Below are 144,179 nucleotides of genomic sequence, written 5' to 3'. Positions count from 1 at the left end.
CTGCATCAGCTCCTGCTTTCTGACCTGTTTGAGTTCCAGTCCTGCATCCTTTGGTGATCAACAGCAGTATGGAAATGTAAGCCAAATAAACCCTTTCCTCCCCAACTTGCTTCTTGGTCATGATGTTTGTGCAGGAATAGAAACCCTGACTAAGACAATGACCAACTCCTCTTACCTCCTTGCATTGCTTCCTTCTTCAGGGGTCTTCCCATCTCTTGGTTAGACAGTAAGAGGTTGGATCAATTGCTCAGTTTGTTTCCACTGTATCATCTTCATCTGCAAAGCAGAAGTTGAACCTTCCTTACTCCTTCCTTAGAGTCCTGATGCGGAAGGAGTGGTCACCTGCATGTAGTTGCAGTTAGAGCGCTGTTGAAGGCAGACTTCAGCTAATGGATGACTGTGTTTCTCAGGATAGGAAAACTCGAACACATGCATAAGTAGATAGAAACAGATGAAGGAGAAGTGGTAACTGCAATGTTGAGGAAACTGATAGAGTGAGGGTGGGATGGAGGAGACAGGGGAGAGGATAGCCCTGTTTCTTTACACTCAAATGGAAAGTGAGAGGAACTAAAGCTCTCCAGTCAATTCTAATCATTTGCAGAAGTTAACATTCTATAAAGGCAATATGAATACTGAAATTAGTGACTTCAGGATACACTGCTCCTGAGGAAAATGCAAGCCAATTTCTGTTGTGAGCTTCTTTTCTCACAACACATTTCTGTCAGCCAATTAAGATATAATTTTATTAGCTGGAATGTGGTGGCACAAACCTTTGATCTCAGCACTTAGGAGGCAGAGGCAGGTGGATCTCTGTGAGGTCAAGGCCAGCCTGGTCTACAAAGTGAGCTCCAGGATAGCCAAAGCTACACAGAGAAACCCTGTTTTACAAAACAAAACAAAATCCAAAAAGACATATAATTTTATTCATTGCTTGGTTTGGGTTAACGACACCATATTTAGTATATATATTGTTGATTCTCTAGCATTGAATTCAGACTTCTATTCCTGCTGCACAGTACTGGCCCACTACATGTCATTTTCTCTGTAAAACACAACGTAGGCAACATCTCTACATTGCTTTTGTGAACAATCAAAGAGGAGAAATCACCAATATGAAAATATGAAAAAGTAAAACTCAACATTCTACACAATGTACAGTCGTTGGGTGACTGCTGAAGCAAAAACGCCAGAATATGGGGGTCATTCTACCCTGGGTGTTATGGCTCGGGTTTTTTTCTACATTGTGCATGTTTAGGAATGATCACAAAAGTGTATGAGTATAGGGTTAGGAATTACAAACCTATTTCGTGAGTAGCTGAACTTCCAAGCAGAGAAGCTGTGAATGGCGAGGGTTGATGGTACTTAGGTCTGTAGCAAGGAGCATGAAAGTCCAGACATTGATTGTGGGAACTGGGGGGACTAATATTTCTTTACAACAAAAGCCAGAATCTTCTGAGAGGGGCAGGAGGCCAGAACAGACTTTTGAGGAACTAGTGGCCGTTGGAGAACTTGCTGAGAAGAATGGCGGGGACTTGGGCAGAGCAGGGGAGGAGACTGGCAGGCACAGCTGAAGGACCAGCTGAGGCAGGAGGAGACTGCTGGTAAACTCTTCCCACAGGATGCCTCACTGTACCAGGCCTTGAAAGCAATTCCCCACCCCACCCCCAAGCTGTTTACCTAGAGACCAGGGACAGAATTTCCACTGGAGGCATAGAAGGCTCTTTTCCTTCCCAGGAGGGAGAATGAAAAGCAGAAACTAAATAACTAAAATGTTATTTCCATGCATGGAAGAAAACAAAATGGGGAGGAAGTGCTAGTTCATTTGGCTGCATGCTTACATACCTAGAAAGAGACCCAGGACTAGGTCAAGAGGACTGTGCTTCCCATGCCTGTTAATCTCAGCAACATGGTCAGAACTACAAATTCATTCTTGGCTACAGAGTGAAGTGGGAGCCTGGGCTATATGAGATTCTGTCAACACACACACACACACACACACACACACACACACACACACACACACACTAATCTGGGCATTTTGGCCAAATACCTTGGCATCCCCACAAAGTAAAGGCTTGTCCTCTTCACCTATCTGCTCAGATCTTAAGTATGGAGCACATTTTTCTACAAGCATCCGTTAGAGTCTTAGCCTTAGCCAGTAGTTGTCTGATTAGAGCCACATGGCAGAGGGATGAGCCTAGTAGAAATGCCTGGGATGATGATAAGAAGTAGAAATGCCCAGTAGAATACACTTCCCACACTGGGGTAGTTGCTTCACTCAGGAGCAGTGTATCCAGGAGCTGAGCCAATGTTTTAAGCACAAAAGTTATCAGAGTTGGGGTTGGGGGATGTAGCTCAACAGCAGAGTGCCTGCCCATCATGAACAAGATTCTGGGTTTGGCAATCCCTTCCTCAGCACTGCAAAACAAAACCAAAGATACCAGCAAACAGGCTCCTGGGTAAAAGACCAAAGAGGCCTAGGAGCAGATGATGATGTCGGGAATCTGAAATCAAATTGTGTGTTCGATTTAGCTCACTTCTGGTTCTCTCTCACATCTGTTTACTTAATATCTGGCTATATGTAAAGATAAAGAACAGGGAGATGAAACCCAATACACACGTGCATTCAGATGTTGTGAAGAAGAGGAAGAGGGATCTTAGGAAAGGCAAAGAAAACATCAGTTAAGGAAATAAATGACAAGTCTAGATAAAGACTTGGGTGGTTTTTAGAAACATCACCAACAATATCTATTTATGTGTTTATTATTTGTTTGGTTTTGAACTAAAGACTCGGGTAACCCAGGATGGCTTCAAACTTTGCTGATAGCCAAGGATGTCCTTGAACTCCTGATCCTTTGCTTCCAGTGCTGTGATCATAGGCATGCATCTCCATTCTCTTGACATTTTATGAATTTTTATGTTTAAAAAGTCTCCCCCAAAACAAGTCTTCCGAGATTGGATTAAAGTTAACCCAAGGAGATTAAAAAGAAAACTGCAGAGTTTAGGAAAGAAATAGAAAGTAAAGCCAACCTAGAGATAAAAATACAGCAGATAACTGAAAAACAAAAGGGAATAAGAGGACTAGAAGGCAGAACAATCTTTCCCACGCAGACACAGTGATATACGGCTTGCTGTGGGAGTCCACCAGCCGAGTCCAAAATTCCCACTCTCCATCAACATCAGGAGCTGATACCCATGGGAGTAGTTCCAAGAGTGAGATCGTTGGAGGCTGTGGAGTACTCCACCAACAGACAAAGTCAAGGTCTGCTGGCATGTTCTCTGTAGCAGATGTCTCTTCAAAACACAGCGTAGGTGTACTCAGTACATTAATGACATAAAAAAATTCACAACAGCAGAATGAAGTTGTAATGTAGAAAGAAAGAAAGAAAGAAAGAAAGAAAGAAAGAAAGAAAGAGAGAGAGAGAGAGAGAGAGAGAGGGAGGGAGGGAGGGAGGGAGGGAGGGAGGGAGGGAGGGAGGGAGGGAGGGAGGGAGAGAGAGAGAGAGAGAGAGCGCAATTATGTTTCGACACCCAGAAGTTAGCACTTAAAGATCCATGGCACACTGCAGGTTTTAAAAAAACACATTCTCTGGTTTTTTCAAACGTCCGTGTGTCCTAATTTTCATCTTCTTCTAGTTAATATAAAGTGGCTTTTTTATGACAGTTATTAAGTATTGTTTTATTATTGTAGTATCTCCAGAATATTCCATTCTATTGAAATGCCTTATTTAAGAGGGCTACTGGGTCCATGGCTCAGTTTACTAAGTGCTTAGTAAATATTTGTTGAATGACTTACATGAATGAATGCTGAATAGTTAGGTTTTGTTTCTAAATATTTGCGGTTACAAACATCTCGGCAGCAAACATCCGCTTAGCTAAATCATTAACACGTCCCAATTATTTCCTTAAGAGCAATCCTCTAGAGTAGAATTAAGTGGTTAGGGAGTATGGCCGTCTTTAAAACATTTGGATAGCGTCCAGCTCCTGATATCAATCTGTACTTCTATCTACAGTGTAGGTCTGTGCATATTTTCTTTCATCTTAGCAATACTTGGTATTTTAAAAATATTGTTTTGATTTGAAAGGTTAAATATGAAATCATATTTTTGAATAGTTTAAAGTCCTTGGGTACTTAATGAGAGTGCACATTTTTTACATTCTTTTGGAACATTTATACATCTTCTGTAAAGCTTTGTATGTCTGATGCTCACTTAAATATTCTGCTGTTGATCATTTTGTATGTGTGTACATGCTCATGTGTATGTATGAGTGCACATGTGTGTACATGTGTGTATACACACGGGGTGCCCAGGAGCCCAGAGAGTAACACTGAATGCTTTTCTCAATCACTGTCTATCTTCTCTTTTAAAATAATACCTTTGTGTGTATATGTGTGTGTATGTGTGTGTGTGTGTGCATGCTCACGTGCATGTGAGTGTGCATACATGTGTGGACATGTGCATGTGTATCAGAGGAGTTCTCAAGATTCACTTCTCCCCTTTCACCATGTGGTTCTCAGGACTGAACGCAGTCTTGGCAGCAAGTCTCTTTATCTGCGGTACCGTTTCCCTAGCCTTACATTTTGATATAGGATTTCTCAATGAGTTTGCAGCTCAATGATTTGCTAGACCAGTTGGACAGTGAGCTCTCACGATCCACTCTCAGTGCTGGGATTACAGGCATGTGAAGCCATGTTTGGATTTTTTTATGAATGCGCTGGGGATTTGAACTCAGGTTGGTGTGCTGCTAGGGCAAGTGCTCTTTCTTACTAAGCTCTCTCCCCAGCCCCATGCATAGCTCTTTTACAGTGGGTTCTGACGGGAGGAGGGCATTGAATCACAAACTGGTGTACTTAACACACTAAGCTATCTTCCTTCTCTGTTCTAATGCTCTTTATATATTTTAAAAGATAAATCCATTGTATACTAACAAAGTTGTATCATTTTCCTGTTCAGTAGTTGCTATGTAAATGTGAAAGACAAGGTCATTCTGCTATAGTGAATTCTAAGACACAGACTAAAAACTCTTCCTAAGATGACCTCTCCTCTCTGTTATTTTCCTCTCCATCCCACACCTACAGCCTGTGACTCCTGAGTGCTCAGAACCCAGTACACTTTACCACACAGGGGTCCCCATTGGGAGGGAGAAGTTTCACTTGTTTGAGGCAAGGACAAGTGTTGCCAATATCAAAGCACCCTCGCCACTTCCATGCTGCCCTGCACACTGAGTCTTGCCTTTGCCAGAGCCACTGCGTCGTCTCCTTTGGAGGGACATTTGTGAAGAACACTCTGCGCCATAGAGAAGTGGGCCATGGCAGTGGCAGTGGGATCTTTTAGAGCCTTCATTAATTTCTCTCTCTCTCAGACATAGCAACAAATAGTCTGACCCCAAGAAATATACTGGCTGAATAATCTGGAGGAGAGTAAGCTTTTCTCTCCTCTTATAACTTCCTTTCTTAAAGAAAAATATTCGGGAGAGGCTGTATGCTTTCATTGAGCCCTGTATGAACACTAATGGTGTTCATTTTGTTGTGATTTACTGTTATCATATTGCTTAAAAGTCAACAAGAGGAATCCAAACAGTCCCACGGCTGATTCCACATTGCCTAAAATACTGGCTATCGAGCTGGCCATGGAAGCACATGCCTTTCATTTCAGGCTGGAGTGGCAGAGGCAGGAGGATCTCAATGGCTGGAGACCAGCCTGGTTTATATGCTGAGCTTTATTAAAGAGTTGCACACTGAGACTCTGTTCTAACATCCATCCAACCAACCAACCAACCAACCAACCAACCAACCACAAAAAACATACCACCAACAAAAAACAAATGTGAATTGAATTTTTAGTTGTTTTTTTTTTCTTAAAGCATAATGATATTTCTAAAAAGGTGTAAAGAATAAAGTCAGGGTTTTTTTTGTTGTTGTTGTTTTATAAAAGTGAAAATAAAATATTTTACCCAATTTTATAACCGGGGGGACATCATATAATTTCATCAAATCACCATATAATTTCAGATTTTTCTTTGGGGACATTAACTTGGGACTCTCCCTTAGTGTGTGTCTACAGGGTGTTGATCTGGACATGTGAGGAGGGGAATCACTCAGCTAAGATGGGGCAGCTGGTAGAACTGAGGATTTGGCAGTAATATAAAACATCTTCAATGTCCTGTGTCACTTAGCCCATACTGATCAAAGGACTCAGGGGATTCAAGACAGCAACTTTATTACCCAGAAGTACTGAAGCATCACTGCATTAGCAAACTGTGCTGCTAGATTATGGCTGTACCTGACCTTGTCCTCCACCATGCCTGGTACACAGAAGTGCTCAGTGAAGATGCCACCGGCCTTTAGGGCGACCATGCTGGGCGAGGGCTCATGCTCACAGCCCTGATTAATAGATGAAGCAGTGCTTTTCTGATTTCAATTAGAGGTTTGCAACCATCCTAATGCTGTGACCCTTTAATACAATTCCTTATGTTGTGGTGACCCCCCCCCCACTGTAAAATTATTTTTGTTCCTACTTCATAACTTTGTTAAGTTACCACTATTTGTTTGTTTATTGCTTCTGTTATGAATCATAAATATTGGTGTATTCTGATGGTCTTAGGCAACTCCTGTGAAAGGGCCATTTGACACCCCTGAAGGGGTCATGGTCCACAGGTTGACGATCCCCTCCTGTCTTGCCACCATTTTTAAAATACTAACTGCATCAGTAATTGATCTGTACTATGCACTCCGAGGGGAGAAATTGGAGGAAAGTAGATAATAATAACACGTGGGTTATCGGCTTCTCCCTCACCTTCTTGCACTAAGCCTGGGGTAGAAGTAAGATTTCGAGGTCATAGTGGTCCCTGGAGGAGTCTTTCCAATTCTTTGGAAGAACATCCAGTTCCACTGACTTCGGGGGACAGTGTCCAAGACTTGAAGAATCTAAAGCACGAATACACTTCTAGTATCTTCCACCATTGGTTTCTATTTCAGGCTACCTACAATCTAAGAAATGTAAGGAGATCTTAATATCTAAAAAAGAGAAATTACTACATTGTGTGTGTGTGTGTGTGTGTGTGTGTGTGTGTGTGTGTACATGAACGTGTGTTGAGTGCTTTGGGAGTTAGTTTCGCTTCTTCCACCGTGTGGGTCCCAGGCAATGAATTCAGGGTTTCAGGCTCAGCAGCAAAACACCTTTCCCAGTTGAGCCGTCTCATAGGCCAGCCCATGATATTTTAAAACACAGTTAAAATAAATGTCAAGACAGTGAAAATGAGACCCCTTTCTCTAGCTGCTGCACCTAGCTTCGGGAAGTAGGAAATGCTTTGGAAAGGGAAAAATACAGCTTTTTTTTTGTATGTTTCTGAGTCTCTGACACTGTGTGTTTCAGTCTCATTCAGTCATTAAGCATGTGTGCTGCTCCTTGTGCTTTTGAAGCTAGGTAGCATTTGTGGAAAGCGGCAGAGGAGCCAAGCAAGCCTGGTGGAAAAGGATGTTCAGACCCAAAGTGAAGGTCCACCCTGAACAAAGAGAAAGAAACTGAGATGTAGGATCCGCAAAACAGGGTTGGGGCCAGGGCTGCTCCAGGTTGACCCCTTTCTCAAGCCTCAGCCTTACATATCATATTTTTGGACATCTAAGATACCTCCACTAGTAATTTTACTGACATTTCTAGGTTTTTTTTTTTTTTTTAAATCTTCTTAACTAGAACACTTCTAACTCTGGAGTTAACCAGTATCTGGGCAACCCTGGCATGCATGCCCCGGAAACCGGCACTTTTGCCAACTATATGTTTGGTTCGGATCTTGCATATGGCGTGCACAGCATGCTCACCACGGAGCTGGAGGACAGAGGCTGGGCACTCCCTCCTGCTTTGAGAGAATCTGGTTAGCTGCAGAACTGTTTTTCCTCCAAGACGTCTCAATCAGCAAGGCCTCCAACAACTTTTATTCTTTTCTTTTTCTTTAGCACTGTCCTCTCATTGCTTGTGTTGGAGGGATCAGAACTGTGAGGGAGTCTTTCATCCTGCCCAGGGAGTTGGTGGGGAGCTGAACCAGGACGACAGGATTTGGAACCTGAGAGGGCGTCTTTTTGTCTGCAGTGGCCTATCGCCACTCAAATCCAGTGTGTAGGTTAATAAGGCTTAAACTTTAAAGGAAGGTTGAACATCTGATTGACAAGCTGGAGAATACAAGTCCAGGGGGGAAGTTCTGGGCTTGGAAACTTCCCTGTTTCCTGAGATGTGGTTGAATTTTAAAGAGCCCTTGTTTTAAGCAGGGGCAAACACCTCGAGAGGTTGGCCTGCATGGAAATGCCCGCGTATCTCTGCTCAGTCAGTTTCTAGAGGCCCCAAGACTGACAGCTGTTTAATCAATAGCTATTGTCTATTGTCCTTAAATCAAAGAGTGGCTAGAAAGCCCCATCTAAGCCAGAATTATCAGCTGTAAATACGGTCTTCTGATTCAAGGTGGTTGAAGTGACTTGTAATGACACTACACTTGGAGGGTTAAAGAACACTTTTTTCTTTGTGGTGAGCAGTGCATGAATGCATGCTGCCTTTAGAACTGACAGTGCCTCAAATAAGGCTGTGTTGTTCCTTTTTTATCTCCTACTAGGTCTAAAATTATATCTATACTATATACCTGGAGATGTTTCAAGTTTCAGGATTTGCTTCTGAGTTTCCCAAACAGCACAAAGACAAATGTGAGACTTCCATCCAGGCATTCTGTGAACATGGGCACAGAACCATGACACCTGGTAGCCTAAGACTGACTCTCACTGCAGGCCTCAGAGTTCCCTTTTGATCGAAGAGAGGTCCATAGTCATACTGAATAGGTCAGGTGAACGTGGTTAAACACTGAACTTCCTAAACAAGGTTTTAATATAATTGGTTCTTATGTATCTATGAAAGTGTAGTTAGGATCTCTCTGTCTCTTTCTGTGTTTTTCTTTTCACTCCTACCATCCTAAAAGTAGTTATCTGTGACTCAAGTTTCCTTTTTAAATTTTATGCTAGAAATATTTAATATTATTTAAACATTATTATGTCTGATAGGAACTATTATTTACATATGTGATTATGTGTGGTTGGCCATTTTCCAATTGGGAATATTTAAAATATTTGCCGTGTTCCCAATTATGGCTGAAATTCACTAAGTTGTATCATTCATATAATTTTCAGCAATAGAAAACTGGGGAAGAACATAAGGACCCTCGCCACCTGCTATGCTCTAAGTTCCCACAGTTCAGTTCATCAGAATTCTATTTTGCTTTACTATCACGGAGTGATGTTGTGTGTTTGGACACACATGTGCCTGGTACTTGTGGAAGGCCACCTTCACAGAGTTGGTTCTCGCCTTCCATCTTTGTGTGAGTTCCAGGATTTAACTCAGATCATCAGGCTTGAGCCATCTCATGCGTACAAGTCATCAGGATGTTAGTGTAGGAGCTACCCCTGACTCGGCCAGCCATAGAGGCCATCAGATTTTTGGAACTTCAGTGCCTTTGTGTATGCAGCAAAATGATGCCACACAGTAAGTTGAATTCATACTTCTTTTACCTTTCTTTCTTTCTTTCTTTCTTTCTTTCTTTCTTTCTTTCTTTCTTTCTTTCTTTCTTTCTTTCTTTCTTTCTTTCTTTCCTTCCTTCCTTCCTTCCTTCCTTCCTTCCTTCCTTCCTTCCTTCCTTCCTTCCTTCCTTCCTTCCTTTTTGCTTGCTTGCTTGCTTGCTTGCTTCCTTTCATTCCCCTTTATTTTATTTATTCTTCTCTCATACATTACATCCAAACCAAAGTTACCCCTCCCTTCACCCCTCACAATTCTCTCTTCATGTCCCTTCTTCCCAGATCCACTCCTCCTCCATTCCCCTTCAGCAAAGAGCTTGCCTCTGAAGGGACATCAACTGAACACAGTATAGTCAATTACCATAAGACTAGGCACAAACCCTCATATCAAGTCTGGACAATGCATCCCAGTAGTAGAGAAAGGGCCCCAGGAGCAGATAAAAGAGACAGAGACACCTCCCCACTTCCTGTTAGGAGTTCTACAAGAACACCAAGTCACACAAAAGTAACACGTATGCAGAAGACCTATCTCAGACCCTGATTGTAGCTTCAGTTTCTGTGAGCCCTTATGAGCCCTGCTTAGCCCTTATGAGCCCTGCTTAGTTGATTCTGGGGGAGTGGTCTCTTGATGCCCTCAATTCCTCTGGCTCCTACAATTCTTCCTCTTCTCTTCTATGAGATCCCCCAAGCTCTGCCTAATGTTTGGCTGTGGCTCTCTGAATCTTCTCCCATCAGTTGCTGGATGAAGCCTCTCTGATGACAATTGGGGTAGGCACCTTGTTAGGAGTTATTTTACTGACTTTTGTCTTTGGCCAGGAACCTGATCTTGTCTTCTTTGAGTTTTCATGAGATAAGTGACCCTTGCCTTTTGCATTATGTTTTTAACTATCTGTATTTCCTGTTGGGGAAATCTCCATCTCCCAGTCTACTGTATATATTGGGTATGTATCTACTTTCCACCTTCACCATGGCAGAACTGATTTTGATTCTGTTCACCTAAAACCCTATAAGCCAACTTCAGGATGCACTCTCTAGATAAGCTCAGGACTCTTTCTTCCCCAGGCATAGAAAAGTGAGAATTATTGGTGAGCACTTAAAGGCACAGACAGCCTGGGTCCCCAGAAGGTGTTCTCAATAGACTGGGCTTTTCCTTTTGCTCTGTTTTGCAGGGTTGTGCTCTCTCTGTGCTTTGCATAGTAGCTTTCTAGAACTCAGGAGAACCTAGAGGAAGAGCTGCTGGAGACAGCACAAAGCTGGCCAAATGCTCAAACTCTGCATGTGCAGATGGCCTTGCACTTGGATATTTGGAATCTTCTGGATGCCTGATCATTTTTGCTCTCACTTAGACACTTGAAAGGAAAGGCAGAGGGTTGTGAAAAGTGGGACATACGTAAAGGTAATAGTTACTAATAAGTAAATAACAGATTGCTCAGTTAATTCTAGTCAAATAGATATCATCTGTTATAGATAATAGTGTCAACAAGGATGACTACTGCTCTGTGGTACTTGTTATTCATGAGGCGTCATGTGTGTGACTGTATGATACAGTATCTGGGAGGCATATATTACCATGTCTAGTTCACACAAGTAGACACAAACCCAGGGACGGTTCCCAATGAGGACAGAGATAACTTTTTGAATCAAATGGAATTCATCTGTGAAACTTTATAACCATTGACTTTGGACCATGTTCCAGACACTATGCTAAACCCAAGAGAAAAAAAAGTGTGTGTGTGTGTGTGTGTGTGTGTGTGTCTGTGTCTGTGTGTCTGTGTGTCTGTGTGTGTATGTGTGTGTGCTGTCATCTAAGAGTTTAACAAGGAAGACACATGGAAATTTGGAAAAAGCATGGTAAGAGGTGAGCCACAAAACCAGGATGCTGGGTGAGTCAGGAGGCAGACTCCTAGGCAGACACTGGTCATCTGAAGTACTTCTTGGAAGAGATGGTCTTTCAATGATGCATTTAAGGAGGACTAGATAAGATTAGTCAGGCAGAAGAATGGTGTAAATATTGAATAGTTAGAACAAATTGAAACGGATAGGTTAATCTCTAGGATTTAAAACTACAAGTGAAATCTCCTAACCTATTTCTTTGTAAGTGAACTGAATCTTTCATACAATTTAAGAAAAAACAAAAACAACCCCCCCAAAACTGAAGCAAGACAAAAAACCTAAACCCCCAGAAAATGAAACAAAACAAAACAAACAAAACAAAACAATTCCCACCAACTTTGATAATCTCTTGTTTTAAAGAGTTGAGCCAAAGACAGTGTGTGAGGTAAAAGCTTAAGAGATACTGTCAGACCCACCAGTGAGCTAAAACCAGGCATCAGAAGAACAGATGTTTTGGGAGTTATCCAGGAAAGGAGGACTATCACAGAGCGAATGGCTATTGAATGAGATGGATGGAGCTAGTTGGAGATAGGAGGGAATGGCTGTTGCTCTGGGTAAGCTGGGCAGAGTCAGAGGCTCAGCCTTTCGGAGCAGCAAACACAAATGTTTGGTTTGTGGAGAGGAATGATCAACCCAGCACTCTAGGACAATATGTAGATTGGTGTGCTACACATCTATCATGATTATGGTCCCAGATATCTTACAGAAATGGATTTTTGGAGATCAAAAATAAGAATATTATCTGGGCCTTGACAGTTATGACAGAAAACATCCTTCAAATCTGTAAGACATGTCACATCTTCTCCAAGTGTTGTCTTTTCTTGGGCCTGTTACTGTCATTTCACTCTTCAGAACTGCTTTGTTAATTGATTGACTGTTAGTGAGGAGTAATCCCTACCCACTTCTTAGTAACCAACAAGGTTTTCTGTTGTACACTTGGGTGAAAGAATAGGAGACTCTCAGACTTTTCCAGTCTTTGTAAAGCTCTCTAGCCTTCCTGCTGATCCTTCAGGTTTTTGATTTTGTTTTTGCACTCAGGAAGCAGACCAAGTAGGATCTCTGTGAGGCCAGCCTGGTGTACATAGTGACATCCAGGACAGCCAGATGTATAGAGAGGGACCCTGTCTCAAAAAACAAAAAGACCAAACCAAACCATAATTATATGTCATTGTGATTTACTACAGACCTGAACACTGATGCAAAACAAAAGAAAATGCCCATCACACTTCAGCTAATGTGCATAGATCAATATCTATCTATCTATCTATCTATCTATCTATCTATCTATCTATCTATCTATCTATCTATCTATTATGTATTCAGTGGAGCTCTTGAGTTCCTATGCCAGGAAGAAAGCACTGTGTGAGTTAAGGGGGCGATATGCTCTGTGGGACTGTAAGGAATTGATGACAACTTGATTAGAATTAAAGAGGAATGTCTGAGAGGACTGGGGCATTTTTGAGACTGGTGATCATGAGACAACTATTGAAGTTCTTGAATCTTTATAGCTTCTGCCTATTAACTGGCTTAGTTAACTATCATTTGTCCGGTGGGGACTGATTATTTTATAATTTCAAATGTTATGAACTATTTAAATAGTAACTATTGTTTGAAGTGTAGTTATTGAAATGCCTGCCATATTTGAACCCTTTGCTAGAAGTCTTGCCTCTGTGCACTCAATAGGTGCAGCCGCCCAGTGAGGTAAGCATTTGGTTCATGTTGTAGTCAAGGAAACCATCTCTTAGGGCAATTATTAGAGGTGGAATGCAAGCAAACTTCTAGTAATGACTACGCTGGTAGTCTTTCATTTGATAGGTATCTTTCAATAGTCTCTGTAAGAAGGATTCCAAGGTTTCTCGTCCTTTTCCCACTTCTCTCTCCCTCCCCCATCTTCCCTCTCTCCCACTCTTTCTCCCATCATTTCCTTTTTCCTTCCCTTTTTCCTTCCTCTTCTTCCTTCCCTCCTTTCCTTCTCCCTCCCTTCCCTCCTTCCCTTCCTTCTTGCCTGCCTGCCACTGGAAACACAGGACAAAAGAGATGGCTGATTCTGTAGTCTTTCTATACCAGTGAATGGATTGGAAAGGTATAAGCAAAACTTTAATAAAGGACCAATTCTCAGAAGGGATCATTGAGGACTAACCAACAAGAAGTCTTTGTCATACCTCAATGTGTCTCAGCCTATAGACTTAGAGGAAAATGCCAACAGCCCAGGAGATATCAGAGGCAGGAGTCTGAAACCATTTTGCCCATGGTTGTCAGGATTGTGTAGGTTCATTCTGAATGGTGGCTGTGCTTTAGCATGGATGGGTTGCCAGAAATTTAAATGTTCTATCATCAGTGCCAACATTTGATCTGTAGCTTTATTTTCAAAAGCAGAAGGCTGCATGTGCACAAGAGAAATAATAGGATCCAGACTGTGCTGGTGCAGCTGGAAACCAACCTGGGGTGTCGAGCCAGGTGAGCCTGGATAGATGTGTGTTTCCATATACCTGATGCCAGAGAGGACAAGAAGATTCCCCAGGCCAGAGGCTCCAGACTCAAGCTTTTGGTTCCCTTTGTAACTTAGGCTTACTTACCATGTTTTCCTAATGTGATTGATTCTTAAGTGTCTCCCAAAGGCTCACGTGTTAAAACAGAGGTTTCTGGGATCCATCCCCAAAGCTCATGCTTCAGCAGGTCTGGGTGGGGTATTTCTAACTAGTTCCCAGGGAATGATGATGCTGTTAGCCCAGACCCCATGCAAGTTGTTTCAGACATCAAAGGCAACAGGGATCTTGCTCTTTGCAGTGAATTGAGGGGTTCAAAGAAGGGATGCAGTTGATGCCCTATTTTTCAACTACTATCGGGCAAGAAACAGGTTCTGGGCAGAACAGGAAGAAAACAAAATGCCCATGAAGCAAGACAGACGCCGTCTGGCCTGCCACAGTCAAGGGAAACATTGAACTAAGGGACGGACACAAACTGAAGGGAGGAGTAAGAAAGCACTGGAAGTGGAGCCACATACAACTAACAGTCACAAGTCACCAAGTCACCTATGGATTTGGTCAACAAAAGTGGGGTAGGGGTGGGGTGTCAAAAACTGCCAGGTGATAAAGAGACCATCATAGAAATAAAGAGGGAAGTTGGAAATGTTTGCTTTGTTGTTAAAAAGAAGAAGAAACAGCTCAGTTTTGTGTGTAAGTTCCTAGCAGCAAAAAGTAATTCCAGGAGTTGCATCTAATGGTTAAGAAACATCCAAGCCTCTGGAAACAGCACAGGGGAGACAGAGATTATGGGACTGGAATTTGTCTCTTGAAGAGAACTGAACTACATCAATAAATGTGTTCCTTCAACGATAAAAAAAAAAAAAAAGGAAGGCAGTGCAGACACTGGGATGGGAATCTAGTTAGAAGAGGTAGGTTATGCTTTGGAAGGATATCATTTGTTTCGGAGCCTTCCTTCTCAATGATTTCCACTCCTTGCCACCATGACAGGAGCAGCTTTGCTCCACCCACTGTATGCTCAGCTTTGTCTCAAGCCTCAAATGATGGTACCCAGTGACAATAGCTTGAAACCCTGAAACTATGAGCCAAACCAACTTTCCTTCCTACGCATTGACTTGGTGCAGACGTTTTGTCATAGGCTGGAGATCCCACTAACTTACTTTCCCTAGCGCTTCCATCCTTTCCCGAAAACATTTCCTGACCATCTTCTTTGCCCTAGAGTATGCACTTTGCATATAACATGAGTTCTTTGCTCTTGAAGGTCTTACATGCTACTCAAGCCATAATAAAAGCATCACAAGGTGATGTGGAGATACCAAGGTGTGGCCTTCGATCCACCTCTGAGCGGTAGTGACCTCAATTTCTAGGAATCTGTTGCTTGCTTGACTGCATGGAAGGAGGAAAGAAATTGTCTAGAAAAGGGAGAACACATGGGCCAGAGTATGGAGGCAAAGTAGACCTTTCAGAAAGAACAACAGCTTGTGATAGGTGGCCCAGAAGAATTGGGTATCATATTAGTGGTCAAGGGTGGGGCCAGAAAAAGAGAAAGCTGAAATTTCTCCCATAGACAATAGGTCATGAATAAAATAAAGTTTTGACAGTATATGGTGTTTTAGACCAATAGCTAGAGTGGCTTATTTGATGGTTACATGGAAGTTGGAGCCCAAGGGAAAGAGAAGAATGAGGAGGAGAACATTGCAGTGTCTCATCAGTTAGGGTATCTGTTGATAGACTGCGATTATACTGTTTTAATAATGAAGCCAAATATACCCTAAAGCATCAGTGAACATCAGAACCTATGTTCTGAGGTCATGAACTGTTGCAGAAGTTTACTGCATTCTTCAAAAGATGGTTTCTATTCAGACATGGTGGTGTAACTCCAGAGCTCTAGAGGTGGGGCTCAATGCCTATTTCAACTATACTGTGAGATCTGGGACACATGAGGTCCTATCTTAAAAACAAAAGCAAAACCTAAAAACTAATCCAAAACAAACCCCAAGCCCCCAAACCAAACCAACCAACGAAAAAATAAAAAACAACCCAAAAAAATCCAACAACAAAAAACTACCATCACCAGCATGACCAACAGAAACCAGTATGACTCTTTTGACATCTCCCATAAGCTTCTGAATCTCTACAGAGAACCCAGCAAATGGGAAGAGTAGTAGTTCACAAGTAACCAATCATGTGAAGCTAGGCAGACATGTATGAAGCTCAGTTTCCTAGCACTTCCACCTCTATAATGCTTTTTTTTCAAAAGTAATTATCCACTTAGCTGCTCCAATGAGAACTTAGACCACTGTCAGCTCCTGGGGTGCAGAAGCAATTTATTTCCCTCTGCAAACTGTGGGCACACTGCTCTTTGTTTAGACTGTCCTGCTCATTACTCCTCTCCTGAGTGTCTAACAGCTTTGTATGCCTCATCTCATTGAATTCTCACACACAGCTATCAGGCTCCCCATGGTAGCATCATCCTCATTTTAAGCAGGAGGAAGCAAATCATCGCAGCTACGTCTGTGGTAGACAGAGACTGTGAGCTATCGAAGCAGGCCCCTAACATAGCATACTGTGTGGGTGTGGGTGTGGGTAGGCCATGAGGCCTCATAAGCAGAGAAAAAGGAATTCTAAAGACAAGAGTCTGGTCTTTGAAATCAAGCCTTCTTGCATGAATCCTGTCTTTTATTTATTTGTTCATATATTTTAATTACTTCTCTCTCTCTCTGTCTCTCTCTCTCTCTCTTTCTGTCACAGTGTGTACATGAAAGTCAGAGGTCAACCTTGGATGTTGGTCCTCACCTTCCACCTTGTTTGAGACAGGTCTTCTGTGGTTAATCACTGTGTATGACAAACTGGCTGGCTTGTGAATTCTGGGAACTCTCTCATCTCTGCCTCCTGTGTTGACATAGGAGTGCTGAGAATGCAGACATGTCAGGCTGCATATGGATCCTGGAGTGTAAATCTCAGGTCCTCACCTGCATGTCAATGGCTTTCCTACCAAGCCACCTCCCCAGTCTTGAATTATGTTTTTACCACATGCTAGCTGTGCTGGTAGTCTTATATCAAGTTGACATAAGCTTCAGTTATCTGAAAGGAGTGAGCCTCAATTGAGAGAATGCCTCCATAAGACCCAGCTGTAAAGCTTCTGTCCCGTTTCCTGCCTTGCTTGGGTTCCTGTCCTGACTTCCGTTGGTGATGAAGAGTGATATGGAAGGCTAAGCCCAAGAAATCCTTTTCTCAACTTTGCTTTTTGGTCACGGTGCTTCATCTCAACAACAGAAACCCTAAGGCAAGCTGGTACTCCAACTTGGATAATGGGGTACTGAGGTGATCGACCTGATTGTGATAGTTTTGGGGAGGGTTGTAGAAAGACTTTGGAACTTATGACTAGAAACATTGCTGAGTGTTGAGAACAGTACAGATGATGAGGGCATGTGAAATTTTAGAGGGAAACAGAGACACTGCCGGACTTATGGTGTGAAGAGTCTGTGCTGATCAGCTGAGGCTGAAGAATTACCTGTGACTAACAGGACACCAGAACAACTACTAAAGTGAAGACTGTGCATTACTGGGATGCTCAGTTCTGGTTGGATGGAGCTGAGAAATTTGCAGCGATTAAGAAGAGATCATCGCTGGGCAATGGTGGTGCATGCCTTTAATCCCAGCACTTGGGAGACAGAGGCAGGCAGATTTCTGAGTTTGAGGCCAATCTGATCTACAGAGTGAGTTCTAGGGCAGCCAGGGCTACACAGAGAAACCCTGTCTCGAAAAAAAACAAACCAAACCGAAGGAGAAGGAGAAGGAGAAGGAGAAGGAGAAGGAGAAGGAGAAGGAGAAGGAGAAGGAGAAGGAGAAGGAGAAGGAGAAGGAGAAGGAGAAGGAGAAGGAGAAGAAGAAGAAGAAGAAGAAGAAGAAGAAGAAGAAGAAGAAAAGAAGAAGAAGAAGAAGAAGAAGAAGAAGAAGAAGAAGAAGAAGAAGAAGAAGAAGAAGAAGAAGAAGAAGAAGAAGAAGAAGAAGAAGAAGAAACCATCACTGAGGTGAAATATTCTGGGAAGTGTTTCCTGAAAGTCAGCACACAGAAGCTGTGTTCCAGAGGCATCCAAGGTTATCATACTTTGTGCTTGCAGCTGAACTTGGTAGTGTGAGTCACCCTGATGGTACTGGGTTTGAAGGCATGAAGGACTATAGAAAGCAGCTGAAGCTTGGCACTGTGAGAAGCCAGGAGAGGCCATTGGTGAAGGTACAGCCTTAGTGGCTGATGAAGTGATGCTGCAGAGAAATTCAGGCTTGTAGGAGAGGCCACTGGTGAAGGTGCAGCCCAGCAACAGCAGAAGACCCTAGGATCTTGGAGATGCAAATACCATGGATGACTACCAAGAACAGCAGCAGCAGTCGAGTGGAAGCAGCCAGAGCCTAGAAGACAAGCTGAGTGTGCTACAGAGGGCAGATCTGGAGAAGTGACTCAAGCCCTTTGGAGGAACCCAGAAAATCATGAGTGGATCCCAGACACTGGGCATTGAGGTTGGTTTTGCTTTGTTCTGATTGTGACTGTGCCCTGGTTCTTCCCTCTTGGCGTAAGAAAGGACTTAATTTATTTTAATTTTACTGAAGCTCGAAGTTGAAAGACTTTGGGTTTTAAAAGACTTTGGATTTTTAAATTAGATTGACAATTTTAAAGGAATTTTTACTGAAATTTTGAGGTATTTAAATTTCTAAAGACTCTGGCACTTTCAAAAAGTTATTTATGATTTTAATGTGAGATCTTGTGATTGAATAAGAAAGGAGGGTTGTGGCTTAATAGTTATGTGTTTGTATGTCAAGCTGACAAGGGGTCAGTTGTGCTAGCTAGTCTTATGTCAACTTGATACAAGCTAGAGTTATCTGAAAGGAGGGAACCTCCATTAAGAAAATGCTTTCAAAAGATCCAGCTTAAGGCATTTCTCAATTAGTGATTAATGTGGGAGAGCCCAGCCCATTGTAGTGGTACCATCCCTGGGATGGTAGTCCTGGGTTCTTTAAGAAATCAGGCTGAGTAAGCCAGGAGAATCAAGCTAGTAGTCCTCCATGGGCTCTGTATCACCTGCTGCCTCCAGGTTCCTGCCCTGTTGTAGTTCCTGTCCTGACTTCCTTCAGTGATGGAAATACAAAGTGGAAGTGGAAATCCAATAAACCCTCTCTTCTAGAACTTGCTTTTTGGTCATAGTGTTTCACCATAGCAATAGAAACCCTAAGACACTAGCTATGGTCTCTTCTCAGGGCACATATGCAGGAGCTTATGTGAAATGCAACAGTGCAGATAAAATACTCAAAGGGACCAGTTCAAGTGATGGTCAATACAGTTAGGTCTCAAACTCAGGACAAATGGCTAAGGGAGGTGCCTATTTAAAGTATCAAAGTGGATGCTGACTGCCAGTCTTTCTCAGCATTGCCAATACCTGTTTCAGTGTCATCCTGGCTGGCAGATATCACCCCTGCCCTGAACCTCTCCAGCTCCTGAACCTCCTTTCCTCCCCCCCCCCCCAGCTTCTCTGATTCCTTATAGCTAGTTTGGTTACCAGGTACCTTGGTTCTATTGGTTTCTGGGTTCCCAGGAACCCACTTGTTTTCTCTCTCTCTCTCTTTTCATTCAAATACATTCTATCATTATCACAAGAGTTGTTAATAAAAGCTCAATCTCAATCCTCCCAGCCTCACGTGATCCCAGTATTTCCAGGCAAATGTAGCACGGTCCTTGATGGAAGAAGGTCTGTGTGATACATCCATCTTGGGAGAAAACCCTGACCAGATACACTCCAGTATATATTGATTAATTTACTCCCCAACTAGAAAGTGCACAAGTCAAGATTCCAACTCGGCAGTGGCTTCAGGGCCAGCAGCCTTCATTGTCTTTGTCCTTGCCTTTGCTTTTGTGGCCATGTTTGAAGCAAGAATAACCAGAGTGATTAGAAACCTAAAAGGGGCAGAGAGAATTTGTGCTCCACTAGTGCCTTGGCAGGGATTGCTTTTCATGTAAGATTTTAAATGACACACATTTGTTCTGAACGATTAACTTTGTGGAGCTGGGATAACACAGATTTTTTTTGGAGTAATATAAACAAAAATGAGATGTTAATTAAATAGTTACTTTTAAGAGCTCAGTCATTTACTAGCTTGAAAAAAAACCCCTACTCATTGCATTATTGTGTTGCCATTAATTCAAATATTTCTAAAGAGAAACATGGAGATGAAATGCTTTTATTGAGTGTTTAGATTTACATAAACATATCACTGGGCTGGCTGGGTAATATCACTTATGGCATATAGTCTTTATCATAAGCTCATGAGTTATCTCCGTGGCCGAGAACAACAATGCTCAGAGATGTTCTGTAGCCTTCTCAAGTTCACAATACCAACAATGCAGACCTGAGGCCAGGGTCTTCCTATTTACCATATGCTCATCTGAGCAGACAAATGGACTTTCAGATTTAAACTGGTGAACATTTATAGTCATGACCTTCATCCTCCACACTGACACTGAGCCCATGCCCAGACATTGGCTAAGAGACACCTGGGGTTTGCATAGAGGGCAGAGCAATTCTCAAAGACTGGAAGCCTCCATTACTCCATGTATGAGCATGCAAGATACTAACAGTTGTGGTGAAGAGGAGACAGAGATGGGGTAGGGACAGAGGAGATGATAATATTCAAGTGCATTCATAGGGTTATGATGCTGATCTTTAGAGGGGTGACATTTGAGCATAGCATAGCATGGAGTCATGAGTTAAACAGGTATCTTATAGGTTCTGTTGGGGTTGGAACAGTCTGGAGAGCCTCCCGCGTCTGAGTGTACAGGTATTAGTGGAAAAGGATCACTGTTAACTGGAGAGCTGGAGATGTTGACAGGGAAGTTGGGTTTTGACATGGGGATATGGAGATGAAAAGACAGTAGTCATGACACGAACTTTAAAATACAGTGGGAGATTTTTTAAAGCAAGACAATAATATGAATTCTGAAAAGAAGTTAAACTTCTAAAGCAGGGTTAGTTAGATCTTTCTGTGATAACGGAGGATTTTCTTTTTTCTTAATATCCATTTTCTTTAATGTCATAGCCAATAGCTCCACGTGATGATGGAGTATTTAATTTGTGGATAGTGTAACTACGGGACTGCACTCATTGCTTTATTTAATTAATGTAAATTTAAACTTGAATTGCAGTGTGTATCTAGTGATGACCATGTTGGATGAAATTGCTCTATTTAAAGAAATATGGGCTAAAAGATGCAGCTTAGTTAATAGAGTATTCAGAGTCCTGAGTTCTATCCCAAGAATTCGTGAACCAAAAGTGGAAATGTATGCCTATACTCCCAACACTTGGGAAATGGATATATGCATGGGATCAGAAGTTCAAGGTCTTTCTGGGCTACACAAAGAGCCTGAGGCCAGACACAACAAATCGATCAAATTATTTTAAAAAGCAGAAAATGTTCTAAATCCATTTTTATCAGGGGCTTGCCAACAGACTGTGAAGGTTAAGCTATAAATGGAAGAAATGCTCACAGATTCCCAGGAACCATCTGAGTTATGAGTTTATGATGGATAAGACAGCATAAGAGAATACCCCAAATTAATTTTAGTAAGTATCTGCAATTAATATTGTAAAGAGGGGTTTATTCAAAGCACTACTGGGTGGTGGTATCTATCAGGTCATTTGGCCATTGTTGTCATTTGGGGATGGATAGGACGGAAGAGGTTCCAAAGGTAGACAAAAATTAATGTTTTACCTAGTATTTTGAAAGTCCATTCCAGAAGAACAAGTTGTTATATGAATACATGTTATGTATTCATGTAATACACACATACACACACACACACACACATATATATATATAATTCATATAACACATAATACATACAATTCACACGAATACACTATGGGAAGATACTATATTACAAGATAGCTTAGTTTGGGTTTCTATTGCTGCGAAGAAAACGCCATGACCCAAAAGCAAGTTGGGAAGGAAAGGATGCTTTCAGCTTACACTTCCACATTGCTGTCCATCACCAAAAGAAGGTAGGACAGGAATTCAAACAGGACAGGATCCTGGAGGCAGAAGCTGATGCAGAAGCTAGGCAGTGGTGCTGCTCATTGGCTTGCTTTCCTGGTTTGCTTTCTTATAGAACCGAACACGGGATGTATGCCTATACTTCCAACACTTGGGAAATGGATTCATGGGAATCAGAAGTTCAAGGCCTTCCTGGGCTACACATAGAGCCTGAGGCCAGACATGACCAATCAACCAAATTATTTTAAAAAGTACCAGCCCAGGGATGGCATTGGCAACAATGGGCTGGGCCCTACCTCATTGATCACTAATTGAGAATCTGGATCTCATGGAGAATTCTCAACTGAGTTTTCTTTCTCTCTGATGACTCTAGTTTGTGTCAAGTTGATATATAACACCAGCCAGTACACAAGATCAACTGAAATTTCAAGCTGTTTTTTATTATGAGGCCAGAAAAAAAAAAAACCAACAAAATAACACACACACACCAACAAAACAAAACAAAACAAAACAAAACAAAACAAAACAAAACAAAACAAAACAAAACAAAACACCTTGAGGCAAATGCATAACTTTGCTAAAGGTCAAAGCTAGCCCTGCTTGGGTCTCCAGCCACGGCCAGCAGTACCATTTGATCTCAGAGACCCAGCAGCAGGTATGGCCCTCACAATCACAGACTGTCTTCCAGACAATCCCCCTTCATGTAGGAGCTGATGGTAACTTGGTGGGGGCTTTGGGTTGAGGCTTTCTTTGTACTTCCAGGGATCTGGGAAGGCCTTGTTTCCTTTTGCAGGAGCCCTGAATTTCAAAAGAAGGAGAAGCAAAGGCCACGGGGTAAAGATTCTCATGATCTCACAGCTCTTGAGGTTCCCTTGACCTCCTGGGCTCTGAGAGTCTTCCCTGGAACAGAAGTAGCTTTTGCCAGGCCTGGAAATGGAACAGTTCTTCTCTAGCACTGAAGAGCATAATAAGCATTTCATGTCTTAATTTTTTTATAATTTTATATCCTGGAGTAACAGTGGGGATGGCATGACTTTATTATTATTAATTATTATTATACTATTATAGTTTCCAGTCTGGCTCTTTGATATTTACAAGTTCAGACAACGTGTGGTTTCCAAGCCAGATTTCATAACCTTAAACTACCTTCCCACTTGGCTCTCATCCATTCTATTCTGTTTTAGATCTTGTTTATGTTTGGCTTGAATAACCAATTGGCAGTGGTGTTTATTTTGCCACATAGATGGAAAGTATCAGAGGAAGACAGAGTCTTGGATGGCATCTACAATGAAGCGCAGCTACAAAGCTTGGGGGTCAATGCTTGCCAGTCCCTGGCTGGGTGGCTGAGTACTGAAATGCCCACTGAAGTCTGTCTGATCCCTATCAAGTGCCTCATGAGGCTGTAAGCATCATGTCTACAGTCTGGAGTCTCTGTTCAAAACAGAAAGTCTCTTTGCTACCAGACCTGGCATTGAGAGCCACATATCGTAAGTACGTCTGTGTGTGGCCTGACGTGAAGTAACATGAAAAGCCATTCTGGGAGGACACTGTTGACGACCCTAGGCACCAGACTGAGTTCATACAGAGCAGAGGGTAGTGTGGTTCTTGGGACAGCATTGAGGCCATCTGGAAAAATTGCTACAAATGCAAGTTCCCTGTCCTAGACCAACTAAGAGTCTGTCTGAGATATCTGATCAGACCTTCCAGGAGCCTCTGAGCTACTCTTAGTCTACAAACCACTGGTATAAGAAACAGGAGCCAAAAGTAAAGTGTGATGCTTTGAACAAAAGAGTCATGCATGCGCATTTAGACATTTCTCATCCTAAACAGGAAGAGACATGAGAGCCAGTACTGAGTCGTCAACCAACATAGTTGCAAAATGTCTGTGCAAGGATACAATGAGTGTCCGAGCCAGGATGTAGCACTGGCGCTAAAACTCATCAAACCCAGCTAAAAGATGGCAAAGGGACTTAATTTACAGTGCTTGGTCACTAGGAATTGTTGAGTAAGAGGACGAGATTCCTAGCTTCTGACTTAGGTAGATAGCAATGTTATTTAGCAAAATAGAAGACACAAAGAACACTCCCTTTTTTTTCTTCAAACCAAAAAAAAAAAAAAAAAAAAAAGCCAAAGAATAGTAATTCAATATACAGTTGTATTTGTGTGGTTTGGTCTGCTTGGCCAGAACTCTGGAGGAAGGATTCTGTTGAAAGGTTGATAATAAAGTATTGACCACAATGTCATGAACACAGCGAGGCTTATTGAAACCACATGCCTCCTGAATGGGGATACATGCTATGACGGTTCTGTCTTCACTTCACTTGGGCACCTGCATTTTCAGTTAAAGAATTGACTGTGGAGATTTTCCTGAGCTTGAGTACAGAGAGAGTCCTGTTAGCACACCAGTGCCAAGGGCTGCTTTGCGTGAAAATTATGTTCCCTTCACCATGCCGTGTCAGATCTTTGACACTGGCAACTTTGCCAACGCCAAGGATGTGGTTTTGACCAGGGTCTGTATAAATGTAGGTATTAAGGAGCTATGCAAAAGATTGGTTATTCTGTGTGGTCATAGACTTCAAAAGGTCAGAGCACAACAGGGCCACAGCATTTGATGGCAGAAAGGGAGCTCAATGATAAGTCATCGAACCTGCTTATTTCATAGATGGAAAAATTAAGGCTCAGGGTTGTACAAGATGAGGGACCCTTTCAGGGTAAACACAGGATGCTTTTCTCTAGGAACGCTTGCATACAACCCCTAATTTTGTTGCATATCTCATTCAATGGCAGTGTTAAGGTCGAGCAAGCTAGGAGGAAGTAGACACAGCAACATGCATTTTCCATGTTTCATATCAGTGTTCCCAGTAACACTGGGGAATACTAGGAATTCTTATTTTTGCAATTGGGCATACAGAAGTTAAGAACGTCTGGGATCTTGTTAAATCATATGAATGATAAGATGCTCTATTGGTCACTGTGTAAGGCTCCCCACAGGCCCACTTGGTCTCCAACTGATAGTATTGATTTTGTTTTCTCTATCTTCGCCTATCCCCCTCAGTTATTGATGCCTTTTGTGGATACTGTATCAGCTTGATGCTGTCCTGCACCCCAATCACTGTTGTCATGCCCTGCTTAGAGTCCATTGCCCATTTGGTTACAAGCTCGAGGATGGAGAGAATGTACCCAGTCATTTTATTCATAGCTATGTATGTACCTGACACCTTTTCAGGAGGTAGGACCTAATTGGAAGAAGAGGGTATCCAAGGGACAAGACTTAAGGGTTACATCTCAGATTGGCTATTGGTTTTATTCTTTCTCCACTTCCTGGTTCCAGACTGTCTTACCACTTTACTATTGCTGTGAAGAAAAATAATACCAGAGTAATTTAGGGAGAAAAGAGTTTATTTCACTCACAGTTCCATATAATAGTTCATCATCAAAACCAGTGAGGGCAGGAACTAAAGCAGGGTAGGAACCTGGAGGCAGGAGATGGTATAGGGACCTTGAAAGGGTGCTACTCACTGGCTTGGTCCTTCTGGCTTGCTCATACTGTTTTCTTATACAGCCCAGGACCACCAGTCTAGGGATGGTACCACCCACAATGGGCTGGACATCAATCACTGATTAAGAAAATGCTCTACATGTTTGCCTACAGTCAAATCTTATGGAGGCATTTTCTCACTTGAGGTTTTCTCCTCTCAAATGACTTAAGCTTATGTCAAGTTGACATAAAACTATCTAATACCCAGTCATTTGAGCAAGCAGCTTTATGTTTCTGCTGACACACCAATGGCTTCTAGACCTTCTCATATTCCCCTCATCCCTTGCCTCCCTTGTGGATACTGTATCAGTTGATGCTCTCCTGTGCTGCCATCATTGCTCTGCTCCTGCTAGAGCCTGTTGCCCCATTTGATTACAAGACTGGAAGGGCATAACCAGTCCATCTTTTTCACAGCCATGCATGTATCTGACACCTAGTAAATGCCAAACAGATGCTTTTTTTGAGAGAAGGGGTTGGTGGTGGTGGGGAGTCTTGCGCGCGCCCCGACTTGCCAGCAAGAACTACACTGCAACAGGATCCTTCTGCACACGTTTATTGGGAGAGCTTGATTGCAGAGGTGAAGAGACCCCAAGCCCAGAACTGGTGCTGCTTATATAGGCCTAGGAGAGGCGTGTCTCACACCCGGATTGGTTGTGCTTGGGTTATGCTTACCACCTCATATGCATGCCTACATCTGATTGGTTAACTTGTCTCTCATCTGATTGGTTAACTTGTCTCTCATCTGATTGGTTAATTTTGGTTAATTCTCAAAACCTTGGCAAAAAAAACTTTACTGCCTATGTATGCATGGTGGCCAGCGGAAGCCAGTGCCACCCTGCAACGGCACATGTGGCTTCCCACAGGGAGGTGGAATGTGGGCTTTTCAAGGGCAGCAGCCATGAGCTAGCCATCCCATTCTTCCCCAGGCCTCAGACTCTGGTGGTACCATCAGTTCCCTGCAGAACTGCAGAGGAAGAATACTGCTTACACTTCTCAGGTTCAGGAAGATGCTGCCCCTTCAGGGAAAGAGGGTGGTTGGTACAGAGAGAAGAGAGTGAAGAATCCAAATACAGTATTAGGATGAGCTTGCAGATGGTCTTTCATGCATAACACTGTGAAGGTGAGGAGCCAGCTTCAAGGGAATGAGTAACAGGGAAAGGAATGAAGACCACCCTTGTGTAGTACATGTACTGCTCAGCCTGCTTTCTTTCTGGTTCACACAACCGCCAGGCCTCAGGCTGAGGTATCTCACAACACTAGTGCACAGTGGGCACACTGTAAATGATAAGTCGGTGCTTGTGAGAAATGCCAATAGTACAAATGTTTGTTCAGCCTTTCCTCAAAGCTAGTTTCCTCTAAGAGTTTTTGGCCATAAAGTAGAATACCTAAAAGCTGGAGGAAACTGGTGTCCTGGGGGGATGGAGATGACTGTAGTACCCATACAAATGGTAGGTAGCAAGAGGGTTCTGGACCCAATCACATACCCTCCAACACTTGCAAACCCCCAGCTAGCTGGCTGTGGGTAAAGTCCGATGGAACTGCTCAAGGGTCCCAGGGCATCCTGTCCTCAGGGAGCTTAGGTCTCTGCACTCAAGGAGCTAGAATGGTACTTCCTGAGAGCAATTATTAATCAGCAGTAACAGCGGGGAACCTAATGAAGGGTCATAGCACCGAGGCTCAGAAGCCTACAGGGCGCTGAGTGTGGTTAGGGAAAAGCCAGTTTCCTCTCACCCTTAAGGTGACCTCTTGGTAGCCCCAAAAGATAGCCTAGAAAGTCCTGCCTACATAAAGCATGCCCTAGGACATATCACGAACACTTGTAGGTGGACAAGGAGTTAGCCAGACTAATGGAACAGACAGAGGGACATGGAGATGGGAGCTGTTGCCCCAGGGTCTCTGTTACTATCCTCTCATACCCTCTTACCTGAGGCTCAGCATCCTTTCAAAAACAAAAAACAAAAAAGACGAGAACGAGGAAGAAAAGGCAGGCAGGGATGAGTGAGACTGTTCTCAACACAATTCATCTACCAATGGGCTGCCGAGCTGTGTGGTCCCAGGGAAACCCTTTCAAGGCTTGGTCTTTTGTGTGTGGAGAGGATGGTGATAAAGCTTTCCTGCTCCTGTGGACCCTGAATGAAAGTCAGTGGTTGAAAAGAGCACGTGAACTGGCTGAGTGGGGAGGCAGCCACTGAAGGCTCCCTGTGGCATACCAGCCTCTGGGAAAGCTGGGCTGTCTGACCTGGTGTTTTGGCAGTCACGTCACTTGCTTCGGGTCTCAGTGTATGTATATGTGTGCACTTGAGTGTGCAGGTGTCTGTGGGTGTTTGCTGCTGTAGCGAAGGGGTTGGTGGAGGGAGTGACAATTTTGTCATTCTTTTTTTCTAACTCTGTAGGATAAAGCCTGTCCCCTAAGTTTAGTCCTTTGCCTGGTACCTGTCACGCATGGGCATGTGTGCACATGTTTGTGTACTGTGTGTTTGTGTGTGGGTGTATACTGTGTGTGTATGTGAGTGTGTGTGTGTGTGTGTGTGTGTATAGAAGCTAGAGACCACTTGGCTGTGGTTTCTCAGGTACTAACTATCCACCTTGTTTTTAAGTCATGGCCTCTCAGTACCCAACACTGGCCATACAGGCCGGGCTGACTGGTGAGCACCAGACATCCATTTCCCCCGAGTTTGGATCAGGTATGTCTCTCAAGTCAGATGTCCTTTTTACTTGGGTACTGAGTAAACTCCGGTCCTTGCTGCAAACACTTTACTGAATGAAGCATCTCCAAAAGCCCAACCTGTAGCTTTTAACTCTGCCTTCCCATGACAGAGTCCTTGTCACTTAAGTTTCTTGTCCTGAGAGCAGGGACTTGTATCCACTGTGCTCTGCTCACTCCCAGTCCACATGTGTGAGACTCCCTGGGAAAATGCACCTCAGTGTAGCCAGGGAGGAAAAAAGAGTTGGTCCTGCCTGATGTCTCACTGCCTTCCTACACTGTACTAGACACGCTAGTCTAACCAGTCTCAGATAGGATTCTAGGAGGGAGATATTTCCCTCCCATTCTGCAATGCAGTCATTAAGGCTCAGAGATGAGCTGTGAACAGCCAGTAGCACAGTGGTCACCAGGAGGGGAACCCAGGGCTTTTACTTTATTTTTCTGTCATGAATTCTGAGGCATGACTATCATGTTTCCAAGACCGCTGACAATGGTCCCTTCTTCAGGCAGGATCCCCACGTGGGAAGCTTGTTCCTTCTCTTTGGATCCTCAGTGTTTGAGGCTGACCTTCTCTGTGACAAGGCCGTTCTCATTCTCACTCTCTTATTTCAATTTTACCCAGAGCTGGTGTAGGACATGAGGAGTTGAAAGAATGAGTTCTACACCATGGTCTGTGCAAATGTAGAAAGCATTCTTCTTTCTCGGGGCTTGTGTTTCCCTGTTAGTGATATAGGCTTAGTCTAGAATGCTACTGTAGGGCCTCTCCAGCTCTGCATTGCATTCTGAAACATTCTTTTCTGAAATCCAAGCCTGTCTTGCAGCAGCTTCATCCCTCTGGCTAGCCTGTCTTAAAGCACAGCGCCACCTTCTGGAGATGAGCTTACTATGGAGTCACAACTTGTCTCCTCACCACCACTCCCAACCCTCCTCATACACACACACACACACACACACACACACACACACACACACACACACACACACCACACACCCTTTTGGTCTAGCGTCTGGCTCTGGATCCTCCCTTCCCTGAATGCCAGGCTGGAAACCTAATCAGTAGCCCCTGTCTGTCGGTTGTGGGTACCGCTCTTCAAACTTGCTAGGCAGTTCCAGTGGGGAGCCATGGCTTTCTTTCATCCAGAGGTTCTGGTGCCTTTCCAAGAGCTAAGAGCTGGGGCCACTGTAAGCACACTTGAGTCCTGAGGCAGCTAAAATATGTAAGGGATGTGTTCCTTTGGAAAGCAAAGGCAGAAACAGCTAGGGTCCCCTGCCCCCACATACTTCCCTTTTTGTTTTTGTTTGAGGGGTAGAAAGCATCATCAGAAAAGTAACCAAGGAGGTCCCCAGATATTCTCAGAGTTAGTGACATATTTATTTATTTTATGTACTCAGTTGGAAAAAAAAACAGTCAAGAAAAAAGACATAGAAGAGGTGTGTTTGGAGTTGTCTCTGGGCACCTGGCCTTTGTTCATTTGGTGTCTGTCTTAAGCACATACAAGGGGCTACTCTCATGCTGTCATACCTAGATGGACTGAGGACTCAGCTGCCACAGGCTTTTGTCCCAGGGGCTGTCTGCTAATTACCTGTGGGATGAAGTTTGGACTTGTCTTTTTGTTGGAGAACCTCAATTGCCTCCAACGAGATAGGCTATGTGTGGCTTTAAGAACCCGAAAGTACAGCCAGCATCTGTCTGGGGACATTAGCTGAATAAAGTCTAGACATGACAGGTAAGAAGGAGCTCTGGTCTCAGAATTACATGCACTCCCTGCTTTCTGTGCTTGTAAGCATCTTCCCTCTGTGTCTGGGGCACCTTGCTCTACAAGGGGAGAACAGATACAAAGGTTTCTAAACTCTCCAGTTCAGGGTTCTATGAGTCAGTTGCCTGTTGAGTTTTCATCCTGACTCTGCCTCTTAACAGGGGCAGGGAAGTGCATGGGTCTATTGCTCTGCCTAAGCTTCTGGGGTCTACCTGCTTGCAGGGTTCTTGAGGGGTAGGGGCAGAAAGACCTATTTGGGTTGTGCATGATTCCATGCTTAGAGTCACCAATGACCGTCACTGAGGTTCCCGCCCTAGCTAAACTACAGGAGTTGTGAACAGTTTCAGAGGAAAATGTAAATAGTTCCAAATTACGCACTTGCTTGCTTCTGTTCAGTCTGGTGGTCCTGCGCAGAAACACCCGTGTGCCTAGGTGCTAAATGAAAAGGCCCACAGGGAGGAAGTCCAGAAGGGCGCTACTCTGCTGCCGGCACCCAGCCCTGTGGCAGTTGGCAGGAGCTCTTGGTAAATCGCTTGGAATCCTGTGGGTACCTTGCCATGTTCATTGAAGATATTAACACCTTTTGTCTAGAGCCAGAAGCCGGCAGTTCAGGCACCTGGTGCTAGACTTAGCTTGTCCAGTGGAGAAATTAACATCATAAAACTCAGTTAACAGAGATGCCGTGGGTTTAATTAGTTCCTTAACAATTAAAGAAGAATGATGAGATCTCGGGTTTGAGCTCTTCAGCTTCGAGAGCAATTTGGATGGAGTGGATGTCGCTGGTTGATGTCTCCCTTGAAATTCTTGCCTGGCAAAGTGATTTGGGGAATTATTTATGTTGCCCTGCTTCCAGGCGAATGTATACACTTTCCTATAACCCCAAAGGGAGTACTTCCTGGTTACCTCCCTAGCAACTCTTTCAGAGAGAGCCTGAGGCTGGAGGGAAACGGGCCGGCGAGTTCTATCTTTAGAGTTCTGTTAACTCTGCATTCCTGCCTCCCTCTATCCTCAGCAACCCCACACTGATTCTGCCCCTTTCTAAGCTCTATGGGCATTGTTGGAGCTATGTGGCATTATTGGTTTTCCAGCTACCTCTTTATTGTATTCATTATGCACTTCTTTATAAGACATCAAAAGTAGGAATATGGCTGTTGTGCCGTTTATCTGTGGCAGGGGGACTTAGTCATGGTAAAACTGAGAGTGGGGATAGCCACCATGACCAGTGCTCATTCTGGAAGCCTATCATCTTCAGCCCATTAGCCTTCTGCTTTCTTCAGGATGGGAACAACAATTATAAAGTGTTCTCTGAACATGAGTCTCTTGAGCCACTAGATATGGAACCAGCCATTCTTTATAATCTTGCTACTATCATGGAAGGTGTATGGGCTTATCAGGAGTGCCCTAACCCACATCTTCTGTGTCAGATTATGTGCTCATGCAAGCTCTCCTGGCATTTTTAAGAGCATGAGGAGGTGTAAGAAGCACTGGCTATCTCCCAGGTGTGCTTGTTCATTCTAGGGAAGGCTGGGTAGCCCAGGTTTTCTCTTCCTTGGCCCAGAAGATACTCTTTTTCTCCCATCCATCCACTTCTCCCATCCCTCTCTGGCAGCAGCATTGTCTCTGAACCTTCCTTGGTGGTCTAGCTTCAGCATCTTGCCAGGCTAGGCAAAGACACCATGCCATACTGACAGATGGTCCTAAGTGGAACAGACAGCAGAAATGAACGTTTATCAAATTTGGGTGGTGAAGACCCTGTTCCCTCAGCAGAGGCTGTCAAACAGCTGTCATGTGGGAACATATGGTCCAGCGGTGAGGGCGCAGGCCTGGCTAATCCCACTCTTGTAGAGATTAGCTCTGATGAGTGAAAAAAGTTGCACTATCACCGGGAGCTACCTATGAAGGGATGGTTGGGGGCTGCATTGTGGCTAAGTTCCCAAATTACTTCCCCTATAATTCAGGATGGAAAAGACAAGGTAAATGGCACTAATAGAAATAGAAACAACCATAATACAAGAATAATAGCATAGCATACCATAACAACACACCTACTGCTTATCAGTTGCCTGCTGTGTGTCAAGTGACACAGCAGGTTACTTACATCTACTATTTTATTAACTTTCCCCAGGAGCGCTTTTAGGGATGTATTACCACGTCCATTATACAGATGAGGAAAGTACGTATCTGAGATGCAATTTTGGGCCTCTTGGTGGTTGTGGCAATGCTATCTTGGCAGATCAGGCCACACTCCTGCAGGCATATGCACACTCATGGTACTATATACAGGGCTTTACTTAGGAACCTGGGGATTGTGTTTTAAATCTAGACTGTCCCACACCTACACCCAAGGCTCATGTCTTAATCACTTGGCTCTAAGCTGGTAGAGCTGTTTGGGAGGATTATGGAAACTTTAGGATGTAGAGTCGAGCTTAGGGCCACAACAGATAGGGCTTTGAAGGTTATTCTTGCCTGTCCAATGGTAAGCTTCCTGCACTGGTTGCTCTGTGAAGAATCCTACCACACTCTCCTGCTACCTCCCAGGTACTGATGCTTCCACGCCTTTACTGCTGTGGTAAATTGGATGCTTCCCAAACCACAAAATAAACTCTGCTTCCTCATGCTGTTTCTGTCAAGCATTTTTTCTCAGTAATGAGGAAAGTCACCCCAGCTTTACACTTTGCTGCACTCGGAACAATGGAAACCAGGACTGTCAAGTCTGCCCCCTCCAGTATTGTCTGGTCTGGCATCTTACATCCTCAAAAGAAACACTCCTGCTCCTGTAACCATACATCAAGGTGCCCTCAGGCAGAAGCAGGCCATTCCAGGGTTCTAAAAGCAGAAACACATTCTCATCCTGCAGCTTCCGAAAAGCAAGCTTTCTTGTAGACAGAGGTCACACAGCCTGGCCACGAGGGGTTCCTGAAAGTGGAGGGAATTGAAGTAGGGGCCCAGGAGAGAGATGCTCCAGTATGCCCGAGGGACTGGGGAGGGAGCCTTTTCAAGCCAGAGATGGCTCCAGGTGGCTGGCATTTCAGAAGTCATTGTGTTTCCTCAGCTGAGGCTGCTCTTTTTTGGATTGCCAGGTGCATTTCTCTCTTGGTCCAGGAGTGGAAGCTGAAGGGCTGGGAACCAGTTCCTAGTTAGCAACTTGCACTGAGATTCTGATCTGATTAGGATGGGTGGGGCGAGAGTGCTGAATACAACAGTAGATATTAAAACACAGCTATGTGTGCTTTGTGCTTGGAAATAAGGATTACTCAGGCCACTGTGGAAACTCAGAAGGCCTCCTCAAACGCCCCTACAGGGTTCAATAAATGGTCCCAGAGCATGCATGCCCATAGGAGTTCGTAACTGAGAGACCAATAGGCAAGAAAACACTCAGTTCAAAGTCTTGTTTGTTTGTTTACAATTTATTTTTATGTGTGTGTGTGTGTGTATGTGTGTGTGTATGTGTGTGTGTATGTGTGTGTGTATGTATGTATGTGTGTGTGTGTGTGTGTATGTGTGTGTGTATGTGTGTGTGTGTGTATGTGTGTGTGTGTGTGTGTGTGTGTATGTGTGTGTGTATGTGTGTGTGTGTGTGTGTGTGTGTGTGTAGAGGCAAGAAGATGATACTGAACCCCCTGGAACAGAGTTGCAGGTAAGCTGTCTGACACCAGGGCTAGAAGCTCAATGCAGGTGTTCTACAAGAGCAATAGATGCTCTTAACCACTGAGCCATCTCTCCAGCCACCAAAGACTTTGTTTTGTTATGAATAGTTTAAAGTATTACAAGAAAAAAAAGCCAAGGGCATGATATATACATCATTTAAGTTATAACCAGAAAAAAATCAAGTCCATGACATATACCTTTGTTGTAACTTAGTGGGATATGTGATAGGCTGTGTCCAAACTGTCTTTACATAGTGCCAGGATTCTGTAAACATTTTGCCTTTTATGATGAAAAGGATGTTGTAGAGGTGACTGAGTTAAGGACCTTGAGATGAGAGATTATCTTGGCTTATTTGAACCTGTTCAATGTAATCCAAAGGGCCCTTATAAGTGAAACAGATGTGACTGTAGAAACTGTGTCTTTGTTAGAGTTTTCTACTGTTGTGATATAACACAATGACCAAAGCAACTTGGGCAGGATTGGGTTTAATTCGGCTCACAATTTCATAAAACCTTCTGTCAGGGAGGGAGATCAAGGCAAGAACCTTGAGGCAGGAGCTGACACCAAGGCCAAAAGAATGTTGCTTGCTGGCTTGCTCCTAGTGGCTTACTTAGCCTGCTTTCTTATAGCATCCAGCACCACCTATCTACAGTGTCACCATTCCCTGTGGGATAGGTCAATTCATATCAATCATCAGTCAAGATGTCTCACCACATACGAGGCCATAGATCACTCTGGTGGGGGCATTTGAGATGCAATTTTCCAAAGTGGCTTTAGCCTGTGTCATGTTGACATAAAAACTAGCCAGCACAGACTGTATAACTACAGTTCAGAGAGCTTGCTGAGTTTGGTTCCTAACACCCACATAGTGACTCATAACTGTCTATATCTCCAGCTACAGGGATTCTAACGCCATCTTCTGGCATCCTCCAGCACTGCATTCAGATGACATACATATACATATATGGAAGCAAAACATTCATTCACATAAAATAAATCTTGGAGCAGGAAGAGAATGAGGAAGAGGAGGAGCAGAAGGAGGAGGAGCAGGAGGAAAGGGATACCACAGTGTGAGGCAAAGCCAGAAAAGATGGGATGATAGAGTAGCAATCAGAAGGATACAGTGTAGAAGCTGGAAAAACAATAGCAAGGCTGGAGCCTACAGAAGATGCACAGCATCCCTAAACATTTTAATTCAGCTTAATGGGACCTATTTCTGAACTCTTGGACTTTATGCTCATAAATGTATATTATCTGAAGCCACTAGGTTTTAAAGGTTTGGTACAACAGCAAGAGAAACCTAGCACAGGGCTCATTTTGAATCATGCTTGTGAGAATGGCAAGACCTTGTGTCACCATGCTGGAGAGCTCAGTCAGTTGCCAGACATCGACCGACCCATAAATGTTACAATGCCTGTTTGCCATCTTGAAGACAGTAACAACTCCAGAGTCTTTATAATGTACACCAGGAAGAACGTAGTTTTGGGGGGAGTGGGCTTACTAGGACCAAACTGAGGGCCTTGTACCATACTAGGCTAGCACACTGTGCCTGCAGCCATGGTGGGGGTGGGAGTGTGGTATCTACAGGATAGGGAGACGGAACAGGACTCACAGAGAAACGGTTAGAGCTTCTACTCTGACGAGTGTAGAAACTGCTAGAGGTCACGCTGGGAGAGTCAGAAAATATATTGAGTTTAGTTTGGAGGACTGATTAAAATGCAGGCAGGTGACTGAGAACAGGGACTAGGGCTATATCCTAAACAAGGCCACATATGATGTACAGTTCTCAGAATGTAGCTATAAGGTTGGGGATGACAGTTCCTGACATGGACAAAATCTAGACATTGCCTACGGAGAAGATAATGAATAACAATGATAACGATAAAGATAATAAATAAGCAACCATCAGCTCAGCACGATTTAAATAAGGTTGAAAAGATCAGTATATGCTCCTGAAAGGATCATATTGGCCATGAAAAGAATTCTAGATGAAAAGGCAAAGGGCTCTTTGGGAAAAAAAAGTTAGCTGTTCTATTTTATGTAAGAAGAGAATGGTTCTTAGAGAGGACTCTGGAAAGTCCTTTCTGTCTACTTTGGTTGCATGAGTAGGCTTTGTGCTCCAGTGTATTGCCTCTGGAGAGTGAGGCCATACATATTACTAGGTTTGGTCCTTGGGACAGGCCCTGCCGTAAGTACTCACACTTACTCTGAATGATCAAAAAAACCTGGGCATGCTGCTTTCTGCTCTGGAGACAGAAAATCGTATGGGTTTTATCCCAAATCACAGGCTGCAAGAATTCTACCCTATCTGTAGAAACAGTCAATACATTTCTGTTGTCTATAATATACAGCACAGAAGACTCTGGATGCTGGAGGTAGAGCAAAAAGTGGTTTGCACGGGAATGAAGGTATTATGAGGAACATTCACTGACTGCTGAAATTAAAACCAAAGCATCACAAAACACCTGCCCTTCCATTCTCAAAATCCCAGAGACAGCGAGGGAAGCAGATCCCACGTCACAGTGACTTGCGATGCCAGAAACCAACAAATGAACACTCATCCTGGATCTATTGTGGAACTAAAGAATAGCTGCTAATTCTGAGAGGGACAGAGTACCTTTCTGATATCCCACCAGCAGGATGGTGAGGGGCAAGTCCTTGATTTAGCTCTCTTGGGTTCTTGAAATATACGGGAAACCTTAGCTTTAGAATGAGTCAGAGGTACTGGAGAGCTACTGAGGGAGTACAAATAGGACTGAAAAATTAATGTTATTAGGAGAAGTATTACATTATCATAGAACATTTGAGCTGGAGCTCTTGGTGGCCCACCCACTTGTGTATTTAATGATGTATTTCTGGGTGACTATTTGTTCATAAACTCTGTGAGAAGCAGAGCGGGTGCAGGGCAGGCTTCTCTAACAGGTGTTTCCCTGGCAACAGGTCTCAAAGTGGAACAAGAAATAATGATAAACAGTAATTTTGTACCTGGGCCCTTTTCATACCTGTTAGATAGATGCTTCTTGTAGGCTCGGTGTTGTAACTTGCAAAGGGATTTCTCGACAGCTCTTTGATGGTATTTAGTATGGAAAAGCACTCTTTCCATTGTTATTTCATTAAGATGTTGTTTTCAAATAGCTCAAGATTGGTTTCCTTTTCGACAAGGGAAAAAATCATCAAAAACTATTGTCAAAAATTGATGTGCTGAGATTCAATCTTGGCATCTTATTCTCAGAATGAACGCAGACACACACAGACACACAGACACACACAGACACACACACACACACACACACATGGACACACACTCATACACGTGCACCCAGATGATTTCTGTCTCTGAAGTGACAGATTCATAGTTTCCAGACATTGCTGAACTTGTAGAAGCTGCTTGAGCTAACAGAAGTGACCTTTTCTTTTATATTATCCATTGAAGTATCTTTTAATCAGATCATGTCTTTTAAAACTTTAATGTGCATTTGTTCCTCATACAGTCAGGTTGCTGTGGACAAGAATGACCACAGTCTTCAAGATTCCTTTAAAGCCTCCATCAAGGTCAGGAGGCAAACAATCAAGGTTCAACTGTGGATAAACAAGGGCCCAGTTGACCTCAGAGCTGTAACCCTTTCCTATGTGACTGTGTCCTACCTGTGCCATTTAGGGTAAGACTTCTGTTTGTTTGAAACCTTTATTTGTAGCGTACAACCCAATTATCACCATCATGAAATCCTTGGTGACTTGTAAGCATTTTTTATGTAAATTTTTTTATTTGGTGTGTTTTACCTGCATGTATGTCTGTGTACTATGTGCACACCTAGTGCCCATAGAGGCCAGAAGAGGACATGAGACAGTTGTGATCCACCATGTGGACACTGGGAGTCAAACCTAGGTCCTGTGGAAGATCAGCCAGTACTTTTAACTGCTGAACCATTTCTCCAGCTGCACTGTAGCATGGCTCTCAGTGACAGACACATACACAGTCCTTTGCCCACATGACTGTGCTTCACATATACCTTCTGATCAATGCTGACTATTGTTCTTTCTAATTGCGACTGCTACAGATGCTTACCCATCAGTATTAGGTCTTGCAGAAAGTAAGCTGATCCCCCTCCTCTCGAGAACCACAGTATTTATTTGTCATTAACGTTGTGGGTGGCTTACAAGCTCCTTGGCAACAGTGTAGTGTACCTGTGTTTGAGCTATGAAAATTTCACCTCAAATAATGCTTCTTAGGTTCCCTTTCTCTTCTACAATTGGTGATACAATCTGTTAATTTTTCATAGAGAAATATTTTATCTAGCTTGTTCTGAAATGCTCTATTGGCTTAGCAAAAATGTCAATAGACTTTGTTCAAATGCTCCTTCATGTCATGCTATGACAAGGTCCCATTCATTGTGCAAAGAATTAAGGATGAATAGGTCCTTCATCCAAAAAAAAAAAAATCTGTTATTCTTATAAGTCATTATCCTTACTAGCTGGATCTTTTTCTTCTTTCTTTTTTTGTCCCTTCGAATAAAACATTGTAAATGGAAGTGTCACCGCTCCAGAGTGTGTGGAAACATATTCTGAGTCATGTTTATTTGTTTAGTCTTTGTTTTCCTTTCTTGAGACAAGGTGTCTCCATGTAGCTCAGGCTAGCCTCACCCTCACAAGTAACTGGGACTACATGTACCACATGCCCTGGCTCATTTTATTTAAAAAGATAGCAATGTAGGAAAAGCACCAACTCCCTATATCTCCAGGCACACAGACAGAATATGTCTGTGAGAAAATGTGTGGGGTTTTCTTCCAGCATTCTGAGTAAGGATTCCTGATCTGTCACAACCGAATAGGGACCAGTTAAAGTGTCCTGACAGTCATTCAAAATTCTGACATCATCTACTTGGGTTTAGCCTTAGAGTTCCCCGAGTTTAGAACATAGGCCTACAGCGAGATACCAGTTTGCAAGACCTATGAACTTCTGATCAACAAATCTAGGCTCTTGTGATCCCTTTCCTGGGGTCAACTGAATTATTAGAATAGTTCACAGAACTCAGAGACACATTGACTAATTTATGAAAAGAAGACATAAGAAGATAGCTAACTGAGTAGCCAATAGAAGAGGTGGTAAGGAGTGAGTTTTATCTAATTCATAAGCCAACTCATAAGCTCCCTGGGCTGTCTCTTTGGTGGAAGTTTCACTATGTAGGCATAAGTCAGTAACATCAATAGTCAATGAGAATAACCTTGACTGACCTCCAGGACTTTCCTCTTCTCAGATTGGGGTTAAAAGTGAATGCCAATCTTGTCTTCCTAACTTGTTCTTTCTTGGTCTCAGCCGCCATCTTGAGCTACTACCTAGAAATGCTACCCACTAGTCACCGCATTAGTACACAAAAGACATTTAAAAAAGATACATCGGAGATCCCAAACATTTTAGGAACTATGTGTAAAAAGATGGTGGTGAAGATCAGCTGTGTGTCTGACATTAACACACTCACTTTCCTGTGACCTACAAGATTTTCAACTCTCGTGGCAGCTTCTATCTTTCCTATTTCTTCCATACTCTGCCTTTGAGCCAATAGTTGACCATTTTAGGATTTGGAAGATTTCACAACAAAACAGTGAGAATATATTTCCCTAGATCTATAATAGGTTGTAATGGGATGAAGGAAACACTGCCAAGATATCCTAGTAACAGAATATCTTAAGCAAACCACACAATTGCTAAGCATTTAGTGATTATGAAGAAAATTTCTTTGGCAAAGCAGAAATAGACTTCCACTTCAAATCTGTGAAATGTGTTTGAACATCAGTGGTTCATCTCATTTTCATTTGGAACCATTCCACCACCTGTAGGCAACTGTGAGACCGCTGGGAACCTCCAGGGACATGTGGACCACACTTGAGGTAGTGCTGGGTTTCTTGGAGCTGCATCCTTCCCATATGGCATTCTAATGCTCCAGTATGGAGTACTTGGGCATCCTCTGAGTCCCACTTCTCCTGACAGCTGCCAGTATTTGTCATGGGCATCATTTTTGACCTTTCACAGTGGCTTCCACCTGCTCATGGAATGAAGTCCAGCTTGCTCAGGGTAGTAGCCAAAAACTATGTGTGTGGCCTGTGGTCTCTCGATGTTGCTTGTTTCCAAATTCTCTGAGTCTACTTAGGTGTCCTGTGCATGACTTTTCATTCAGGTGATGTATCCTTACCTCTCCCACATTCTCTGGCCCACCTGTGAATACATGATGACAACCTTGTCTGCCTGAGAAGTACCCATGGTAATGCCACAGATTGGCATCACCTCCTGCTTTCACACAGACACACTGACATGATGGTAGGAAGACGACTGACCAGCCCTCATCACAGCAGCCCTAAAGACTGAGTATTGTCCAGGAATTTAGGCCAATATTTTGTGTTAAACGTAATGGCCTCTTTTTAAATTCTGAATTTAAATTTTTTTTTTGTTAATTTCATGAGAGCTGTGTGCCTGTTCCTTCTGCCCATAGATAGGCATCCTAGATAAAAGTGACCAAAGGGTATGACTCTCTAGAACAGTGGTTCTTACCTTTTCTAATACTGAGACCCTTTAATACAGTTTCTCATGTTGTGGTGAACCCCAATCATAAAATTATTTTTGTTACTACTCCATACCTGCAATTTTGCTACTGTTATGAATTGTAACTTAAATATCTGATATGCAGGATATCTAAAATGCCACCCCAATTGCAAACTATAAGTTGGGAACCACTGCTCTGGAAGGTCATGATTTAGGGACCAGCTAGCAAGACTTGGAAGGAAGTTGTCGAGGTCAAAGCAACTGCGTTTTCCCTGCCTATTCCTTTGTCCACATTCCTTTACTGTGTTGATTTTCTGTCTTGGTCTCTATTTAATTTTCTTCATGATCAGGAACATTAGTCTTCTGTGCTGTGTGAATTTCTGATGATCATAACTGGAATCTTTGTTATCATTTATGTACAATTTGCATGTACATCATTTATGCATTCACTCTGGAGCAGTACAGAACAGGTCTTGCTATTTCAGGTAAGGGCACAGAATATCAAGAAGAGCATTTTTATTTTTTAAATTTAAGGCTTGGGAATATGGTGCTGTACAGAGAACAGGGAAGAACTCGAACAACTTTCTACCCCAGAAGAGTAAAACAAAAAAGGGAAGGGACAGGAATGTCCAAGGAAAGCTTATGAGGGGATCCTAAAGCTCATAGTCCAAACATTTCTACACCTATCAGATGCAAACTATCAGTGGTTCTTTAGGCAAAGAAAGGGCCATGGTATCAAGTGAAATCATATCTTTTACAAGTTGATCCCAGATACTAGAGGGTTAAAGGCAAAACCATGCATATAGACACACACACAACTGTTTCCCCTTGCAAGATTAGAGTTGCCTGATTTCGCCTCAGCCATATTCCTATGTGATGATCCTTCACCACACACAAGACTGTCATTGTATATTCATTCATTAGAGATAATGATTTTGAGTCTCTGTCCCCACTGACCTGTGGACAGATGGCTAGCATGAATGCCATGTTTATCTGGACACCAGATCAGCCCCGGCAGCCCTGTGATGGGTCTGATCACGGTGTGGCAGCTGCATCTCAGACCTCCTCTTTTCTCCTCTCCTCCCAGGGTGGGGGCTGTGGGGGACTGCCAACTGGGTGCACTGCATGTGAACTTCTGCAGAAATGGGCCTGCTGGTCATGACCAGTTTTGCTTTCTTTTCATGACTGTCCGATAAATGTCAGGGCTGCTTCGAGCTAATCAGTTCTGATTGGAGGGCAAACAATCTGAAGTTCTAGATTGTTGGAAGCATTACTCAGTCCTGAATAACAATCGCTTGCCCCTCTCCCTTCCTCTGCCTTAATGTGGATGTGTTGGAACAAAGCCTGGGTGGAATGGGAGGGTTATGTCTGTGGATCTTACCTGCTGAAGCTGGGCTGGGTTTGAATCTCTGCCTGCAGGGATAGAAGGAGAGATCCATTTCTGGCTGGACACATTAAAGTGTACATGCTCACTTGATCATTGTAGACACATACATTTCTGCAGTGATTATTGTTAATATTATTTTAACAAACATTGTTTATTTTACCAAAAATGTATACAGTAGGGCAGTTTAAACCAATTATTTCCTCTTAAAAAGATACTCTGTGAAACTCACAGTAACACTTTCCAGATTTATATGAAAGGATCAAATATATCAATTTTTACTTAAATTCTTTGTTGTAAAACATCTTATGAAGATAGATGAACTCAGGGCTTTTTGGATATTGCTATTAATTTGTTAGATAAATAATTTCGGTTAACCTCTGTATGCCAAGATGGTTTTTCCCTCTGTCAGGGAAGATAGACTGCTTCTCAAACTTCACCGGGAAAGGAAGAAGGGAAAACCTGTTTAGAAGATACCATGAGTTTTCAGAGCTCATTCCCGTCCACTAAGGTATACCCAGCAATTTTCTCCCCTACAGTGTATTTTGCACTAAGGTTCTGTATGTGTAAAGGTCTTTAGTAGATGGTTCCTTCTTCTCCCATTCTGTATCTTTTCTCTGTCAAAAGTGGCTCCCCTCATGCTAAAGTCAATACTGAAAAAAAAAGCCACTTGAGGCAATGCACAGCTATGGATTTTTTTTTTTTTAGTCAAATGTAGCATATTTCTTTCTAGACCTTTCCATCATTTCCTATATTATTTTTTTAAAAACTATTTATTTATTTTTATTTTATGTGTCCAAGTATTTGTTTGCACACATGTATCTGTACCCCATTCCTGCCAGTGCCCACAATGGCCAGAAGAGCTGTCTTCTGTAAACTGGAGTTACAGGTGGTGGTGAGCCACCATGTGGTTGCTGAGAACCAGACTCGGGTCTTCTGCAAAAGCAGTGAGTGCTCTAAGTTGCTGAACTCTCTCTCTCTCTCCATGCCACTGCATCCCAATTTCTGAATTCTTAAGAGTCTGAATCCATCTTTAGCCATGCTTGCCTGGAGCACTGAAATCTGCTCTGGGGTCACTTTTTCCATCTAGATACTTCCATCTTTTCTTGCCACATACTTCTGCTAATTTTGCGAACTCTTTCTCTCATGAAGTCTGCTTACGTCTCTCATTGCCTGCATATATGATCAAGTCCGTGTATTGACTTGGCTTTGGATTCCAGATTAATTTTTAAAATTAACATATTTCATTCTTCTCTCTGTACCCATATGTTGTATATGTGGATTTACCCGCATGTGTTTGTGCATACATACAGAGGTAACAACTGATGGAGAGTATCTTCCTTAGTCATTCCCTACCTTTTCCCCCAAGCCACACTGTACCCAGCCTTATTCATTATATTTTTCATAAACACTCATGCTAGTTCAGGCAGGACATGGACAGAAAATAACTAACATAAGAATTTTCAAACTTTTTTTTCCAAGACAGGGTCTTATTGTATAGCCCTGGCTGTCTTGGAATTCGCTTTGTAGGCCAGGCTGGTCTCCAGGTGAGAGACTCACATGCCTCTTTCCCCCAAGTGCTGGGATTAAAAATGTGTGCCACCACCTCCCAGCCTCAAACCCTTTCCTTACATGAACTACATAAATCAGAAAGACACTGTGAAGTCCAACCAAGTCTTCACTTGATTCTTTGAATGAGGAACACTTAGAGTGAGGGCTGACATTTTGCATTTAGCACTTTGTTTAGCAACTTCTCACAGCGGATATTGACTTTCAGGAAATGAAATGAAGATGGAAGGGTTATGGATCTGAAGATCCATAACCGCTGCTCTCTTCAGGATTACTGTTCTGTAATGCCATGACAGAGTCCAGGTCACTCCACAGACTGGAAAATCCCAGCTTAAAGCCGTCAGATCCTGTAAGTCGTTGTCTTTGAGGGAGTTAAGTCTGTGCTGAAGGTGAAGGGGATGGATATAAAAATGAATTTTGGACTTTCTCACAAGACAAGGCATTTTGTACCAGGGTGGCCAACATGTGACATCAGAAAATCCTTCCTGGGTCAAGAGGAATATTTATTTTTCAAAAAGATATTTTTCTTCTACTTATCTTCTTCCTCCTTCTCCTTAATGTTCTTATTGTGTGCATTCGAGTAGGTACCAACATACACGTGTGGAGGTCAGAGAAGAGCTTACTGGAATCAGTTCTCTCTTTCTACTATGTGGATTCAGGGAATGGAACTCTGGCTTCCCGGCTTGGGGGCAGTCGCCTTTACCTGCCGAACCATCTCTTCAGCCTGAGGAGTCTTTCAAAGCCAACAATCAGCCTCCCAATATCAGCTTGGGAGACATTCTGTGAGTGACACATGCACCTTCCTCCCAAATAATGAAGTGTTCTGTGTGCTAACAACATAGCTCCTTTAAAAAATAAATAAATAAATAAAAGGAAAACAAAATTCTGCATTTTTCTAAAGCTTGATATAAATAGTATTCCATACTGTGCAGTCCCCAGAAGCACACAGTTATCAAAAATGCATGCCTCACATTCGGCTTCTGCATCGTCAGCTCTCTGTGCCCGTCTGCATTTGCATTTTCTACAGGGTTGTTCCCAAGCTTGCCAGCATCACTTGCCCTTTGGATGTGTTTTCTCCCCTCTTTGCAGGGGATTTTCCAGGCTAGGGCTACAGCTATGGGGGAAAAGATATAACAGATAACTGTGGGGATCTTCTCTGTGGCCCTTCCTTCACCTTGGCTCTATTCCCTTCGACATCCCCTTTCTTTGGGACACAGGAAGGAGGAAGAAGGACTTTGAAGGATGCAGTAACGCTGGGCTTTTGTAGTCCTCAGAGCTGTTCTGACTGCTTCACATTGCTTTTCTCCACTTGAATTTCTGAGAGTCTCTCACTGAACCTGGAGCTTATCAGGTCCTCTGAAATGGCTGGCTGCAGAGTTCCAGGGATCTGCCTGTTGGACTATCTTGGTGCTGGGGTTACAGAAAGGGCCTGCACACAGGTACTGGGGATTTGAAGTCACATCTTTCTGCTTATATGCCAGGCATGCACACCTCTAACATACTTTACTATTTAAGAACAGATTTAGATTCCTAGAGAGGCCAATATGATAACACAGGACCTACTCTCATAGCCTCTCACATCACAGTATATATGCTATGATTGAGAAATGAGCATTGGCTCATTGTTAACCAGCTGAAGCACATGCTTTTTTTTTTTTCTGATTTCCTTTGTTATACATGATGATCTCATCCTGGATGCCATGTCTCACTTTGTTGTCCTGCCTCTGAGGGTCCTTGCTATTGCTCATCTTGTCGGTTTGGGGAATTCCAATCTAGTATTTTGTAAAAAACTTTCTTGGGATTTGTCTAATGTTCATTTTCACAATTAAGCCAGGAGGAAGACTACAGAGGCAGAATAAATATTTTGTGGTACACTGACCTTGAAGGAGAACTCATATAACAGAAATTTGACTCAGTGAATTCTGCACAGAAATCCCGAGTCTTCTGCTACGGGCTTTGCGTGTTCCAGGATCACTCCACTTAACACTATGACTCAAGGACCACTCACTATGTTGAGGTCTCCTATGGGCAATCAGCCCTGTAGAGGGCATCTCTATCCAGCCTATTTACCAAGTTATACAGCTCTAGGGCATCTCACAGGACAGCTTTACACAGCTTGCAATACAGGCTAAGAACTTTGTATGCAGACGGGCTCTCTAGCATCTGGCATCCAATTCTCGGTTTCCCTCCTTCCCCTAGCTAGGCCCCTCACAGTTCTGAAGCCAATGGATCATCAATCTACCCAAAGATTCATGACTAAGGGGGGGGGGTGGATATTCCCTCCCTCTTCATTCATAATTCCCTTCTTTTGGTTTGAATGTGAAACACTATTTTTTGTAGCCAAATCTATTATCTTTTCTTTCTTTTTTTTTTTTTTTGAAACAGGGTTTCTCAGTATAGCCCTGGATGTCCTTGAACTCACTTTGTAAACCAGGCTGGCTTCGAACTCAGCAATCTGCCTGTCTCTGCCTCCCAAGTGCTGGGATTAAAGACATGCACCACCACAACAATCCCAGTTGTTAGTCCCCTCCTGGTCTGCCCTCTAACTGTTCCTCATCCCATACCCCCTGGCCCAACCCCCAAACCCCACCTCACCAGACTTCTCTACTACCTGGGAACTCAAATGTCTTGAGGGGTAGGTACATCTTCTCTCACTGGGGTCAGACCAGGCAGTCTTCTGCTGCATATGTGTCAGGGACCTCATATAAGCTAGTGTATGCTGCCTGGTTGGTGACTCAGTGTCTGAGAGATCTCGGGGGTCCAGGTTAGTTGAGACTGCTGGTCTTCCTATAGGGTTACCTTTCTCCTCAGCTTCCTCCAGCTTTGCCCCAATTTAACCACAGGGGTCCCCAGCTTCTGTCCATTGGTTGGGTGTAAGTAACTGCATCTGACTTTTTCAGCTGCTTGGTGAAAGACTATTTTTTTTATGTGTGTGAACACTTGGTTTCCAGTAACTTCGGGGAGGTTGTGGAATTTTGGGGGCCAGGAGACCCAGATAACAGAAGTAGATTGCAGTAGAGCAAGCCTTGAAGGTGATATACTATGTTTCCTATCTTCTGCCCAAATGTGACCAGATGTTTTATATTGTTGCCTTAGATCAAACCTACCCAGCTACCATGCCTTACGTACAGTGCTAAAGTGTCCCCTCTGAGTCATGAGCTGAACTAAACTCTAAATTCCTGATCTCATTTCTGTCAGGAATTTGGCCACCATCAACGAGCAAAATAATGACTGTTTGATATCAAAACTGACACTGTTGCTGATGAACCAGAGAGTGGGGTTTGTGGGCCTTCAGGACTTTTTTTGTAGGAGGAATGTGGAAGAGTTTAGAGCTATAGGCAATAGAAGCCCAATGATGCTGTCAGCAGACACTAATGTGCACTTCTCGTGGGAATGTGCATGATCATGATGCCAACAGAGATGAAGAGAGAATGGGCTTGGTTCTTGAGGTGTCAGCTAAAGAGATGTGCCAAGAACTGGGCTAGAGGCCATTTCATGTTGTATTCTGAAAATGAATTTGGCGGCATTCTACTCATGTCTTAAAACTCTGAGTGAGACTGCATTCACAAGTAATGGACTAATTTACTTGGCAGAAGAAATTTTAAGACAGCATAGCATTTGGGCTGTGGCAGAGTTATCACTGCTTTTAGCCAGATTTATAGTGAGCAAAAAGTAGAACAGAAAGTTATAAAAAAAAATTGAAGTTTGTCAAGGAAAGGGTTGCAAGAACATTTAAAGTTTGCAGACAAGGCAACTGAGGACAATGGAGTTGTTTTAAAAAGATAAACAAAATTAAAAAAAATGGACTTCATGCTTTGTACAAAGACAACAGAATTGAAGCTTTGAGGATGAGACTATTCACTGGACTTCAGGATGCAAAATCATGAGGCCATTTGTGAACCCTTTCCACTCATTTAAAATGGAATGCCCAAGGAAACAAAGAGTCCTGTCTCTCTTGCTTCAATAGCCCTCAGGTCTACTCTGTTCTCCAGCCTTCGCATGGCTATAGCCTAAGTGAGGCAGGGTACATTCCAAACTGGTAGCAGAACTTGGCACCATTCCTGTGATGCTCCTTTTACCGTTATATAGAATCCAAGAGCTGATGAGGCCAGGCAATGTGTAGCAAAGGTGGATTCTGGGAGGCTCATGCATTATGAAGTCATGAAGGTGAAATCTTTGTTGTGGCAGTGACCTCAAGTCTAACAGAGATGATGAGAACATGAGACCTTTGCCAATGAAAGCTATAAGCATGAAACAGAGCCCACACAAGAGAGAGCCCATGCCTTCTACATGTGGTGATGTTGGTTTTTTGTTTGTTTGTTTGTTTGTTTTCCCTGCCCCTACTTGTGGCAATGTTATAAAAGGACACTCCAGCTGCTTGGAGCCCAGATGCTACTGCCACAAATTCAGATGCTGAACGTGGAGCCACAGGGTTTCATCCTTACCTTGCTGGCTTTTATTCTGGTTGGGTCTCATCTTTCCTAACTCTTCTTTCCTTCTTTCTTTTTGGAATGGGGATGTTTACCTTGTGCCATTGCACAGATTGCAAGTATGCAATTCCCTCCACTCTCTCCTCTCTACCTCCCCATCCCCCATGTTCCCATCCCCTCATTCATGGCTAAGAGTTTTCTGGAAGAGATTGGAGTTTTGAACAGTGTTAGAACTCAGGTGGCAGAGAGATGCTTGAAATTGTACTGAATGTGTTCTGTGTCATCACAGTGGGTGAGGGTGGAGGTGGAAGGTTATGGAACCTTTGGAGACAGCGGCTTAGCTAGCAGGAGTGGGTTGTTAGAGGGAATGAGCCTTGAAGGCTACATCTGCTCCTAGTTCTGGTCTGAGCAATCTGCCTTCTGCTGCAATGTGAGCAGCTGGCTTGGGCTCAGCCTGCCATGAACCAGGGTGGATCTGGTGATCTCTCTGAACTATGGAGCAAAAGGAATCTGTCTCCCTTAAGTTGTTCTTTCAGGAAACTGGTCACTAACAGTGAGAAAACTCAGGACCATAGACTTTCTTTGTTCGTATGCCTGTCTCTATAGAACGAGTACTCTTATGTGCAAAGGTTTTGCATTCATTATTTGTTTCTCTGCTACGAGGCCTGGTAGCTGATGCTTCATGTCTCCAGTGAACATCTGGCTGGATCATTATGAAATGGCTTTGGGTCTATGGGGGCCAGTGTGGGATATTATGGTCTGAGTATGAAATGTTCTTGCTGGGCAGTGATGATGCACACCTTTAATCTCAGCACACCAGAGGCAGAAGCAGGTGGATCTCTGTGAATTTGAGGGCATCCTGATCTATAGAGTGAATTCCAGGAAAGTTAGGACTACACAGAGGAACTGTGTCTTGAGAACCAACCAAACAAACAAATATCAATACGTTCACGTTTTTGAGTAATTGGTCCCCGGTAGACAGTGTTGGCTGGATGACTCTCTACAGACATACCTATGATTGTCTCACTGCATTGTAAATGCCAGTGTCTCTGGCTTATTATTCTTGGCATTCACACTCTATGTCCAATGACCTACCTATACATAGCAGACCAGTAGCACCTGTAATCTGGTGGCCTATAGTGAAGAACTGAGCTAAGGTGCTGCCTCCTTAAAGGTCGGATGTGTTATATGCATAGAGAGCAGATGAGTATAAACAAGCCATTCAACTAAGTGGCTGCCTCATCTGAAAGTCAGTTTTGGTTGCTGTTAAAAAAAAAAATGCTGACCATCCCTTAATACCGAGACAGGAAAGCGGCACTGCAATCAAACATAATTGGAAAATTACAGGATCTCAGAATTACCCTATTGCAAAAAACTCTCTTTCATGCTAGGCGGAGAATCCCAGGCATTTTTTTTTACCTTCCCCCTTAACTTCATGTGAGGAAGCCTCTTGAAGATAATCAGATTTTACTGAGATGATACAATTTGTGAATTTCTCCATTAAAATAATACTTCAACGGTCATTCAGGACACGGTCAGAAGCATCAAGGGAATGCATCATTTGGGAAATTCAGATTTATGTAAATCTGAGTTGACGATGCTGTTGTGTGGAACTCATTCACTCTAGCATTGTTTCCCTTGCTATTCAGGTATAAAGCCCCAGGTGTGCATGCATGACTGGGCTATAATATTCCATAATAAGCTGTTAGTCTTCCTAAAGGTATAGGCCACAGAGATGTACACATTTTTGCATACACGCCAGTGACTATATATTCCCTTAAAACATTATATCCTCAGCATTTTTAAATACCACTAGCCATGCTATAAATTGCCACAAGCTTTGTAGAAGGCGACTTGACAATGCATTTTAAATACCCTGCAAATGTTCCTAGCCAATAATTTTATTTCTGGGTGCATATGTTCAATTTTTTTTCCTTCGAAAACTTACCATAATGAGAAATTTCAAGCTAATACAAGAATAGAAGAGAATAATGAACTCCAATACAGCCAACCTCTAGCTTCAATCATTCTCAATTTGGGGTTAACCTTGTTTTCTCTACCTAGCCACCCCTCCTCAATGTGTTATTTAGAAGCCCATGTAAGACACCATACCATTTATATTATTTATTCTGGATGTGTGTCAGCACATGACTGTTAAAAAGATGTAAGCTCTATGAACATGAACATGATGCTGTTTCTCACACCTTAAAGATGGTCACCCTTTCTTGATATTATCTGCCATTGTCAGTCTTCAAAATTATCTGATTATTTAATAAATATTTTATGGTAGAGTTGTTCAACATGAATCCAACTAAATTCTCATGCATTAGGCTAAAAATGCTTGTTTTTAAAAAAATGATTTTATTTTAAATTTTAATTCTGTGCATATGCATGCAAGGGAGTTGTGTATATGAATTAAGTGCTCATGGAGACCAGAAGAAGGTATCAAGCCAGGAGTGGCTGACTGAAGTGAGTTTAAGATTGTTGCAAGGTTAGTTTGGCTTGGTGCTGCATGCCTGCCTTTGATCCCAGCACTTAGCAGGCAGATGCAGGCAGACCTCTGAGTTCAAGGCCAGCCTGATCTACAGAGCAGTTCCAGTAAACCAGGGCTACACAGAGACATCCTGCCTTGAAAAACTAAGTACATAAGTAAATAAGCAAACCAATACGAAGAAAGTATCAGATTTTCCAGAGCTGGAGTGACAGGTGGTTGTAAACTGCCTGATGTGCTAGGTACCAAATTTGGGTCCTTGGGAGAGTAGCTACGGTCTTTGTTCCTTAGCCACCCACCTCTCCAGCCTCAGCTTCTTATGCCTCTTAAGGTTTTGGGGGTTTGTTTTGCTTGCACTGCAACCTACTCTTTGAAGAACTGAGAGTGTCCTATAACTCCCCACTCCTACGTTTTGCTGCTTGTTCTAGTGAGCTTCCTTTCTCAACATGACACGGCCTAGAGTCATCTGAGAAGAGCATCTCCGTTGAGGGGTTGCCTGGATCAGATTAGCCTGTGAACATGGCTGTGGGGCATTGTCTTTATGATTAATTGATGTATGAGCCCTCAGCCCACTGTGGCTGGTACCATTCTTTGATAGGTAGTCCTGAGCTGTATAAGAAAGATAGATTGACATGAGTCTGTGAGTGAGCTAGTAGGCTAGCCAGTAAGCCGTGCTCCTCCATGGCTCCTCCCTCCAGGTTCCTGCTTTGAGCTCCTGCCCAAGTTTCCTCACTGAGGAACTGAGACCTGGGAAGGGTAAACCAAGTAAACCCTTTCTTTTCTGAGCTGATTTTGGGCAGAGTGTTTTATCACAGCAACACAATAGACCAATAAGGGGTAGGGTTAGGGAGAGAAAGGAGAGAGGGAGAGAGAGAGACAGGGAGAAGTGAGAGACAAAGAGAGAAGGGAGAGAGGGAAAGAGAAGTGGGGGAAGAGGAGAGAGAAGGGAGAAAGAAGGGAGAAGAGACAGAGAAGAGAGAGAAGAATGAGGGGGAAGAAAGGCCAGAGGGGTGTGTGTGTGTGTGTGTGTGTGTGTGTGTGTGTGTGTGTGTGTATGTGTGTGGGGGGCGGAGAAAGGGAGAGAGAGAGAGTTACTCTTTGTCCTGTCTCTGTGCCACCTCCTCTCTGTGCCACCTCCTCTCTGCTCCCTCATCCATCTCACACTGAGAAAATTTTCTTGAAACCTTTTATCTAGATTTTGTTTTGTTATTATTTTTTTGTTTTATTTCTTTTTTGACAAGAATACCTTCAAGATAGTGTTGCATACATGTGGTTTGGATGTAAAGTATTCCCCCAAAGTGATCATGTGTGCTCCATTTGGTCCTCAGTGGTGGCACTACTGAGGGGTGATTGGGGGACAGTACTTTGTCAGTCGATTTGTTGGTAAGTCTGTAGTTAAATGGGCCATTAGAAGTTGGGGCCTTGGAGGAAGTGGGTCATTGAGGGTGAGCTTTGAAGGGTATATCTTGTCCCTGGGACCTGTTTGTTTGTTTGTTTAAACCTCTTGTCCTGTCTAATAAAGCCAGCTAGCTTCATCATATGCCCTCATCATAAAGTCTTACCTCACTGTTCAGGGACCTAAAAGCAATGGAGCCAAGGGGCTATGGGCTGAGTGAGACCTCTGAAATCATAAAGCAGAATAAAACTTTATTCCTTTGATCTGTTTTCATCAACCTCCATTGATGATCAGTAGTTATCTCCTTCCATACTGTTCGAAGTGATCAACATACATCCAGATTACTGAATTTTCATAATATTTACCAAGAGTTTTAAAATTGTTTAGCAATACAAAATTTAAAATGTAATTTTCCTTCACCAAATACCAGGGTGTCATTTCTACCATACTGCAAGCTATCATTTCTAGCTAAAACACTATAAATATTTCATCTATTCCACCAATTTTCAGGATAGCAAGTTGTTTCTCTGGTCTTCTAAGATGGTGATGTGTGGTCATGAGAATAATGACCCCAGAAATGTCTGCAGTCAAATCTATGACTATGGTGAACCTGTTTTCTTATATGGCAAAAGAGAAATTGCTACTGTGATGAAGTTAAGGACCCTGAGATGGGGAGATATTCTTAGATGGCTCTGATGAACCCATCAGAGTCTGTCACAAAAGGCAGGCAGCACATGTGGATCAAGGTCAGAGACAATGGGGACATAGCAGAAGTCAGAGTCATGGGGGACCATTAGCCAAGGAAGACAGACAGCTTGGATGCTAGAGAAAGAAAGGAAATGATGGAACCTGTTTTAAGTCAGCAATTTTGATTTGTTGATCTCTGTGTGTAATACATAGACTGTAAGAGGTGTTCAGTGAGTGTTAAACACACAGGTGAATCAATAGGGGTAGAAAAAGCTACTGTGATCCATACAGACAGAGGTATGAGCAAGTGAACACGTGACTTAACATATGAACAAGTGATTTTAACTGGGTTCAATGCAATTTGAAACTGTTGACAAGCAGAAAAACTGACTTCTTCATCAGTCATTGTAACAAGGCAGGAAGCTCATCGCTGCATCTGTAAAACCCAAGCATAGCTTCCCTGTGAAACTGGCCCTCGATGTCTTTGGGTTAAGGTCCTTGTGTGCCACTTAAATGACATGGGATTCACATTTAGGAGCTGGGCTATCAATAATAGCTTTCATCTTTTTAAATCAAGTCAGTGTTGGAAACTTTGTCGGCTTACAAGGCTGCTGAGAGGTTGGGTATCTGAACACAGAAACCGAAGAAGGCTGTTTTCTTCACACCAAAGTCGGAATACTTACTAACCTACAATCCCCATGCCTTTCCCTATTTTCAAGGTCATCTGTCATATCTGTGGAGGTTCAGTCTTTGACTGCTTATCATTACAATGTTAGTAATGAACAAATACATTTTTTTCATTCACCTTGCTGAAATTAAGTAAGCATTATGAACAATAGGAAACAATAAGAAACAGTCCCCCACCCCATATCTGGTCCAACATTGCAGAGTTCCTTTTCTCGACAGAAGAGGTCATGACCCTGGCCAGCATGGTCATTTGACGGGCTCTGAGTATCCCCAGGAGGTGCATCTAGATGTTTCCAGGTCAGGGCTGTCCTCTGCATCTTCTAGTCACTCCTCTATGTGACCTTGTTCTTGGTCACACCTATTCAAGGTCTCTACTTGGACAGATGACAGGCTCAAAGCATAGTAAAAAAGAGTCAGGACTGGCGGAGGAGGGGGGTGAGCAGAAATTAGGTATTTTGGTTAAAAAAGTAGTTTGGGAGAGCAGAGAGGGAAGGTGCAGACACACCGAGCACAGCTTAAATATTGATTTTATTGTCGGACGAGGGAGCTAAGGCCAAGGCAAGCTGCCACCTCAGGTGGTGGCTGAGTGTAGGGATTGGCCCTTGACAGTTTCTAAACATAAACTTGTTTCCTTTTCATCACACAGCGTTTCCCCCAAACAGGAAGAAAAGAATAACGAAGTTCCGTCCTAAAGGGGACGGCTGTAGGCAAAGACAGTTCCACTACCTTATGTGAGCAAATACACCATTGTCACAGAGGCAGATCTCAAGGATAGCATGATATTTAGCCAAAAAAGTTAGTCTAGTTTTGTTACCTATCGATGGAACCCAGTGACACTGGGACAGCAAGGCCGAGCAAAGGAGGAGACTTCAATGTCCCTTTTAAGGTAGTGGGACTCTCAGCATATGGTCCTCAAACAGAAAAGGCAAGTGTATCTGTAAAATAGCTCTTGGCTGATTCCATGACAGAAGCAGCAGAGATTTCAAGTCGCTGGCATCCCAGCCATCTAGCTACTCACCTGTTACTCAGGCGCTCTTTCAGGAGGACGTTCAGTTTTGGAGCTGGGGTTAGAGTTATAGCAGTAAAGTATGTGTTGTGTAAACATGATACCTCAATTTGATCCCTAATAAACATGCTTTAAAAAAAATAAAAATAAAAAGCTAGGTGTGGTGATATACGCTTTTAACCCTAACACTAGGCAGGAAGAGATAGGTTCCAGGCTGTAAAAGGAGACCTTTTTTATTTAAAAAAAATGTGAATATTTCCTGAATGCTAGCACTTAAAGTTGTTTTCCTCCTGATCTCCACTTGAATGTGTACACACATGTAGCCACATGCATGTGACCTTCATACACACACACACACACATACACAGAGACAGACAGACAGACAGACAGACAGACAGAGACAGAGAGAACATACTGAATGTCTACTGTGTTCTAATTTAGATGTGGTACCTAGTGTTAACAATCAAGAAATGGATTCGGCCTTGGAGTCTATGCTGTTAGAATATAGAAAGTATGTAATTTCCACAAAACAATGGAAATGGGGGTGCAGCAGGAGTGGCATAAAGGATGGAGAGCACAGTAGAAGAGACAGATTATCTTATAAGTGTTTGCAGGCTTCGCAAGGAAGAGGAGGCTTGACTTTGGCCATTAGAGATGAGAAAGTATCTCCTAGGCAGATACAAAGGCCAGACATTCCTGGCAGCACAAAGGAAGAATGGCAGGCACAAATGTATAAGAGTAATAATGGGCCATAGTAACCCATTACTGCATCAAAAACTGTGTGTGTGTGTGTATGTGTGTATGTGTATGTATATGCACGAGTGTACACTCCCACACTGCGGGGGCAAGGGAATGTTGGGTCTTGAGTGAGGGTGGAAAAGTCAGATTGTTGGAAGCAACCTATGAGTGGTCACAGACACTATGGAGCAAAGACTGGAGAGAAGGCCCAGTTGGTAAAAGACTTGCCCCACAGGCATGAGAATCTGTGTTTGGATCCCCAGAACCTATGTGAAAGCTGGCTGTGGAAGTGTGTGTGTCAGGGCACGGCATTCTTTCAGAGCCCAAGGAACAGAGACAGGAGGATTCCTGGAGCTCACCATCTTTTCAGTGAGTCCCTGGTTCCAGTGAGAGACCCTGTCTCAAAGAATAAAGTTTGATTGAAGAGGACACCTGGTGTTGACCTCTGAACCTACACATCCACAAAGTTACTAATACCAAAAATGAAATGTGTCTGATCCTGTAGATCTGGACAAATCTTGAAGTTCTGCCTAGAGTTTAGTCTCTGCATTGGCATCATTTAATCAGCTTACCCTGTCCAGTTGTGTTTTCTCTAGAATAGTGGTTCTCAGCTTGTGGGTCACAATCCCTTTGGGGGTCACATAGCAGATATCCTTCATACCAGATATTTACAGTGAAAATCATAATAGTAGAAAAATTATGAAGTTGCAGCCAAAATAATTTTATGGTGGGGGTCACCATAACATGAGGAGCTGTATTAAAGAGGTGTAGCACTAGGAAGGCTGAGAACTACTGAGCTAGAACTTAGTATTTAGATCTGCTAGCTTGTGTGATTAATGCATATTTGTGAAAAGAAATCATGGAGTGTATTGGTGGAACATGAGCTTGTATAGACTGTAGAAACGTCTTGCCAGACATTTGTTAGAATTGGTCCCTAACATCCCAGCCTCAACCAAACACCTCTAGTGGTCTTGAGACCATTGGACATGGTATCTTCTGTGAAGCAAAGCAGGAGAAGGTATGGAATTGGAGGAAGGGGAGCCTGCCTGGGTGACAGGGCTGTTAGACTCTTGCTGTCGTTGAAGTTTCTGTTATGTGCAGGTTCATTTCCCTTCCACAATCATGGCTTAGCCCTGCTCTCTGCCTCACTTTATGCTAAAGAACAGATGAGTTGATGCAGATAAAAGCATTTGGTGAAGGAAAGTCACAGGCAAGGAAAGGACCAAGTGCCGAGCATTGCATCAACCCAGAAGCCCACCAATAGGTCTTCTTCACTGCAGTACCAATAGTCATTGCTACAAACACCTAAGTCCTTACAGAGAAAAGTTTGGGCTCCTGATGAGTGCTGAGCTCTGTGTTCTATTCAGAAGAATAAGACAAGATCCTTGACTCTTAGGAATCCTTGCTGAAGAGACATTGGGATGGTGAAGTCAGTTCATCCATTCAGCATTAGGATTATGATACATTCTCCTGATGCGGTGACCACTCCAGGTATCAGAGGTGACCCTGTCTTTGAAAATGGAGTAGTGAATGATAATTTCTGTCAGCTCAGGGAGTATGTTTTTGTTCAAATAGCTCTACCACTGAGATCTATCCCTGGCTCAGAGAATGTCTTTAGGTCGCAGGAACCAGAGTAAGGGAAAACTGACTGATACTTTGAATATTACCTGGGAGTTCAAAGAAATCCAAAACCCTTGGGCCTTTTCTTTCTTGGGATGATTCTTTGCTGAGAAGAGAGAGCTATGCTCTATATATTGTAGAATGCTTAGCTGCATCCTTGGTCTCTATCCACTAGATGCCAGTAGCATGTTCTCCCTAGTGGTGAAGCCCAATATTGCTGGACATAGACATATGTTTTGGGATGAACAAAGTCACCTTGTCATTACCAATGATTGGCTTTCCCATAACATGGCCCCAGCTTGCCACCCAAACACACTCGGGAATCTATCAGAAACGCTGGTTGCCAGGCCTGCTGAGCTGATCATGTTTTACCATGCCCTACAGGTAGTTCTGGGAACATTAAAGACATAGGAGAGTCTTATGGCCCTATTCCCAGGGCACCAGCAGATCATTTGGGAAGCTTTGCCTGTGGTATATTGTTCTCCATCCTGCACCAATGAAATCAGAGCACTAGCAGTTAGGACCAGCTGATTGCAAAAGCACAACTCAAGTTGAGAGCCAGTCAAGCCAAACACAGAAGGAGGGATCTGTCCAGATTTATAGAGGAAGCAAGCGGGGAAGAACCAGACCCTGATGTTCTTGACTTGGCCACTAGGAAGATTTAAAGGTAACAGCCTGGACCCTGAGTAATGCCATACCTACACAGTGTGTGTAATTACATCTTTGATCAAGCATGCTGGTTGTTTGCAAAACACTATCGTCTCTGACATGTGCTGCCCAGCAGATTTCACAGGTAAGTTTTAAACACTCCACTCTTTCTCATCTTCTGAACACTGTGAGGAATCTGGGACACAGATGTACTTCATTTTTGTCCACTGTCTCCACCCCCAACACCCTAAGGTCAGAACATTTGTTGATTGCTTTTCACAGGGCACCATAGGTGACATGGTCCTATCAAGAAACAGCAGAAATGTCAGCACTCATATGAAAATGTATGTCATGGGTGATAACCCGTGTAGTCACTCAAGTACCACAGGACAGAAATAGCTGAAGGAGCTTTGGAAACTCTTTAGGGGAAGATAGGTGGTAAGTGGGCTTCACAAACTTTTCTCAGCCTCCTCACACACTGTTCAAAACAAGATCAGAGCTTGACTCCTGGTGAAAGTGAACATTATCATAGAAGATTCCCATACTCTGTCAGAACCTTAGTCCAAATGTCCCACGAACTGCTCACACCAATGAACTTAGTATTATTCCCAGTGTTCTGTGGAGAGGAATTCATCTCTTCTTTGCAGTTGTGCAAATTAAGACCCAGAAATATTTTACTCCTTCCTGTTCAGTTGGCCTTTACATGTATTCTGGATGATGATACCTGAAGTCATGCAGTAGATACATGGTAGCTTTTGCCAGCCCAGATGGCCAAAGTCAAAACAGACAGACAGACAGACAACACATCGTGTGGGATTGAGCCAGTTATTCATTCTATACTTTGCAATGCTGGAGATAGGGTCTGCAAATAAGATTTTCCAGCATGTCTTGATAGATGGTTACATCCTGATACCAGTGGGTGGCATGGGGCTTCCATCTTGTTTTGGAACTCTTACAGCAACAATAGAGAGGTCCAGCCTTAGTGGATTTTGGTGATCAAGTGCATAGTGTGCTCCCTACAATACACTACACTTGGCATCAGTCATGTAGGGACCGTGTGAACCCCAAGGTTGATGTTTCCTGTGACCATGCTCTTGCCATACTTAGATATCCAAGCACTATTTTAGGTCTTTGCAGAGACCCTGGGCACACATATGTGACAGGCGTTTGGTGGTCTTGTGTACCCCTTCTTGAGTTCTAGATCTTAGTAACCAAACTTAATTCCTTTTTGTTCTTCAAATCTACAGCTAGTCTTGGCTTGCTGAGTAAACTTGATACCAATTTTAGAAAATTGTGTTAGCTTTTCCATGCCTGTCTAACCTGTCTTAAATAAACTTAGAGTGCAATAACCTGAATTCTCACTGGATCTTGACTGATTTAAGTAAGTTGAACTTGGGGAAGGCTTTCTTAAGAAAGGAACACAAATGAAAATTAGATAATGAGGAGGAAAAATCCAGGTGAAGGAGGGAAGAAGGTAACAAGAAGGAGGAAAAACAGGTGCCAGATTCCAGCACTGTGAGGATGCTTGCTGCAGTGTGAAGCCACTTTCTGAAGTGTGAAAGTACTTGCTGCAGTGTGAAGTCACTTCTTGTAATGTGAGGACACTTCCTGCAGTGTAAAGGCACTCCCGCTGTGTGAGGGTACTTCCTGTACTGTAAAGTTACTTCCTGTAGTGTGAGGGCACTTCCTGCAGTGTAAACTCACCTCATTACCAGAGCAGAATATGGAATAGGGAAGAAGTAAACGGTTGGCATAGTATGTGGGGCAGACTGTACTTTGAGAGGTCTTGGGCCTCTCTTCAGGGTTACTCAGTATGTCCCTGTAAGTGGCACCATCCCATACATGTCTTTCAAAAGTTTTTCATGTGATGTCCTTGCCCATAGGTGCCATAGTGACGTCTTCTTAACCATCAAAGGTTACGAAGAAGACTGGGTGTTGTCTGTGGAGACAGTTTTAGAATCGATATGTGAAACTGAGGTGGCTATGGTTATCTATCAGGACAAGAGAGAAGCTCTCATGGTGTCGCCTGGAGTTTGATCTTTGTGTTTAACCATTCCTGAAATGAAGAAGTTGGACCATATAAAGGATTCTTAGCCTGGCATCTGAGACTTCTGGGTGATCATCCCTGGATGTGCAATAGGGATAACAGAGACCAGGTTTACACAAAAGTGATTGTTCCACTACCTACACACTGCTCCTTTGTCCCACAGGGAAAAGGCCGTCCCTCATATTCTCTAGAGGGGTATGAATCCCCTAGTGCCTACAATAAATACACTTGCAGTGTTTGCCACTGACTTGAATTACTGGGTTGTTCGAGGAGCTGGGTTCTCAGAATTTCTGTCGCCTGAGAAGTATGTGTTGATCATCTGGAGGTGGCTGGCCACTTCTCAGAATTGCCTTCTTCTCATTCACCAAGGCAGCCACTCCATTGCTTTGGTCGGTACTGCAAGTCTGGAGGCTACTTGTTCACTAAGACCTCTGAACCCAGTGAGGCAGCAGATGAGATGGCCCTATACTGGCCTTATCACTTGTCCAGCAGTTCGTGAGGCCACCATAATGCCCACAATCTCATGCACAGTGTAAGACTGACTTTGGGAGGCAGATCCTGACGACTGGCCACTACCTCTACTTGCCTCACCGACTGGAAACCCTGGCAGATACCGCCATACAGATATTCTCTCTCCTCTCTCTCCCATTTCTTGCTATATAACAGAACTGTTTAGGAAAAAAAAAATCAAATCCAAGACAAACTCATTTTCCATTTAAGTGAATTGGGCTTGGTGCTGCAGAATAGAAATGATTGTCCTTTTGGCAAACTAAATAGGGTGCCAGAATGTTTGCCCCTGAAGCTGGATGCTCTGAGTGTGGGCCCTGCATGTCCTGATTCCCCAGCCTGAAGCCTGCACCCTCAGCCAGGCTGACAGGAGAGACTCAAATGCCTTTCTGATAGCTCCTGCATGCCCCATGTTGCTGGGGCATTTCTCTTTGGAAGATCTTTATGGCCCACGACCCTGGTCACTGCAGGGCTGAAAAGACAACAAATTTATGGCAAGCCTGGAGAGCAAGAATCCAAGGATGCATTTCCCCAGCTTTTGGTTGGTAATTTATTTTTAAATGATCTTTCTGTTATTTATGGGTCTCAGTGGCTCTGATGGCCACAGTAAACTGTCTCTTATCAGACTAGCAAAACGAACCCGACTAAAAGAAAACTATCGCATTTCATCCCAGGAAAGACTCAGAATTTCGGCTGCCTCAGAAATACAGCTAATGCCTTGATTCCTTTTATCCTTGAGGAGCAGTTCTGCTCAGGGACACTAGGGACTCTGAATGTATAGGGGTCATACTGTCCTCTGGCTCTTTAGTGACTCACAGCACAAAGCACCACCCTCAGTTGAATCTAATATAAGGTTCATGATGCCCACCGTGATGCTTGAAGCAAGAGAAGAAGAATTGCAGAAACATCTGGCCCTTGCACACTTAATAAATACTACCTGTGGGACTTACCTTCCTTCCTTCCTTCCTTCCTTCCTTCCTTCCTTCCTTCCTTCCTTCCTTCCTTCCTTCCTTCCTTCCTTCCTTCCTTCCTTCCCTCCCTCCCTCCCTCCCTCCCTCCCTCCCTCCCTCCCTCCCTCCCTCCTTTCCTTTCTTCCTTTCTTTCCTTTCCACTTTGCTTATGGCTCTCCTTTGGGAATATACAGTCCAGAACCCAGAATGGAAAGATTTTCATTTGCACATGCAGTTGAAGCTTTCACAATATGAATGCAGACAATAAACCCACTTGGAGTCCTGAGCCCTGATGTTCTGATACCATCAGAAGGTAGCGAGGCAAGCAAGGATGGCGATTTATTCTCCCCAGAAGCAAAGACTGGCTTCCACTCCAGCATAATTACAGTTAGCAGGGCCTTGTCTGAGGCTGATGATTCTCCCAAGTACACAACTGTCTATTGTTCTCCTGCAGCTTGTTACCATGGCGATCTAATTAAAGCAGCATCGGATGCTGCCAGCCCCAAAGGTAGGGGCTGTGTGTACATCTCCTAGTGGTTGGGGGCACACATCTTGCTCCTCGTGAGGGGCTTTCCAAATTCTGAATGGGAGTTCAGGATATGACTCATAAAATGCCTTCTTTTGGAAAGAGGCAGTTGGATGTTACTCTCTGTACTTTTTAAGGGGAAAGTGGTGAGACAGATACTGAAGCCTTTGTGACCTCCAGAAAATTGCTTACAATGTTTCATTCTCTGGTCCCTCTTGTATGACTGAGGTGGTAATATCTGTCTCCCAAAGAAAAGAAAAGGCCGTGAAAGCATCTGTACAGAATGCAAGGGAGCATGCTGAGTGTTCCTACACTTCTGCAGGATCCATTTACAACAGGATGAAGACAGAGGGGTCAAGGGGAGGAAGCCTGGACTTTGGCTAGTAGGTCAAGGTCTAGATTATAGCTTTGAGGCTGGGGGACGAATGAGATTCATGGATTTCTTACCTAGCAAATATGATGGAGACAATGTCATCACTTCACATGGCTGTACAAAATTGTGTGATATGTCCAACACACAATAGCCATTCAGTAAATGCAAGGCAATGGGAAGACCTTCCAGGGTTCTCAGTACAGGGGCCATTGCCATGATGCTCAGACAAAACCTGCTATTATGACCATGGCTTAGAGGGTGCTTAGAGTTCGTATACTGTACTCAAGTGTGACCCAGTTAACTTCTTCATGCTACTAGTCCTATCTCCAAACTTGTAGAAGTGTGAGGAATCACAAGTTAGTCTCCACACTCCTGTCTGTCAATGCTTAAAGTACAGTAAACTCTTCCTTCTGGATACACAGCCTACCCCTTTAGGTCTGGCCACTTTTCTGAAGAATGAGAGATTGCTTGGCGCTGATATACATACGTGTCATCTTCTGTAAACTTTAACATCCACCCTACAATGTAGAGACCATCCTCATCCTATTCCTAAGATGCATAGCCACAGCTTTGGGGAGGTCAGCTGCCCCATCCAAGGTCTCTTCTTGTAAGTGGACCAGGATTTGAGCATAGGTATCTGATACCTTCACCCCAAGGCTGTGGTTTTGCTGAACCCCTGTACCATTTGGCCACTCCCTGGACTGTTGAGCTATGTGAAGCAGGCACCAAGTGTCTTCCCTTCCTTCAAGACAGGGTTTCAACATATACTCCAGTTATGAACAGACATGAATAGGTATTACATGAACTCTTCTTGGGAAGATATGTATAGTCGCCCCAGATTGGGCACCAACCACCGGCCAACATAACTGTTCTACCAGAGTCCACCTTGGAAAAACCAATGAGTTACTTATGGAGCATGAGTGAGAGATGACTTAACAGCTGTGCCACTAAAACATCTCACCCCAGCATGGGTGAAACCTTCTTCATAGCTGTATAAGTGGAATGTCCCTGGCAGTTAACCCAAACTCCATATACTGCAGTATCCACTAAGACTACATGCAGAAGGGTTATCACTGGGTGCAAGAGAGACTGCCTGGATTCTCAGATACGGGTCTTATGACCCTGTACAATCCTTTCTTCTCTGAAGGAAGATCCACAGTCCTGCTGTTGAGAGGACCTTATGTGTAGTCACAGTTCCTCCAGTAAAGATGGCAATGGCTGCCACACTCAGAGGACAGCTTTTTCATAATGACACGTTCAGAGAAAGACAACACCTAATATGATGTCCAGCCATTAGTCAACAGAGGCTCAAGGCCTCCATGTTGATTTTATTCAAATTCAAGGACAAGCATTCTCAGTCCACTGCTTTAAACAGAAAATGTCATGTCTAATGTTAGCAACTGATCCAGTTAGCCACCTGCCAATGTCTCCCTCCCTGCGCCTTTCCTTGGGACTTCCTCCAGCATTCCTAGAGTCCTGTGTGAGCTGGCCAGAGAACATATGCTCTTGATTACTTCTCGGCTCATCAAAGGCCCGATCTCTTGCCTTGTAGCCAGAACAGCTCAACACCTCGTCCACCCACCACAGCCCTCACTTCCTTTTTATGAAGATTGGGGAGCAAAATCATTTCAAAGGCTACCAATTAAATGAACCCTGCCAGGCCTGTAACCACAGTGCACCTTTGGAGAGCCAGGGAGTTACAGGTTCTGTAACTGACAGGCTGGCACATGTGGTCTTTATGACCCTGTAGCTCTTACCCCCAAGACACTGACTGCTTCCCCTCCCTTCCTGAATACCCACTATTCTTCCAGGCCATCCAAAGGCAGGGCTCTACCTGACATTTTTCTCATTAGATTCTGCTAGACGCACATGCTTACCCATAGGCCTACAAGCCAGGGCAAGCTCTTGGCCCTAAAGTGGTATTGACTTTTATAGGAGGAAGATAAAAATCTCTACCTTTGACTGTTCGCGTAAGCTCGATTGCCCTCTGGATAGCTTCTAAGCCTTCTCCAACTCTTCTCTCCAACACCACCTGCCCCTGCTAGGGCTTCATTGTTCCCCTTCTAAGATGTGACTCTGTTTACCCTTTATATGGTCATTAAGGGGTACTGAAACCCAAGGCCCTTAAATTCTTTCAGTGATTTCCTGTTGTCTATGGCATAAATCTTCTTGGGCTGGGATGTTGACATCTATGATGACTCTCAGTCTAGTTGTCTTCCTAACTTGACCTCTGAGACAGTGGCACCAAACAGTATGGTTCCTGTGCACACCAAGCCCTTTCATGTGTCTGTACCTTGCTTTACCATCTGCTTGGCCTAGGATACCCTTCCAAAGTTCTTCACAAAACACATTCTATTTGTTCTCTGGTAGGCAGCCCATAGTCACCCAAGTTCACGGCCTCCTTTTTGTGCTTCGATGTTGGGGGGTTTCTTTCTGTGTAGCACTTTTTTTTTTATATCCTAATGATCTCATATTTCATCCTTCTGGGAAAGTTAATAGACTTCTGTGAATAGGCTCTATTTCTTATTAATCTTCTATAGTTCTGGTATCTCATTCACTTACTGGCTTAGAGTAGACACTCAATAAAAGCCTGGTAAATTGATCCAGCTCTGAGTTAGCTCAGGTAAAAAAAAAGAAAGGAAGAACTAGCACTCTGGAATGAGATGTTTAGCACTTTGAGGTCATCTATGTGTTTGGCTAACTTGAATATAAAGAGCCAAAAAGAACTCATTTATCGATGCTCACAGGGAAGCAAATTTTTGACAATTTCTCTCTCTCTCTCTCTCTCTCTCTCTCTCTCTCTCTCTCTCTCTCTCTCTCTCTCTCTCCCCCCCCCCCCTCTGTTTTCCATCTTAGTATTAAATCAAGAAAGAGCTGAGTGAGCCTGTGTAGGATCTGGAGTCTATGAGTAAGTCATGTCTCAGAGTGGGAAGCGTCTTTTGCAACATTCCCATTCCTTGCCACAGCAATGCCAAAGCAAAAGACATCATTTCCCTAGGGTGGTAGATTTGGAGCTGAACTCAGTAAAATCACCATAAAATGAGCATTTGTATTGAGTAGAGTACAAGGAAGAGCTTGGGAAGAGAGGAATGAACAGTCTCCAATCTTGGCCCATAGGTGTTTTTAGCTAGGTGGAGGGTAGGATAGTTTCATGGTTAGGTGGCATGGAAAATAACACTACCTGGAGCAGAGAAATCCCAGGGTTACAGGAAAGTCTCCATGTCTGTATGATCTAGAAGAGTGCACTCCTGAGTACATTTTCAAAGGCCATTAGAATAAACCAAGGATGTGGGTAGAAGGAACTGCTGCTCAGTCAGCAGACTTGTCAGCCTCTATGAGCACTATGTCATGCATCATGGAGAGGCTTCAGGCAATGTAGGCCATCCCATGTTGACTGCCACACAGAGAGAGGATCTGGAGGCATTTTCCTGGATCTCTTAGAGGTTTCAAAGAGCCCGGCCTTCTGCTCTACCCTACTGTGTGAGTGATCCTTGCCAATGTTCTTAGTTTCAGATACAAAGACCCAAGGGCACAATGGAAGTATTTTGCAGATGTGCCTGCGTATGTGCAGTGTTGATTACAGTACTGTTGGCTTCTGTTATTTTATTTGACTTTAAGTCCCTCTTATGTCTCCCATCTATAGTTTCCCATATTCTGACTTCAACAGCCCTAGAGGAAACTTGTTCTCAGTTGGATGTGGGAGGGATTTGAGACTTTAAACATGGTGTGCTAGATAGAGGTAACTACTCCTTAGTTTCCTGTTTGGAGCAGGCAGGGCTGTGGTTCATTGGAAGCACTGCAGCTTGGACAGTCACTTCAGTCACAAAGCCTCGGAATTACCCTGCAATGCACACAGGTCACAAAGTAATAAAACGCCTTTTAAAATGTCATCCGCTGCACTGCAGATTCCAACTAATAAATCCCCGTGACCTAGAGGTACCTGGGGGTCAAGCATTTGCAATATGGCCCCTGGTGCTGCCCTATTCCCTGGGAGATGAGCTGGCTTTATGAGTTTGTTGTTTGATGGTTGCCATAGAAGCCAGCACATCCATGCGGGTGGAGAGGGGGACGCAGGGCTTTGGCAATGTCTTTCCATTAGTCCAATGTTTGCAGCTTTTCAGGACTTGAAGTTTGGAAAAAAATGGGAATGGAGACTCTCCAAGGACTGCTCTATAATTTGTCATGCAGTGTAGTTGCCACCTAGGCTAGGGGAATAGGATGTGGGCTTTGGCTCAGTCTTCAGAGAGTAGAGAAAGAGAAGAGCTAGTGACAAAGGCAGGTATTTGGGCTATGAAAGGATGCTGAGTCAAAACACCTTTTCATCTCAGCACTTCCTAGAAGTAGGTACCACGGAAGCATTGTAAGCTGATGACTTGTAGATTCTACCAGACCCTTGTACATTCTCAGGACTTCCTGAGGAGTGTGCAGGGCCAGGATTCCTTGGGTTTCCAGGCTGAGTTTTCGGGGTTCTTTTTTTTCTGCCTTTATTCCTTTCTGGTACTGCCACTCAGTGAAAGGGATGTTTCCTTTGTAGAGGTCAGTCTTTTTGCTCATGTTATGGATGAACAAATGAAGGCTTGGAAAGTGGAGGAGGACCAGCTGAAGCAGCCTTGGAAAGCAATCAAGCTTTGGGTGATCTCTAAGGGGTAGATTGTCTCTGGCTGGGAGGACAAAGATCACCAGCCCAGGAGCCAGCATCCTGAGGGATCTGTGGATCCCAGAGAAACTGGAGGCAGGAGTAGAGTATTTTGTTTCTGTGGTCTTGATTGGAAACTGAGGCCTCCAGGCCATGGCATTTCTCATAGGACTGCAGGTTCTCACAAAACCACCTCCTGGGTAAACCTTCTGAATATAAGTTCTTATGTTATTGTTGTTTCTCTTACAACATGTACCTCGCTGAGGTTCTAGGCCAGGTTCCATTTCCCCACACAGCCCTTCACTCCTTCTGATGTGTTCTAATGTCTTCTTGTTCTTAGTTCTCATCCCTTAGAGAAGCTACTTTCCACAGGCTTGTCTAAGGCTTCCAGGAAAACCATTGTATCCAGACTCATTGATGTCCTTGCCATACTCAACTACCAAACATTAGTGATTCTGGGAGTATTGAGGGGCATAACAACCACATATAGTATAATAATTTATTCATCGAATATAATTAATACATAAACAGTTTTCTATTCTGGTTTGACACTGTCCCTCTACTGACTTTTTGGCTCCTGCTGTGCCCTTGTTGTATAGAGCACCATGTGTCAACCAGTACCTGATAAGTTGATTAGAATACCGGTCTCAGTTGATTGGTGTTGCCATTGAGACATGAAAAAGGAAAGGGAAGAGTGACCACATCATGGTGCTCGATAGCATGATCGTGTCATTGCAGTACTTTTTAAAGATAATAAAATCTACTGGAAGCTGGGTGGTGGTGGTGCACACCTTTAATCCCAGCATCTGGGAGGCAGAGGCAGGTGGATTTCTGAGTTGGAGGCCAGCCTGTTCTTCAGAGTGAGTTCCAGGATAGCCAGGGCTACACAGAGAAACCCTGTCTCGAAACCCCCCCCCCAAAAGTCTACTTGAATAAGCCTTCTATTGGTACCCATCATACTAATCTAATGGGTTCCCAGAGATGGAAACTCTAGTTATTGGAACTCATGTGTTATGCAGTTCTGAAAACAGCATCTGTCTATGCAACACAGCAAAACATCCTTCCATGTGCGTTCTGCCTTGATTGCCTTTGTTCTGTTCATGACCTTTCTGTTAATGTTGTCATTATTGTTGGTCTGAAATAGGGTCTTGCTATGTAACTCAGCTGGACGATGGAACTCACTATGTAGACCAAGCTGGCTTTGAACTCTTAATAGTTCTGCCTACCTGGGCCTCCTGAATCCCAGGATTAAAGAAAGGTATTTACCTGCAGTTGGAATATCAGTTTGTTAAGGTCCGAGTTTCTGCTTTCCCATGAGCCTAGGAGTTCTGGAAATGGTACAAGTGCCACCCACTATGAAGTTCCCCTTTGTTGCTACTACAGAAAATGGAAGGAGAAGATTTTGTCACCACTGCTATTCCTATGGGGCAGCTGGGTCTGGGGGGCTGGAAGTGGGGATGTGTTAGAATTCCTATGCAAATATCATGGGTTAAAACAAACTTTGCCACAGGGAAGCATTGATGAGGTTTTAAAAATAATGACCCAGTTAATTAATGGTGAACTTTAACAGGCTTCCAGGAGAAGTCCTCTAGGATGGTTCATTCACAACATGAATAGGAAGGGGAGTGGCTGAGAAGGCTGGTGCTCCCAGCTTTCACACCAAAAGTTCTAGAAGCTCAGGTGATGGTTACTCTGTCTCCTCTAAGACACCTTGGCTGGTGGTCATTGGTCACACAATGTTCTAGGTAAAATACCCAATCTGGGCTCAAAAGTAGCAATGCAGGGTTAGGAAGATGGCTCTGAGAATAGAGAACTTATGAGGACAATACGTTTGAATATGAGGACGAGTTTGAACCTTCAGCCTCCACATAGATGCTATGTAGATGTGGCAGCCCATGTATAATCCCCACATGAACAAGTATAATCTTCGTATGTGTGTGCAAGTCACAGACAGGGATTACTAGACAAGCTGGCTAGACTAGCTGAATACACAAGCTGTGTTTAACTGAGAGAGCTTGCCTCAGAAATACAGTAGAGAAAGATTGAAGAAAATATCCTGTATTAACTTCTAACCTCCACGCCACATGCTCATACGTACATGTGTACCCAATGCGCATGTGAAAACACACACACACAGACACACACACACTTATGCACATCACATGGTACAACAGAGAGCATGGAGGTAGAATACTTGCTTAGCATGTCTGAGGCCCTTAATTCCATCCTTAGTAGTTCTGAAAAGGAAAAAAGAAAATTAACTCCTAGTTTCAAAAGTAAAATCCACAGGTAGAGAGGACCCACAGTGTTGAGCTGCTGGAATCTGGTGAGATTCTGGGTAGGTAACTAGCCTTTCACCAATCTAGCTTTCTTATCTGCATAACTAACCATTCAGGATGGATGAAAATGGACCCAGAGAACATCTGAAAAATATTCTAGCCAAACAGATGCTTTGCACAGATGCTGATATACACCTAAAGCTATCTCTATCACTTGACACTCACACAACACAGGATCCCTTAAATATTTGTGAAGGTAAATTCTAGACTTTCATTGGGGAACTGCTTGCCTTTAGAAGCAGATGGCTGGTAGTTTAGTAGAAGATAGATTTTAAAGTGCCAATGGGGAGCAGGGTGAGATACACTTTTTAATAAGTGTATTACTACTTTCTCAGGAAACTTTTTCTTATCATCAGGCTCTCCACAAGCTACTCTCTTAAGTTCAGTACCAGTTATCCTGTTTTGTACTTTTAGCAGGACCTTGAGTCACTTCCCAGATCCGGATTTGATGTTAGAAAACACAGGTTCTATGTAGGCCACTGAAATAGCAACAGGTATCCATGAATACAATGCAGATTTTAAGACACTATTTTTCTCTCTCTATAGGGCAGAAAGTGACTATATGCTCACAGCCTCTGCAGGACACTCAGAGCACTTTACCCAGAGTCCTCCAGCTCTGTGGTCTTCTCATCTCGAGTGATCATAACAAACCATACTCGCCCACTGTCCATTTCTGACTTCTCTGTGTTGTGATTATTTCTATCCATACTGTGAGCTTCTCTATTTTAGTAGACACCTCCTGGACATTTTGGAATTGGATCACATTGCCTTCATAGCAGGGTCACCTTTATCACTTGTACCAGAGGCTCGAGGTCCCTCTATGAAGAAAGGTCGGTGGGGACTCTTAAATGGAAGTAAAACATGGGCCATAACAAGCAATAGACAGAGCTTTCCACTAAGTACCTACTATGTAGCAAGTTCTCTGTTAAGCCCTGTGTAAGCACTGCCATCCTCCATCAATGGAACCCCCTACCTACCCCACGTGAAGAAGAAATACAGTTGCACAACCACCTGCTCCCCTGTGCCGACTATAGGAGCAGAGAATATGGTGGGCTGGTTTGCACCACGATCTGTCTGGCTTCTCTGAGAAGCCAGGTTTTTTTTTTTGTAAAGTTGCATAGAATGGGACAGTTTGGTAGCTGTGTCACACAGGAATGCACCTGCTATCTCACAAGGCCACCCTTTCCTATGGTGGCTGCTCACCATAGAGAGGTGGCTTTTTCAGCTCTTTTGATGGTTCCAGTCTCCTGCAGTCATGAACTTAGATGAAATCAAAAGGAGCTTGTTTTGGCTTCTGATTCTGAGGCTCATGAAGTCGCATTCTTTCTCTGGTGACTGAACCAGCTAGCTGGATAAGGGTCCCTTCTCTCCTCCAAGTGTCAAAACCTCCCTAGCAAACCCGGGAAGCACCAGCAAGGCCCAGCCTATGCTTGCTTGTATCACCTGGGCTCCAGGGCTTTGATTGACAGGCAGTCCTGGCTTGAAGCATACTCACCAAGGTGGGACCCCTGGCGGCTTGAGGACTCCATCTCCAAAAGGGTCCCCCAAAGACAGGCCCCACAAGGGGAGCTTTTGGCGGGCCTGATTGCATGACAAACACCACGCATATTGAAACACTCTGGCAGTTTCCCGGTGCTCCCAGTCAAAGGCCTGACCCCTTTTGACCTCAAACATCTTATTAAAGCCCCCAGAGTTCCAGCCTCCGCGAGGGAGAGAACCAGCAATCCCTGGACTCATTCTCTTCCCTAATTCATTCAAGTAAGCCGGGCTGAGTGGGGCCTGGGCCTTTGATGTTAAAGGCCCCTAATTGGAAGGAAGTGAAGTGTTAGCCTGTCAGCCTTTTAGTCTCTCATCAAATACTTTAAGAGGTATCCACACAGTGCGTTCTCACACTGGTGCGGAGCAAGCGCAGAGTGGACTGCTTTCTGTTAAAATGTTTAAATTTTGCATCTGTCTAACATAAAGTTCACCACACATGTCACGGTTCCTGGTGGGTTCTCTCCCTACCTTCCTCCTTTCCCTTCCCTGGGGTGCTGGAGGGGGCGAGGGGGGCTTGTCTCGAAGCCCACAGCTCACCCACAGGAGAGGAAGGTGGCGGCAGGAGCTAATTACCCACCCCAGACACAGGCCTGCAAGCTCCTGGTTGGGGCCTCTCTCGTGGAGCCCCTTTGATCTCCCTGTTTGGGATTGTGTCACTCCCCAGGAATGTGGCTCTCCCCCCACCCCAGCATCCCCCAGTGTAACCCTTTAGTCTCGCCTCTTCATTTCACAGCGAGCACCCCTGAAAGGGAAAGTGACTTGCTCAGGTTTTTGTTGTTGTTTGTTTGTTTGTTTGTTTGTTTTTTCAGGGAGCTGGTGGCGGAGTCAGGTCCATAAGTTAATACTTCTGACCCCAGAAAAGGGACAGTCTCTGCGTCCATCCCTTTGCTTCTCTTCAGTCAAAGGGGGTGGTGGTGTGAGCAGCTGCAATTTGAGAGAATTTACATATAATCCCTAGAGTCCTGAACAATAGACTGGATTAAGTCACCCCAGGGGGCAGAGGGCCCAGCCCGAGGGTTCATAGAGTGACTCACCACTGGGAGAGAAAGCATGCCTGCACTCGTGGTTTGACACCACAGAGAAGGCAATAGAGACAGAAGTAAGTCTCACACAGAACCTGTGATCAACAGGTCACTCGGGTATGTATGTTGGGGGCGTGGCAGGAAGTATAGTCACCCTCCACCCACAACAAGGGCTAGAAAGGGGAAGTGCCCTCATCCTTCCGGGCAAACCCCAGGGCTTGGTGAGACAGGTGGGTGGGAGAGGAAAGCAGAAATCTCTCTTCTAAGCGTCTGACACCTTGAGGCATTAGAATAGCAGAACTTTCCTGGGCTCTCCAGCATCAAGTTGCCCAGTGTTTCTGCCAGGGATGGAATGCAAACCCAGGGGCAGCCCCCCTCCATCCCCGCCCCCCCAACCCCCATCCAGAACACTGGGCTCCCACTCACGTGAGAGATAGTGTCTAACTTTCTCAGGAGACTAGAAGACCAGTCTACCTCATAAGGCTCCTTGAGGTCTCTACAGGGGCCATTGTGTGGAGTAGCACCAATTAGCTATTAAACAGCCACAGAAAAGCCCCTTCTTGATTTGATTTTCTGCAGTTGAACTCTGCTAAGCCAAAATCTGAAGCAACTCAACTTTGTTTAGATCATTTCTGGTCCTAAGGTTCCTTCTTTTGATTTACAAATGCAAATGAATTGATGATTATTTTGAGGAAACTCACTCCTTTGCTCAAACCACACTCATTGATCCCTGCTTGAGGCTAGAATGGGAGACCTCACACCCGGTGGTTTTATGTCACTACCTTCTGTAAAATGGTGATTGGCGGGAGCTAATATCTGCTGTGTTCTGGTTTTGCTTGACTATTTATTTATTTACTTATTTATAAGACAGGAGCTCACATAGTTCAGGCTGGCCTTGAACTTGCAGAAACCTCTCAAGTTCTGGGTTTATAGGCATACAGTGTCATGCCTAGCCAAACCATAATATCTGTTCTTTTTTGTATGAGGATTAAAAAATGGTCAAAGGGGGCTGCAGTGCCCATTCTGGGCCTTTGATCATTCCTACATGACACATTCTGACCTTGTGTAGTTGTTTACATTTTAGACACTGTTTCTGCCTTGTGTTCACCACTGGACTTCTCCATGGGGATAGAGCGTGTGCCTGACCAATCATTTTCCAGGCACAAGCACGGTGGTAAACTAGAATTGATGGAAAGGAAAGATCAGCCTTCACCAGCAAAGCTCCCAACTTGGCTATGTGGTAGAGGACACGGAGTTTGAGAACTGAGTTGAATTTGGCAACATTTGTCTCTGAGATCTGACAGCCTAAGGGAAGAGTTCAAGCAGGCAATGGTGGCCTGGGCAGTAAACAAGTGCCAGGCTTGCCCAGTGAACCCTTTTATCTGCTGTACAGTCACCTCTGGCCAGTCCCTGGTGTCTGCAGGCAGAATCCCGCACAGTAAAGCTCCTGTGTGAGGAGTAGCCGGTTGGAGGAAAGGCTGGCCAGGGAGCCAGAGAAGCTGCTGCCCGTACCCTCCACATGTGCTTGTGCTTCTCCGTCCCCTAAGTCCTCTGAGCATTTCTAAAATGAGGCAATTAGAATAGATTAGCCTGAAGATCTGTTCCAGAGTGAACGCTTCATGATATTACTCGGGCACCAGCACACATGGAATAGTTTAATTATCATTATTAAATATGATAGCCCCCAGGTTGCCAAGTATGTGAATAACAACAGAAAGGCAAGACCTCCCCCCACTTTTTTTTGCCAGACTCTGTTTTTTAGAGCTCCCCCCATCATCTTCACCTCTTTAGGCTTCATCTGGATATTTCATGTCAGTGTAATCCAACTCTGTCAGATCTTTTGGATGATCCAGGGAAGTCTGCATCCTCACCTGTCCCAAGTGAGGATGTCAAGGCAAAGAGAAAAAGATCTGGTCTCCAATCTCGCAGCCACAACACACACTGTGGCCAGCTGGCCATCACACAGGCTATCTAGAATCCTGATGAAAATTCACTGTTGTCATGTGGAAGCAGGGCCTGCTGATTTTGTTTTCTTCATTCATTTGAATGTTACAAACAATACCAGGAGTTACTTCTCTTTAAGGTGGTATGTAGTGACTGTGCGGCAGGTCGATGTTTTCATTACAGTTCTAATTGCATGGAAATACCTTAATCTCACCAAGCCAATTCACTTGTAGCTTCTAAGACTTTAATCGACTAAAATTTCTGTGTTAAGGCAAAACCAAACAAACTATACTAAAATGAGAAAGAGCCATTTCTAATCAGCCTGACTCCCACTCAAGGTACTTCTGCTAGAATCTTCTCTGACCCCTCTCTAATTGTCTAATTAATGCAGTATTAAATTGACACCAACCAAATGGGAGCTGCATTGTGTGCTAACAGTTTGGGCAAGCTGAGAAGAAGTGTAATTTCTGCACGGAAAGCCAGATGGGAGGAGGGGACAGGAAGAGCCGTGTGCATGCTAATTCGCAGTTTGACGGACTCTCTTTGTAAAAATAAACACTTCGGCAGAAAAATCTAAGGAAAGCAAATGCCACCCGTTTCACATCACACAATGCCTACTTGGAGATAGTGAAACGTGCTCATTTCCAACTGTGTTTTGCAAGTGTCACATCGAGCTAAAGCAGAGAAATTCGCTTCTTTATACTATTGCTGCCATATTGGCTGCTGGCTGCAGAGACTTGAGCAGAGGTAGGAGGTACACCCAGCATTCTGTTGGGAGGATATATTCTGAGTTCCTTGTCCTGGGATTGGCTAGAGGTTCAGAGGACTGTGCAGGACTCTAGGTTACCATGCTTAGCAGATGTAGGCATGCCATTGGTCACCGTTTGGAATGGATCCAATTAGTCAGGCTATCCTCCTCAACCAGACCATCAACATCTGGTCTGATGGAAAGGGAAGAGTTACAGGAGAGGCATAAGAAGAATCAAGGATAGTTAGCAGGGCCAATGCCAAGCATAGAGGTCATCTCTAGAAGAGGCAGACATGGGGACATGCCACCAGGATCATCCAGTCTTGCTGACACAGTGATTGGGAATGAGGCCAAAGGACACCTCTAGCTACATGAAGAGCTGCCCTACAGCTGCAGAGACCTGCTTTGTGCCAGGGTTACACCTTTTCAGGAAGCTATAGTAGGTGCCAGTGCTAAACAAGAGAAACATGGGAGCCCAGCATGGATGATCTGAGAGACAACACTGTCTCCAATGAGCCAATGCTGAACAGTGAGCTTACATCACAGTTCATCTTCTCTTTCTGCCCCTGTTGTCTTTTTCCTTCTAAAGCACTGATCTCTAATAAAAGACCCAGCTTTCCAATTCCGTGTCTCAGTATCAGCTTCCAGAGTACTCAATGGGAAACATTACAATTCTGTTTATTTAGCCCCTATCTATTTTCTTTAAGCATTAGCCATAAGATCCCATTAAAAATTGACTCTTTGTATAGAATGCTTACACACTAAAAACTATTTTTGTCCTGCTTAGGACTTTAGGCACTAAGAGGTGGTTTGGAAGCACCCAGGAGGACATTTTGGGCCTGCACTTTGTATGGCTGGACCCCCAGAGTAATGGAGAACAGAGACTGACAGTTAGCACTGTCAGGAGTTAACTCCTAACACTGAGGTGCTAAGCAGATCACTCTGACTAGAGAAGCCCCTGGGGATATAAGCAGATGAATCTAGATAGCCCAGGCAATTGCTTCTAAATGAATCGAATTAAGCCCGAAGGCCAATTCAATGCTGAAAAATAGCCTGGGGTTGGGGGCAGGAGCAGAGGGGCGTTGCATTTCCAAAGAAAACAAACAAACTGAACCAAACTGCTTGTTTTTCCTTGGGAACAGTAGATCCCTCATCCCCTGAAATGGGATCTACTCTAGGGCCAACTGTTTTACTAGACAGAGATAGAGAATGTCACAAAACACCTAACAGAGATGGTGAGATACTAGAAAAACCATCACAACTTCAAAATGCCATGCATAAGTGGTATGGGGAGATCCATCCCCCAAGTGTCTCTGCCTCTCATCTCAAGTGCTACAAGGAGTCTATTTAAGGAGTCCTGTTTAGGGAATTGGATGTAGCCATCCATAAGGAATGAAAGCTCTCACACCCAGATGGTTCACTAGGGCAAGCAGAGGCCCTTACCAGAACACAAGAAGGAAATGCCATAGCTCAATATTTACATGAAGCTAATTGTTATTTGGGCTTTTTTCGTGGTTTCGAGAGATGGCTCCTAATTAAACCTGAAGTGTCTCAGCTACCACTGCCATGGCAGAGAGCTTCAGACCCAGAGGCAGAGGAAGTTTGTTAATCCAGAAACTGGCAAAGCAAGAATTATTAGAAAACATACTGGCATCTGGTGATTAGAGGAGAGAGAGGACCCTAAATTGAAAACAGGAGACAAAACCACTGTGGACTTTTTCTACAAACCACAGAGTAGGATGCAATTTCAGCTGAACTGAAACAAGCGAGACTTAAGAATGGAAGGAAGATTAAAGATAACTCATTCAAGGACGTTCCTATGGTCCTGATTGGACACTTGATGGTCCATTAGAATTCTTGGAAAGTATAAAAGGAGAAGTAGGTTGTTGCCGATTGCCACAGGGTCATCAAGCACACACCTTCTGCTCTGCCTTCCTGGTGGCCATTTGGTGCCTGGATCTCCATTTTCTTAGCGACTCCTCAGAGAACCACAGAATGTTAGAGGGATGGGGGTGGGGCAGGGATGGGGGGACTTATGCTTCTGTGTCACTGATGAGGAAATCTGAAATCTTAAGGGATGGGCTTTGCCCAACTCCACCCAGCTCCCTCCTGCCATGTGGGTACCAGGCTTCCTTCTTTCAAATCCATAGTTCTTAATGGCTTCAAGCAGCCAAGCAAAGTGCTGCTTATGATATACCCAAGTCCTCTTGAGTGTCACAATATACCAGGCAGAAGCTAGGGTCTTGCTAGGCTTAGAAGCAGTGACTATAGTCTGTCTTACATTCCCCCATACTTTCATTTGTAGAACACAACTTGTTTGATTGGATTTTGGCTATTGATGCCCTCATTCTGGTGGGTAATTTTGGAGAAAGCACAGCAGGTGAGAAGAGGGTTGAGCCCTTCTGCATACCCACAAATAAAATGGTGTAATACCCTTTTGCACAGGTGTGGACAAATTGAAACCCCCATGTCTTGCTGGTGGAAATTTTGAATGGTGCAATACAATGAAAATAATCTTACAGTTCTTTTAAAAAAATGTGGAATTACTGTACAGCAGTCTCACATCTATATTCATACTCCAAAGAAATAAAAGTAAGCACTTGATGAGGTATTTGTACATCTGCGTTTCCTAGACGCATTTTTCATTATAGCAGATAGGAAGAAGTAACCCAAATGTTGAGCAATGAATGCAAGCATAACACAATATAGTATAGTCATACCATAGACTCTTATTCAACCTGGAAGAGGAAAGACATTCTAATAGGTGACACAACTCCAATCAACCTTGGACATATGACACTGAGTGAAGTAAACACAAAAGACCAAGCACGCGCTGTCACATGACACCATCTCTATAGAATAGTCCAGTTCTTAGAGAAAGGAAGTGGAATGGTGGCCATTGGAAGCTGGATGGAAAAGATAATGGACAGCTGTTTAATGGGTACCAAATGTCAGTTGGGATGAGGAAAAACTTCTGAAAACGAGTGCACAGCAATATGAGTACCACTGGATGACATTCTCCAAGACGGCTAAAATGGTAATGTATGTCCATTGGTATGCACAGTTTACCATGGCAGAAAAGGGAAGGCGTTCCTGAAAGGCCAAATTTGAGTCTGATGACACAGTGCACCTTTTGTGGTTTTGAGGTAGACAGAGAGATGCCATGTGAATCTGAGGTAAAAATGCAGTCAGGCTTATTTAGGCAATCTACCAGCCTGAGGACCATCTCACATTGTATTACCTGGTCCAAGTTCCAATTACCTGTATTGTTCAAAGATTTTCTAAAAACATTTTTATAAAATACTTACTAGCAAAGTGAGAAATGTGAAAACATATTGTGCAAAATTTGTTTCTTTGGTAACTAGACAATGCTATGTTAAAAAAATGCAGATTTATCTAAATATGCAAAACTTGGGTCCAATAGGTATGAGTTGTGATTTCCAAATGTGGTAGGGAGTATGTTAGCTTCTCTTTGTATACTTAGCTTCACATATGTTAAGTGTACTTTATTAAGTATAAAAAGTTGCTATAACTTCTATCTTAGCCTCTTTTCTGGTCATTTGACAAAATCAACTCCAGGGAGAGTTTATTTTAACCCAAAGTTCAAGGGTACAGTCCTTCATGGTGTGGAGTTCAAGGCAGTAAGATCTTGAAGTAGCTAGTAACATCGTACCCATAGTCAGGAAACATAATGATGAATACTTGTATGCAGCTTGCTTCTCCTTTTTGTACAGTTTAGGATTTCAGCTTAGGGAATGGTGCCACCCACAATGGTCAGGTCTTTACACCTCTATTAATCTGATCAAGAGAAGGTAAGCCCATATGCCTGTGTTCCAGATAGTTCTAGACTTCATCAACTGTACAATTGAGATTAACCATCACAGCTTCTAAATTACTTGAAATGGAGGTCCTCCCCAAAGGCACAGGAAATAATCCCAAGAATTGAGAAGTGAGAGTGCATGAAATTTCAAAGCTTATGCACAGCCAAGACTATAGCATGGGAAAATGTCTTTGAACACACAGCAAGGTATCCTGCTTTTTTTCTATTGCTGTGACAAACAGCATAACCAAAAGTAACTTAGGGGAGTAAAGGGTTTATGTCATCTGAGAGGTTAAAGTCCATCACCAAGAGAAGTTAAGGCAAGAACTCAAACACGAACCTGAAGCAGAAACCATGAAGGCTTTTTGCTGCCTCATTCACTAGCTTACTCACAAGCTCTAGCTAAGCTTTCTTATATAGTCCAGGGCATTTTTCCAGCAATGGTGGCACCCACAGTGGCACAGTTCTCCTTACAGTAAGTAAACTAAGGCAATCCTTCCCCTACTGGCCCACAGGACAATCTTCAGATGAAGCTCTCCTCTTAAATGACTGTAGTCTATGCCAAGTTGATGGCATTTGACAAATACAGCACCTTAAACCATAACTTTTCAGTTTCTTGTCTGTAAGATCTCATGTTAATATTATCATATAAAATACTGTAGACCTTTAAAAGTATAAAAATCTCTTTAAAAATCCAAATCTCTTCACCATGGAGTCCAGTTTTATGTTTTGTTTTATAAAAATGTCATATACATTTTTATTGCAAAAGGGAAGAACACTCACATCAAAGCAAAACTCAAATTCAGCCATGTGAATCCGGCCAAGTGGGTGCACCGGGTAATCACTGTGTTAAGTGAAATTAGCCAGACCCCTCCCCATCTCCCCCGCAAATCCTGTATTTCTCTGTTAGATGTGGGACCTAGATTTAAAATCTCTCTCTCTCTCTCTCTCTCTCTCTCTCTCTCTCTCTCTCTCTCTCTCTCTCTCTCTCTCTGTGTGTGTGTGTGTATAGGTCACAAAACTGTAAGGGGGATCATGAGAGGGGAGGAGGTCTTAAAAGAGGTAGGAAATATAGAGGCCAATGAAATACATGCAACAAGAAAGCAGAGGGGAAATCAAATGGACAAAGGTAGACAGGCAGCCAGAAGGGGTGAGGGGACTCAAAGCAGTGCAGTGAGGAGCAAGGATGTAAAAAAACAAAGCATAATGGGACACATGTACGAAGGTGTTGCAATGAAAATTTGAAAGCTGATTTTAAAATTAATATTTTTTCGCCAAAAAGGAGAAATTAGTTTCCTAGTTATGAAAGGGTTGTTTAATCTCAACAATATCCACATCATACTTAACAATGCTTTATATCTTAAAATTTACTTTGTTCGGGTAGGCAATACAAGAAAGAGTCACTTTCATCTGTTTAGCATATTCTTGTATTTTCTTCATCATTTTCCTTTTAACCTTATGTCTTAGTATCTTTTGTAAGCATCATATACATAAAAATTTTATGTTCCTTAACTTTGTTGTGATCAGAAAGAGAGAATATGTTCTGGCAGAATGTTGGGGAAGGGGGTGCCTCAGCAGGCTCATGCTGAGGCATCCCTTCCCCATGAGGGACCAGACACACATGGGTATAGTATAGAATAGAGTTTATTTAGGGCATGGGGAAGGCAGTTAAGAGAGTAGTAGAGGCAGAGAAAGGCAGAGAGAAGGAGAGAGAGAGTAGAGAGGTAGAGGCCAGCTATGACCACCTGGGGAGAGGGGGGAGTGAGATGGGGAGAGAGGGGGAACAAGAGTGTAAGAGAGTAAGAGGAGGGGCCAAGCAGCCCCTTTTATACTGGTCCAAGCCTACCTGGCTGTTGCCCGGTAACTGTTGGGCAGAGCATACCTAGCTGCTGCCAGGAACTGTGGGGGTGGAGTTTGGACAGGACATGAACAAACTTTTTAAGACTTATTTTACTCTCTCTCTCTCTCTCTCTCTCTCTCTCTCTGTGTTTTGCATGCATTTTTGTAGACATACCCTTGTGTGCTTGGTGCCCCTGGAGGTCAGAAGAGATTGTCAGATCTTTTACAGCTGAAGTTACAGATGGCAACAAGTACCCTTAACTACTGAGCCACCACTTCAGTCCCAAATTCTGTATTTTTTTTTATAAATTCCATCAATTTCCTTTTTCTTCAGTTGTTCATGGATTTTGGACTTCGTTCTTTAATTTGTACAGAGATTATTATCACCTGTGTGAACCTTTGGGCAACCATACAATCATGACTTGACCTTAGACTGGGAATTGGAATGAAGAGAATCCCAGGTCCAGGGCTGGCAAGGCTGGATATTTGGGGATATGGAGTGGGTTGTTTCTGACATTGATTCTATGACCCTATGGGAGCACTTTGATTTCCACTTTTGGTTCCCCCACTATCTCTGTATGTGAGTACACTGTAGCTGTCAGACTCACCAGAAGAGGGCATCAGATCCCCTTACAGATGGTTGTGAGCCAACATGTGGTTGCTGGGAATTGAACTCAGGACCTCTAGAAGAGCAGTCAGTTCTCTTAACCACTGAGTCATCTCTCCAGTCCCTCCCCCACTATCTCATTTTGTGAATTTCTTCAAAGAAATTGTCTTCACTGGGCCTCTCTGCTTCTTCACTTATATAAGGGAGTGAATATGAACAGAAAAATTTCTGTATTTATTTCCAACTAAAAAAAAATTGTGATATGCTATAAAGCCATTTTGACCCATTCTTCATTGCAGAACCATCATTATGTGACTGTATTCTTTACACTACGACAAAATACCTGTCAAGAAGCAACTTCAAGAAGGAAGGGCTTATTCTGGCTCACAGTTCAATGGGCCACATTCTCTCCTGGCACAGAAGCTCTCACAGTAGCAGGGATGAACAGCTAGCTGCTCATAATGCACTAGCAGTCAGTGAGCAGAAAGCAGGACCAAACTATAAAACCTTAAGGTCCATCCCTAGTGACCTGCTTCCTTCAGCAAAGTTCTGTAAAGTTACAGAACTTTCCCAGACAGGAACACCTGCTAGGGAACCTAGTGCTCAGACACACGAGCCTATGGGAGACCTTCCACATTCAAACCTCAAGAGTGATGACCTTGGCTTTTCTTGGTTCAGTGGCTTCAAAGGAGATCGTTCTGAGGTCATTATAGACGTGAATTTTTAGCATCAGATACACAGTACACACAGGCAGATAATGCTGATTGAACACTGACCATGACCGTGTCTATTCATCATCCCAGTGTTTGCTTACTTACCAGAGAAGGCTAGCAAACTTGGAAAACACTGAAACACATTAATGCATGTTGTTATAAAAAAGCACAGCTTAGCCTATGGTAGCATTTTTTCATCTAAAGAAAAAGGTTTCATTTTGCTATTTTATTCCTGATTGAGCATGTTGATTTTCTATCAGGAGGAAGTTTTTATGATTCTGACTTTTATAGTAATTTTTTCCCACAGTCATGGAGAAGATTAGTATTGATTTGTAGATAACCATGGGAAATTCTGCTCAATACTGTCTAGTAAAGGGTTCATGTTCTCTGAGTCGAAACTTTTCCTATGTTCAGCATTAGTGCAGACAACATTCCCCAGTCCTGTGGGAAGCTTCCTAGTGAGTTGTAGATTGCAACCAAATGAAAATTGATTATTCATGTAACCCAGTTAAAAGCAACTGTAAAAATCACTCTCTCCTGGCTTAATACACTGTTTCACTCAGGCATCTCAAAAAGACAGAGCTAAAATTAAACATTTTTCTCATTTTGGCATGGAGATTATCACCAGCATGGATCTTTGAAGAGGGATGAGATATTGATGGAGCGATGTTGACAGAAGATAATTTCTTCAAACAGTAGAAACCAAAACTGCTGTAAAAGAAGAGAAAAGCACAAGACATTTCATAAGTTATGACGTAAAATGGCAGGTGGTGTTGATTTGGAATGTTGAGCTTAATGGTAGAAGAGGAAATCCTGTGACCACACAAGAGAAAGGGCTCACTACTCAGGCTTCACAGTTCACACTGATGGGTACCTAAGGAAGGGAGGTTGGAAGATTTGGGCTACATCAGGGCAATTCTGAGTCACAGCAGACGACACATCACTGTGCAAATTGCTTGACTTGCATGTATGTACCTTTAAATAATGGAATTTCTTCATCTCTAAAAGAAACACTCTTGTTATCTGGTTCATGCAGTTTCTCCTGTGTTGCAGGTTCTTGCATATTGCAGGATGTTTATCACCCAGAGGGCTCTGTAACAGAGTGATATCATTAGTACAACCACAGTTATGACAAGTGAAAATGCCCCCTTCCCCCACAGGGCGGTACTTCCTCCAACTCAGTGGCTCTCAACCTTCTCAATGCTGTGACCCTTTAATACTGTTCTGTAGGTGAGATAATCCTCACCCATAAAATTATTTTTGTTGCTACTTCATAACTAATTTTGTTACTGTTAGGAATCGTGTAAATATCTTTATTTTGTAATGGTACTAGGTGACTCTTTTTTAAGGGTTGTTGGACTCCCAAAGAGGTTGTGAATTGCTGTGCTGAGTACCACGGGCACCTGTAGGCCTCTGCAGTCTGTTTGCCTCCAAGCTGTGTTACTTTCTCTCTGTTTGTCACTTACTTTTAGCATATAGAAGTCTATGCTAGGGGACATGGACCTATCACACTTTGGATGGTTTGAAAGTATCATTCCTGTTTCATGGCTCAGGTCTACCAGGATCGCTATGTCCTAGAAATTGTCTCTGTTCCACCTTACAGGTACTGCCTGAGACCTGACTTCTGAACCTATGTTATAACAGTTGCCATGGCACCCAGGCACTACCCAATCCATTTCTTTCTGGGCCTCGGGCTGTGAGTTCAGTGACAATGCAGACTGTACCGTGTTTATTCTCTATCTTCAGCAAAGAACATTAGCTCTAGCACATGAAAACACCCTATAAAGCATTGATAAAATATGGGGGAATGCTGAAGTTAGATATTTTTTCTTTTATTCCCCACATGTAACTCGTAGTTTGGAGGCAGGAGGGGTGGCTGAGTGGCCGTGAGTACTTGCTGTCTTCTTCTAGAGCTAGAATTCAGTTCCCAGCACACAGCACACATGTTGAGCAGGGTAGCTAAAAAATGTCTGAAATGCCAGCCCCAGGGGATGTGACACAGTCTACTGGTCTCTGTGGGCACCTGCACTCATGTGGACACACACACACACACACACACACACACACAGAGAGAGAGAGAGAGAGAGAGACAGAGAGAGACAGAGAGAGACAGAGAGAGACAGAGAGAGACAGAGAGAGACAGAGAGAGACAGAGAGAGACAGAGAGAGACAGAGAGACAGAGACAGAGAGACAGAGTGAGAGAGAATAAAATTAATCTTTGAAAGAAAATTTCATTTCTCTCTAAAGGAATTTTTACTACATTTCCAGGTTAGAACAGAGGAACAGAGAGCTGAGGAATCATGATAGATGATAATAACAGCAATTCAACAAAAGCAATCATGAACAACACTAAGTTTGAGCCAAGTCATAATTACAAATATTGTTTCTGAAGATCTTGTTTTGGGTCAGGCTCTTTTGCAATCCTTATTTGCTCTGTTTCATGTTGGAAAGTGAACACAGGCTTCATTCTCAGCCGCTGACCCTATACTTACACGGCCCTGAGCACGTGTGCTTAGCTTATGGAGTCTAGCTTGTCTTCCAGACCTTTGACTTTCCTCTTGGATAATTTTTCTTTGCATTGGGTAGATGAAGGAACTAAGGCTTGGAGAATTAGAATAGCTTATTCATTCAAGCAGGCAGTGGGCACTCTTAATCACTAAGTCATCTCTCCATCCCCATGCTTGCCTTTCTTATTTCTCAATATTATATCACCAAGAATTAACTACTTTGTGGCTATGGACATTGTAGCTATCCATTCATCTTCATAGTCACAATAGTTCACAATAGGAATATCTTCATTTTCTCCTGAATCAGTACTTTTGAATGTCACCTACACATCCACTACTTCAAGTTATCCTCCATTGCTTTTTCCACAGTAATGGGTCTATAAACATTGTACCTTCATCAGTACTGGTGAGGAAAAAAGACTTTCTTGCCTTGTGCTTGGAAGGTCTTTGCTTCCTACATATATTCTCCAAGGCCAGGGTCTTATACTAATCCAAGGAAGGCCACAGGATCAGGGACCAGCAAGATGTACAGTCGTTCTATGGGAAGCCTCCCTCGGTTCCCTTTATGTGACTTTGCAATATGCTAAACACAGTGCCTCATCAGATCATGTTGGCATCTCAAAGAGTAGTTGTCCATTAAAGGATTAAAGTTGGGTCTCTAGTATCCAGCAAGCCATAGCTCAGACTGCTCCATGAAGGCTCAATCTGGATTTCCCTTCTTCTGTGCTAAGTCAGCACTAGGGGTAGTGGCTGTTATTCTGGCCCCTTGTGGCAGTTAGTATCTTATGGAGGCTTAATGTTTTCTGTTCCAATTACTGAGTTGTTACTTTGTCTCTTGACGAACACTGACTGGCATGGATGGTTCGGCAACTTCACTTACTGTACATGTGATTCTATGAATATTCTGCAAAGGTCTCCTGTGTATATGAGCAATAATTTTGCTTTTGCAGAGGAATGCAATTGCGCCACCATAATGTATGCATAAGTTAAACTTGATGAGATCTTTCCAAATTACTATGTTAGTGTGATGAGAAAGCCATGATCCTCATTCTTTCCATCCGTTTTTCTTATTGGATAACTTGGTTTTTGTCAACCACAAGGGCAGAAAATGACTATCAATGCGTCCCTATTTGTATTCTGATTAAGCATGAACTTGTACATAGCTCCACATCCTTATTGATCATGTTTCCCCCATCTTTTTTGAACGACTCTTTCATACTGCTTACTTTCCTATTGATTTATCTTTTAGTCACTTTGAGTTTTAAATTTTATTCATATATATTCTCATTCTGTAGTCTTTGTCTAATTTATTTATCCTTTAAAAACCTTGAAGACAGAACTTTTACATTTTATTTCTGTAAAATTCATCAATCCCATTTTATGGGTAAGATTATAGCTTGCTTGAGAGATTCTTATTTATGCTAAAGCCAAATATGTTTGCCCCTAAATTATCTCCTAACTTTTTGCAATTTTGATTTTGACATTTGGGTTCAGAAGGCTGATACTTGTATATGAGTCTGTAACCTCATTTAATCTTCGCATGATATATAAGTATATAATTTACCCTCCTTTTCACTATGCTCGTTCATGCCTCTTCACCATATGTGAAAATTCCTTACAGGACTGGATCGGTTTCTGTATTTTCAATTTTGTTCCTTTTAGAACTTTATTTTCTGTGTATGAGATTAAGGATGCTGAGATGATGATAATTGGTTACAAACGGTGTTGACAATTACGAAGAGTCTATCAAGCACTGTATTGGGCAACTTGCTTGCTTTTTATCCTTTGGTCCTTGGCAGTGTCCTCTGAATTACACACCATCGTTCATGTTTCACATATGAGAAAACGGATGCTTAGGAGCCTGTGTGACTTGTCTCATCTCATCCAGTTTGTAAGTGGTGGAGGCCAGGATGCAGATCCAAATTCAGTGGTTCTTTCTATGATACTATATTGTTTTTCCTAAATCATCCAAATTGAATTAATTCATATCTTTAAGAACTGGAGCTGGAGTAAGATCAATGTAAGAATAATTCTATAATTTAGGCATTTCTTATCGTTGGAAGACAGACTTTGGAACACGGAGCTAAGTTGAAGCACGAGAGCATCTGTAAGCTTGTCCTTGGCATTAAGAGAATGGGCTATGGGCCACAGGCTCATTCTGTCACCTACCAGCTGGTGGAATTGGATAGTCATATACCATCCTGTCTGTTCCATTGGCCATGGGAGTAGATAAGGTGGAACCCATGGCATGTGAAAAGAGCAGAGACCAGCAAGCCTGGAATTCAGATTCTAGCTCTGCCACGGATTGTGTAAATTCGGAAACATCACTTTCTGCTTACCGGGCCTTTAGTTTTACATTTGTAACATAAGGGAATTAGACATCACCTTGTATTTCTTTTATCAAGCAGGAAACTTCTCTTGAATGTCTAGCACCATGGTTGGCTCACTTAAGGCAGTGTGTAGATAAAAGCAGTCTATTTCCCCTTAGAAGTGAGTGACAAGGAAACCAGAGGAGACTCTCGAGGCAGTTAGCAGAGCTCCTCTCTAGAAATACACTTCTCCATAGGGGACTTTTGTCTTGCCAGGAAGGACTTCAGTTCTTATGAGGACCAAGACCATGAAGCACATTATTGACCACTACACAAAATTTCAGACACTAATGGTCCTCCAAAGATAGGAAGGACAAAGAGAACATTGCTTCTCTTAACACAGCTCAAACTTTCAACCTCACCTGATTGCTGAGTAAGTTAAAGTGAGTGAAGAAGGTGCTCAGAGTTCAGTGATTGATGCTGGCCTAGTGATGCTTCAAATGATGGGGACAAAGAAACACAGGCATACTCTTGGGGCTGCACAGTGATGGGAGATAGTAGACCTTTTTGGCCCAGCTGCTGCTGTTGCCATACTATTCTCTAACCATGTCTACTCCAAACTTGAGAATCATTCCCCAGGAGAATCCCTCTTGCTCGTTTGCTTTTGTGACCCTTCCTTTTCTTGTTGCTCCAACTAAGAGAGCCATTAAGAAGTTCCATAGGCCTATGGTGGCAGCAACACACCCCAAGCAATAGTCACCATTGTAAAGTACTTCCTATGCCTGTTAAGCTGCTCTGGAAGTCTAATTCACAAAGGTACAGTAGAGGTCCTGTATCCTCCTCCACCTTTGAAGATGAGAAAGCAGAGACATTGAAATCTCATTCAACATGTTCCAAGCTGCTTTGCTTCTAAGTTTACTTAAAAATATATTTATTTAGGGTTGGAAAGTTGGTTCAGACGCAAAGAACACTTGCTGCTTCCAGAGAACCTAAATTTGGTTTTCAGCACCCATATCAGTAAGTTCGTAACACCTTTAACTCCAGCGCTAGGAGGATCTGATGCCTTCTTCTGGCCTCCATTGCACCCTCATGTACATATATTAATTGAAACATACACATAAATGTATTAGCCAACACAAAATGGATTCTGTGTATGTGTGTGTGTACTTTTTGTTTTTAGTAAATTTTTTAGTATTTTTCTCATTAATTTTCTTTCTATGTCTTTTTAGTTTGTTTTGATTTTTTTTTCTGAGAGGGGAGAGAGAGAGAGAGAGAGAGAGAGAGAGAGAGAGAGAGAGAGAGAGAGAGAGAGAGAGAGAGAGAGAGAACATGAAATTGGATGAGCAGGGCAGTGAGAAGGATCTGGGAAGAGCTGGAGGAAGGGAAGGAATATGATCAAAATATATATTATTAAGATTAAAATAGTCATTTAAATCATAAAATTGTTGTTTGTTTGTTTGTTTATTCTGTTGCCTGGGATCACATACAGTCAGTACCTTGCAGACACTATGCGGCACACTCCTAGTTATTTGGACTTAACATTTTAAGTTCCTCCATGTGGGGTCTTAATTGCTCTGGTGCAAAGGTTACAATGGGACTATAATAGCAGAATGGACCCCAAGTGATTTGTTCTTTAGAAAGGAAGACCAAGCAACTTGGAGGCACTTAGACTTGCTGTCAAGTATTACCACTGCAGCTTGCTTCATAGCACCCCCCCTTTGTCTTTGAGTAGGAGTTTGCAAATATATGGTTCAAATGCTGCAATAAATTACTATCCCAAGGAAGAGTGAATGAGTTGCTTTCTGCAAAATTTAATGGCATGATATTGAAATGTGTCTGAAGGATCACATGTGAAATCTAGGTAATGGTCAATATTAGTAATTAAATTCCAGAAATTCCCAGTGTTGTATAGTGTCATTAGTAACTACAAATGCATAGAAGTAGGCAACATTTATGTGCACATCACTGGGTATCGTCTAAGTAGGACTTTATAGTTAACAGACCAGAATGGATTATTCAGTCTCATTGCAACATCATTTCAAAGGGATCATTTTGTTTTGTTTTGTTTTGTTTTGTTTTCCAGATAGTCTTACTATGCAGCTCTGGCTCTCGTAGAACTCAATTGTAGACCAGGCTGGCCTTGAACTCACAGAGATACACCTGCCTCTGTCTCCCAAGTGCTGGGATGAAAGGCATGTGCTTTTAATAGGTGCCTTTTCACCCTGCCTGGTTGAAAGTAATAACTTTTAAAACAGGTGGGACGACAAGTTTGTGACTACTCTTTTGTACTTAGCACATTTGTCATTGCTCATTGCTTTAATAGCAGTTATTTGGTTGTTATTGTTTTAGATATTAAGTATTCATTATAAACTTTCAACCACGCTATCCAAATCAATTAAATAATGAGATTAGTCATTTAAAAAACTATAAGATTTCACAAAGCTGATAGAAAATACTGTTTGGGTCATATACAAAGCTCTTGGCAACTGAGTATCTGGAAGAGAATGCACTGAAGAAGTACCAAAAAATAAAATAAAATAAAAATAAAAAGTAAAGTAAAGTAAAATAAAATAAAATAAAATAAAAAGAACAGATGTCAAACAGAGAAATTTAAACATCAGAGTCCCTGGAGAAATGAGTGAGGTTCTAAACTTAATCTGTGTGTGTGGCTTTTCAAGAAAGGGGCTCTCTGTATAGCTATGTAAATCAGGCTGATCTCAAACTCACAAGGATCCACCTGCCTCTGCCTCCTGAGTGCTGAGACTAAAGACTTGTGACACCACTAGCCAGCTATGAGTGAGGATTGCCATCTTTCTGAAGCAGCAACCTAATGGGAATGGAGGATGTGCTTGGATAACAAGGCACAGAAGGTGCTTTTGCTTAGGCAAAACAAGGCATTGCAAGCTCTTGCCTAGCATGAGAGGCTCTGGGTTCAATTCCTTGTTCTACATAAATCAAAATAGTGGTGCATACCTATAATCACTAATGGCATGAGTGAGACAGGAGATTCAGAAAACTTTATGGTCGTTATCATGGTTTGAATACACTCGGCCCAGGGAGTGACACTATTATAAGGTGTGGTCCTGTTGGAGTAGGTATGGCCTTGTTGGAGAAGGTGTGTCACTGTGGGCGTGGGCTTAAATACCCTAGTCCTAGCTGTCTGGAAGTCAGTATCTGCTAGCAGCCTTCAGATGAAGATGTAGAACTCTCAGCTCCTCCTGTACCATGCCTGCCTGGATGCTGCCATGCTCCCACCTTGATGATAATGGACTGAACCTCTGAACCTGTAAGCCAGTCCCAATTAAATGTCCTTTATAAGACTTGCCCTTGGTCATGGTGTCTGTTCACAGCAGTAAAACCCAAACTGAGACAGTCATCCTTGACTACATAGTGAGATCAAGGCCCATTTGGGCTTCCTGAGAGTGTTTCAAGACAAACAAACAAACACAACAACAAAAACAAAAAAACCCTAATTTTCATTACACATCACATTATTAATTCCCTTTGCTAAGCAAAGGATGAAAAACACATTCTAATTGGTTTTAGTTCAGTATAATTTATAAACAAAAAACTTGCCCTTATATGTCATGAGATACCTCAGTTGGTAGAGTGCTTGGGGCTACACAAACATGTAGACCTGAGTTTGGATTGCCAGCACCATGTAGTAAGCTGGACTTGATGATGCATGTTATATGTCTATATCCCTAGCACTAGGTGCCTATGTAGAGTGAGGTGTGTATGCACAAACTCTTGGAGTTCATTAGCTAGCCAGGCTAGTGAGTTCAGGTTTAGTGAGAGATCTGTTTCAAAATAAAAAAGATGTAGAGTTACAGAGGGGGATGCTTGGTGATGATCTCTGGCCACCACTTCCGTGTGCATACATGTGTTCATGTTTTCACACACACACACACACACACACACACACACACACACACACACACACGCACACCATTGATGACAGGTACCATTTTAACAAGTAAGTTCGTCATGGAACTATGAGTTTTGGGTCAAGTCTTGTTGATGACTAGGGCAGTAAAGCAGACAGACATGTGACTGAAGGGACCAATGATGGCTAAAATGGCTGGTACTCTTCTCAGAGTCAAAAGGGGACACTACTTGTGTCTCTTAGCTTTAATGGTAAATTTGATCCCATGTAGCATCCTCTGGGAAGAAAATCTCAAGGAAAGACTGTCTAAATCAGGTGTCCTGTGGGCCTGTGTCTGTCGAGGACTATCTTGATAATGTTAGTGGAAGTGGAAAGATCTGTAAGTAACATCATTCTTTGGGAAGCCATGAATGTAATGTGGTTGACAGTCTTGATCCCCTGCCATTATAACACTATGACTTCCATAATGGTGGACTGTTACCTGGAGTTCTGAGCTGAAATAAATCCTTTCTTGCCAAAGTTGCCTTTTTTTTGTCAAAGTATTTTATCACAGCAGTAGGAAAAAAAAAACCTAAGAAATTATTAATGATTATGCTTTGACTGCTGTGCTGCTGTGGGTAAAAGGGATGTGTGATCACTTTTTTAAATAGTTGGCTCAGAGGAAGGAAGCACAGGACCTGTAGGGTGTAAGTCCTGGTGTGTGGTTGATGCCCACATCCTGCCCATTAAAAGGGAGGTCATTACTCCAAAGATTAAGACTTTGTTCTGTGAAGGCAGAAACTGTGCCAGCTTTACTTAACCACTACACAATTAATAATCTAACATAGCTTAATAAACCATGCAGTTATAATGATATGAAACTAAACCTATTTTTTACAGGATGGGAAAACATGCCAGCCTCCAGTTTCATAAATCTAATAACTTGGAAACTCAGATGTTCATTTTATCATGATCTTATCGTGATTCTATCAACATACTAACTTACACTTTTAAGGAAACAAGCTTTGTCTAGCTTTTGTCGGAAAAACACTGCCTTTGTGAAATTCATGTTCCATACCCTATCAGTTCTCTGGGTTATTAGATGTACAAATGACCCTGGTGTTATAATAATATCCTGGTCTCCTGGTCTGTCTTTTGTTCACTGTCTGGTTTTTTTTTTTTTTTACCATAATGCCTTTAATTTGCATGGAGCTTTTTTTTTTCAATATAGGATGTGACATAAAAAAATCTGTTCTTTTTATTTTTATATTTTGTATAGCTAATTAAAGGCCTAGCAGTGTTTATTAAATGACTCTCCTTTAGCCACTGAGTTCCAATGCAAGGATCACAATTCACTTCCCACTCCTGCTTCATCTTTCTCATCTATTTGTTAATCTCTGATCCAAATTTAAAACAAAACATGTCCAAGTCACTCAAGTTGTATCGTTTACAAAATATTTAGTTCTTTCTATTTTATGTGTACAAGTGTTCTGCTTCTATATTACATATGCACATCCTGTGCATGCCTGCTGCCCACGGGGGCCACAAGAGGGCTTTGGATTCCCTAGGACTGGAGTTATAGAGGCTTAGGAGCCACCATGTGGGTGATGGAAACTGGACCCAGGAGCCAGTCCTCTTAAGTGCTGAGCCATCTCCCCAGCCCCACTTTAGCTAGTATTGATAATGACCTGAGAGTGATCTTCCTTGTCCTAGTTTGTCTTTGTCTTTTGTATTACACTTTGAAAAGCTTCCCACATTTTTATTTTTGAATCATTTATGTCCTGTGAATTTTTCGTTCTGATTTGTTTAAATTTGTTAGAACTCTCATATTTGATATCTTTTTGACTCTTCTATGCTATTGTTTCTCTCTCTCTCTCTCTCTCTCTCTCTCTCTCTCTCTCTCTCTCTCTCTCTCACACACACACACACACACACACACACACAGCCCTCTATACTCTGATAGGTCCATTCTACCCTGAACCACAGGGTGCACTATGGTCCTCTATTTTTACTTACTTACAGTTTCTCTTTCCACTGTTGAGAAACTTAGTTCTTCCATTTGACACCCACTTGCTTACTTTAGCTATACGGTTGTCAGTATAAATATCATTATTTGTCACATTTGAGGTATTTCTTTTTTTGTAATCTTTATGTAACTGGATTTATTTGAAAAAAATAATGGGTTGTGTACCTTATTAATGTATAGAGTACTTTCTGGCCCTTTTAAATTTCCTGTGATTACTGATCTATTTGTTTTATTTTGCGTATGTTTTATTTAGTGTTTTCTATTGACTCTCCTTTCTCTTCACCCTTGTCATTTTCTGGCAAAGCTTTGTTTTTGTTGAAAAAAAATCATCTCATTGCATATGACAAGAGCTCTTCAACTTTTCTTCATTTTTAAACTCCTAAAGCAAAGCTGCATCCCATATGCAAATAGTGTGATTTTCAGGGTAGTGAACACATAACACAGTTCTTGATCATTTTCTTGTCCTGTAAGCTCAGGGCTCATCTTGTGCCCCAGGAGCTTCAGGAACTCTGACTTTTCCCAGACATAACAAAGTCCCCTTAAATCTTGTCATGTTTATCCTTCGGAGTGGGCAGATGCATTCCAAAGGAACAGACTTTTAAGAGCTGACATCTGGGAGGCATTTGTTCTTAGAAGGAGTATATCTGAATTTCAAATGTCAGACCTTGGTGACAGGGAAACCTTGGTGAGAATGGAAGCAAGTGTCCATGGAGAACGGACATCTTCACCTGGACCTTGTTCCTGAGGTGAGGATTCAGATTCATTCTGCAGAACTTTCTCTCTGCCATTCAGATCCATAATCTCCCTTTTTTTCTCCCTCTTCCCTTTCTTCTGTTCACCCGTCCTCCTCATCTCTTTTTTTATTTCTCCCCCTTTTCCTTCCCATTTCCCTTTGCTCCTTTTCAGTCTTCTCTTCTTTCTTCTCTTCTCTTCTACTTTTTGAGGTCAAATCTCAGCTCTTTCTATCATTATCTGAGCAAATTTAGGAGTCAGCTAATGTAAATAACATGAGTTTTCTTTATTGTGAAATATGGTCACTGATACCACCACTAAAGAGTTGGTGTGTGACATAAATACCTGCCATACAGTAGGTATTGAACATGGTAGGCATAATCATAGCTACTGTATCTTATCAGACTCTGTTCTCTTTCATCCAGTTTGCTTCTGATGGGTTGAAGGCCACTCATAGAGGTCACTAGTTCTGGTAAATTTACATCTGCCTATATCCCACCAGGGTCAGAGGGGTCAGGGTGGCAATTTTCCACTTGCCTACAACCAACAACTTTGAACTCAAAGGACTAAGACTGAAATGTAAAACCTACTTAAGAGCCTGCCTTTGGATAATTTTGTCTAATGTGATGAATTACAATTCAGTTTACACATCTCGAGAAGGTTTTCTAGACACTTAAAAACAAGAAGGGTTTAAAATGAGACTCCATGAGAAATGATTTACTTGGTACTAGACAATGTTAGTGATCAACTAATAATAGCTTACTGTCTATAAAGCCCTTAATACTGCTGTTTTATTGGGTGCACTCAATAACATTATGAGGTAGGTACTACTACTACCACTACCACCATTATTAATTATTATTATTATTATTATTATTATTGTTATTATTATTATTTTATCTACAGGGGAAATTGAAATACAGAATGAAAAAGTGGCCATACAACCTAAACCTTGGGTGAATTTCTGGATTTCACTGAAGAACTTACTGCATTATTAGTCAGTATCATGTGGTGGCTCTTATACCTTTGGACTGGAAAAAAATATGATACAAAGTGACTGTTGTGTGACCTTGAGAACAGGACGCTAGAAGCCATAGGATGAACTCCCATGAATATCTAGGCAGTATCTTCCCATGCAGTAAACCTTGTCCAAGAAGATGGGAGAAAAAAATACTGATTCATTTTTTTTTCTTTAATCCTTTCTCCCATCCAATTTCATACCATGCTATGTTAGTTTTCTGGGGCTTCCATAACAAAATATCACAGAAAGAGGCCCTTACAACCCAAACAGACAACAGTTTGTTTTCTCCTAGTTCTGATGGCTAGGCATTTGAGATCACAGTATGATCAAGGTTGGTTCTTCCTAGGGCTATCAATGCATTCATGGTTACCTTGTACACACACATTCTTCTCTCTGAGCATTCACATTCCTGATCTCCTTTTTGTCTCCAAATTTCCTTTTCTTGTGACACCAATCAGTTTGGATTCAGCCAGTCACAATGGTCTCATTCTAACTTATTTTTAAAAAAATATTTCTTTATTTTATATATGGGAGTACACTGCTGCTATTTTCAGACACACCAGAAGAGGGCATTGCATTCCCTTATAGATGGCTGTAAGCCATCATCTGAACTCAGGACCTCAGTGCTCTTACCCTTTGAGTCATTTCTCCAGCCCCACTTAATCACCTTTTTAAAAGGTCTGAAATCAAACGCAATTCCATTTGGAGGTTCAGGGAATTAAGGAGTGTATTAATTATTTTTGTGTCACCTTGGCTAACATAACTAGGAGAACAACTAAAAAGGATGTTCATGATTTCAGAGAATCCAGTTCATGGTTTCTTGGCCCCATGTCCTTGGCTAGAACACTATGGTGGCAAGCACATGTGGCAGAGAAAATCATTATACTGTGCTAGACAGGAAACAAAGAGAAAAAGGGACTGACTACCTTGGTCTACAACCTCACCAGTGATGTGACTTCTCCAGGAAGGTCTCTGCCCTAAGTTTCTACAACATCATAATAGCACCGTGAAATGGAGACAAAATGTTCAAAACATGAGCCTATGTGAGGCATTCCATATTCAAACCATAATATTTTGTTCTTGACTCTCAAATGCAAATTACTTTAAAAATCATTTTAGGCTGGTTCATAGCCTTCCTAATGCTGTGACCCCTTAATATACAGTTCCTGTTACTTTGAGGTGTATCCTAGCCATAACATTATTTCATTGCTACTTCATAACTCTGATTTTGCTTTTGCTATGAGTCATAATATAAATTATCTAATATGCAGGATAACTGATATGTGTCCATCCAACAGGGTCACAACACACAGGTTGAGAACCACTGTTCTAGGGGATCATATAGCTAACAGTTCTCCTTGAGTCTTAGAAGAGACTGTAAATACTTTGGTGACTCCTGGAGATGGGCTAAATGTGTTTTACAACATAAAATAGATATAATAGTGGTGAGAACCAAGAGGATAATGTTACAACTTGAATATATAATGTCCCTTAGAGGGTTATTCTCAGTCTCCGAAGCACTAGCATCAAGGAGCAATAGGTGAAAGAGAATCTCAGTGCCTAGTCAGGCCTCACACCCTCATTAAGAACATTGTGTCCAAATGCCTTGAACCTGCCAAACATTTCCAAATTTTGGCCTTTTCTTGTGTCTTTTCTTCTGCCCAGGATGATCCCCCACACCTCTATTCCTCTGCCTAGTGTCTACCAATCTTAGACACTGCTTTCTGTGACCTCCTCTGTGGAGCTCCCCACCCCAACCCCCAGCCAATTATCACCTTCTGTTCCCATCACTCTTCTTTGCAAAAAATTGACAAAAAAGATCAATAATGCTTTTTTGACTAATGATACAACACTTAGCATTTAATTGGTGTTAATTATTGTGTCCATGTTGTTTATATTTTCTCTCGTCACATAATTCCCTCAGGTCAACTCTTGTGTTTAACCTGGTCTTGTGTGTCACCATTATATGGAGCTGGAAAAGATCGGGGTGGGGGAATGTATACAACTGCAAAGGAAAGAGCTGTGAAGCCAGCATGAAGCAAGAAAAGGCTCATAAGCAGATAGAACAAATGGCCATAAGACATGTACCCCAAATGTCACTTAGTGGAGAATAAAGCTAGGATCATCAATCAATTAGGGGGAAGAGTCATTTACTGGACTGCGTGAACCAAAAGGGTTGATTCTAGGGAATATTGTCAAGTAAGATCACATCTAATGAAGCACAGGAACACAGTGTACCTCCAGAATGTACCTTGTAGGAACATTGGGAAAGTAATAGCTGAGAATTTTCCAGATTTTGGGTAAAGGTATGAGCCCTCAGGTAGACTAGAGCTAAATTCTGACCAGACACATCAAAGTCCACAATTAGACATGCCATAAAAAACTGTAGAAGATCAAGAAGAGAATGTAACACATGACAGCACACACTAAAATTAGTTAGAAGTCATAAATATGAATTTCTCTTTGACTGTTTCCATGAAGATAAACTTCCCAGATTTGCTGGTGATACTGTGTGCGTGACGAAGAAGGGCAAGGTGTAACTTAACGGCAAGAATGAATTGATTCTTAAAGGAAAAACAATAACCGGAAAAAATAACTATGACCCAGGGGCAAGAGCAAAAGAAAGCTTTTATTATATAAAGAACAAATGCCTGGTTTGGAAAATAAGCAGAGTATGGGAAAATTATTAATAGAAAGTAAGAAAATAGCAGGATCATCAAAGTGATGTTGACATTTTTCACATAATAATTTTTCAAAGAAAGAATTAAATTACTCAAATTGATAAAAGTTCAATGAACTGGTCCTTTACATGTATTCATTAATATTCATCTTTTGGAAGACTGTTTGGGACTAAGTTTAATATGTTCAATTAATTAAAATCCATTAAGCTAGCACAGTAGTTTCATATCCATTTATTAATCATTGGTTAAAAATCAGCTATAGATTAGAATGGTTATTACAAATGTGCATATATATTTTCAAGGGTATCTATTTTTGTATAGAGAAACACACAGAGAAATAATAGTATACTCTTTACTCAAAATTTCTTAAATTTTATATTATATTTCTTCATGTGTGTATGCTTGCATGTGGGTGTGCTTGAGTGTATGTGGCTGTTCATGTATGTAGGGTAAGTCTGGAGTGAATACAGAACTTGAGAGAGGGTCTGTTCTCTATCTACATCAACCATGTGAAACCTGGGAATTGAACTCAGGTTGTCAGGCTTGGTGGCAAGTTTCTTCACCTGCTGAGCTGACTTGCAGCCTTAGTTAAGATACTTTCAATGCACAAAGATTCCTTTCAGTGTGTATACCCCACTTTTTCTCATCCCAAGGCCCTTTTTCAGAAATCACGCTCATATGAAGCTGCTGCATGTTTTCCTATCTTTCCATACATCCAAAGAATTTTTACTATTACTTTATTTTCATATCAGCTACATGTGACAGCTTTGAAGTTAAATTCTACATAGTTGAAAATTTTCTAATTATTTCAATTTTTTCTTTTATGTTGTATATTTAGCTCAGTGGTTCTCAACCTGTGAGTCACAACTCTTTTAGGGTCCAATGATCCTTTCACAGTGGTCACATATCACATATCCTGCATATCAGATATTTACATTATGATTCATAAGAGTAGCCCAATTAAAGTTATGAAGTAGCAATGAAAATAATTTTATGGTTGGTGGGTACCATAACATGAAGAACTGTATTAGAAGGTTGAGAACCACTATGTTAGTTGATATTTTTCAAGCATTCTCTGTGTCCTGTGTCCTGATGCTGTTCTAGAAACCTGTGCTGCATCAGTTAAAGAAGCAGAAAAATCCTTTTGTTCATGAAACTTACATTTTAGTGCAAGCCAGTGGACTCTGTCCACATAAAATTTTAATCAAATGTTATGTAGAAGGTAGTCACACTATAAGGAAAGGAAAAGTAGAATAGAATAAGTTGGGGTCAAGAGAGCTAGAGTTCCAGAAGGAGCAGGTGAAATTCTCAGTGGGATGATTAGGGTAGATCTCTCAAAAGGTGATACTTGAGCCAAAACTTGAGAAAGGGTTGCCTAGCAACTGTTCCAAGGGGGAATCGCAAATAAAGGTCCTGTGCAGGTCAGCAGGCATGGTGTAAGAACAGGGAGGAGACCAATGGGGTTAGAAACTTTACAAAAAGCTCGCATAAAGGGGCTGTAGCCTCATAAAGAACTCACCAAGGAAGTAACTGACGGAAGTTTGAGTTGATGAATGACTTGGTAGAACTATTTGAAAGACAAAAAACCAAAAACCAAAAGCCCCACTTTGACTGCTTCATTGGCTACAGCCCAAGGAGAGCAATCCTGGAGGCAGAGAAGGGTGTCCCTTTGCATGGATACCACGATTGAACATCCAGTGGATAGCAGTGCATGCGATGGGAACCACTTGGATTTAGGGTGCATGTTAGCATGTATACGGTAACGGAACAAACAGGATAATTCCAAGGATTTCAGCCTGAGCAACTGAAGCTAGGTGGATTGAGTTGCCTTCAGCTGACCCGAGGAGGGCAGTGGGTCCTCCAAAGACATTGATTTTTTTAAGTTTAAGCTCTACGCTAGTCACACAAATGGAGACAAATCCGTTCCAACTTAAGTTTTGTGTTTGATTTGTTTTTTTTTTTGTTTTGTTTTTTTTGGTTTTTTGAGACAGGGTTTCTCTGTGTAGCCCTGGCTGTCCTGGCACTCACTTTGTAGACCAGGCTGGCCTCGAACTCAGAAATCCGCCTGCCTCTGCCTCCCGAGTGCTGGGACTAAAGGCGTGCGCCACCACGCCCAGCTTTGATTTGTTTTTAAGGCTTTCTTTACCAGTACAGCCAGAGTTCCTCATATCACTTACCCAATAGTCTTCCTTCTCAGCTCTGACATTCTGTGACACATCCATAGTCATGTGAATGTCCACTGATGCTCGGTAGTCACCCACATGCCCATTGGTGCTTAGCTCTGACCACCCATTTTCTTCACTACTTAAGTTCCCTTGCCTGCATTCTACTACTTCAATGTGACTTTTGATGGTAGAAGGGGGTGGGGAGGGGTTGGGCCTCAGACTTGTTTTTATTTAACTCTCTTGACCAGGGTTGTCAAGATTTCACTGTCACAATAACATAATCAAGAATTGTGTCCTTAATATTGTTAAGTTTCAAACACCCGGATGAAGCCCCATGTCTTAAAAACTGAGCAGCACCTGGAAAACTAACATAGCTACAATGAAGGAATTTAGTCTTTTATCTCATCTGAATATCACAATTACTAGTGGTGTGTAGATGCCTGTTGACCACTGTACAGTTTCCCAAACCTCGGTCCTTTTTGTGAAGTCTTGCTCTTTATTATAGCAACCAATGAAAACTCAACTTGGCAAAGTCATGTTACAGACAGGAGTGCTGTCTCACTTGACAATGAAACTGGAATTGATTTCTAACGGGAGTCCATGGACAGGCTCAAAGCTGTTGTCAGTGTGTGTATCTGTTCACATGTGTAGAGCTCATGTGTATGCAGGTATGCATGCATGTCAGGGCAGAAATTGATATCAGATGCCTTCCCCCACACCTCTTCACTTTAGTCATGGAATCAGGGTCTCTCAGTGAACTTGGGGCTCACCTCCATGTGTAGTCTAGCTTGCAATCTGGTCCAGGAGGATTGCCTGTATCTGTTTCCCAAGTGATGGGATTAAACTGGTTCTCCTTCAATGTGAGTCCCGACAGTCTGAAGTCGGCTTCCCCTGCTTCTCTTTTCTCTGCTGAGCCATCTCCCTGACTCCTCCCTTGAAATTTCAACTGTTTCAAGGCACCCCTTTGAATTCGTTGAATTATGCTAAATGTCTCACTGTGCAGTTTGAAAACTGCATGTCTTAGCCATTGTTGGATATTTCCTGAGCATATGAGTTTACCAACTTCCACACACAAAAACCCTTCAAATTTTGACTATTGTTAAACTGAATTTACAGAGTAAATTAGAGATAATTGAGATTTTTGCCTTTAATACATGACAAAGATATTTTCACTTTTATTCTTGTATTTATACAGATCTTTTAAATTTTGTTTCCTTTTTTTTTCTATGTCCTCTAATGAATGGTTGTAGCCATTACAAAATGGGAAGCTTTTCTTCCCCATCCTCATATTTCATGGCTATTTATTTTGAATATTTATGATTTATTTTGTATTCAATGAAGTTTGGAAATTCTCTTATTAACGTCATTACTTTTGGGTGCTTTTCTATGTATACTGTAGTATTATAATATTCACATATTGAAGGGTTTTATCTTCTCTGCTCTTGTTTGTCTCCTTCCCTCTAATCAATGACAGAGAATAGTAGCCAGCATGTTTGTTTTGTTTCTGATTTTTTTTGGAAAGAATAATGAAATATGATCATTTGGTACAATGTTGTGGTAGTTTTCTCTTAGGTTAAAGAAGAGTTTTTTTTTTTTTTGTTCTTTTGCTTTTGTTGTTGTTGTTTGCCTCTCTCTATATATATACATACATACATACATACATACATACATACATACATACATACATGTGTGTGTGTGTGTGTGTGTGTGTGTGTGTGTGTGTGTGTGGTTTTAAATGAAAATTGCCCATATGGGCTGGCATGCTCCCTCTAAGAGCCAAAGATATAACAAAACTCCAACACTAGGCATGAGAAGCCTTCTTTCAAGTTTTTGGTCAGGGTTGTCGAAGAGATTTACAAAACATAACAGGCTATTACTATGGACCTTTGTTGCATATCCCCCAGCCCTGTCCTTTGCAACCTGGAGGTGGAAGGGAAGGACCTATTTTTGAAGACAGCCCACATCTGAGACACAGGGCCCAGAGGCCCCTGAGCAGGAACTGACTTACTCACAAGCTGTAGATTCTGGTTTCCACATAAGGAAGCTTTCTTCTTGGGGTTCAAGTAGTAATGTGGTTAAGGGCATTCGAATGGCAGCCCCGGGCTCACAACGTACCTCATGCCCAGCCACACATGGCAGACATGTCTGTTCAGTTGTCCCTGTTAACCCTGCACTGTTTGATTTTTGGCTGCTTCTGTATACTTCAGATTCTGGTGGCCAATGAGATTATATATTTCTGTGATTAATGATGCATAAAGTTGGTAGTATTATTTTAAAGTGTGGCTGTTTTTTTGACATGGTTTTCACCAACCATGTACTGTGACCTGCATTGAGAGTGCAAGGACAGGGTGAAATGGTTTACTTGGGAACTCTCAAACCTATCTTGTTGAAAGCTAGCATTAATTTTAATAGCAAAATATTTGAAATCACCTAACTCTCAAGCTTAGGGAAAGGCTAACTAAATTATAATATTTTCAGAGTGTGGAATTCCATGTGGCTCTTTCAAGATTTTAAAACATTTTAGAATCCTCATACTGATAGAGAGAACAAAGCTTTCAGATTATGTGTGCACTGTAGCACCAACTAAGTAAAAATAATGCACACTGCTGTGTAAACAGACTGGAAAGAACTATTGCATCACGATAGTCACCATTTAGGTTCTCTGCATGTTGTTTCTGAGTGGTTGAATCACTAAACACTTTCACAACTTTGGGGCTCTCATGATGAATACTCATCCCACTGGTTAGCAGATAAATGTCAGAAATGTAGTAAGAGCAACAGAGCACTTATCACTTTGGACTCTTCTGCAGATCCAGTTTGTTTCTGTATCAAACCTTAGGTACCCTCAGACCAACCAGTCCTACCACTTGAAGAATGGCAGTCAGACTCACAAGGACCATCATGACATGACTTTTCCTGGGAAGACCAGAACAGACATCTATCCACCCCAGTGACAGACCAAAGAAAAAATTCGTTCCAAGACTAGTTTAGTTTAGTGAACTAGTAAGTCTATTGGATTGTTTATGGGAGCACGGTGAGGGGTTACCTCATGAAAGTGGGTGACTTACAGTCAGGTGCACCACTGAAAAGTCCATCAGAGTAGATGGCCCACAAAAGCTGTGTCTCTGGACCTCCCCAGAAAGCTTTCAGGCGAGTCAGCAAGTCCCAGCCTCTCCTTTCCCTAACAATTATTATCTGGCGTGTTTCTTTTACTTCCTGAGTCTTACCACCATCCCCTCCTCTCTCTAGAAAGGGGAAGACCATGGGGAAGCCCTCACTACTCTGCCCTGTCTTTGAACACTCTCTGTTTACTTGTGTACTATACAATCTGCGAATCACGTTCCATCTTGCTAAGAAGCCATAAAGCTGTGGCTGCCATTTCAATTACTGCATGATAGACAGAGTATGTATGTTCTAAAACTTGCATGTACCATAGGAAAATAATCTTCCATATACCAAGACTTAAATAAAAAAAATCTGAAACAGAATCTTGCTATATAGCTCAGGATGGCCTCGAACTTGCTATTTAGCCAAGGCTGGCTTTAAACTTGAACCCCTCTCTGCTCTAATCTACCCAACAACTAGAATGGTTGACATTTCCTACCTTCCCCAGCTTTAGTGAAATCATCTTCACCCACAGAATCACCAAGGCTAAGGATGCATTAAAAGTATAAAAATAAGGAGTTAGATAAGCTAATGGCATTCTGTGTGGTTCTATATTGCAATTTAATTTTTCTAGCTTATTTTTCTGATTAGTTTTCTAATTATTTTGATTTCTTCATAATTATGAAAAGGCTTTGTCCCATGAACCCATCAGCTGTGCCTCCCCTTTGAGTCTCCAATCTTCAGCACTAAAATAATAATAATCATATTGACTTTAGAGGTTTGATGGGCTCAGTCAAGGTCAATTGTGGAAACTGTCTTATACAGTACAGTTAATATGTGAGACGATCCAGCACCTTACTCCCTAACATTAGTTCCGGTAAGGCTATAGAGCAAGTATACTTTGGGGTTCATGGAACAAGGGGACCTTTGCTGCAGCTAAGCATCTTTCATCTTGAAGTCCAAATGGTTTTATGCAGAGAAGCACACACTCTTTTGGTGACCTCTGCCTCCTCTGAGGACACATACCTCAGTGAACCAGGAACCTGGGCTGAGTGTTGTTCTCGTCCAAGGGACATTCCCTGTGATTACCAAGAACACCTTTTTTATTTCTCAGACACCTCTGCCATGTCTTTCATCTTAGGAGAAGAGACTCTGATTGGACCTGTCAGCATCTCTAAGGAGACCACTTGAGAGTCATTTGAAGAATTCCCAGGCAGAATCACATCTCTGAGCCTCTGGGAAGGCCTCGGTGATGTGGTAGCTCCCAGCTGTGTCTTGCCCCAGCCTCAAACTTTTGAAAGGCAAACAGCTTGCTTCCCATGGGATTGTCAATGGGATGGTTCTTCTGCTCTTATCATCATGGTAGAGAATGCCAGAGCCAGTCAGTAATGAGATAGGGCATTCTTTTTTATGATGTCACCATCTTAATATTAGAAGTATGTGATATATGAAAAGTAATATCAAGTCATCATTGTTTTCTGGGCTCATTTATGAGTGATGACTCAGAAAAGCTTGAAACCCTGGACTTCATGCACAGCTTGCAGAGAGCTCAGTCAATCATAGCCTCTCCCTTCCCTAGAAATTGTGAACTGCATTCACAGGTTTGGGGGAGAGGTTGTATACGTCTTGTGATTTTTCAAGATCTTTCTGGGCTTTTGTTTCATTTACTTCCTGGGCCTTGTGCATTTCACTTACTACCTGAGTCTTATACTACAAAGTACTCCGTCTTCCCTGCCTTATACTGACTCCTGAAATGGACCAGCCACAACAGGAGTTATGGTTTCTAACTCTTGCAGGTGAAGAAACGAGGTTTGTAGAGGTTCAGGGCTCTCCAAAGACTATTGTCAGAGGAGCCTGGGTTAAGGTGTAGCTCTGTTTTCTTTTGAATCTTGCTTCTGAAAGAAGTCAATCTGCTGCTCAACAAGCAAAAAGATAGTTTGATGAGAAAGAAATATGGGAAGTTGCTGATATCAGAAAGCCAGGACACGGGAAAAGAGGCAATTTGCCCAGGCTGATGTTTGAGTTAAAAGGTTCTGGTTGGTATGCGGCACAGTTAAACTGGCACCAATTAGAGTCAAGTGTAATGAAAAATAAACACAGCTGAACTGTTAGGCTTGCTGTTACGGCCCAGCACCTGTCAGCACTTCTATTATACATTGAGGGTTTTCAAGGAATTATAAGGGCTGTAAAAATGTGTGCTATGGTGGAACTTGACAGGAAAAAAAGTTTCCATTTAAATAGCTTTTCAAATGTATTTTCTAAAGTTTCCAAAACTTGGTTTGGAACTTGAGTCATGAAGTTCACAACCATTTAAATAGCCCAACACCCTTCAGCTGCTGGCTGGAGTGACAAAGCACTTTAGAGCCCTGGGGGGTTCTGCCTCACTTTCTTTCCTCTTCCTGTGGACCCCACAAGAGTGGCATTAGATAGCATATGCCAGGGGGCATAGAGGAGAATGGGGAGGTCTAGAAACGATCAGGACCACAGACACTGCTGAGAATTCTAGCCCTGAAGATAGAAAATCTCAGTGCACATGAGTGTCTTCCTTTCTTTGTCCTGGCATGTACACTGTCTAATTATTTTGTCCTTTAGTTACAATGAATAGGAATGGAAGTTATAATCTGTTATGAATCCGTTTAAGGGCTATGCAATTGAATGAACCAGTGCAGTTTTCCCTTGTGAATCTGTTCCTTATATCCAGGGACTCTGCAGGAGAGAAATGTGAAGAACACGGTGTCTATTCACAAAAGCATCCAAAAGCAAGGATGGGCCAATGGGCCTTCTGGCAAAAGATTGCATCTAAGGTATATGAGGTGAAGGCAGGACTCAGTAGGGGAAAGCAAACAGTCTGCTCTCATCTCAGAAGCTCCAGGTAATCATTCCTTCAGACATTGTATGTCAATGTGTGGCAACATTGGCATACACAATGCTCTTGTACAATGTGTGTTGTGTCTCCTCGGGAAATGTTTTGTCATACAACATGTGACCTCAGTGCTTCATGTCATGGCTAATATCATAGTAGACACTGAAATAATACTACTTTGGCATAAGCCCAACAGAGGCAGTGTGTCTAAGCATGGGTTAGTGGCTCTTGACTGGATTTTTGTGTAGGGCTGCACTTATGAGCCCCCTCACCCCCAATTCAGACTTCACTCAAAATTTGACTTTCTAGGAATTTCCTGGCTGGCTGTGGTCTTCATTTCAAGAAAAGTTCAATTTAGATTTCTCTGAAATGGCCACATGACCTCAAAGGATCAGAAAGGAAGTCATTCTTCTAACTTCCTCTTTTTCCCCCCATACTAAACTGTTGGTTTGTGGTCACTGAGTACTAGGGTACATGCCAGACTCCATTCCAGCATTTAATCTAAAGTCATCTCACCTCCTCTTCACCGTGTGCCAGAATCCTCCCACCTCAGGCACTTCCCCTATCCAATCATAGGACTGAATTCCAGGGTTGTTTCTGCCCTCAACACAGGGGCAGCTAAAGTGACAAAATTAGAATCTACTCCAGCCAAGTTTAAGCCTTTCTCACAGAAACACAACCCTCTGTGACAGTCTGGGATCTTCTAATCTCTCTAGAATCTCCCTTCTTTTCCTCCCGTTCAAGTATCTTGAAATAATATTTTTTTCTTCATTCTTATTGTAAGTGCTACAGGTCTGAGAGGAAAGGTTTCCCCCAGTGCAAAGGTTACAGCTCAGAAGGGAAGGACTCCTGGCAGCCAGGAGTTAGGGAATACCACAAAGTCACACTGCACAACAAACTTCACGTAAGAGATTTATTGGGAAAACACCGGAGGCGGACTGGCTCTGTTCAGGTGAGAAGAAGCAGAGAACTGAATGGAAGAGAGGCTTATGTAGGGTTTGGGTGTGTGTGTGTGTGTGTGTGCAGGGGTGGTTCCACGGGGTTGCAGAGTTTTCCAGGGTGGGAACTGGTGAGATTTCAAGTCCTGAGCTAGGGGCAAGTTCAGGGATTGGTGGGATTTTGAGCCAAGGAATTGAGCTTGGGGTTTCTTACCAGATCCTTACTTGCCTCTTATTCACTAGTTGGCTTTTGTTGCTGTTGTGAGAGAACAGTTAAGAAAAATGAACCAAGGAAGGAATCTTTATTTTGGTTCATGGTTTCGGAAATGTCTATCCATCATCTGCTGGCTTTGTGGCTTTGGGACCTGTGTATCATGGTGAAGAGTGTTCAGTAGAGAACAGCTGCTTCCTTCACAGCAGCCAGGAAACAGAGAGACTGAGCGAGGAACTGAGATAAGATACCCCCCCCCACACACACACACACTGCCACACACACACACACACACACACACACACACACACACACACACAAGAACAAACTGAATGACCTACTTCCTCCATCAGATTTTGTCTTTAAAGGTTTTACCAGTTTCCTAACAATGCCAACAGATGGTGATCTCTCAGTTATTCACAGATAATACCAGAGTCCTTAGGGGTCAAACTCTCTCTCTCTCAATGCCTGAAGCAGCTGGTGACCATGTTTCTGCAGAACACATGAGGCTCTAGGGAAGACTTTCACCTCCAAATTGTGATACCTCATTCCAGTAGATCTCTGAGTCACTTTCCCTTAGTGAATTTCAGTTGTTAAGGTCACCAGTGATGTTCTTGGGTTCAAGTCCAGTGGATAGATTTTTATTTTGACTCTTCTATTAGACAGAAATATCAACACAAGGCTGTTTGAGGAATGAGTGCTTTCAAGGGTGGAAGCTAAATGAACCTTCAGCACATACTTCTCCTTTTCTTCCTCATTCCCTTTTCATTGTAACCTACTGCTGCAGCTGTACTGATGGCACTATTTTCAGGGTCTTCTACTGTACCTGACATTGACAACCATTGTTATCCTTTGGATGATTGTTGAATATCATTTGCTGTGGACAGCTTCCTCATTTTCTGACCCTACTTCAACCCATGCCCTGGGCCTCTGTCTCCCTTCTCCTGAGATCCACAGTCCCAGGTTTCTGTTTTTGGATTTTTCATTTCTTACTCATCTATTCTCCTCGGGGAACTTCAGCACTCGAATGCCTGCAGCTGCCATTAAATGTCAATAAATTTCATCTCTTTCTGCCGCAGAGACATGCCCCCGAGCTGTGTGTCCATCCTGCTGAACACTCCTTTCCCCATAGGATCAGGGATGTGAAGATGCTGCAAGTTGCTGCATCTCTAAAATCCTATGCAGCATTCTCTCTGCGTGCATGTGTGCTATATTTATGTATAGGCATATGAAGGCCAGGGATCAATGCCAGCTTCCTTCTTCTTCAATTACTCACATCCTTATATTTTGGCACCAGGTTTTTTCAACTGAACCAGGGGCTTATTGACTCAACTTGACTGGCCAATGAATTCCACTTGTTTCTGTCCTTGTATCTCTGGGTTTATAAATGTATGTCACCATATCGGTATTTCTACACAGGTCTCAGGGATTCAAACTCACGTCCTCACACACACACACACAGCAGGTATCTTAGCAACCAAGTCCCCGCCCTACCTTGTCTTGGACTCTTCTACTGTATCGTACCACAGCAACCTTGACTCTACTCAGATGGTCTAACGTCCCACACATTGTGCAAGAGGTTTATGTACGTATGTTCGTATATCTGAGCTGGGTATGCACAAGAGTCTACCTGTCTGTGTATGTATATTAGAGTACAGTGATTCTGGGTTCTGCTGCGTTCTGGCTGAGATGGATCACATTTGGCAATGTGAGGTCTTGGGTACAACCACCAGATGGCATAGGGCCAGTTAGAAAGAAAGGAATAAAGAAAGAAAAGAGGAGAGTGTAGCCAAGGAGGTCTGAGCTAGTCCCAGGCAGCAGTGATTCAAAAATCCATCATAATGACATGGAGGGTCTTGGGCCTGTCTATCAGGAATTATGGCAGAGGAACAAAATAGATTTTTAGAGCTTTAGAGACCACCGGGAACAATTTGTTTCCAATTTGATTCAGAGTGCTTGCTTGTTACATGTTTAGTTCTTAACTTTTTCATAAATATGCATATCACTTCATACTGGCATGTGAAATTATCCCATCCACTAGCTTGATGAAGGACAAAATGTTAAGTGTTTAAATCCCAAATTCAAAAAGACCCGGGATTATGTATGGACTCTTCCTATTAATGGTGTAACTGCTTTCTTTACTTAGTGTTCTGCACCTTGGGTGTTTACAATAAGATGATAACATGTACTTCAAAGAATTGGCCACTCATGCATCTGACACTGAGAGCCTGTGTGAGCCCCTTGCACCAAGCAGGGTGCTGACTGCCTGAGATGAAGCCATGTCTTCGTTATGGAGGACTTTGGAGAACAGAGGGAGTATACATGGGAAAGAGCAGCTGTGTGGCCTGAAGGGACCATGCAGGGATGCCAAGTAGACAGGGAGGCTCTGCTTCTGTCTGGAGCAAAGAAGCTCTGTAAATACATACACAGGATCCCGAGCACAGACACTTCCAATGGGACTCTGGAAGGGTGAGTGATGCTTAGAGGGAAGGTGGGGCGAAAAATCATCATCTTAACACAGGAGGGAGGAGGACACCCAGAAGGGGATCACCACACAGAAAGAAGAAATGAAGACCATGGTTATATAAAAAGCAAGGGCAGAGAGGATACAGCAAGGGCTTTGTTTGCAAACAAGTGTACAAAACAATGGATCTATTGTGACATCTTCATATAGGTATACCATGTACTTTGTTCATATTTACCTCCTGATTATACTCTCTTATTCTGCCATTTACCTTCTATTAGTTCCCATCCTCCAGACACTCCCTCTTCTATTTTAATCACACACACACACACACACACACACACACACACACACACACACGTATGTACATATGAGTACATAAACACACACATATATATATGATGTGTGTGTTTATGTACTCATATGTACATGGATAATATACATGCTAACATGACGAACTTTAGGTTCATGAATTTTTCCCAAAGATAACATAATTCTTCTTTATGGCTAAATGAACCACCTCCTCCCCCTCTTTCTCTCTCTCTCTCTCTCTCTCTCTCTCTCTATATATATATATATATATATATATATATATATATATATATACATATATATAGATACATATACATAAATATACATGTATATACATACACATACATATATATGTGTGTGTATGTATATACATGTATATTTATGTATGTATATATATATATATTTGTATGTGTATATAATATGTGTATGCATCCTAAATTTCTTTATCAGTTGATTGGTATTTACTATGAATCATGCGGCAATAAACATGGATGTGTAGGTATTTCTGTGATGTGTTGACTTTAAAAAACCTTCAGGTAGATACCCAAGCTTAGAGAAGCTCAATAGTGTGGTAGTTGTAGTTTCAGTTAGCTTAGTTATTTGGGGAATTTGCACATTGATTTTCCACAGTGGCTTTCCTGATTGCCATCCTTACCAGCAGTGTAGCAAGGTGCTCCTTTCTCATATACCCTTACGTACATTTACCACCCTTCACTGTTGTTTCTTTGAGACCTTTGAAACAAGGTCTTGCTATGCAGCCTGAGCATCATCACAGCCATCTTTCTGCCTCGGTTTCCCAGGTGCTGGGATTACAGATGTGGGACATTTGTTTTATTGATGGCAGCCATTCTGACTGGGACAAGATGGAATCTCAGTGTAGCTTTTCATTTTCCTAATGGCCAAAAATGGTAGATACTTCTTTGCATATGCATTAGACATTTGTACTTTTGAGAGTTGTCTGTTCATTTCATTTATAGTAGGATGTTTTGATCCTTGTAGAATTCCATGAAGAAGACAGTTGGTATAAACATCTCAGATTATTTAAGAAGACAGAAGTTTTTATTGATTCTGGCAGGAACCATAAGGCTGGAAGACGTGGTTTGGACAGGACAATTCTTGCCTCTTTCCATGAGTCCCAAGGAGGTCACAAAGACAGAGATAGAGCAGAGCCTACAGGTGGTTCGGCAAGCTGTTCTAGGTAGATTTTCTTTCTGACTCATCATGATGTCATGATTGACATCAGTTCCTAGTCAGGGCAAGTTTGTGAGGTGGGAGATCTAGGAGAGGGTGAGGCTGTAGAGGGTTGGCATGTGGTTGTCCAGGAAGTATGGGGAATTCAAACAGTATTACACAACTTGATGAAGAAAGAGACAATTAATGTGGAGTGACAGGAAGCTGTATATTTTCTGGTTTCTATACTGGCATGCCACCTTCCCAGTGTGGCTACAGAGAAGAGGGCTGGAAGCGGGATTTTCATGTATCCACACAAGTATAAAGAGAGAGTAACTGAGCTCAGGAAGGGTCAACTGACAATCAGGGAAATAAGGGGCTGAGAAACAGGTTTCAGGGGACCCAGAAAAGTGTTCTGTGAAAGAATGGAATGGAGGAAGAAAACTATAAAGGTTTGGGAGTAGTGGTCAGAGGAGGCCCACGTGTAGTCTCGGGTTCCCGCTAAAGCACCTCTATGTAATGACAGATTCCTATATGATGTCATGGGTGTGGCTGGCTGAATTAGGATAGAAGGAATAGTGGCGAGAGCAGAGCTGATTAAGGAGCTGGAAGATGAGATATAGCTGCGTCACTGTTGTTGCGGGCTACTCCAGAATGCAAAGAAACCCTGAGATTTGAGAGTGGTGATCTTCAGTGGGAAGAGACTGCTAAGGAGGCTGAGGTGTGCCAGACAGAGGTGAACGTGTGTTGAACGTGAGTCACCTGTGTATGATGGGGACTCATCCTCAATTACTACAGTAATTTAGCAAGAGTGGTATAACATCCTGAACTGCTATCCAAAGCCAGATTCCTTCCAGGGCCTTGAGTATTGACCTGTCCCATCACCAGCTATCCAGGGACCGACTCTGAAGGTGGCAATTCATTCTCTCATGGAGCCAACAGCAGGGGCTACCCACATGAATAAGTAGCCATGATTCCTAAGTTGGCCAAAACTAACAGGGCTGAAGATTTCCTCTTGGCACTCGGGGTCAGGTTTTAAAACAGCTTGAGGATGGGCTGGGACACGTGTTTCAGAATGTGTTCCTGAGGACAGGAGCTTGGATGAAGAGGGAGGGGGGAGGGGGAGGCGGGGAGGAGGGGGGAGGAGGGGGAGGGGGAGGAGGAGGAGGAGGAGATGGAGCTTGGTAAGGCTTCAAAAAGCATATGTATCGAAAGATGGCCTAGTCGGCCATCAATGGAAAGAGAGGCCCATTGGACTTGCAAACTTTATATGCCCCAATATAGGGGAATGCCAGGGCCAAAAGAATGGGAATGGGTGGGTAGGGAAGTGGGGGGCGCTATGGGGGACTTTTGGGATAGCATTGGAAATGTAATTGAGGAAAATATGTAATAAAAATATTAAAAATCAAAAAAAAAAGTATTTCAGTGTCTGGCCCCACCCCAAAGTTCATTGGCAGGTGTGGTTTTTCCCTGCTGCCCAGTTGAAGTTGATACTTGAGTAGAGACCGACAAGCAGCCTATAGCTCATAAATGGAGCCGGGTTTAAAGTTCAAGTAATAGCTGGCTGGTGACTATTTGTCTCTGACCAACACTGGGCACAAAAAAAGGTTGCACTTCTCTCTAAAATGCAGCAAATGTGGACAAATATTAGCTCTTGGAAATAAAGGGGGAAGTTATTCATTCACTCAGCAACATTTTCTAAGCCATCAATCTTCCGGGGATTTCTATTGCTTTAATCATCAAGGTTGTTTATTTGGAGCAATTTCTGCAAGAATAAAAGTACCTTTGGCCTTTATCTGCTGTCATCAAAGCATCCATTAGGGGATGGGAGCCCTGTAGGGAGGCTCAAGGGATTATTCAGAAAGGTGCACCGAAGTGCACAGGAATCCTGCCTTTCTCTTCCCTGGGCGGCAGTGGAGTTTAGACTGTAATCTGAAAGGTAGGTTTATCCTCAGGTCTGCAGCATTTGAACAGGATTTTGTTCAAGGCTAACCTACAGATGAAAGTATGTTAAGAGGGCTAGAACAAAGGCTGGCCGCCTGCCGATCTGCATAGAGGTTGCTGATGTCCCCCCAGCCTGGGCCTTCTGACAATGGGCCCAGGAGGCTTGCACAATCACAAGGAGTCATCTATCATCTTCTGGGCAGAGGGCAGTGGGAGAAGAAGGCACAGGCAGCCTGCAGGAAGGGGAGGGCTGATTCTGCTTGGTGAGCCAGTGGGATGAGAAAAAAAAGAGTGCATAGACCCTGTGAGAAAACAAACATACAACCTCTGTGCATACAAACATACAACACACATGCATACCCAGAAGACACAAGCACAGTCCACACTCTTGGTCACATGATAAACAACACACACACACACACTACATATATCTGCACAAATATCCCATAAAGGCACAATGTTCACATGCACTCGTGTTCATGTCCACAGGCACAAACTTCACCACCCAGTGCTGCCTAGAGCCATTACCTAGAGCCTCTTTTTCAACCCCACCTCTTGATCTCCTTCTCCTTTATAGTACAGACTCGTATCAGCCCTTTCAGACTGGCCCTCATATTACCTTGCACCCTTAAGAACATCATGACTCCATCTCTGTGGTGCCTTAAGCCGCCCCTGTAGGTCCTGGGGAATGAGGCCTGGGAAACCCTTTGCTGTCAGAGACTTCTGAGTGATTACTGTACTTCTCACTGGGCCTTTGTGGAGCTTTTATTTGGTGTGGTTTTCTTCCAAGACTTGTCTCAGTGTTGTACTTCTTCAGCTGTGTGCCCTGTGCTCATGGGGAAGCCAGGTCAGCAGTGACTGACAGGTTACTGCGTGCACTCATGTTGGGGCACACATGCACCATAGAGATCTGGGGGGGCACACATGCACCATAGAGATCATAGAGATCCATGTAGAGACACATAACTATAGACACATATAACTCCAAGACATCTGAACAGGTACCCCAGAGTTCTCATCTCTCACACATGCACATACCCCACCTGCTATACACTAGCACTGTACACTACAGCAACAAATACTCACGCACATACCCCATATGCATCATAAAATACCTTTGCACATAACTCAGGGATATGCACCAAGAGAGCCACACCACACACAAACAAGGGTGGCATGCATATACAGACATAAACCTGCCTGCAAGAGAGGACACACTCAGGGCTTGACTGTGCATCTAAATATGAGCACACAGGTAGGCGCCCAATCACACAACCTATATGCTTCTTTGTTCACACATGAAATGTAGAAACCTCCACAGAGCCCCATACTGCCTTGTTGGAGGAATTTCTGGAACAATATAGACCCTGAAGAAAGATTATACAGCTCTGGGACCACAGGCCTAGTAGGAAAGGTAGGCAGTAATCAGTAGGATTACTCTAGTGTTTCTCAACTTTTGGGTTTCAAACCCCTTGGGGTCCCATATAAGATATTATGCATATTAGATATTAAGTAACAGAAAAGTATAGTTATGAAGTAGCAATGAAATAATTTGACTGAGAACTATTGCTCTAGATCTTAGAGTGGCCAGGTCCTCAGACTGAAACAAGAGGGGCAGGCTAAGTCAGCTGCTGTTGTATCCTCAACGCAGGCCCCATTATCAATTTTCTTTGTGGTCCTGAGTAAGAATCCCTCTTCTGACCCTCAGGATGCCCATCTGTAAAATGGAAGTGATGTGAGAAAGCAAATGAAAGAAAACTGGTATGCAGGTATGTAATAGTTTCCTTGTAGATGTGGCAGAATAGCTGACGAGAAGAAGTAACTGAAGAGATGGTGGGCAGTTTAGCTTAGCCTTTAAGAAGGATATATTTCATCACTGTGAAGAAGTCAAGGCAACGGGAACTTACTTCATCCCAAGGGTAGTCAGGAAGCAAAGAGAAACAAATGCTGGTGTTCAGCTGGCTCTCTCTTTTTTGGTCTCTCTGGGTCCCTAGCCTAGGGGATGGTGCTGCCTACATTTAGGTGATCCCCCCCCCTTTTTTTTTTATCTTAACTGAATCTAGGCAATCCTTCACAAACATGCTCAAAGACTTGCCCCTTATTTCCACCCCGGTGACTCTAGATCTTTCCAAGTTGAGAATCAATTACCACAAAGTGCTTGAGAGCATCAGAGTGTCCTACTGTCTTTGAGATGCTTTTCAGTGTCTCTTCAGAGGGCATGGCATGACTGCCATAACTCTGCACTCTGAAGGTCCCATGCATGGTCAGCTTTTCTTGATAGGTCCTGAGTGCTCAACAGAGCTCTCCAAGGTCACTGATTCTTCATTTCACAGAGTCTCTGGAGTCTCCAAGGAAGTGAAGGAGAGAAAGTGAGGGAAGAAGCAGCAATGTTGCTAGAGGTAGGCTTTGGGATGGGGTTTGCCCAATCTGCAGAGACTAGGGTCTGAGTGAACTGTGGTGTTCACAGACAATGAGGGATCTGACTCCTGCTGCCTATGCTCTTCAACTCCATAGCTCTGCCGTGTTGCTTGGAGCTACCTCTGCGGACATCCGATACACCTATGGTCCAGCATGATATTGATGCACCTCACAGAGAGAATATTTTTATGTCATGAGAAGTGAGCCACGTTATCGCTGAATTTTGGCCAATCCTTTAAGAATCAAGCTAATTAGCTCCTTCTGAGTACAGGCTTGTCTGAGCACACTGGGTTTCCAGTGTTGTCCACCAAATGACACCATGCTGCAGGTATTCCTCTGACACAGGACTGATACTTCAGATAACGTCAGATTAATATATTGGTAAGCATATTTTCTTTGCTAGACACTAAACAATTTAATTAACTATCAATGTGTGTGCATATGTGCATGTGTGTATAAGAGAGAGTGTGCATATGTATATGTCAGTGTATATGTGTAGAGGTTATAGAACAATTATCAGGTGTCAGTCCTTGCTTTCTTCCTCCTCTTCCTCCTTCTGATTTTTCATTTTCATTTTGAGAGATTTCTTTTCCTGTGTAGCCCTGGTCATCCTGGAACTTACTCTGTAGACCAGGTTGACCTCAAACACACAGAGATTAGCCTGCATCTGCCTCCTGAGTACTGGAATTAAAGGTGTGGGCCACTACCACCCATTTTCCATCTTCTTTGAGACAGGGTCTCTTGTTTGCTCCTGTGTAAGCCAGACTAGTTGGTTCACAAGCAACCAGGGATCTTCTTGTCTCTGCCTTCCATCCCCTGGCAAGCATGCTGTGTATTAGAACCGTTGGCTAATGTGCCCAGCTTTTTGGGGGCTCTGAAATTAGGTCTTCATGCTTGTGTGCCAAGTACCTTTATCCACCAACTCAGCTCCCAGCCTAATTCTGAGTATTCTAATCTCAACCTCTTAGCACTTCTCAGATTATGTATGTAGTTAATGTAGAATATTAAATACCACTGCACTTTTGTGCTCCTGACCCTGGTTGAAAACGCTGTGAATAAGGGAATGGCCCTAAGAAAGTTAGTGCTCATGTAGTACGTGACAGAAGGCATATCCAAAGAAAGGGCCATGGAGTTCCAAGGAAGAGAGGTCACATCTGCTTGAAGTCATAAAAAGTTTTGACAAAAGTTGCCCTTGTGCCGAACTGTGCGTGGTTGACTATCTTGCTTCCAATCTTCCACATTGGGAGTCTGTGACTACCTTGTTTTTGATCTTCAGACAACTCATTGTTTCCTGGGGTATTGTACAAAATGGTCTCATCAGTTTTCTAACCCTGCTTTCTCTTGACAAATAGATCCAGCAGACAGGATGTTACTTCCTTGGATGTTATGTCCCTTGTTTGAATGGGCAGCTGTCTCTCAGAAGCCCACACAGTACTGTGTGCATAGCAACACTACAGCCCTGGGCATGCAGTATTAGTGGCTATTTACATATGTGTAATTTTCCTTTCAAACTGTGAGCTGCTTGTGGCCATCTGCCCAATCACCTTTATTTGTCTGCACACAGTAGAGAGCTGATCCCTAGAAGGTAATTTAGAAAAACTGAGAAGGAGAATAAGACATGGACGTTTCTGAAGATTGGTGGCTCAGAAGTTCTACTTAATTCCTGGCTGTTTCCTGCAAGGAAGATGATGTTTCCTAGTTGGATCTTGCTGGGAAAGCATTTCCCCCCTACCCACATGTGCTTAACACTCTCCTCACAGAGAATTTGATCTTCTTATTTCAGTAAGAATTGAGCAAATTATTAAAAAAAATAGGACTCGGTCTAATAAAATTTTACCATCTAGAAAATATGTCATCATTGTTTTTGGAGTTATTTATATTGAAGGGCACCTTTCTGAATCAATACATATAACTATTTTAAGCAGTCAAAATGGTTGCTTCTCCCCCTACCACATACCTCATTTTTATGCATTCTAGAAAACACGGGGACTATCCATTAAATAAGCATCTCTCAGCAAGTTCTGAACTAGCAACAAAAGTTCTAAAGGCTATCAAATCATTGCAGTTCTTCTCTGGGCCTGTCTAACAGGTAATAGCCAAAGACTAAGTGACCTCAGACCACATGGGAGCAGTGGCTGCTGTCTTTCCAGTTTGTAATGGGTGGAATGTGGGCAGAACAGGGTAGAAGAAAAAAATTGACAGACCTCAGATCTTGGCTACACATTAGACTGACTAATGAACTAACTTCTCAGAACCTGTCTTATAATCCATAAAATTGGAATTCTAGTGTCTACATGGGTATGATTGTGTGGAGTGTTGAAGAGACTGTCTCTGATGGACCTAACATTGCACTTGGCAGATAGCAGATGTGGGTAGAAATTTCGATCACCATCATTATATGTGGCTCAAGAGAAAGCCATAGAAATTCACAAGACCTTTGGTTCTTGTGGTAGTTTGAGTGAGATGTCTTCCACAGTCTCAAGCATTTGAATACTTTGTCCCCAGTGCATGGTGCTGTTTGGAGAGGCTTCGGAGGCAAAGCTGTGTTGAAAGAGGTCTGTCACTGGTGCTGGACTTTGGGAAATTAAAGACTATGCCATTTCTAGTCTGCTCTTTCTGCTTTGTGTTTGTGGATCAGGATACAGAGACTCAGCTTCTCTCCAGTTATGCCATGCCTGGCACCTGCTGCCTCTGTTCCGTCATCACAGACTCTAGACATGTGAAACTGTAAGCCCAAATAAATTCTTTCTTCAATAATTGCCTTGGTCATGGTACTTTATTATAGTGACTAGAAAGGTAACTAATAAAGGTCACAACTCAGAAAAGAAATATAAATGTCATACTAAGAAGTCAGAAATATATTTTACACATTTAAAAACTTGATTTAAGTCTCTATAGATTTTATTGCGTCTTTTTTCTATTTTACTGCTGTTTTTTATTTTATTTTTTTATATTTTTTAACTTTTATATGTCTTTATTAGTTATTTTCTTCATTTACATTTCAAATGCTATCCTGAAAGTCCCCTATACCCTTCCCCCAACCCTGCTCTTCTACCCACCCACTCCCTCTTCTTGGCCCTGGTGTTCCCCTGTACTGGGGCAAGACAAAAACCACATGATCATCTTGTTAGATGTTGAGAAAGCATTTGACAAAATCGAACACCCATTCATATGATAAAAGTTTTATTGCTTCTTAATATGATTTTAAAGTTACAATATCAAAGTCACTTATGTCAGTGTAGAAAACTAAATATACTAATCAGATAAGGTTTTGAAAGTTTAAGCCAGATATAACTCCTCAGATCCTAATTAGACATAAGGTCTATCTATGTTTATGGGCAAAGGTGTGGGTGTTTATATGAATAACACATATATATCTATGTATAACACAATTACTTATAGATTCATAAACTATATGTGTATATTTGAACATACTTATTCTTTGTTAGGAATATTCTTTATTAAGAATAAGACTATTCTTAATATTCAACTTATGTTGTACTAATGATTCAAGATATATCAATTGCTTTGTAGGTCAACTTACTCTCAATAATTAGATTTAACATTATTGAAATTTTTATTTAGAGAAGTTAGTAATTATCTATGTAATATGTAGATTATTTATGAGTCTAAAATACACATTTCAGGTTTCCATTTATGTTTAGATGCTTAGGAGTTCAGATAGCCCACTGATTAAACACGTAAGAAACTACTGCCTCCATTGTCTCCTGTAGGAGGCCATGGACAGCCTAAGACACAAAGAAACATACATAGAAGACCCCGAAACATGGGGTCAAACATTGATTCCAAATGGGACTGGGATTATTAGAACATAATAGGGGTCTATAACACCAAGGATAGGGATTGCTGGAAGCCATCAGACAAAACAGGACACTAGCTGTCTGCACAGAATGGCTGCAGCAGTTACTTACTTTCTGTGATTAAAAACTCTCTTTCTGTAACTTCAGCTCATTTCCTTCTCTTCTCTCTCCAGGGAGACTGGAAGAGCAGGTCATGACCTTTCTTATATTCAGCTGGGCCCAACAGGAGCCATAAAGATAAGCCCAGCTCTTCAAAGCCCTGGGACCCCTGACAATTACTCAGAGGATTTTCCTGGCACTTACTGGGAAGAGGTTGGGGGAAGCTGGGGTGCTTATCAGTTAGGGGCTATTGCCTGGGACTGGGCTTCCGTGAACCTTAAAGAATGCCCAGCTTCTAGAGATAACAAGGCACTTCAGAGTGGTACCTCTGCTGGGAGACATCCTGGGGTAGCCATGGAGAACAAGGGGGACACAATTATAGAAAGCCTTGGTTTTTGTTGATGTTTTGTTATTTTACATTTTTCTCTTCTCTTCTCTTCTCTTCTCTTCTCTTCTCTTCTCTTCTCTTCTCTTCTCTTCTCTTCTCTTCTCTTCTTTTCTTTTCCTTCTCTAATGTAGCAGTAATTTATTTGTGATAACTAGAGGAATATGATCCAGATATTTAAAGTCACAGATAAAGTATTGTAAGTGATGTGACTATTGGAACTGGAATTCATAAATTGTACTTTTAAGCTAGCCATGTAAGGAGCAGCTAGAGAAGTGTTTTCCTGGTGGATAATGAAGAAAGGACCATACCTTCAATTGTGTTCTGTGAAGACTGTAATTTCTAACTGCACTGGACTGATAGGAGTTTACCTTTTTAAATGTTTCATTAGTTCTTTGAGAATTTCACACAATGTATTTTGATCATATGTATATCTCTCTCCTAAGTTCTTCCAGAGCCACTTCCTGTCCTTAGTCTCCTAACTTAATGCCCTGTTGTTTGTTTTCTTCATTTTTAGACATTCTCATTATAGAACATGGAGAAAGCAAGCTGGTATTTCCTTGGAAGCTCCATCCCTGTTGGTTAGATAGCGTAGTGCCAGCAGATGCTATACATTTCTACCAAAGAAGCAAAGTTAGCACCAGGACTACCCAGATCTGATCTCAGTGAGCTATGCTAATGACCTGCCTGGAGAGATATACACATTGGTGTAATTGTGACACAAACATTACAGAAACATCAGGCCACTTTCTGATTACGCTTAAGGCCTGATTCACAAGATGAAACCAATTCCTGGCACTGTTATAAAGTCAAGAACCAGGCAGGTCATAAGCCTTCCTGGAGAACCTATCACCATTTTCCTGTTAAATGGAGTACTGAACCGACTTTCAATAACTTTGTTATGCCCAAAGATCAGTATGTGCCTCAACTCTTATCAGAAAAAGCTTCTCTTGCAGTAGATGGTGATTAACACAGAGACTCACAACTGTTCAAGGTGCAGAGAATAAGAGACAGTAGAGTGTTCATCCCTAAGGGATATATTTGTATATCACACCCTAAGGATCAGGAATGATTGCAGAAGAAGGGGTGGAAAGACTGTAAGAGGTGGTGGATGACTCCAAAGAAAAAGTGTCTTCTGGACCCGATGGGGCAGTTGCACATGGAAACTCACAGCAGCTGTGACAGAATCCATAAGGCCTGCATAAGCTCAAGGCAGACAAAAATCCCAGCATGGAGAGGGGATGTGCCATGAAGTCCTACCCACTGCTGAGGAGATTAGCAATGGAAAGCTGCTGGGAGAGGAAGGGTCAGTTTTGTTGTTTGTTTGTTTTAAGATATTGCTTCTAGTAGGTCAATCATACCTTAAGTAGGCTGTCATCATTCCGACGGACAGCCATACCTCTAGGAGTGCATGAACAGCACAAACTGGATTTGACAGGTTTTGAAAAAGAAAAAAAAAAAACCAGTTTAGTTCTGTTTTGGGGGTTGTCAGAGAATAAGACACACTGAGGAAAATCTGATTCTGGTGCCATGAGACGTTTTGCAAAGGTTCTCCTTTGGTTTGAGATCAGAGGGGTGTGGGTGGAGGTGCTCTACATCTAAGAACTTACTTGGAGAAATTCCTCTCTTAGTATCTAAGAAGACAATGGTTTTACATGGAACTATACATATACCACACCCACATGCACATGTGCACATGCACGTATTTGTGTAAGTGCCTGCCATGTGCTAGACACTTTAATGACTATTGTCTCAGCTTCTATTAATGACTGGGCTCCATCTACTAAGGTTCTTCTTCTCCATTTGGCTCCCAAGTTGTGCTTACTTGTCCCTTTAGTCCCCATTGATTGACATGCCATGCAATGGAGAACAAGTCTTTCTCTGTGGTCCCAGTTTAAATATCTTGAAGTGGGGACCATGTGTCCATTCCTCTATCTGACAAAGATGCAGAATTGGGAGAAGACAAAACTGCCTCATGGACATCTGGACATATTAAAGAGAACATTTGCCAGAAGGAAAGGGTATGATGGATGCATAATACATGTCTTCTATAGATGACCACTCAGTTTGTACTTTGTCACAAAGGTTTTAAATGAATGTCACCCTTTTTGCACTAACTCTGTCAGCTTTGCAGGACAGAAGTTATTATCCTGATTTGACAGATGAGGAAATTGATATAGAAGAGATGAAGCTGGGCCAGAGGTCACAAAGCTAATAAGTGTCTGGAGAAGTATTCAAATGCTGATTTTCCAGACTCAAATTTCATATAGTGAGGAAGCCTGAAAGGCCTTCTGAATGTCCTAAGACAAATTCAGTTGAGCATTGTGTAATGATAATGGTGTGTGTGTGTGTGTGTGTGTCTAGTCCTAGTTCAGCCTTTGTAACATCTCCTCGTTAGCACATTGTTGAATTAATAAAAAACAGGATTCCTGGTCAAGATAGGTAGTTCATATTTTGCAATTACATGATAATTTTAGGTAGTCTATTGAAGCAAAAACAAACTGTTTTTATCTTGCAGGAAATTCTACCTCTAACATGGTTATAAGTTTTGTTTGTCTTCCAAGTTTTTTTTCAAGATTTCAGTAGCACTTATTTCCTCATCTGTCTATTTGTCCATCTACCCAAACATCCCTTCACTGATATATCCATCCATCAGGTCATCCATTCTCTCAGAAGTCCACAGGCGATGTGTGCTCTGGCAGTGAGGTAGCCATTGAATGGCATAGAGATAAAGGAACACAAACCCTGTCTTTACAGAGTTCACAGCCAAGGTTGGGAGGCACAGTTACTGACAAAGAACTGCAGTGACACGGGCAACTGGATTGAGGCCACCCATAATGCTCAGACAGAGTGAAACTAATGAATACTCAGCGCACAGTAGGGGGTAGAATGCTCCCATACCAGCAAGACCCATCGCTTGATTATAATTTGATAGTGCATTCATACATTTTCAAAAAAGGTGAAAAAGCGAAGGGTCATGGACACAGAAAAACAATCACAAGTAAAAGACACAAATGCCAGAGTTTTCTTCATGGTGTCCCACTGATACACATTGGAGCTTGTCACTGTCGGCGCAGTCTAGTGGTACCCATTCAAGGAGCAGTGCATCCTTCTCTGATCGTTCTGCGTATGCTAGTCATGCCACATACATGGGACAATAATTACCAGGATTGCAGGATGAGGCAGAGGCCTGGATTTCAGGAAGTTCTCAACTACTTCAGCCCCTGCTACGTAGTGTACACAGTTGCCAACCAACCAGTTCACATCTTATTATATCAGGTTCAAAAGTCTTGAAGAAGGGTTCTTCAGGCCTGAGACTGTCCTGAAGGAATCCTACATGGAGGCATTTTTTAAATTTCGAGAGAAAATTTCCATCTATCTAGATCTTCATCTTCATCTCCCTACTCATCTCCTGCCTCTCTGCCAGAGCATAACAGGTGCATAGGTATATGGAATGACTCAAGTGAGTCGGAAAGGAGGCATAAATTATTAACTAGATCAGGAAGAACTGTAGACAGAAGGGGAATTTGAGCCGATCCTTCAATGGGAAAATAATTTTGATAGGCAAGGAATGTAGGTGACCGCATTCCAGGCTGAGGGAAGCATGTGAACAACCCATGCGAGTCAAGGGCAAACTCTATGGAAAAAAATGTACAGGGAGAGATTGGCAGAAGTTAAAACACCAGCAAATGATAGGAATGTGACTGGCTTAATACTCAAGAAACTTCCGGTTAAGCAATTAGGATTTTTCCTGTAGGAAAATAAAGGGATTATTCAAATGAATGAAAGGAAAGAAGGGAGGGAAGGAGGGAAGTAGGGAGGAGGGAAGGAAGGAAGGAAGGAAGGAAGGAAGGAAGGAAGGAAGGAAGCAAAGAAGGAAGGAAGGAAGGAAGGAAGGAAGGAAGGAAGGAAGGAAGGAAGGAAGGAAGGATCTGGTTTCTGTGATTGCATGATCAGTTTGAAAGGAAGACAGGGCTGGAGGCAGAAAGTACTGTGAGTGAATAGTCAGAATGGCCCAGGACAATCAATTTCTAATATGAGAAACAGATTTATAATTTTAGGGGTTCTGTATTTCTTTTTATACAAGAGACAGTTATAGTTTCTTCGGAATCATGAGAACTCTATCGACGGTCATGAACTATTTTGTGCTTTGTTTTCTTTAATCATTTCTGCCCATCAAACTGAAAATGCCAGTAGGCTGTTTCATGTGTGTACCTTTTGCACCTCAACATATGACTTGGGTCACTTGTGTATACTAAGCACAGATGCTACACACTGAATGCTGCTTAAGACCTCTTGGATGACAAAGAAAAAGTGTCAAGAGAGGTTTATTTTTTCCTTCAGTTTACTCCTGTCTTGTGAATGGAAGAAAGCTATGGGTCAGAGCCTTCCTGGACTCTGAGATGGCTTAACAATGTTCTTGGCCAGGAGTAGCTTATATTTGAGTCTGAGGTAGAGCCAAGTGGAAAAAAGGGGCCTCTGGGACCTAGGACTTTGGGAATCCTTGGTAGCACAGGGGACTCATTTTGAGCAAAGTCCTTCAGTGGAAGTGATTTTGGATTCTGGAGTTCTCCTGGGGCTGTGTCTTACTGGAAGACCTCAGGATGTGTTGGACACACTTCATGCCTGTGTCTCACACAGGGCACGTATGGCAACAAGTGCTAGATCATCCTTACCTCTAGAGGAGAAATAGGGGTTTATGTGCACACAGCTGAACAGAGAGGAGTGAAACTTGTCTCTGGCTTGTCCACATACAGCAATTGACGAGCATGCTCCATGGGACTTACAGTTCCCTTTTCTGGAGCTTGAGTAGAGTTAGCTCTGGGTGGTGGATCTGGGGCTCTGTGTCCTCACAAATGTGACATCGCAGGTGCCAGTGAGGGGAGAGAGTAGAGGCTGGAAGTAAATCACCTCTGCTGCCTGCAAGTTTCTCTGTATGTCATCCAGGAAATCTGGAGGCAAGGGGAGCACCCCCCACCCCGATTCCTGTTATACGATTCTTTCCATTAACTCTCACAGTTTTCTAGATGGGGGAACTGAGACTTCCAGAGAACATTGAATGGCAACAAATAATCTGCTTGAAAAAAATATAGACCACAGTCTACACCCTCCCCGCAATAATCATATCCCTTCTGCTCAGACAGAAAGATCTCGTAGGACTGAAAAGGCCTGAGCACTAGACTTTGTAAAGTAGACCGCAGCATAGCAGACACTTATTTTAGCCAGCAATAGCTTCCATAACTTTGGTTCATTTCACAACAGAAGGAAGTTTATTTTCTCACTGTTGTGGAGGTTGTAACTGGTTTAGGGGCAGTCAGCCCTTCTTGGCTTAGAGATGAGCATCTTCTGCCTGTGTGTGTGCACATGCCCCAGACAGGTTTTAAGAGTTTACTCATATGAACTTAGTTTAGCTTAGTTGCTTCTTTAGAGACCCTTAGTCCAAATACATCCATATGTTGAGGTTCTGAGGGTTAGAACATCAATATATGGACCTGATGGTGGCATTATTTAGCTCATAAGAATGTTTAAAATGCTTACAGTATTAAAAAAAAATCTATCTACTTAACACAGTTAAGGGAGCTTCATGGGGCTTTAGTGGGGAACACTGTCTCATTTATTTTACCATAATATGCTTCTAAATTCCTCATCATTAGACAAGCAGAGTGCCTCACACCCTGCGGAATGGCTTTAAATCTCCTTCAGCACACAGTTTTTATCTTGATTCCATAGGTCAGGGAGGGGAAGGCTTCTAGGAGGTCATAAAGCTGTCCCTGAAGCATCATACATACAGCACGCTCAAGAAGGGATTTGAACCTACATCTCATCAGCCTCATTCTCCGGGCAGGCATGAGGGGGGTTGTGAGGGGGAGGCAAGGGAAAGTAGTTTAGATTTTTATGCTAAGCTCGTTCAATTCCTTTCTCACTTTTGCTCACATTGAAGTTATTAAAGTGACAGGGGAGGGGCAGGAATGCAGATAGTATTGCTTTCAGAAAACGAGGCTCCATTGGGCGACCCTTTCTTACTGTCTCAGCTGAGAAAGAGCCCCTAGCCAGAGGGAATCAAATACTTTTCAAATGTCTCATTAAAATATAAAGGTGATTCTTGCATTGGTGCTATGATAAAGACTACAAAGCAGGGCTATGAAAACTCCCTGGTTTACCCTGCTGAATAGGCCTCGGCTCCAGCAGCCGAATGAATTAGCAGCCACCCCATTATCTGTAACCCTTAGAGAGCACAACTCAGGCTTTGATCTGCCAGTGTCAGGGAAACTGATAAAAACTCGTTCTGTTTCTAAGCTTTCCAGGCCTGAAATTCTCCTTTCCCTTCAGTGCGCTATAAATGACCCTCTGAAGTGGCTGGGCATTCTTTCACAGTCTTGTTTCCAATCTATTCATAACCACGGTTATCAATTATTATGCCAGCTGGAATTCCTGAGGGCCAGGAGGCTGTTGGGAGCTCTAATTGTGGTTCAAGGATAAAAGCAAAAACCACACAAATTTTAGCCAATCATAATTAACTTATTCTCCAAGTGCAAGAAAAAAAAAAAAAGAACTACCCCCTCCCCAAAACAAAACAACACAAAACCAAGGCCTATGAATCCCCTTCTGCTAATCACTCTTGAAAGCAGCCAGAAAGGGGGGAGGGCGCTTTTATTACCATGGTGGCACTGGATTGGCTCCCTTAGGAAGGACCAACGCCAACTGGCAACCAGAGAACTTCTCAAATCATTGGGGCCCCCTTCTTTTTAATCTTAAAAAAAAAAAAACCCTCATTTTTCAAAGTAGCATGATGTTTTCCAAGCTCCTGACAGGGCTTTGAATAAACAGGCATCGATTTCTCATTGAACCCTAACAAATGATTGAGTGGCCCCAAATATTTCATTAAATAAGAAGACTCATGGTAGCTATCATATTAATAATGTAGGCACGTGTGACCTGAAAGGGGGCCTTGAGTCATCCTATCACCAGGTACCAGGTTAGGCAACAGATGCCCTGATAGACCTCAGCACAGGGCTTCATTCTGGGCAGGTGCTGATCAGGTTAGCCTGGGTCCACACCCTGCTCCTGGGCTTAGACTGGCTAGCCGCCAAATGTCTTGAAGGCATCTGGCTAGTGGCAGAGGCATGTGAATGGAGGGCCCATGATGTCATGGAAAAAGCATGGCTTGGAGGGTGACAGGTCTCCATTTTAAAGTCTCTGTGAGACTCAGTGTCCTCCCTTTTCCAATGCAGGCACAATTTGTAGGATTGCTGTGGGTCCTGAGAGAACAGCCCTCAAGAACATGCCTGACAGAGGATGGTTGATAAACTAATGTTTTCTCTGCTTCTTGATGGTGTTGGAATATATGGTCTCAATAAATGCTATTTTTCCTAAGGGTCTCTAAAGACTATAGTTTTAGTAAGTGCCAACACAAAATCTTTTTGTGACCCTTAGAAGGATAGCAGATCCAAGGCTTAGCACTTTCTTATAGCAAAGATGCTGGGAAGGACACCCCTAAGAGACATAATCAAAATGCTCATCAGGGCAAAAGGAAGCGGGAAGGATTCAAATGAGGTGATTAAATAGTATAATTATTTCCATGCAGAGTAATTGATGATCAAAAAAGCTTATTTGTATTTTGGTCACTGCTATCTAGCACTATAAAAGATACTCATTCAAGAGGATGCAACCACCGTGGGGTTTTATTGTCTATGAGGTCAAGAACCCAGTTACATTTGTGACATTTGTTAATATGATGGCGAGCTTAGGGGTTCAAAACTTTGATTTATGCATGCTATGCCCATACTCTCATGTTAGCTTTTGCTCCCCAAAGAGGCAAAACTGTATTTTCCATAGACTCATTTATATATGTAGAAGTGGGTGTTTTCAATAAATGTTCCTCACTGCACGTAAGTTGGAGGGTGGTTCCAGTGAGGTGATTAATTGCCAGCCATCCACAAAGTAAAGCCCTGAAATTAGAATGGCTGAACACAATAAGGGTTATTTCTTACTGAGGTGGCATCAGGGGTGATCCTGACTCCATTGTGTGGGCACAGTGTGGGGACTAATGCATCTAAGACTTTTACAGCTTGGGAAGAAAAGGATGGAGGAAATGCCTGAGCTCTCTGGGTTTTACCAGCTTAGAGATTGAAAATCTCCTGCCTGCCCTGCCCTTACCTATCACACTGCTGCTTTCTAATCACCACGTAGGCTAGGCAAGGTTGGAAAACACATGCACCACTGCTGCATAGAAACTGTCCCTGCTCTCAGAGAACCATGGAGACTGGTTGTTGGATGGCTGTGAAGACAGAGTGGTGAGCTATTGGGTTAGATTCCCACATGAAGGAGCCCAGGGGTATCGATGAGCCTTTGCCTATCGAGAAGTGACACAGATGACTATTTGCCCAAGACAGGGAACTGAGGAGAGAACGAAGTAAGGAATTTATCAAAGTGGTGATCAAATGAATTTATGTGGCTGGCTTAGGAGCAAGGATGACTGTTGTATCCAGGTGAAGTCCACGTCAGCCTGTGTGATGAGTTCACACGAGCTGTATCCTGGGAGTCTTCTGTGCAGTGTGCACACACTTCAACGGGTCAGGAAGTCTCTTCTCTCCAGAACACTGTGCTTCTGTAACTACACAGGGGGAGCTGGTGTGTTTGGTTTTAGCTCCATAGGATGTGGATGCTTGTTTACTACTGAAGACCCTTATGGCCTCTGTAAGCAACGATTTCAGTTCAGAGGATGTTACCACACATCATGGCCTCCTCATGAAGTTTAAAGTCTCCAAGGAGTCGGCGGACTGTGGTCAGTGACACCCATTTGGGGGTCGTTCCTAAAAAGCAATACATGGGTTTTTGCCAATAGCTGCTTTTAACATTGAGTGAAGATCTTTGTGCCTAATACAGATGCAGGCGATGTATCATTGGCCATAATATAGACTCTGGGCTGAAAGAACTCTTATCAAAGACAAGAATGCCAGTCGACCAATCTGAGGCTCACAGGTAGATTGACTAACTTGGGACTCAGAATGGATCCAGCTGTTGTTGGAACTAAGAAAACATGCCCATGTACCCAAACTCCTGGAAGGAAAGTATAACAAAAAATCAAACTATAAAATGTTGAGAATTTCATATATGTAATCCCACCCCTATTACCTGATACTCCTATTCCCTTCCAATTTCACGTGTTTTCTCTCTCTTTCAATGATACCAACACCGCCAACAAAACCTTCAAGAATCCCCTCAGTGCTGCCAGGAGCCAACACAGTATATGAATGGGTGGAGGGCCATCTCTGGGAGTAAGTGGAGCCTCTCAGCACCCAGATAACTGGAGAAGGCTTGACTCTTTCTCTTGCAATGGCCATCAACTGCCGAATAGCTCTCCAACAAGGGGTGGGGTTTCCTGACAACTTTCCTCTTCTATGTTGGTATTATGTCTGGCTTGATCTTTTACAGGTCTTCTGTCTGCAGTCATAGTTGCTGTAAGTTCATATGCACAACTGTCTTGTGTCCAGGAAGTACTATGATGCTGTAGTCACCCATTGCTTGTGGCTGTTTCAACATTTCTACCTTTTCTTCCACAATCATCCCTGATCCTTGGGAGGAGAAAGGATGATATAGTTGTCCCAGTTAAGGCTGAGAATCCCACAGGTTCTTATTCTCTCCACCTTGGCCAGTTATGGGCCTTTGTCTTAATTTCCATTTAATGAAAAGGGAAGCTCCTCTGATGAGGGTTAGGAGATGCACTTATCCATGAATGTAACAACTCCTCAAATGATTTTGTTGTATTTCTTTAAAGTTCAAAGAATGACAGCCCCCAGACACTATGCTAGTTCAAAGAATGACAGCCCCCAGACACTATGCTTAAATCCATAAGCTCTTTAGACAACTATTTCTCATCAATGATTTTCTTCTTAATAAGAAAAATGTTGGCCGCCACCGCCACCAGCGCAGCTGTGCCACAGCCGCGAGGAGACCGGCCGCCTGACTTCCCTCCTCGCTGGCCGCCGTGTCCTCGGATTTATTCCAACAGTCAGTTAAAACATGGTGGATTACTATGAAGTGCTGGGCGTGCAGAGACATGCCTCACCTGAGGACATTAAGAAGGCGTATCGAAAACAGGCACTTAAATGGCACCCGGACAAAAATCCTGAAAATAAAGAAGAAGCAGAGCGGAAGTTCAAACAAGTAGCTGAGGCATATGAAGTGTTATCGGATGCTAAAAAGCGGGACATCTACGACAAATATGGCAAAGAAGGATTAAATGGTGGTGGAGGAGGAGGTGGAAGTCATTTTGACAGTCCATTTGAGTTTGGCTTCACATTCCGGAACCCAGATGATGTCTTCAGGGAATTTTTTGGTGGAAGGGACCCATTTTCATTTGACTTCTTTGAAGACCCATTTGATGACTTCTTTGGAAACCGAAGAGGTCCCCGAGGAAGTAGAAGCCGAGGTGCCGGCTCATTTTTCTCTACCTTCAGTGGATTTCCTTCTTTTGGAAGTGGATTTTCTGCTTTTGATACAGGCTTTACTCCATTCGGGTCACTAGGTCATGGGGGTCTCACTTCATTTTCTTCAACGTCATTTGGCGGCAGTGGAATGGGCAACTTCAAATCAATATCAACTTCAACTAAGATAGTTAATGGCAAAAAAAATCACTACAAAGAGAATTGTGGAGAATGGTCAAGAAAGAGTAGAAGTTGAAGAAGATTGGCAGTTAAAGTCCTTGACTATAAATGGTAAGGAGCACCTGCTACGCTTGGATAACAAGTAATTCAACGCACGCATTTAACAAAAGTGTTAAACCATAACAAGCACCATTTGAGGAATAACAGGAACTTTTTTTTGAAGATTTGAAACGAACTCGACTTTCTGTATAACTGTACCTAAACTAAAGTATTTATAAAAAAGCTCATTGGAGCCTCCAACTATCAGATTTTTGAGTTTGTTGTTGGGACCACAAAATAGGACCTTTCTATTTCTTTTGTCTTTAAAATTGTTGTAATCTCTGTATGCACTTTGCTTTAAACAAATCGTAATCTGAGGTGAGCCCTGTGACTTGAGTAGTGCTAGGATGAGATTGTCTGTAACACCAGCATGGATCTGCTTCCCATTGTGGTGAATTGTGAGTGAGTAGTGTCAGCCTGCTGTGAAGTTAACATTGCCAGATAAATCTTCTACGGAAATACTTCAATTTTATTTTCAGTATTTAGTGATGAAAGCTATTACTGCATCAATGGTAATACATTTCTGGTTCAGTGTACACTAAGGATGTTTTCTAGTTGTGCATGGATGCTGGCAACCTCGTCAGTTTGACTATTGTTTAAATATGTAATGTTAAGCTTAGGTTTAAAAAAGCTGGTAATTTGGGTTTTTGTCATTTGCTTAAAAAAAAATAAATGCGAATGTGTTTGGTGCATTCTTTCAAAAAAAAAAAAAAAAGAAAAATGTTGCCCTTAGCTAATTAAATATTACAGAACCCATCTGCAGTCAGAGTTAGCCCCACAACTGCTTTAACATAAAAATTGAATGGTGGTTAAAAACCTTTCCTCTTCCTCCTCCCCCTCCCCCTCCTCCTCCTCCTCTTCCTCTTCTTCTTCCTCCTCCCCCTTCCTTCTCTTCCTCCCCCTTCCTTCCCTCCCCTTCCTTCTCATTCCCTCCTTCCCTCCCTCCCTCCCTCCTTCCCTCCTTCCCTTCTTCCCTCCTTCCCTCCTTCCCGCCCTCCCTTCCTCTCTCCCCTCTTTTTGTAAAAGTCATCTTGGATGGATTCCACATTGTAATTGCAGACATTCCAACAGGTATGAAAGTGCAGATCCCAGGTTCATCACTCTGGAGTGCAGCTTTGGAAATCAAATAAAAGTGAAAAGGAGCCTAGTGGATGAGTGTCCCTGTGGGGCCATCAAGAGATTTACATGGATTTTTATTTGAATATTTAAAAAGCACCCTTCATCTTGCTTCTTCTGGTTCCCTATCTAGGGCTTTTAATGCTAATTACTCTGGTCTCTATTTTTCAGGTACCACTCAAGGACTTTCTTTCCTTCTTATACCTGGCTTTTATGCAAATGGAACTAGCAATTCACTTCTAAGGTCTTAAGAGACAGGATCCCTGGAGGAACACCCCAACTTCCCTGCCCAAAGGAGACAGAGTGATGGTCACCCTAAAGGCAGTTACAGTTACCCCCTCTGAGGGGGAAATGATGAAAACAGGGTAGAAACTGGACAGGCAATTCAGCAGCACTTCTAGGAATGCCCGTAGTTTTCAGTCAGAAGGAAACAATCCAATCCTTCTTTCTTTCTTTCCTTCTCTCTATCTCTCTCTTTCTTTTTTTCCTTGTTTTCTTAAAGTTTTATTTATTTATTTTATGTATGTGAGTACACTGCCACTCTCTTTGGACACACAAGAAGAGTGCATCTGTTCACATGGTTGTGAGCCACCATGTGGTTTCTGGGAATTGAACTCAGGACCTCTGGAAGAACAGCCAGTGCTCTTAACCAGTGAGCCATCTCTCCAGCCCTGAAGGATGGTTTCTTATCTTCTAAATATGCATTCCTACTTAAAGGCTGTGTGTGAGGGTGGGTGCTAGATCTCTAGGCAGACACCAGTACTTTCTGATAAAGCACTTAGAACTGGATCTCTAAATTTTTATGATGAAAACTGAGTTACAGCTATTCTCCAATCTTAACCCATCTCCTAGATGATTTCATGGTTATCTCTTCAGGAGGGGAGTTCTGTAATAAAGAATGGAATTTATTTCTAGATGGAGATATACCACTGTCCCATCCCTTATGTCACTGTTGGGTGGGTCCTGGTTAATGGATGCCCTTCAGGAATAGGGGACCACTCCTAGGAAGATAAGAATCATCTTGAGTGATGCTAAAGAAATAGTTGGAATAATAATCCCTTTAATGAGACCACATGCCTTTTCTTCCCGTGGTTAGAACACCCAGCACAGTCTATAGAGCTGCCGACACACATGCAGCTTTGTAAGCTTGCCTGCTTTCATGATTTACAGGGAAAAGCTGAACTCCCATCCCCTTTCTCTTTTGAGAGAAGATCTCACTATGTAGTTTTGGCTGGCTTGGGACTTGCTATGTAGACCAGCTTAGCCTTGAACTCAGAGCTCTTCTTACTTCTGTCTTCTGAATGCTGAAATTAACGGTGTGCATCATCACGCATAGCTTTTCTGTTTTCTAAGCTTACTCTCCCTAACACTTTGGTCTTCACTTTTCCTGAAGCGAACTCCCTGCGGCATGGCTCCCTGCTGAAGTCTACATGTTCCTTTCCTTCTCTTCTCCACTCTCTTTCTTGGAGTCTGTGATTTATATCTTGCTTGTCCCAAGATTTTTCTTTTAAGCTTTAATAAAATTGTTCTGGAGGGAAAAAAAGTGACAATCAGTTAGACGACTGGTTGGGCAGGGAGAGAGAGAGTGATAAGCAACAAAGGGCGGATACGAAGGTTGCCATCTTAGGTGGATAGAGATCTCTTAGTGGGTACCAGCAACCAGAACAGCAAGCATATTTCTAAAATCTGCTTGGAGAGAGCATGCAAAACTACCCTAGCAGGCCAAGACGGCTGAGCTTACTGGGGGAAGTCCTTAGATGTACTATTTGTTACATGTGATTGTACCAAGAACTGATGCTAACTCTGACTGTCTTATAACCTTTTGCTCATCTTTTTGTCAAAAGTACAGATCTAGAGGAAAAAGAAGAAGATACTACACAGAACATGATAAAAATTCAGTAGAGAAGAGGTTAAGACTTCTTACTTGTGTGCCTGGCACATCAATGTTTGTTTGTTTGTTTGTTTGTTTCATTTTCCTGCACGAGAATTTGTCTGTCATCAAGAGTCTGTAAAGTATGCAAGATTATATTTATTACTCTTCCATCAATAATGAAGCTGAGCTCTTTCCAGAAAGTCTAAGTGATCTCTGATCAAGGCTGCACAGATGCACTTTCCAGAGCTTTGATTGAAATTCAAAGCTGATTCTAGCTGCATGAATTTGTACACTACTCATGTGTACTAACTGATGTGCACTATTCATGTGCACTATTGGTGTGCACTATTCATGTGCACTGTTTGGCACTGTTGTGCCCTCAGTAGGTTGTTGTTATGATTGTAAAAGCTGTGGAGGCTGGTTACTCCATCATTTACTAAATGTTCTCCATTGTGAACACCACCACCACCACCACCTCCACCACCACCACCACCACCACCACCACCACCTCCACCACCACTACCACCACCACCATTACCACTTCCACCACCTCCACCACCACCACCACCACCACACCCACCACCACCATCACCACAGCCACCACCACCACCACCACACCCACCACCACCATCACCACACCCACCACCACCACCACCACACCCACCACCACCATCACCACACCCACCACCACCACCACCTATTATCATAGCCAACCTCAGCATACCATCACCATCATGTTCTTCATGTAAACAGTGGTTCTTAACCTGAAGGTTGGGTCCCCTATGGGGGTTGAACGAGCCTTTTACAGAGGTCACCTAAGACCATTGGAAAATACACACATTTACATTATGATTCATACCACTAGTAAAATTATAGTTATAAAGTACCAGCAAAAATAATTTTATGGTTGGGGTTCACTACAACATGAGGAACTGTATTAAAGGCCCACGGCGTTAGGATGAAAATCACCGATCTAAAGGACAACACCACTGTTTGGAAACAAATACTAGTTCTCCTTTCAGTTTTTTGCCAGTGGTACCATGTTTGTTTTAAATAATTTGTTGTTGTTTAAAAATTAGACTACCTTGGTTTGTGTGTGTTTTTCTGCACAATCATATCACAGTGTTTAAGATTCAATTATGTCCTACTGTGTCTTGGAAATGGAACTTGTATCACTAGGCTTGGGGGCAAGTTCCTTTACACACCGAGTCACGGCTGTGTTTCACCTGCATTCATTTATTAAAGACCCCCGTCCACCTCTAACTAAGAGCTCTTCCCAACAATGAAAGGTAATTATTCAATAAAAGTGACCAAAATCTTTCCATTGAGCTTCATTTTTTCTCTTTGGTGCTTCCCGAGAGGCAGTAGAATGGTCTGATTTTATTTTAGAAACTGGGGAAATGAGAATGTATAATTATGCATTTACTCCATCCAGAACAGTTCCTATACCCTGTGCTGACTCTACAGGTAGCAAACCGAGTACCTGCTGCATGTAATGTGTGTTGGCCTTGAGCTGGCTGCTGTTATCATAGTGAGGAGTGAGTTTTGTTCCCTCTTGGAGAGGATTATCAACAGATCAATATTTCTCAAATTTCCCTGGGAGATCCACCTTCCAACTCATCACCGGCGTTTCAGTTTGATGAAGAAAATCCATGATCTGATGAGCACACTAGGTACACAGCCATGCCACTGTGTACCGATTACCTGTGGCTACTTGAGCCAAATAGTTAAAGCAGAAAGCATGGCCCCTTCAAGATAAATGGCGACCCTCTGATCTTAGGATGCCTTGTGGCCTTTAACCTGGACCTGAACTTAGTCTTTTCTTATAGGTGGTCACTGAGTCTGCTACCCTCACATCCCTCAGTAGGCTCAAGAGCATCGGTCTACTCAGTGTCTCTTCATCATGTGGCACTTACTACCAAAATGTGGCCATTCTTCTATTTTCCACAGTGACCCAAAGCCTTCTCTGACTGCTCTGCCCGCTGCTCAGTACTTCTCTATAGTACATGTTTTCAGAGGAGTTGTGAAATCTGGTTACACACATCACGTTCCTAAAATTACTCTTAAAATTACGGAAATGGTCATTAATTGCATGGATGACTTCCAATTTGGAAACCACAAGGCCGGTTCTTTGGTCTCATCTTACTCAACCTCCTTGCTGCAACAGAACTACCAGCCTGCTCTGCCATCCCCTTCTTACTCATCTTCGACTAGCTTTAAGAATAAGCCAGTTTCTTGACCTCCTTTATCCCCTGAAGTTGGTCCTCAGCCACTTCTGGCCTTGGAGAGCCTAGGCTGTGGGTCTTACTTTTCCCTCTTCAGTCATCCATTTGATTCAGTTTTGCTTGGTCAGGCAAGCTGCTGAAACAAATTAGCATGAGCAGCATTGATTTCTCAGGGGTCTGAAGCAGAAGGCCAAGGTCAGGGTGCTCATATACTCGGTTCTTGGTAAGAGGCTTCTTCCTACACATGGTTTTACAGGAGAAGTGTGGGGAAAAGGAGGAGAAAGAAGAAAAAGAAAGGGAAAGAGAGACTAATGTCATCATCATGTGGCCTTGTCTAGCTGGCCATTTCTGAAATAACTACTCTCCAATGTCCTATCTCCAAACATAGTCACATCGAGAGTCAGACCACCATATACAACACACGCTTTCAGTGCACAGCACCCTTCTTGGCTTTACTGCAGAACAGAGAGAGGGTTCTCAGGCTCTCATCTCAACCCCAAACCTCTTCCTGTCCTTTTTGTTTAGATCTCACTGTCTCCTCTCTAAAACTGCATGATTGTCAATGAGATGTGTCAAATCAAAATGGCCCAAGTGAAGTCTTGATGGCTTGTCCCATACATACACAGTGCATGTACAGTATTGAGACATTTAAGATATGCAAACCTTGCAGTCATCTACGGCTGCTCCATTCTTTCGAATCTTAATCCAATTCACTAAGAAATAATGCTAGGTCTTCCATTACTTTTCCCTTACTCTACTTTGGACCTATTGCACTCTGGGTGTATCTATCTGGATTATTACAAGTGTTTCCTAAGTGGTTTCTCACTTCTAAAGAAGCACATATACAAGAGTGAGTGTGCTTGCGTGCACACATGTGCGCACATGCACACACATTCACACTAGCAAGCTATTCTCTTACAAAATGGATTAGATTTGTATGTTGCCTTCCCTTCATCCATTCCCACTGCTCCTCATTTTAGTCCGAGCAAATGTCAAACCATTAAAAGGACCTCGAGGACCCTATGTCACTTAGTTCCACACAAGCTGCCCTTTCTTCTTCAAGCTCACTTTTATCCCCTGCAGCCCTAACCCTCCAGCCACACCATCTTTCTTTGACTTAAGCATCCTGATACCACAGGACCTTTGCTCTCTATTTAAAACTCTCTTCCTGTCGATGTGCAAGTTCCTGCTTGAACATTCTCTGCTCAAGCATGGTAATTGCCTTATTCACATTTTTCAACATTGCAAACCTCCGCCTTCAGCATTCTTTCCTCTCTAATCGCCCCTCACCCCCACCCCCTGCTGCCAGTGCTTGCCCTCTTCTGTCATGCTGTATTCTCCACCCATTTGTTATGTCTGTTATTGGCTGTTTGTTTTCCTTTACTAGACTATAATATCTGCTAGGGCAGGAATTATTTATTGTCTCATGTCCTCACTGATTTATCTTAAGCAACACGAACAGAGCCCCACTCAGTGAAGGTACTCAACAAATATCTGTCCAATTAGTGAATCTTTGTATATGAGGTAGTGACTAACACAGATAATTGGCAATGCTCTCGGCTCTTAAAAAGAAAACACTGGGAGGGAGAGAGAGACTGTGGAAGTCTCCAGAAAGAGGCAGACCCAGAGGAAACCAGGATATTTGCCTTCTATGTTAGAGCTGATCAGAGGTTCTCAGGGCATGTGGCTGAGTAAGGCTCATTGTATGAGCGGCCTGCATGTCCCAGATAAGCAAGCATCATGTGCCCTGGCTCTAGCTATGATGAGGGCAGAGACTATTTTTACCCAGCAGAGGGTAAGATAATCCTATAGACATGATGTAAAGGTCTGAAACATGTTGTACCATCCGTGGGGCTGGCAAGCTTTGTTGTTGATCCCAGGGATGCCTAACTTTCAGATAACATTTAAAATCCCAGAGAAAGAATTTATAAGTTGCTTCTAGTCCCATCCAGATCCACATGCCTTCTGTTACTAGAAAACAAATAGGATTCTAAGGTATAATAATAAAATCAAATGTAATAAGATGAAACAAAAACTAATACATTAGAGAACAAAATAGCCAGAAAGAGAAAAGCCCAGGAAAGGACATATAGTTTGATCAGCATCATTTGTTGAAGATGTTCTCTTTTCTCTACTTTATTTCTGGCTTCTGTATGCAAAACCAGGTGTCCATGAGTATCTTTCCATCTTCTGACATCTTCTTTAATTTCTTTCTTCAATGCCATTGCAACCAGAATTTAACATTGGGTGTCCACCTCTATTGCTTTTCACCCTACTTTTTAAGAAAAACGCTGTCACTGAACCCAGAGCTCACAGATTTGGCTAGACTGGTTGCTCTGTGAGCCTTGGTGAGTCTCTTCTCTCTCCGTTCTCAGCACTGGATAACCTGCATATGCCACCACCTGCTTTTTACATGGGTGTAGGGGATTTGTACATGTCTCTATGTTTTACCAACTGAGCTGTCTTCCCCTAAAAAGGCAATATGTTGTACTCTACGATATCATGAGCCAAAGGTGGCACACCAACTTTATGAAGAGCTGAAGGGTGATTTCAGCAGCCTAGACTTGAGAATACCTTCTTTTGGCCCAATTTGAATCTTCTCAAATCTTAAAGCACTGTGCTACTACTGCTGGACATGTAAACAGTTTAAGTGATTTTTACCTTGACTGAGCTCAAACATCTCTACTTTTAACATTCAGTGGAATTTGTTTTTCTTCTTTTGAACAGAAATTGCTGTTTTCTCATCAAAATCTTGTTCTGTCTCTTATGGAGCTAGGTGTTAGACCAGTCCCTAAGTAACAGGTGAAGAAATTTGGGCAAATTAATGGTTCAGACAGGCCTGGTCAATGAGATCCTCCAGTCTGAGTTCTCCTATACTTTCTCCTCCTACTCTCTGACAGGTAAACACAGATGTTGATGAGAGTCCAGAAGCAGCAGACTCACAATTTGGTATGCAGGGTGGGCTCCAGAATGGCTAGGGAAAGACAAAAACCATATGCACTATTTAGTTTCTAACTCGAATTAGAAACGGGCTTTGATTTTGTTGAGCCAATATCTGTCATAATTCTGTCTCAGGACTGTGTTGGGTTTAATGCTGCAGCAGTAGGTCTCCCATGACTAAGATGAACCTAGAACGGTGCAATATATCTGCTAGGCATAGTCATTCTTAACACACTTCTGATATCATACTACACTGATTACATTAGAGAACTTAGACTTGGGTCAGAATTGATTTAGTTTTACAAGTACATGGCTAATCTTTCTTCAAGAATGAGTCAGCCCATGATGGTAGAGCAGGCATATGTGTGATGTATGAGAGGAACAATCAAATTCATCTGGTACATGGATTTTACATACTGCTTACCTAGAGAGTGGTGTGATTGGTCCATGTTCTTGCTTGTGAATATTTGCTGGTTGGTACCAGAGAGTGGCCTCCCTCACCTGAGACCGTGAACACGGTGCAATCCCAAAGGAACATTGCACTTTATTCCTGGCTAAGCAAAGATGGTAGCATTGTAGCTTCAAATTATTTTCCCCACATGCTTTGTTTCCATGGAGGTTTAAATGATGCTGCTTGAGTAGAACCTTCAGGGAAAAGATTTTGGATGTGAAACTATGAAATTACTATTGCTTTAACACCTTGGTATAGCCTCTCTTGGTGGCCTGTGGCAGTGACATGGCAGAGAAGGGGGTGCCTTCCTTTTGGAAAGGCTACCAGGCAAAAGCAGAGACAGTGCTTTGCAAAATCTACCAAGCACTTACTGCTGTGTGATAGACATAGGGTAGAGTCCTTCACAAACACACATAAACAGCCCTCTCCCTTAGAGACTCGCCCCCTTCCCATTAAGCAAATAATACTCAGTTGTGGACTCAGAACTGGTTACCTGGGACATGATACAGGAAGTGTCCAAGCAAAGCTGGGCAGTCAGGATCCTGGGGACTTGAGAGAAACCTGGGAGGTTTCTTTCTTTCCATATAAATTGTTTCTAAGCATTGCCTGAATGCCAAGCTTCAGTGAGGGCCGTATCACAGAGTAATACACACATGCTAGTCTCCTTATTTTTTTATTTACAGTCAATACCTGAAGTCATTACCAAAGATGTGAAAAAATAGAACATGATAGTAAAATACCTTGGAGGGTTCCTGGTTGTCAGCACCATGACACTTACAAACTGAGGATAGAGAACACTGGTGCCAGCTGCATATTCTGATGCCTGGCCCAGCCATTTATGTTATCTGCTATGTGCACTCTCCTAGTGCAGGGGAAATAGTGCAATTGCCCAATTCAGTCACAAGATGGAAAGACATCCCTTCCTCAGGACAATTACTTATTTTCAGAAATGGGGGCACAGAAAAATGTCTCTCATAGAATTCCATAAAAAAATACAAATTCCTTGTTCTGGGTGAAGGCCTCTGTGGTCCTTTTACAGAAACCATCATAGTAAATGTGTAGAAACCCTTGGTATTGATGCAGCTACAACGCTAAGGTGTCTTCACAGCATTGGTGTAGAATGAAGACCATATGAGGCTATCATCAGGACTTTAACTCTCTGAGGTATAAGGTAACTTAAGCCTGATAAAATAGATTTCCTACTTCACACAGTTTAGAAATATCATTTCCATGTGAGCCCTGAAGAGCAGAGAAGAGGTGGTTGTGGTCCAGACCCTAGTTTGAAGTGTTTCAGGTTGAATGGTTTGTAATGCCAGCTTCCCTTTTTCTTTCTTGCACACTCCTGGGGACCAGATTGTAGAGATTTCTTTCTTTTTCTTTTCCTTCAACAGTTCTTATTCTCAGGAGAACAAGGATTGAGAGTCAAAACCCATGTCTTATCTCAAGGAAAGCAATCGCTTTGTAAACTATTACATATGTTTCAGAGTCCCTAGTATGAACCACTATCATTATATATGAAGAAGGCAATTGTGAGTGCTGGAAGATGGTAGAGGGAAGTCCACCAGTTTTAAGGTTTAGTAAGAAGCAGAGCAGCTGAGAATCCTAGTCACGTGAAGACATTAGCACAGTTGTTCTGGAAAGGAGCTGGGTCACCTCTGTTTTCCCTATAAGCTGCCATGTTTGGTTTGGATACCCAGTGACTACCCACAAGACTTCTGCAGATGACATATATAAAAAGGACCACTTAGAGGACAGTGGAGCTGAAGCTGATGCACACATTCACACTGGGGTGGAGATGGAGAGATAGGTAAGGGTCAACAGTAGGAAACTTGGTTTATCATTACCTTGGGAAAAGGGGAAAGACAGAGCTTCTTATGTGTTGGGGTGGCATAAGCATTCTGTGCTGTCAGGGTTGTTCAGGACTTAAGGCTGGGAATAAACCAGGAAGCTGACAGTGAGAGGTCTACAGGACTTACTGTAGAAGGTGAGTGGACTTCATAGGATTCTCCAGCTGGCCTGGAGGTGAGAGTCATATGAGCTTGGGTGAAGAGTTGGCTAGAGGGTATCAGGAAGGTTCAAGCAGAGCAATAGTTCATAGAGAACCATTGTGAATGAGAACCATGCTCTTGTGTCTATAAAAAAAAACAAAGATAATAAAAACAAAATTTTTAAATTATTAATGTTTCATTACTGTAGAAAGTAATAGGTTTTTTCTACCTGTTTTTTTTATCTTTTCATTCATATGTGTCAAAAACAGATTATAAAATGCTACATGGTAGCCGGGCCGTGGTGGTGCACGCCTTTAATCCCAGCACTTGGGAGGCGGGGGTAGGTGGATTTCTGAGTTCAAGGCCAGCCTAGTCTACAGAGTGAGTTCCACAACAGCCAGGGCTACACAGAGAAACTCTGTATCGAAAAACAGAAAACAAAACAAAACAAAACAAAACACCAAAAAAACTACACGGTTATTCTATATTTCAATACTAAGCAGATGGGATAATCAAGAAATTTAAATATTCATAATTCATGGTAATAGAAAATATTCAACAACCATGCATGTAAGGAAGTATGAGAATAAAAACAATTTTTACCTATGTATATAAAGACCTACATGAATGAAAAAAATCTTCAAAAAAAGATTCCATATTATAAAGATCAATTTTCTTATGATGATTTACAGCTTAGATACAATATTTGTTATTTTATGTGTTTTGCCTATATGTATATATGAGTACCATATGTATGCCTGGTGCCTGGGATAGGCAGAAGAGGGGATCAGATCACCCCTAAAACTGAGTTACAGATGGCTGTTGAGTTTCCATGTGGGTGCTGAGACACAAACGATGGTTTTCTGTAATGGTCCTAACCACAGAACTAGTTTTCCAGCCTTATCAAGAAACAGTGTTTTAAAATTATATTGATTTATGTTGTTGTATATGTGTGTGTTGTGAATGTGTGTGTTGTGAGTATGCACTTGCATGTGTCATAATGCATGTGTAAAGGTTATTGAACAACCTGTAGGAGTTGGTTCTCTTTGTGCAGTGTGGATCCTAGGGATCAAAGGCAGGCCATCAGACATGGTAGCAAGTGCCTGTACTTATGGAGCCATCTCATTAGCCTACAATCAATGTCATTACAGAAAGTGAAGATAGTATCTTGAAACACATGGCACTGTACAGTAAGAGTAGCATTACCGTTCCACAGGAGAATGATAATGTAATAGGGCCATGGTTAAGATTATGATTGCAGGAAAGACTCCAGCAATCCTAATTTTTCCTGATTTTTTTTCTTGTGTTGAACCATGGTAGTTGATTGGCATTATCATGGTTAGAAAAAGTATTTGTGTGGGCTGGAGAGATGGCTCAGTGGTTAAGAGCACTGGCTGTTCTTCCAATTCCCAGCAACCATGTGATGGCTCACAACCATCTATAATGGGATCAGAAGTCCTCTTCTGTTGTGTCTGAAGACAGCTACAGTGTGTGTGTGTGTGTGTGTGTGTGTATGATCCTAAAAGAAAGAAAGCAAGAAAAAGTATTTGTGAATTTCCTAAGTTTTGAATTTGACCTACGTACCAAAACTCACTGAACTTCTTCTTGATATGGATAATAACGTTAAACAACTTGAGCTCATTTCTTGAAAACAGGAAGTGAGAGTCTTCACAACACATTCCTTCTCAGTGACTAGGTATTACCCAAGTTGATTGTAAAGCCCACTGAATCTATAGATTTCATGTCTACTTTATCTCTTCAATGTGCCCAAATATCTTTACCTAATAATCTTGCATTCTTCAAGTATTTAAGGAAGGGTCTCTCAAATAGCTGATTCATAAGTATGCTGGCTTGACACATTTCGTCCACTCTTTCATGCAGTTTAATGCTTCTCAGTGGGAAGAAATACAACTGAGTTTTCTCTTTCCTCTCTGCCTGCAGTGACTAATTCTGTCCCATAAAACATTGAGACTAATGTGGTTAAAGAGAAATATCCAAAGCTCATGCATAGCTCAGACTAGCTCTAATTTTGTTTCAATTTTCCCAGGAGACTCTCCATTTCTAAGTGTATTAAACTAAGAATTTCGACAATAAATAACACGCTGACCTCAAAAGGGGTAAATACAGAGTCTCAGCAAGAACAGTTATTTCATTCACAAGCCTGATAGCTTGAATGGCTTGGGGTCAGATGAGCTGGGTGGTATAGAGTCAGATGGTTGATTGTGTATCTATCTCCTGAGTGGGTTCCTGCTGATCTGAGAAGCATCACAGTCCAAGTAAGACAGTCCCACTCTTCCCCACTGAAATCACCTATGCTTTTTTTCCCATGTGGTGGTTGGTTCACTCTGTCCTTGTTCAGTGAAAATCACTATGAACTTGGATATACCAGACCTTGGCTCCAGGATACTATGTCCATCAGCATGTACTCTTTCTAGCTCAACTTTATCAGAAATTTGGTTTTGGAAAGAAAAAGAGGGAATCAGTGTTGCTGACCTCAGGACTAACAATAACCTGACTAGTCTAATACTAACACTAAATGTCTAATTTAAGGTAGAGAAGGTGGGCAGATGCCTAGTCAGAGAACAACCTATGAGAGTCAGTTCTCTCCTGCCACCACATGAATCCTGCGGATCAAACTCAAATCATCAGGTTTGTCATCACTGAGCCATCTCACTGAGCCATCAATACTAATTCCCAATAAAGCAAAAGTCTGTCCTCTGAAGGGAGCTCACTATTTTGAAACTTTTTAAGATCGGGAATGAGGCTTGATTTTTGCTAGCAATGAGCAGATTCATACTGAGAAGGTAGCTCTATCCACATTAGGACCCCAGTGTAACCTCGAGGACCTAGGTAGAAAAACTGGTCATGGTAGGTACACAGCTATAATAATAGCATTCTAGCCTAATCATTGAGCCCTTATCTCAGAAAACAAAGTGGAGAGCCCCTGAGAAATGATCCCCAAGGCTGACCTGTGTCTTCTACATGAACATGCAAATATATCAACTTATACACATACGCTCACAGACACAGACACAGACACAGACACACACACACACACACACACACACACATGCCAGTGCACATGCACGCCTGCATTCACATGACACTCCCCTTACCCCTACATACATAACACACACACAGCAGTAAGACATTTCATACATCTGAGGGCTTTCTTTTCATAGTCCTCATTTTGGGCATTTACTGGATAAAATAAAGAATTCAAATCACCACTCAATTATAAGAATAAATACTTATTTCTATTCTGGCTCTACATGGAAAATAAAATTGTCTCCAAGTTTTACAAATTTTATTACAGCATCAAATCTCACCTAATTTCATCAGAATTAAAGTTTCATTTAGTTTTAAAGAATCGTGTCAGCCTTTCCTGTAATCTAGCAAAGTCTTATCTGTTCTTCACAATTAGTCTCTTAAGGGACCAAGACCTGAGTATTTCATCTTTTTGAACCAGGTCCTCACTTTTAGGTAACATGGTTAGATGTAATGAATTCTGCTCTCCTTTGATATCATATTGATTCTTATTAACTCTGATGGGGCTTTGCATGAGGTGTCTTTTTCAGGTAACACCATAGTTTACAATTTCCAGAGCATGTGTTTAAGTAACCTCTTGAAGCTCTGCAAAGAAAGATAGTGGCTTTGCCACTTACAATGATGCAATGGTTGTGTAGGTCATTGTGTTTGTTTTCGATGCTAGCTATTCTTCAGAGTCAGTGGCAGCCATGACTTACAATGAAGTCATTAGACCAAAAACTACTTATGTATCTTTCCATAACAAAAGTCAAGAGTATTTGTTGATTTAGGTAAAGGTTCAATAGCACTTTGTAAGCTTCATCAAACCCATCCTGTATAGGATTGATGCTCTTCTGGTCTATGTAAATAAACAATGTGTGCTCTTCTCTTAAGCTTCCAGTTTGATGGGGGTTAGAGGTGTCAATCAATGCAATTTAGACGATGGAACCAAGCCATAAGTTCATAAATGATCATTGATGCTGCCAAGTCAGGCAGAGACATGGAACTCCAACATAAGAAGAGCCTTGAAAGATGGGTAAGTCCATCCATATAACAGACAGCAGGTGCATCTTTCAAGGTCATACAGCCTGTGAGTGACCAAGCTTTTTTGTCTCTTCACTCTAAGATCTTTAGTAGTTCCTTAGCAGTTAGTTGAGGTGCATTAGTTATCTGTCTACTACCCCCATATCAGATAACCCCAAACTGTGGTTCAAACCATAAACGTTGACTAAATCACCTTTTCAACAGGTCAGGAACTCACTGAGTAGATAGGCTGAGAAGTCATGTGTTGTGATTGAACTGAGTTAGCAGTCAATAGGGACATGCCATCTCTGGCTTGGCTGTGGCACTGTGTCTTCAAGTTCTATCAGGTGGTTTTTGGCAGAGGGGCTCTGGTATGTGTGGGCTTTGGGCAGGTAGCTTTGTTTCTTCCTCAAGTGGATTCTCCACAAGGCTCTTGAGTTTCTTCAAAACATGGCAGGTATCTTCCGCCAAAGTAAGGTGTAGGTAGACAGCATCTGCAGTACCTATGATGACATGTGTCATATATTGTCACCTGCTTTTGCCAGTTAGTAGTGGGTCAGTGCATTCTTCTCCCTTGAAGGCAGAGGTTACTGCTGCTTCTTGATGGGGAGTTTCCATGCGCATTTGCATCTATCTCAGCAACAGAAATGGAGCCTATATCCTGGCATCAGGGCTGAGCTGATCACATACCTCACTGTCTTCAGGCATCAAAATGCAGAAATTTTATGGCACTTCATGTCAACGGTAGCTCAGTTAGCCCATCACAAGGTATGGTGGTGAGAGATCTGACCAAGACCTATCTCAACAAACTTCATTCATGACACTTCAAGGCTAGACATCCATTTACAGAAGACACCTCGAGTAGAGAGTGGGACACACTAGTGCTTACCACCTTGCCTAGTAACTTGTGAAATTCTCATCACCCAGATATCCAGTTCCATTTTACTACTTGTGAGAAGCTAGAGTGCCCACTGTTCTGCCTCAAAAAGAATGTTTTCTCCACATTAGGAAATGCAAGAGTTTTTTACTAGTATGTTCATAGAGTTTAAAAAAATATGGGGAGAGTCCAGGGCTCCTGGATCAGACTGGCAAACACAAAGTGGTACCTCCCACCCCCACCCCCCACCACACCTCTTTACAACCCCAGTGAGGGCTTTTGGTCCAATAGTTTCATCCTAGGGGGCGTTGGGAGAGCTGGCAAATACTCTAAACAGATAAAAGATAATTGAACAAGGAGCGAGTGGTAAAGGGTGACAAAGTGCTATTTCCATTATAAGCTTATCTCAGTAAACTTTCTCAGAGCCCCGAGTTCCCGAGCAGGGTGTGGATTTGGCAATAGTAAAGAAACAGGCCAGGCCAGGAATGTCTGGGGAGCTAATGAA

General features: G+C 42.6%; 1 protein-coding gene across 1 annotated transcript; it reads left to right on the top strand.

The window, feature by feature from the left end:
• Positions 1-127,365: 127,365 nt before the first annotated feature.
• LOC110307066 (dnaJ homolog subfamily B member 6-like) lies at positions 127,366-128,846 on the top strand. Its single transcript, XM_021179288.3, is given in 2 exon segments — positions 127,366-128,074; positions 128,076-128,846. Coding segments are annotated over 2 exon segments (729 nt in total). The 5' UTR covers positions 127,366-127,471; the 3' UTR covers positions 128,202-128,846.
• Positions 128,847-144,179: the final 15,333 nt, after the last annotated feature.

The sequence above is a fragment of the Mus caroli genome, unplaced genomic scaffold, assembly GCF_978045245.1.
Source record: "Mus caroli unplaced genomic scaffold, Mus_caroli_1 scaffold_14, whole genome shotgun sequence".
NCBI lineage: Eukaryota > Metazoa > Chordata > Mammalia > Rodentia > Muridae > Mus > Mus caroli.
This window is presented reverse-complemented; position numbering and strand designations above follow the sequence as displayed.